Consider the following 144,179-nt stretch of genomic DNA (forward strand, 5'->3'; position numbering starts at 1 on the left):
AAACTCGAAATTCCTTTTAGAAGAGATAAATCTTTTTCTTCTTTAACCACAATTAAATATGAGGTATAAAGTCCGCATTGTGCAGAGAGAGGTTACATAAATCTGAGAATAACGGGGAAGGGAAAGAGTGTTGTGTTTAGGGAAGCCAGAAAGAATGGATCCCAGTTAGCTTTTTAGACGGAGATGACAGTATCTTGTAGGGTCATCCAGCCCAGTAGCTTTTATCATTATTGTATCATCATAAATGGAAGAGGCTGTGGAAAGAGAATTTAAGAGCACTGAAGAGTGAAAATAAAAAGCACGGATGAGAAAGGTAAGTTAATTGCCTCCACATCTCCCGGAACGACTGTTGTCTTGGTAGTTAGAGGTCTGGCCAGAAAGCCAACCTGAGTGAGCCAGACAGGTCCCGGCGCATGACCAGGAAGAATGGCCACTTAGATCCTCGACCTGAAGACTCTCTCAGTGATCCATCACCGCTTTCAGGAAAGTGAAAGCAGATCGCCCCTCTGGGCCCTCCCCGGCCCCCCGGCCTGGTGGACTGGCTTGCAAGGATGTTCTCACCCAGCAGCTGGGCCAAGTGGGGCAGTCCCTGTCCTGAAGCACGTCGTGTGAAGTGTCTCTGGAGGTAGAAAGACAGGAGGGAACTTACTTCCATGAAAGCACACCAGCCAGCCTTAAGAGGGAATGAAATTCTGACGCGTGCTGCAACGTGGATGAACCTTGGAAACATGATGCTAAGTGAAATAAACCAGCCACAAAATGACAAGTATTATACAATTCCACCTATACAAGGTAACTAGAATAGGCAAATTCATGGAGATAAAAAGTAGAATAGTGTTATAAGTGCTGGGGGAGGAGAAATGAGGAGTTATTTAACGGGTTTGATTTGGGATGATGAAAAATTCTGGAGATAAATAATGATGATTACTGTACAACAATGTAAATGTGTTTACTGGCACTGAAATGTTCACTTAAAATGGTTAAAATGGTGGATGTTTTGTTACGCGTATTTTACCACAAGAAAATGCACACACAAGAGGCATATGGACAACCCAAAGTTATGTTATTTTACAAGAAGAAAATAATTTCCAAGAGGATCAGAATGCTCCTGATAGTTGGTCAACACACCCTCAGCCCTGGAGAAAACCTGTAGAAGAAGCTGTGATGTACACAGAATCCAAGTTAGGAAAGTGGGGTGATGTCGAGAGCTGGCTTCACTCATGACACTATAAAGTCAAAGTCCACCATCAGCACTCCTTAGGGAAATTTCTCAATCTTTCACAAACTGGTAGAGAGGAGAAATGGTAATACATGCAAGCTCTGGGGGTAAACCACTGGGTGGCGGCTCCGGCAGCTCCAAGGGGTGAGATAATCAATACCTTGGCCCCCCACAACCCATCTGGGACACCTAGGCTGGTAAAGTCTGTGCCAGGGGGCCCAGAATATTCATGGTCAAGTGCTGAAACAGTCTGCAAATTACTAGCCTTTGCACACTGCTATATAAAACTGTTAATTAAATTACAGCTTACTTTTGCATTAAATCATTTTTTTCTTGAGATTACGCCTCAAGGTCCTTAACTGATTTAGGGGTTCTGAGATTTCCTCGGCAGGACCTTGAAAATCTGTTTTTGATTAGTGAAGTCTGCGATGCTTTATTTCATTCGCTGTTGAGAAGGAGTGACAGACTTAGGTAGGACAGCTCCTCACACAGGGCAATTGTTCCCACAGGAAGAGAAGGCCACAAGGGTTCACGAGTTTGTCATGGCATTGTGTGTTTAAGCCAGTTTTATTTCGGAGACGTAAAATAGACTGTGACAGAAAGCAGATCAGTGCTCGCCTAGGCCTGGGGTGGGAACAGTGACAGACTGAAAAAAGGGAAACTTTTGGGGGCTATGAGAGCAGTCTGAGACTGGAGTGAGATGGCTTGCACAACAGTACGCACTTACTAAAAATCATTGAGCCTCTCATAATATGTGAATTATGCCTTAATAATGCTTGTTATTGAAAAACGGAAATGTAGCATTTGTAAAAACAAACAAAAAACCATTGAGCTCATCCCTGAAGATTTGTTCCTTTACTATATATGTGTTTTATTTCACTAAAAAGTTTTAGTTGAAAAAAAAATTCGTCAAATTTCAACAGTGTTATAATCTAAAAGAAAAATAGTACTACCCTTGCAAGGTTTTGGGAAAGGCCCAATAAATACTAACTAAGCATTGTGATGGTTGCCGAGAGTGATAAATGAAAACACCATGTCTAAATTACCAACCCCTTAAGCAAACAGTAAAGACCGTTTCCTAGCTATCTCCAATCTCCCAAACTGAACACGATTGACATATATATTTAAAGGACCATGGGTCCTGATTTCTGGATCTGAGTTCTAGCTATGGTCGTAGACAAATCTGTCTCCTCTCCCTGGGTCTAGTTTTTCCCATCCCTAAAACCGAGATATCATTTCTGCTGGCAGCGCAGCACAAATGGGGCTTGGCCCATGGGGTCAGGGGCTTGCCGAGCTTCACTTTCCCTATCTATAATCTGGGGACATAGTAAATCTGTGTGGTTCTGTGTATCCAGCACCTCTCCCTTCTCCTGATAATAACAGCCCCACTGTTTTGAGGAACCTCTCTGCCTCCTCCATGTGGTTCCACTGTGGCTAGAGCAATCCCTCAGTGCTGGCCCCTGGGGTAAGCCAGCCTGAGGCTGACGCTGAATGAGATATGGGCTATCCTGATAGTCTGAAAGTCCCTGGATTCACACTTGTTCTTTCAAACAGACATGCTAATAAAACCCCTTCTTTGTTTAAAAACAGCAATTACAACCTCTTCCACCACCACACACATACACAAAATCAGGGGCCAAAACCAAAAACAAACCCCCTTTCTCCTAATTTTGCCCAGGGCTGGTGATTCAGTGGGTAAAACCATGTCTGGCTTTGTCTTAACTTTTCTCCCTCCAGCTCTTTATGGAGAAACTCCTGCCGCAATCACATGTTCTAATGTCCAGGTTGGAATCTAAAGAGAGGATTAATCAGCAAGTTACAACCTAGCCACTGCCCAGGTTGTAATTCTTTGTATGCTGAGGTCCAATCCCCCATCCCTTAAAAAAGAAAAAGAGACTTTAACTGAGACGGGAGATTCATCGTCACAAGAAAAGAAATTCCCACTTGCTAGTGTGCCCAACTCCTGAAATGGAGGAACAAGGCTGGAACAGCATCTCCATCCCAGTGTCTTCAGGAAGAGGAGACCAAGGACCAACGAGCCACCTCTCTGCATTTCTATGGATATGTCGAGGTAGCCACCTTCACTCAACTTTCTCTTTCTGTTCAAATCTAAGGTTCCCTGGTGATGGAGAAGTCGGGCCTTGAATGTTGCTGAGCACTATTGGGGTTGGTCTCTGAAGTTCACTTGGGCACCCAGAGTTACCTCTACTAGTAAGGCAGTGGGTCCAGAGAACCCCTACAGTGGACATTGAAGTGGTAAAGATTTACAAGAAAGACACCAAGTCGTACTTATGGGGTAGTGGGACAATGAAACGGGCTCTGGTGTTGGCTGGCTGTGCCTTTGGGGTGTGCTGCGGGAGCATCTCAGGTTGGGGTCAAGCTTCGGGCTTATTTAGGGACCTGGGCAAGCAGCGAGACCTAGGAAGTGGTTGTTTTTAAAAACAGTCCATGGAGGTGGATTTTATTTTTCACTGTATTAGCCTTCTAAACTGTTTGAATTATTTACCAAGTGATTATAACAAAAAGAAATTGGCTTATAATTTTGAATCATTAAAAAATAATTTATTTTTCTTCTTCTACTTAATTTCTATCAGGTCAAACTCTTGGTGTTGATGGTGGTCAGAGGAAAGAGTCATCCAACGAAGAAGCGGGCAAGGTTTCCTCTGAGAAGCATTGTTTTTTTGGCTAAGTAAACCTTGGTTGACCTCACAGATTGCAAGGACCTTGTGAGCTTACAATCACTTATATTTTTTTATTTTTTATTTTTTAATTTTTTTTACACCTACAGCTCGTGGTCTTCCTAGGTGGTCTCCCATCCAAGTACTAACCAGGCCTCATCCTGCTTAGCTTCCGAGATCAGATGGGGTCGGGCTTGCTCAGGGTGTCATGGCCATAGACTAAGAAGCCTTTTTTTCCTCCTCCGTCATTGGCATCACATGTTAGTTGGCCATGGCTCTGTCAGGGTGGGGAATGAGATGGGGCGTTTAGCTAAGTGGAATCCATAGGCTGGGCTTTGACCACACCGGGAACAGGAGCTCAGGTGCCATGAGGGCTGGGTCAGAGGGTGCTGAATGGCCCAGGTTATGATAACTCGAGTAGTCCATCATCTGAGGAGGGGAGGAGGACTGGATGGGGCTGGGTGTGGTGGAAGAAGGTCATGCCTCATGGTGGCCCTTAGGAAATAGCATAAAGGTTGGTGAGACATTAAGTCATTTCATAAGTGAGAATGTGTACATGGATACACACTCAGAAACTGATCCAGGGTGCAGCCTGGGCGAGACATCCAGCAGCAATTTAGAGCGGATAGAATTGTGTGCCATAAACCATTGGTGGGAACCCTGCTCCAGCGAGGGATCACCAACCAGGAGCCACAGCTGTGCCGGTAAAGCCACCCTGAATCCTCATCCCATCACGAAGTCAGCCCCTCCATCTACAACCAAGTATAGCCCTGATGTTGGGTGGAGCTCCAAATTATACAACTTGGGAACACAATAGTTATCCTTAAAGAAAGTATATCAAGGCAAGGGAATCTTTGGGTTAATTTGTATAAATATTCATCAGTTATATCTTACTCTCAATGTTGCTTGGAATTGTTTCACCAAAGCAAAACCCAGTCTTGGTGGCTATGTGAGGTGAATAGTGGTATCTAATTGTCCAATTTTTTTTTCAAGTTCTTAAAATGGCGTTCCCAGGACATTCTTTGTCCCCCACGCAAGCATCAGTCATCATCCTGCCAATTCGTCATTTGACACTTTTTTTTCCTATTCCCAAGTACTCAGCATCAGGGTGGGTGTTGGAAGATCCTCCCCCCTACTCCCTCAAAGCTCTGTTAATTCTTCCTCCAGTGGTCCCAATCTGAAAACCAACAGCAAGAACAGTGCCTAAGGTAGGCCACCACCCTAAACATAATGGCCTCCTATTTATAAATAGATTAAAAAAAAAATTTATAACCTTCATCCACAATTGACAAGCTTAAAAATTTTCACGTGTCAGATTATTTTCATATTGCATTTAATTGTCATTTGCTGTTGATGGTAGTAAGGTGTTGTTCTTTTCAGAGACTTTATACCTAGAATCTACAGTCAGCCTCCATCGGCATGGCCAACACCGTGTGGATCGTGACTGCCATCATTAGGACTTGCTGCTATTAGAACTGCAGAACGTTCCTGACTACTTCGACATAGTGGCTATCCGCAGGCGGCTTCCTCTGACTTCCCGGCTGTAGGAACTTCTTAATTGTAGAGATGTTGCTGATTCTTGTTTTAAATGCCTGGAATGAGAAATAGTAAAATCAAGGCCTTGATAGCAGTGACAAGCTTTAAGAAAAATCAAAAGATTGTCATGAAAAGAGGGCGCTTAGACTAGCAGCTTTGTGGAGCCCAGTGTGTTGCCTCTGAGTTAATCTCTCGACATGTATGTTTACCAGGTGCCCCGGGGAAGGGCATTATAATTGCAGGTGTGTGTGGCATGAGTTAAATTATCTTAATAAAAAATCACTGTCACATTTAGGAAGTGTATATTAAAAACTCAAAAAATTTCTATCCTTGACTTATCAATTCCTGTTCTAGGAATTTACTATATTAATTAATTTATTTCTTATTATAAGGGAATAAGTAAGAGTGTTAGCAAAGAAATAAGTATAATAATGTTATGAGTGAAAAATCAGAAATAACCTATGTTTCAAAGAAATCATTTATATAATTATGGTACATCCTTACAAGAATGTAGGCCAGCAATTTAAAATTACATTATATGTAAAAAGAAAGAGGAAAGTCTCTATATTAATAGGGGGAAATCTCTAGAACACATTGCGTAGGGAAAAATAGAAGCCCAGAGCATTGTGTAAGAAAAAAAAGCAGGGGATAAATAGTCATTTTCGCATGTATCTGCATAAATGGGAAGGGTGGGAGGTACAGAAAACAAATAAAAGTGATTATAAGAGCAGGAAAGTGAGAGGGCAGTAGTGGGAGATTTCGTAATTTATGCCCTTTTATGTAGTTTCGATTTTTCAAAAAGATGTGTCTCCATTGCCTAATGAAAATAATGTGCTACTGCAGAAGAATATTTCTTGACATGTAAATATGTTTATGATAATTTAAAACACGATTAAAAGCAGGTTATGAAACAATATTTAGTAAGAATCTATTTGGGGAGAAAAATGTAATATAATAGTCAGAATATCTAATGCAGCAACATTTGGCTGGTTAGATCTTTTTTTTTTAGGCTATACAAATGTATAATGTAACTACACAAACTTGCATTTCTTTAGTAATGAGAAAAAACGTTATTTTAAAACTGTACAACCTATGGTCACCTATTAGATAAACTGTTTCCAATGAATTGGAATAGAGGCCTGTAAGGTCTGGTGGTGGCAGGATTCAGAGAGAGAGACCTGAGGACTGAGAAGATATGGCACGTGATTAAGTGGCGCCACCTAGGCAGCGGCTCTGAGCAATCAGGGGACTTCATGAAGGCCCTGGAATCATGGAGACCAAAGGGGAGTAGAGTTGTCTGGTAGGAGCTACAGAGGGACTCAGCAAAGATAGACTTGTCAGCCTTGCTTCATCAGGAAAATACACATGAAGTACAAGAAGAAGAAGAAGAAGGAGGAGGAGGAGGAGGGAGAGGGAGAGGGAGAGGGAGGAGGAGGAGGACGAGAGGAAGAGGAGGAAAGCACTACAAAAATGAAAAACACTAAATGTTTATGCTAGAAACTGAAATAACCTATTTTTTCTCCCTTCATAAGATTTTATTTCCTAAAAATCCTAGAATGTGAGCAGGGGGAAATTAACAAAATAGGTAAAATAACGATTTGTTAAAAAAAGTCTTTTTGAGTTTCTTTTGAGATTGACCTGGAGGCACATTTTATTTCAGTCTTTGTTTCTATTCATGTTGTCCTGGGCTTTGTGTGGATATTAATGCACTACCTTCAGCAGAGGGAAGTCTGAAAGAACATCAGCATTAAGTTCTTCAACATTTAAAATAGCTTCCAACAGTTGTATGTCTGCCCAACTGAATTTATTGCCAACAAGAAAATCCTCTCCATGGTCTTTCAAGATCTAAAGAAAGAAAAACAACAAAGAATATTAAATAAAAAGAAAGGCTATTTTGCTTGACTAAACACTTACCAAGCATGAAATCTGTAGAGATCAAATTTGCTAAAGAATGTTTTTTGTGATAATCTCCAAGAATGCTACAAGGATAGGAGGAAATGAACACTCTTACACATTGCTGTATATTGGCATGATCTTTTTAGAAGCTTGTCAGTGATTATCAAGACATTCTGGGTTGCGAAGTGCTAGAATAGAGCTCCTTGTTATGACCCTGGAGCTGGTGAAGTAAAACTGTACCCACTGGCACAGGGGGACACAAAAGTCATGATTAGCTAGAATCTGGCTACGGTACCACGAGTACGAAGAAGTTACTAATGGGATACCAGAAGCCTGAACCTGTTGCATGAAAAGAAAGTAGCATTTATCCTACTTCCCCATGAAAATCATACCTCAGAGTAACGAAATATGAGGGGGAAGAGGAACGTCCCTCTTAATTGGCCAACATTTCTAATCAGCTCTTTTCTGCTTCTGTAAACATGCTTGTTGCAAGGCCAGAGATCTCGGGGTCAACTGAGAACTCATCCTCCCCGAAAGATGTATTGCTTTAGTACTTGTTAGATAGAAAATCCTATGATCCGTAACTGCCTGTAGCCCATAGCAATTTCAGGGGTCTGTAAATCGGCCCATGCCAACTGTAACAACATGAGTACAAAAATAAAATTGCCACTCTCTCAGGGTCCAGATTTTCAGAGCACTAGCTCTTCTGGGACCGCCAGCGTAATCAAACTGAGTTACTCCAAACCTCCAGCTGCTGCTTGATTTCTCGCTGGTCTGAGTTCTTGCAACTTTTCTTCAACGAGGGAAGATTCATTTTATAAAAAGTATTCCAGCCAATAAACAAAGAGAGATTGACAGGATTGGGATATCAAAATTTCGCATCCACTAATAAATCAGTGGGTCTAGGCATTGATCACTAATCACATTCAGTAATAAGAGAAATGACAGCAGATGATATGTGCCTCCTAATGACACACACAGTACGTCCGGCCAAAATACATCAACCTTGAACCTGATCAAGCCTTTTTAACTTCCGATTGGCAGGAAATTTAGGGAATAGAGGAGTATGTTGAAATCGGTAAAATACAGACTGTGAGACACTCAGCAAAACAAATGCAAAAGTAAAAAAAAAGAAAAAGAGAAAGAGAGAAAGCAAGACGAAGGAGTGATCTTGACTATCAAAACAGACTTAAAATAGATAATAGACTAATTACAATGAAGGAATTTTAGTTTGATCCTAATTGGAGCAAATGAATTATTTTAAATGTTTTGGGAAGTCCCGCATTAGGCCACATGGATTTAAAAATCTGTAGTATGACAAAACACGGTTAACACTATAACTCAATCATCCTAGTTTTTATTTTATTTTACTTTATTTTACTTTATTTTATTTTATTTTATTTTATTTTATTTTATTTTATTTTATTTTATTTTATTTTATGAAAGGTATTTCAACGTCACTGTACATTGTTCTGGAATACACAGGAACCTGCTTTGTCTAGTACTCTGAAGTTCCGACAGAATTCTTCATTATAGTTTAGTCATTAGTAAACTATTCTTTTCCAAGGCTAAGACTAAGGAGAAATAGTACAGAATTATTTATCCTTTAAACCTTTCTTTATGGAACCTATGCTAACAGGTCTTTCTTACCACCTGGTATGCTGCCCTCTTGGTGCGGAATCATACCAGATGCACTGAGAAGACGTTTGTAATTAGGAGCCACTCCATAACGACTTCAGAAAAATTGTACTTTTAAGAGACTTGCCTTTTGATTGAGACATGATTAGCCTACAGTATTAAACTTGGAAGGAATACCTGACAATGTATTTGAGATGGTGATGCCTTGGGCTGATAGCTTTTATAAAAAGTCGGAACAGAAATGCTGTGTACTTTCATGGCACTTAGTTTCTTCCAATCGTTTTGTTGGAATAATCACACGTGTTATTTGTTCTTGGAATCCTTATTAAAGTTTTAGTCCAAATGCAGGGAACCTCTAAGATGGCCTCTGTCTTTTCAGGCAGTCGCTCTTTTAAATATCCTTATTGAAAAGGAGAAACGAAAAGGTCCCAGAACCCGCAGCCTGGGAAGGGAAAGTGGAAACTGGCTGCGCCTCCCTCCCAGTTCTCCTCTGTCCCTCCCAATGTCTCACTGGGATCAGAGAAGGGTTTGGAGGCCCCTCTGCCCGCCCCCCCCCCCCATAGATGTCAGTCCCGCCCCCTGCTCCCCACCCCTGCAGGAAGACGTACACACAGCTAGAGCAGCTGTGAGGACCCAGACCCTGTGTCACCAGAGACCAAGGTACCTGCCACAGCACCTCTGCTCGCTCCTGGGAGGCCTCGCTCAGATCCAAACTGGATCTCTGCACCTACCTTTTCAAAGACAGGGAAGTAACGGGTTTTGGCTTTCTTCACGATTAAAGCAAAGTTCTCCTCTCTTTCCTCTGGGGGGCTGAATGGAGTCTGCAGGATCATCATCATGAGGTCCTGAGTGCCATCAGTGTACATGTCGATCCTGACAAAACACCATGTGACCCTCATTCTCAGAGGTAGATTTGAGTGAGGGATTTTTTCACTTGGGACTAATACGGTGTAAATAGATGTCGGGGCAAGTGACTTTTGATTCCCCCTTCTTTACTTCCTTCCAGTGCAGGAATAATTTCTATCACCAGAACTGGCCATGAGACCACAGTTTAGTAGAGTCTCTGGAAATGTTAATTGACCAATGGGATGTGTGAGAGAATTAATGACTGTCACTAAGTTAAAATCTGTCATGAACAAACAATTAGACCACTATGGGCTTAAAAAGCTAACTGAATGAAGTATGCCAAAAATGCAAAACTATGAGCACCGGATTCTCTTCGCTTGGAAGATGCCTATAACTTAGCAGGTTTTCCATTGACCCGGCGACTGAGAAGAAAATGTTCACTCTCCCAACAGGTCCGGCAAACAGCTCCACTTCATTCTCTAAACATTTTCCTATCATTGAAAACACTTTTAAAAAATAGCGAAGATATATTACTATTATTTATCGGCCTATCGGTTCAGTCACACTGTGCTTCTATCGCTATACTAGCCTGCAAACTCGTTAAAGGTTCTGTGACTTTGTCATTGTCTTTCTTTTTAACATATATAAAAGAATAATTAACTTTCATTGTCCTATCTGAATTACATATCCTTGTTTAGCAGGTTAGATTGCCATCCAGCTTGCTTTCACTAGTCTATTACAGTTTATGCCTAACATGGAGAAAAAAGTATAAACAATGCTATCTACACCTTTGGACACATTTTAGAAAAAAAGCCATCGGTATTAAAAAGAAAACAATAAAACGCACGTGTAAAAACAATGAGAAACAGCCTGTTTTGGCATTTTAGTACTTATTTATGTTGTTATAGACTTATATTTATGTTGGTAAAAAAGGATTCTATTCATATATTGCGTTTGAAATTGCTTCTCTTGGCCGCAGGGTTCAGTAGTATAATGTTTAGCACTTTGGACCCTGAAAATGCTTCTCTGGCCTTCTCTTAGCTCAGAATGAAAGGCTACACCTGAATCGGGTCTCAGTGCCCACAGAAGCTCAGATAAGAATTGAGTGTAGGCATGAACCCTATGATACCTGACCGTCTCCTTCAGGTCCTTGCCATACAGGTTGTACTTGGCAGCGAGGTAGCTGAGGATGGCTCTAGTCTGCGTCAGCATCATTCCATCAATTTCAACCAGAGGCACTTGGCCAAAAAGCAGGCGTCCATCTGCAGTTTGAGCAAAGAAAGGTTAAAATACTTTCCTTCCGTGGCTGTGGGAAGCCTGCAAAAGGGTTCGTTTCAAATTTTGTTGAATGATTTTTAGTTTTCATCTGAAGTGGTGAGTTAAAGACCCCAGTTGTTGAGGAAATGCCTACCATCTGCTTCACAGAAAATTTGAGATGCACTTGATGGTTTCACGCATTTTGTATGTTGGTCGGCTTTGTATCATGATTATTTAAGAGTTTCTACATTTACTATGAGTATGTCATAGTATAAATGTTTCTGGTTCTTAAAGTTTAGGGTGTCTAAGAATCATCACTTGGGGGAGGTGATTTGTTAAAGATATTCACACCGTCTCCCAGATATTCTGATTCAAAGGTAGAATCTGGGAGTCTTAATGCTTGAAAAAGCACATCAGGCATCACTCTAGGTCCACACAGCATCAGGATAACATGACAGTAAGAAGCCCCGGCAGACGTGGGTCTGACTGTCAGCGTTAGCCCTTTCCAGCCATGTGATATTAAGCCAATGACTTACCTGAGCTTCAGCTTCCTTTTCTCTAAAAGAGTAATCATATCTATTTAGCAGGATTTTGAAAGAATGAAATAAGATAACATGAGTAAAACCATGAGTACTGTCAACAGTGTTTAGGAAAATCAAATTTTCTTCTTAGTGAGTGACTGTCTATACAAATAATGCATGTCAAGATCTACTACAAATAGTGCCCTTTTCATGGCCTCTTGAAGAATTGAAAAGCCTTTCAATTTCATACCTGTACATTGCTGAGATTAAGGAGCATTACCCAAACTAGGAATCAGATTTCACGAGCACATTGGCAAAGGCCACAGTTAATTTCTCCAACTTCCACTACCTTTCGTGCTTGACTTAGTGAGAGGCAGTAGCAGACGGTGGGGAGAACACCACCCCTGGAACCAGGAACGGCTTTTCAGGGAGTCCGTGTCCCTGTTTCGGCAAGTGTCTGAGCTTATTTTCTGACCTATAACAGTATCTGTCCTGCCCACCTTACTCAGTTTCTTTGAGTAGAAATAAGATCATGCCTGTAGTCATGCTTTGGAAATATCAGTACTGTTATTAAGGGAGAGACTGCAGGACCTCCATTTCCTAAAAGTTTTACATTTGCTCAGTATTGACAGATCGTGGGCCTTGCTGCTTATAAGTGACGCAAACATGCATTAGAAATGATCCCCGCAGAACCAGGAGCTGATGATCTTCTTCAGCAGGAGTTTTACAAATCTCAGTTCAAGGAAAGGATGTTTGAGATCATTCAATTCAATTGATGTATATGAGATGATGGCGTGGTGGAGGCCAAGGGAGGCAAACTTGACTTGCCCAAACTCACTGTCTGGGGACAGCTAAGGCAGCAGAAATAAGCCTCCTGGCTCGCGGCCCAGTGATCTCTCTGCTGTCCCTCTCTGCCTTGGTTCACAAATAGCAGTAATGCCCAGGAGGGTGGCCCAAGCAACTAGCAGCATCCCCGACTCAAGAAGGGCTGGGGGATTTCAGAGGCTCTGAGGGAGCACTCCTGCCACAATGATCATGGAAAAGCTCATGGAGATACATTCATTTATTTGTTCAATAGGTACGCATTTATCCCTTACTGTGTACGCATTTATCCCTTTCTGTCTTTGGGCAGAAACACAGAAAGAGTGGAGGGAGCTTTGGGAGGATTCCAGATAATAAAGTTCCTGGACAAGAATTGGGAAAGGGGTGAGTGAGCCTTACCCACTCAATAAGAGCTACTGGTACAGTGCAATCTACAACCACAGATCACTTTTATTTTTTGGTAAAGAGGATGCTTATGTCAACTATATTTTAATTTTAACATATTTGAAAAAAAGAGGATGCGGAGAAGTTGAAGGCCTTGCGCAAAGTCATACAGTTTGTAAACGGTGTGTCTGCTGACTACTAAGTGAATATTTTCCTTAAAAAAAAATTGTGTTACTTTCATGACTGTTGGCTAGCAACAATGGGACACCTGAGTTTCCTTAGATGAGGAAAATAACGTTATGGATGTTAGTAGTTTAAGAAGTACCGTGAAAGTACCAGTCTTCTCTCCGTGTGAGAAGGTTTTCTGGGGAATTATAACGGTTAAAGACATCGTCTTGGATCTTTTCTACAGTCTTGATTCTAAAACTGTGACCGATCAAAACGGTTTCTGTTCGTTTGTTAAAACCACCAAGAACAAGTGGATGCAAACCAAGAGAACTAGAGAATACCTTAGGTCAAAATCCCCTGCCCTTTTGTTCCCTCCCCTCCAACCCACTGGATCATTATTTAAGAATTATTAAAAGAGTCTTCAGTGGGACGGGGAGTTTTGAACCAATTAGCACTGGGTCAACCAATGCTATCATATCTAATCGAAGCCGGGTCATAACCTACTTGATAAGCTTTTATAAATAAAAGCTAAAGAGACAATGCAGATGACAAATTTAGCTCTGTGTCAGAGACAAAGTGAATAGTCAATGTTAATGTCACACTGCGTGCTTTTTCTAACAGTTGTCATTCTAGAGTTCTGTCTTCTGTAATGACATGGGTATTTCCAGAACATCAAATAACATGCCAATAACATCAAATAAATCTAGGCTCACCCTTCTGCAACTTCTCATATTGTTCTCTTGTTTCAAGAAATTCTTCTTCAAACTAGATAAAGGATAGAGACATGGTTATAACTTTAGGGTCCTTAAAAAAAGAAAATATAAGGAGAGAGAGAGAGAGAGAGAGAAAGAAAGCAAGAAAGCAAGAAAGCAAGAAAGCAAGAAAGCAAGAAAGCAAGAAAGCAAGAAAGCAAGAAAGCAAGAAAGCAAGAAAGCAAGAAAGCAAGAAAGCAAGAAAGCAAGAAAGAAAGCAAGAAAGAAAGAAAGAAAGAAAGAAAGAAAGAAAGAAAGAAAGAAAAAGAAAAAGAGAAACGTTCACAGTATATAAACTTCCCAATGGCTTCCAGAAAGAAAATTTTCAAGGAACCATAATACGCTCAACTTACACACAGTCAACAAATCTGATAGTGTGTGTAAATTAGCTTGGCATGGGACTGGCATCCCTTTTATTTTTGGCTTACTTAAAGCATGGCCCACAGCCCTCATTTACATTTTTCCTTTTCTTCACCTTAGCTCTTCTCTCCAAACTCTTGTCTTTTACTCTGACTTCCCCAATGATTTCTGTTCTTCCGTTTTCTCTTTCCTTTTTCCTCGCTCTTCTGTTATTCTCCCTCAATATCAGTTCAAATTAAATTTCTCTTTGATGCTATACAATCAATAAAAAGGATCCAAAGATCATTACTCAAGTAAGGTTATCATCATTCATCGATGGAGTTTTTAAAGCGCTTTTTGGTAAGAGTGATTTTTTTCTATCCCTCCACCTTGAGGTGTGGGTGGGTGTCGGGAGCCATTACAAGGCACTGAAGGTGTCAAGTAGCTTGGAGACATAAAGCAGTTGCTAACACTGCTTGGAGCCATATAGCAGCTGCTGAGACAGCTTAAACAATGATTCAAGGAAGCAGGACGTTAAGTTAAACATTACTGACCCTGGTGAGGAGATTCTCCCCATTAAGAAACTTTTTTAAGGTAATGGAATGTTTTTACAACACTGAAAGCAGGTATGTTTGTACCCTGAGAGCTGCATGTTTTATGATCTTGTGTAAATGTCAGCTTTCGACTGATATACGTTATGCTTTGTTATTGTATCCAAAAACCAATATAAAGGCTGTACTAAATAAACTTGGGGCTGCAGCAGTGAGACTGTATGCCCTCCCGAAGCGCTTTCCTGTCTTTTTTTTCCCTTAGGCTTCACCCCCCTCTTTCAGGTGCTGTTCGACTTTAGTCAGCTGGCTCCAGCAGGTGGGGTAAGGTGAGCACTGTTAGGGGAGCAATCCCTAAAGGGAAAAGAGGGTGACAAAGAAGGTCATGAGTCCTTGTTCTAGAGGGGATGATTTTCAAATAGGAAAAAGAAAGTCTACATCTGCATAAAAACGAGCAATTCTACTTGTGAAAATCTATGGAAAAATCAGTGGAGAGGGAATTCAGAGTTAAGGAAAGACCCCCACGGGGTTACCCCTTCAGAGGAGGATTTACATGAAGATCAGACTGCAGTTGGGCATAGGGTTCCAATTTTTGTGTTTTTTTTTATGCCTACAGCACCTGGTCTTCCTAGGTGGTCTCCCATCCAAGTTCTGACCAGGCTCGACCCTACTTAAGTTCCGAGGTCAGATGGGATTAGGCTTGTTCAGGGTGGCATGGCCATAGACTGAGCCTAGGGTTCTAGTTGGCAGCCATGGATAGAACATGATGAGGTACTAAGGCAGAGTTGAAAAGATCCCCGGGAATCAGTTGGTTTCAATAGAAAGAATGATTCAGATGTGGGTACCCTCTCTCTCCTTTGTCTTGTGATCAGCCAAGATCTTCCCAGGTCCCATAAAGCTTCCAGAACACCTTCCTAGGCTTCCACCCTCGCACTCCTTCTTAAATGGAGGACTATGATCTGTCCTTCTCCTCTTACACAGGAAGACAGTGGAAAACGAAAGAGTGGGTGCAGCTTGAAGGAACCATCATGAATTTTGAAGAGGGAAGAGGACTGCCACTTCAGTCTCACCCAAATTACCCTCCTTCCTTTTCTGACCAAGGAACCGACCTCCACTCCAGCCGCAGCCAGCAGCCAGCGGATTGACTCCATCCTGCCCCTGCCACGAAAGTAGTAAAGCTTGGGTTTGGCTGCCATGACTTCTGGCTCAGGGTTTTCTGAAGAGAAAAATTAAAAAAAATATGTTTAAAGAACAAACTAACACATGCTATGTGGTATGTCTCTGTTCATAACAATTCCAAAACAGACAAAATGAAACTATTTTTTAGGGACGCAAACACAGGAGGTAAAACTATGAAAAAAAGTTAGGAAATAATTATCACAGGAGCAAGATGATCATTACCTCTAGTGAGGAGGATGGAGATTGTGATTGGGGGGGTAAGTGGAGTATTCTGGGGTGCTAATAATGTTCTATTTCTTAAACAGAATCAGTAATTAACCTTTATAATTAATCTTTAAACTGCAAATGTTTTTGCACTCTCATATGTATGCTCTAACTCACAATTTAAGAAAAAGGTAAGAAGAAACAATACATATCACGGTATCAAGGTATTCTGTAGATTTGAGAGACTGCTTCTGATATTTTGAGAAAGGAACCAGGAGTTAAGATGATAGCTTTATGAGTGATCTTTGAAAAAGAAAATCTTTTCTAACAGTGGCAAGGATTGGGCCTCCTTGGACTGAAATGTTCGGTGGGAAGTGAGAACTCTTTCATTTCTGTCGCAGGATTTTCCTGAGTGCTAGGACAAGGTCAGATGAAGACATAGACAAGACCAGGATTCTGGTCCTACCTGGCCACCAAGGAGCTGCGTAAGCTTAGGCCCAATTCACTAAACCTGTCTGCCTTCATGTACTTATCTGCTATTGAGAAGAATTACACTAGGTGATCTGCCTCCTTTTAAAGGACAACATAGTGATAATGCAAGCGTACCTGGTAGCACTTTCTACCCCATTGTTGCAAGAGCCGCAGTGACTCTTATGTTAGTGACCCTGCTGGCATGTCAGGAAGCATCAGGGCAAACAACAGGATGGGGAAGCTGACCTCAGCTTCCAAAGGCAGCACTTATAGTCGCCTTCACTATTGTATGTTATTCCATCTCTCTCAGCCTCAGTCTCCTAATCCTTAAAATGGGGGTAGTGGTTATATTACCCAACTCAGAGGGTCATGTGAGGACCATGGATTGAATAAAGTAATAGGTAAAATGCATACCACAATTTCTGAGTCATATCAAGTAGAGTCCTTCACACTTCTTTAAATGAATTACAAATGGATTTTGTGTTTCTTAGAGTTTCTTAAGCTAAGATGGGCTTGTCCGATAGCTTTATACGGGATTTATAAGTGTTCGTTGCAAACACAATTGATATTTGTAAAAAAAAAAAAAAAAAAAGCTAAAATATTTGTTATTTGGACACTGTTGCAATCCAAGATATTGGAAAAGTAAAATCTGGTGTGGCTTTCACCTTCACTTTGTGCTTATGAGCATAACGAGCATTTTTGTGGTTCATGAGTGTATGAAAGTGTATTTTGGGATCTGACGTAATGGCTCTGTGCCCACTGTTTTCCCCACTTCACTTCGGCCTGCCTCTTGAACATTCTCAAGGCATGCGGGAGACAGAAGAATGAAACTTTGGAATCCAGAGCTGGATTACAAGGGATAAGATCACTCCTCTCCCTGCCATCACCTCCAAGCCTTCCCTGGAGCCTGAGGGAGCCCTAAAAGCCAAACATTAGAGCAAAGGAGACCTCACCTCAGATAAATAGGTCTGTATCTGGCAAACCTCCCTTTCTAGAACAAGAGAAGGAAACTCGTTCCTCCGGTTGTTAATAATCAGTGACCACTTGGAAAAATCCCAACAAATGTTTGTGTGCACCATAAATAGCTGGCTCTGGCCACCCAGACATTCCTCCTCTCTCAGCCTCAGGTGGCTCTGTGCCCTTTAATTAGGTTCTCAGATGGATGATGGAGAACTGAACTGGAGGTTGTTAAACAGGCTTAAGCGTCCCCACCCCCAACCCCTTCTCGAAGGGCTGAGCACAGAGAAGGGGCCCAATAACTCTTACAAGCAGACAGCCCAAGAACCAGCTGCTCCCCCTGGATTCTTCACTGCAAAACACCAACAAAGAGGGAAACTTCTGGAAGGCAGAGGTTGTGGCATAGTTCTTCCATCTCCTATAGAACCAACCTGGTGTTATCCCAGACACATGGCAGCTATTACCTCAGTGTGCCACTCTGAGACGTGTACCAGTTTCTTAACTTATTACATTTCTGTGTTTGATCTTTCATTCTTTCTTTCAATAGCAAACATTTTTTGAGCTCATACTATGGATATAATACGAGATTTCTTTGTATGCACTCCAGGCATACAAGGAAAACTAAGATGTGGTTCCTGCCATCAAAAACCTTAGATCTAGTGATGGAAACATCCAGACTACCAAGAGGTGAGTCAGAATGAAATAAGTGTTTAATGAAAGTACAATATGGTCTTACAGGAACTGAACAGAGCCTTACAGATGGGTACACATAAATATGTTTGTTTTTCCAAGCCCCACTCCTCCCTGCTCTATGGAATTATAGGTTAAGGACATAAACTAAGTCCTTTAGTTCTTTTTCCTTGACTTCGAATAAATTTCCACAAAGATTAGGATAAACTTCTGCTTGGTAATACAGAAGACCAAGGTTATCTATGCTTCAGATGGTAAATTCAATTATTCTCATTGTTGTTGTTGTTGTTGTTGTTGTTGTTTTTTTTTTAAGTACATTGTCAAAGCTTAAAAGCACAGGTGCAATGGAAATATTCCTTCCGTCCCTGGGAAATGAAGAGGCAGGAAACAAAGGAGCAGCGTATTCTGGATTTTACTCAAAATGCAAACACTCAAGAGAAAACACTGCTGGGAGACCTGGAACTGCCCTTGAGCCGAGTATAAATTCATGACCCTCTTCAACTCGGTGTCTTGTGCTGCTGACGTTGACCAACAGGAGTGTCCCAAATTCAATGAACCCGGTGCACCAAGAAGGCTCCTGCAGGGATCGTACGACATTGAGAGTCGAGACTCACCTCCCAGGCCTCACAAACTTCGCCTCTGAGCAGCTTCACCTGAGATGAGCAGTGGGGTACAGTCCCCCACTGAGAGCCCCAGGTGCCCATGCCTGAGGCGAGGTGAGAGAAAGCGGCGCTAATGGCATGGCAGACAACCTTGGGACAGTTGGAGTGTGGGCCTTGGGTATCGAATATGTCCCAAATGTTTTAGAAAATGTATCTGAGTGAGTCCCTGGGCACTAGTGTAAGCAAAGACCTAGGTTCCCATCTCAGCTCCACCTCTCACTTAAGCAAGTTTTATAACCTCTCTGTGCCTCAGTTTCCTCATTCGTACAAGGCTAATAATTCCTAATTCATTTACTTAGTTATGAGGTGAAAGTAAGATAGTTTATGTGAATTGCCGAATATAGTAAAGACTCAAAAAATGCCACACACAGACACACACATGCACATCTGTGTCTCTAGATTGCATCAACATTCACATCTGCTTCCGAAAGCAGTGGAAGGCATTCTCCAGAAGTGCAGTTTTGGACCAGCAGCATGAGCTTCGCCCAGGAGAGTGTTAGAAATGCAGAATCTCAGCCCCTGGGCCAGATCTACTGACTCATGGTCTGCATTCTTCACAAGATACCCAGGTTATTCACTCGGATATTAAAGTCTGAGAAGCTGAGTCTAGAGTTAAAACCCAACTAAGCTGCACCTGAGGCTCAGCGTGCAGCCCTAGTGTATCTTCGCCAGGGATCGCTAGGAGGCATAAATTGCAGGATGTGGTTTCTAAAACGTAGGACGAACAAATAGTGAAGTGCTGGAGTTGTGTGTGTGTCAAAGAACAGAGAAGGGGAAGAGGAGAGGGAATTTGGGAGAATCAGAAGTTAAATTCTCATGTTTGGTCATTTTTACCGATCTCCTTTGAAGAGAGGAATTCCCAGGATGTGAGGCCTTCAATTCTGAAACTTAACCAAGTACCAGATGTGCAGGTTCCAGTCCTAGGGCAGTTCTGAAAGAAATGTCAGTTTCCTCAACTATAAAATGAGGAGCTGATTCTAAATTAGATATTCTCTTTCATTTTTTTCAGTTTTAGCAATCTTTCTGATCTCGTTTCTCTTCTCTAGTCTTCATTCTTTGCCCTACACTGTTATCTGCTGAGCACATGTCTTAGGAAAGCAGCCAAGTTAACGGCCATTCTAGATAATTGAGGTAAACAACACACATTTTTCTCAATTATTTAAACAGGCAAAAAACAGGATTTGAGTGACTTTTCTGTATCATGAAAATTAAGGGGTTAATTTAAGAAGGTGCCAGCTTTAGCAAATGTTTTGGGCTAGAATAGAAGATGTCGATTCTATTATCAATAGAAATAGCCTTCGCTTTTACGTTGGCTTTTCCAGTGGCTCAGAATGGCCTATCTTTGTTACAACCAGCAGATCAAAATTTGTCACTGAGACAAAAAACCCTCCCAGATAACCCTGTATTCCTCAGAGAACTTAAATTGTGTAATTTGGAAGCACGTAGCAGCATTTTAGCTGCAAGTATATATATAATGTTTCAGAGCGCACCAAGACTTTTAGAATAGCTTTAAAGTTACAGTACATTTTTAAACGATTACAAACTATTTCTCTTCTACTTTTATAATATATGACACAATAGCAAGACATTTAATGAGTTAGATTTGACACGTTAATTATTTGGATTTGACATGTTATCAAAGGAAATGTCCCCTACTTGAAACTAGCCCCTCCATAAAAGTGCTCAAGTATTTCTATGGAATTTTTAATAAACAAACAGCTGAACGATATTCTTGGGTGGGGAGGAGGTGGATTATTGATGGACGAGGATGATCAGGAAGGGAGCTCTATTCCAAGCTCACATGCTAAGCATCTTCTCCGGAGAACTCTATATTTCAGTTTCAGAACCTAATTTTCTTTCCAGAAAATTAGTCTAATGAATTGATTCATGTTTCCCTAACTCACAAGAGGTTGTGTTATGTCCCCAAGGCTTACAAACTTATTTAAGTGAAAAATATAGCCAAGAAAGAGGCTTTCATCTCTCCAGGTCATCGAGGCTGCTTAGAGAATGAGCAAAGAGAGCTACCACATAACCTGTTGCTGTTTAAGTTTGGAACAAGTCCTAAAAAAAATTGTGTCAGGGCTTGCCTTAGAGACTCCTGTTTTTCAAGTGGGTACAGCTCCCCGGGAACACAGGACCCCTGAGGAAGACCCTAGTGTCAGATCACCTGGATTACATCTTCCAAGCACGGTGGAGCAGACATACAGATACAAGAGACGTAGTTTACCTGTTAGCACCATGACACAGAGTGGGTGGTGCCATGTTCCTTTCAATCATGTACAAAAGTATGAGAGTTGCCAAAAAAAAAAATGTAATGGCTCAAAAATTCATAAAAATTTAAATTCTATTAAGTATGTTATATCCTCTCATCAACTGAAACTCACCTGACTCTCACATACTTATTTTTGAAATTACATTTAATGTATGATATGGGTGCAGGAGATATTAATATCTGATATTATGTATATCATGCATAGGTAGTGAAAGTCTTCAAAAGGCCTTATCTACATGTATATTTGCTATCTTGCTTTCATTTACATACCTATTCTGCAGAAACAAATATCGACTCCCTTTCTTTGACATAGGCAAGTCTAGAAATATAGGCATTAAATTAACCACAAAGTTAAAACAATTGCTGACTACAAACTGCACATTTGGTCACAAAATATAACTACCCGGCCAAACCCAAAAAGAGTATGTAAGAACTTCACCACTCACCTTATCTCTTCCTGGCTCTTGTCTCTAGCGCTGTGGGGGGATGAAGTGAGGGTTTATAACCTTCTGCTTTCCAACCGAAGCTCCGCCCACTCAAGGGATTAGCCAATGAGTAGTCAAGTTTATACACTCCTGGGGCTTCACTTTGTTTGTATGTTTGATATACAAACATGTTTGTGCTGACAGTGTGCTGGCTGAAAATTACTGCTTCCATTGTCTGTATGTTTGATATCACCTCAAGTTTCCCAAGGAAGAAGAAAGTAAGATTCCACTGACTCAGTTAACAAGTATTTACTGGGTATCACTCCATGCCAGGTTCTGCTTTAGGCCCTGGATCTACAATGGTGGGTGTGACCGACCCAATTGTGTACCTGTGATGCTTGCATTCCACTCGGGGAAGACTGGCAGTATAAACACATAAACAAATAAATGCAGTGTGTTCAAAATAGTAATAGCAACAATATGTCAGATGATTATAGCTTATGGATAAATGAAATCTATGACAGCAATGCTATAAGGATAGGAGGGAGGAACTGGGAATTCTCTGTTATAAGTGGTATAGTGTTTTTTAAAGTGGTCTTAAAGTAGTTGTAAATATATACTGCTAACTCTAGGGCAACAACTAAAACTTTTTTTATAGACCCGTAATTGACATGCTAAGAGAGAAGAGAAAATAGAATCATAGAAAATGCTCAATTAAAACCAGAGAAGGCAGAAAAAGGGAAGACAAAAGAACAGAAACAAAGAACAAGGGAAACAAATAGAAAACAGTTATGAACATGGTAGATATTAATCCGGCTACATCAATCATGACTTTAAATGTGAATGGTCTTAAATATACCAATTAAGGGACAGATGAGTGGATTAATCCAAATAAGAGTCAATTATGTTTTCTATAAGAAACCCTCTTTACATATAAAGACAGATTGATTAAACAAAATTGCCAGAGGGTGTTAAGAGCTCTGAAGAAAAAGGTATGAGAGCGTGTGAGGAGTGCTACAGATCTCATGGTCAGAAAAGCACTCTTTTTAGGTGGAGATGTTTGTGCTGACAGTGTGCTGGCTGAAAATTACTGCTTGGCTATGTCCATGGAAACATAGGCTGTCACACATAGGAACATAACATTCTAACAATAAGTTTTCTGCTTTTGTACCCCCACTTGCACACCCGACCTGTGGGTTGACAGTTAGTAAATATAATAAAAATGGACTTTTGTGTTCAGACAGAATGAAGAATGGGGTTTAGGGCTTAAAAACCCTGTACCTCTACATTTTGAGACTGCTTAATTTGGGGTGTTCGTACCCCTGGCAGATCCAGCTGGCTGAATCAAGAGTGTGTTTCCTGTAACTCACTGAGTTCTGGTGGTCTGTGTGTCTGTCTATCGAGGGCTGATGGCTACAACATTTGGAGGCCCCAGCAAGATCTCAGGGAGTGGCCCTGAGATCTAAGACTGGATGAGCCTCCGAAGCGGTTGCTGTCTCTCTTATGGATTCAAAGGGGTGGCCAACCTGAGACGTTCCAGGGCCCTTGAATGCCATGTTGGGGTCAATGCAATTGTCAAGGACACAACCTTTAGGACACACCCTTTGTTCCTGGTCCTGAAAGGAATCTGAAATCTCCAAGGCCTCGGTGTCTGGATAAAAGGTACCTTCCTGGTTCTGTTGACCAGTCATTTAGGGGTCCTTGGAGAGACTGGACACAGTCATATCTCCTGGACCATGGCCAGGCCACAGGACGCCGCCTCCTGTGCCCTGTTGTTGGGTTCTGTTTATTGTCTCTGGTCTTGTCTAGGCTGTAGGCGGGGAATTCTCTGGGTCCACCTACTACCCAGTAATTGTTCTCGTCTGAGTATTTGGTTTGTGTTTTCTGTGCAAGCGATGGGGGGAGACCCGAGTTCACAGAAGACACCCTTGGGGTGTCTCCTGAGACATTTCAAAGAAGGGTTTGTAGAGGGAGCGGACTATGGCATAAAGTTTTCTCTAGGCAGACTAAGAATATTGTGTAAAGTTGAGAGGCTATCTTTTGATGTAAACTGGCCTCCGGAGGGTTCTTTTGACAGGGGTTTAATGAGGAATGTTTGGAAGATTGTCACAGGAGACCCGGGACATCCCAATCAGTTTCCTTACATTGATCAATGGTTAAATCTTGTTAAGAACCCCCCTCCTTGGCTCCGCTGGTGTGTCCTTTCTCTTGGGGTGTGAGTCTTAGTTGTGGGCACCCCAAAACAAGCAGCAACTAAATCTCCGAGACAGCCCAGTCCCTCAGTCCTCCAATCTCCACCGGAGGACAATGACCTTCCCCCACCCTATAATCCAGGAGGAGGCCAAACGGCACCACCTCACCTCCTCGGACACGAGCAGGTAACCCCTATGGGCCTCCTGCTCCCGCTCCGGGCAGCCAATACCACCACCCCGGCCATCCTCCCCTTGCGAGAAGCACCACCCCAGGGGCATCACACTGACAGGCCCTTTATGGTTTATGTGCCTTTCTGGACTAGTGCCCTGTACAACTGGAAGGCACAGAATCCGCCTTTCTCTGAGAAACCCCAGGCATTAATAGGACTCTGAGAAAGTGTCTTTCAGACTCACTGCCCCACCTGGGATGATTGCCAACAGTTTTTAATTACCCCCTTCACCTGGTAAGAATGCGGACACATTCAGACTGAAACACAAAAGATAGCTTTGGGAGGGAGGAAAGTTGAGAAAGCATGGGAACAGATTGAGGAGGAATTTTTCTTTACATGCCCAGACTGGGGACACAATTCTCATTAGATCAGCACCACTGGATTCTAATTGGGGGAATTAGAATGGCTGCTTGTCAGCCAACTAACCTTTCTAAAGTAAACAAAGTTATACAGGGAGGGCTCTCAGGAATTCCCTGGAGCGTTTCTTGAATGAGGTATACCGGGTATACACCCCCATTGATCCTGAGGCCCTGAGAACCAGTGGGCAATTAATATAGTCTTTGCTACTCAGGCAGCCCCTGATATCTGGCAAAATTGCAAAAATTAGAAGGTTTTGCAGGGATGAACCTGTCCCAACTTGTTGAGCCAGCCCAAAAGGTGTTCAACAATAGGGAGGCACCGGATGACCCCAAACGTATGGCTAAAATCCAAAGCTACTGTCATCGACCCAGTCAATCTGTCACCAGACCCAGACCCTAAAACCCCCATTAATGACTGCATAGATTTCACCGCACCGATGCTGTATGTTCCTCATGGCCAGACCTCAAAGGCTCCCCTCTGCCTGAGGCCAATGAAGTTCTGTTCACGGACGGGAGCAACTTCATGCAGGAAGAAAGGAGATATGCTGGGGCAGAGGTTGTAACTCTAACTGGCAGCATCTGGTCACAAGTTCTTCCCTGTAGGACTTCTGCTCAAAAGGCAGAACTCATCACCCTCACTGAGGCACTAAGATGCGGAAAGGATAAGGCAGTCACAATATACACTGACAGCCGATATGCCTTTGCCACTGCACATGTACACAGAGCCATTTACAAGGAAAGAGGGCTTCTGACTTCAGCTGAGAAGGACATTAAGAACAAGGAGATCTTAGCCTTACTTGAAGCCATATAGATGCCTAAGGCTCTGGCTATTGTTCTTTGTAAAGGGCAACAAAAAGGGAATAATAGTCCTGAGGCTGTGAAAAACCTACATGCAGAGGCAAGAACAGTGGCCACAAGGCCAGTGGGGCCCCCACCACATCTACTGACTGTTCCTTACCCAGAATTGCCTCCGTCTCTGACCTATACTGCAAAAGAGAACATATATTTTCGAGACAAGGGAGCCACTAGGAACCAACAGGGGTGGTGGATGACCCCAGATGGAAAAATCGGGTTCTAACAGGCCCTTGGAAGGACTCTCCTCCACCAGCTACACCAGACCACACACCTAGGGTGAACTAAGATGCTCCAAGCTTTAGACTCTCACTTTCACTTGTTAGAAGGGAGAAGAACTGCAGAGGAGATTGCCTCACAATGCTGGCTTGTGCCCAAGTTAATCCAAAGAAGGGGAAGATACAAGCACCTAGGCATAGGGAAAGAGGAACTTATCCAGGGGACCACTGGGGGATAGATTTCACTGAGGTAACCCTGACTGTGGAGGGCTACAGAAATTTACTTGACTTTATAGACACCTTTTCAGGATGGGTAGAAGCCTTCCCCACCAGGAAAGAGACTGCCTTAGTAGTTACTAAGAAACTACTACAAGAAATCCTCCCTAGATTTGGTCTCCCCGGAACTTTAGGGTTGGATAACGGGCCAGCCTTCGTAGCAAAGGTATCATAACAGTTGGCTAGCTACCTAAATTTGCAATGGAAACTCCACTACACCTACCAGCCCCAAAGTTTGGGCCAAGTAGAGTGAATGAATCGGACCCTAAAATAAACATTAGTCAAGTTAGGATTAGAAACTGGTGGGACCTGGGTAGAACTTCTCCCCTTTGCTCTTCTCCAAGCCAGGTGTACTCCATGTATTAATGGATTCACCCCATTTGAAATTTTCTTTGGGAAACCCTCACCTTTAGTACCTAGAATAGAGGATGAGAAAAAGGCAGAACTACGTAACCTTGTCTTATTTAAGTCTTTACAGACCCTTTAAAGTGTACAAAAGGAGATTTGGTCCCAGGCTCGTGCTGTCCACTTAGCTCTGAGAGATGGACTTCCCCATCAGATTTAGCCTGAGGACTCTGTGTGGATCTGGAAGTTCACTTCCAAAGGACTAGAACCCAAATGGAAAGGATCCTTTACTGTCTACCTGACGACGCCCATTGCAGTTAAAGTAGACAGCATCCCATCATAGATTCATTCCCACGTGAAGGCAGCATTAGAGTGGACAGCTCAAGAAGACGGGCCCTTAAGACTAAGACTCAAGCGTACATAAGTCTAACCCTTTGTTTCTTCCTTTTTTTCCTCTTTAGCACAGGCATTCAACCAGCCACGAGGAGCATTAATAACTTTGCTAACGACAATACACAAGGTCTTAACTTAAATAGGACTACCCCAGACATAGGACAAGATTGCTGGTTGTGCCTAAACCCAAAACCCCCTTACTATGTTGGGGTAGGAACTCTCCTAAATTTAACTGAGCTCAGCAGGCTAGAACTTCAAGTTGATTTACTAGCAGAAGTAGTCCTCCAAAATAGAAGAGGTTTAGATTTATTATTTTTAGAACAAGATGGATTACATATGGCTCTAGGTGAAACCTGTTGCTTCTATGACAATAACTATGGAATAATTAGAGAAAGTTTATGACTAGTACAGAGAAATTTAGATGCCAGGGGAAAACCGAGACTAGAATCTAATAACTGGTTTCATAGGATGTTCAATTGGTCACCATGGCTAACAACCTTTCTATCTGCTGTAGCTGAATCTTTACTCCTCTTCCTCCTCTTGTTAACTTTTGGCCCATGTTTTCTCAATTTCTTGTTTGCATCTATAAGGAAGAGAATTAATCCTATTAAACTTTTAGTATTATGAAATAGAGGCTATGAGCAAATTCCATGTGAAGAATCAAGGATTTGATTTTCTGCCAAGGCCAGTGGGGAATGTGCTGGCTGGAAAATTACTGCTTGGCTATTAACCATGGGAACATAGGCTGTCACCCATAGGAACATAACATTCTAACAATAAGCTTTCTGCTTCTGTACCCCTGTTTGCACATCCGACCTGTGGGTTGACAGTAAATATAAGAAAAATGGACTTTTGTGTTCAGACAGAATGAAGAATGGAGTTTAGGGCTTAAAAACCCTGTACCTCTACATTTCAGGGCTGCTTAATTCGGGGTGTGCATACCCTTGGCTGACCCAGCTGGCTGAATAAAGAGCGTGTTTCCTATAACTCACTGGATTCTGGTGGTCTGTGTATCTATCAGGGACTGGCTACAACAGAACAAGAAAGAACCCAACATGCAATCTTCTGGGCAGGCAATTTGGTTAAAGGAATAAAAAGCATATTCAGTGAAGAGGGAATACCAGTGAATACCAGCATGCACACTGGTACCTGGAAGTCATTTTCTGCTGTTTGATCCCCCATTAGACTGCCCCCTATAGACCACCCCAGCCAGGCAGTGGGCAGGAGGAGTCAGGTTTTCCCTCCAGCACCCACTCTGCCACAGCCTGAGTGGCTTTAATGCTGGGTCCCGGCTCATTAAGTGCTATTACCTCCTCCTCTGTCACAGACACCGGAGCCCCACCCTGTCCAGTTTCTTTTCTTGTCCCAGGCACCAGAGTCTCTGTGACTGCCCCGTTTATAGGTGGCTGCACGCTGAGCCTGTTGGTTCACTTGCCGTGGATTCTAGTCGGTGAGCCTCCGACACTCCTCTGCTGGAGCTCCCTGACTCGTGTTTGGGTTCAGCCCTGAACACTACAGCACATTGATATTTTTGAGAATAAATGATCCAGTGCATGACCTCCTACTCTATTACCAGAGTCTGGTGGCTCTTGAAAATGGGGAGAAGAGAAGGAATTGAGACTAAAGGGTAGGCATCTGGACTAAAAGGAGATTATGACAAACTGGGGTAATGCCACCTGAGGCAGGATGAGGGAACTGTACCACTTAGGGTCATGGAAACATGAACAGATTCTCATGAAAACATGAGAATCTGTCTTCATCGGAGACAGCTTGGCTTCTTGTATTTATTTTCTCTAATTATTTAATTCAGTGCAGAAGCCAACCTTCCTCCTGGGTTGTTTCTTTCAACAGCCAGCTTTGAGGGCCCCCTGGTGTTAAAGAAAATTAAAATCCAAAGAGCAATGTTTGCAAAATGGCTTAAGGTCTATGTATAGCAGGCCCTCAATATTATCAGGCAATGGCAATGGATAGTAAAAGCACATCAAAATGGTAGTATAAAATAGCCCAAATTTGCTGCCATCCTACAAAACTCAATAATACAGATTCCTGGGTGTTATCAAGTCCATGTCTGGTTTCCATGTATAAATTAATTTTCAAATGAGTATAAAATGTTTCTGTTCCCTGAAGAGTTTAGAAGGATCAGGCCGAAAGACCCCCTTCACTCTGACACCAACTGCAAGTTCAAGAGGGTGCCCACAAAACACCCTTGGTCTCAATAATCTGCTAGAAGTACTTTCAAAACTCACTGAAAGCTGTTATACTCATGACTATGGTTTATTACAGGGAGAGGATACAGATGAAAATCAACCAAGGAAAGAGATGCACAGGGCAGAGTCTGGGAGTATTCCAAACACAGATCTTCCAGATGTCCTCTTTCTGTGGATTCATGGATGGCATTAACTCCTCCTGGCAACCATGTGTGACAATGGAATATTGTCAACCGGAAGCTCTGAAACCATTTTTTACTGGGGCTGAATCACATGGGTGTGATTAACTGCCCATGTGGCTGATCCAACTCCAGCCCCTTCAGAGTTGAGCTGACACCAAATGACCCAAATGTCTCCAAGCTCCCACCCTACATTGCATTGTAGTGTGGCTCAAAGCTCTCATTCTAAATCGCATTGTTACTATCTAGCAGGCTCAAGGCCTCTAGGCAAACAAAGACATTCCTATCAGGCATGACATTCCAGGGGCTTAGAGATCCCCTTCTATAGCAGCAAAGGTCAGACCTGTTTTTGGTCTGGACTTTGGAAAGTGCTAGTCTTTTTATTACACACTCTCTCATTTTCTTCTTTTTGTTGACTTTTTCTCCCAGGATCCTGGCTGGAGCCTCTCCCTTAAAAGCAGCAGCTTGGGCCATCATTGTTCCTCAGGCCTGTCACCAAGCTCTTGCTCTTCCATAAATTCTAAATGTTAGTTAGAGTGGTGACAGAGTACTCACATTGTGAAAGTGTGAAGACAAATAACTACCAGGATGTCTGCACTTGCTTTTCCTCTAACAAAACACTGAGACACTTGTAATGATTGTGATAGTCATTAATGATCACCTCCTATTTACTTTTTTGCACAAAAACCGAATAAACAAAAACCTCCTGCAGTAAGGGATGAGTGTGTTCTCTCTGAGACTCTCATCGAAAACTTACCTTTCCTCAGTTTTTAAATTTCTAAGTATAAGATACTTCAAAAGCAGCAATTCTTCCTTTTCCAAAATTACTTCTGCTGTTTACACATCTACTGTATGGTCAATTTTTCTAGAGCAGGGGCTCTATACTAAGTTTCTGTCTCTTGGCACCTGCCTGGCACATATATAATAGGTGCTCAATTAATAATAGATATGTAAATCAACACATGTTTAAAACAATATGAATAAACCATCCTTTTATTCATTCCGAAATGCAAAAAAATTAGAAATCTACAAATAACCATTTGGGTACTAAGAGGATACAAGTAACATATATTTATAATTTCTCATATGTGTGCCAAATATAGCTGAAAGGATAAACAAATGATAACTATGTTTGTCTGTGGGGAGCAGAACTGGGTTCGGGGGAGGGGAGCGGGGCAAAGCTGAAGAAAACACCTCCAACCGTATATCCTTTTACACTTTTTTGAACCATGTGACTGTATTATATATTCCAAACTATTTAATTAAAAAATTCTAGCAACAGGGCAATGATTTTTAAATTCTTTATTTTGGCTAATATTGACTGCATTCATTTCTACCATGTATTTATAATAGCTCAGAGGAGAGTTACTCACTAGATATTATTATTGTTATTAGACACTAAAGAGACCAGAGGGGGTTTAGAATGTGATAAGGAGGGGAGATAAGCAGCTCAGAGGAGAACATGAAGCCCTGCCCATCCCTGTTATAAGAAAATGAGTTCAGATCAGATCTAACATCAATGCCAGGCTCTCCAAAAAGGTTTTCAGAAAAAAGTCACAAAACAATTATTTACTGGACAAAAAAAAAATGTCAGTGTTTCTGGACGAGATCTCCTTGACATGAAAGACCCAACTTAGGAACAACTAACTATACATAGCACCATGACAGAGCTGGGATCACGGCAGCCTCGCATCAATTATACTACTGTGGACTCAGCAATCTATAGGGGTGACACCTCACTCACAGACGTATGAGTTGCTTTATGGCATAAAGATGTTGTAAACGGTTCTCACGTAGATTTCATCAGGAGGAGGCTTCTTCTTGCTACCAGGTTCAAGAAATTTCTTAATTGTGGGAATATTACTCATTTTCACTGTATACTCCTGAAAAAAGGTAAACATAAAAGGTATTAGTTACTATGAAAACATGGTTGTTCAAAATGGCCCATCGAAATCTGTTCAATGAATATTTGTTGTAAAGATCCAAACAGATCTGTAATCCAACATTTATTTAAGGTCTGATCGCTTGGTATGATTATTTACTATTTCTGCCAACAATTACTGGAATCTAGACCAGGCTTTATGTAAATCTCTTGGTTCACACCAAGATGTGAATTCTTTTCGGAGACAGTAAAATAAAAAAAGATGCTTAGAATAGGATTGCTTAAAGAGAACAAAGGAAGAAAAAAAAAAGACATGGAAGTACCTTAAATATATTGATCTGCTCAGAGATAATGCATGAGTCATTTAAATAAAAGTGCTTTAAAAGTCATCAGGTGGGACAATTTACATTTTAAGATTCAGCTTCCTTGGACTTTTATTTTACTTCTAGTAACAAATCCTTTTTCTGGCTATGTGTGAGAGATGGCTAGTTGCATTTTTTTGTAGCTTAGTGCTCAGATACAATATATTTATGTAAACTTGAATGGAAAAAAAAATCACATTTTTTAATTCACAGAATCGAATCTTACCAATTCTCAGTAACTGAGAAATGTCTATTTGATTTAGTGAAAAATTTGAAGTATATGAAGAAGTATATTTTGAACTTATGAAGAAGTATATAGTCTAATAAAATCTTTCAAAATAAAGTCATTTATTTAAAAAGCTACTAATTAAATGTGTATTATATACAAAGCGCAGCCTTAATTAACCATGTATATACAAACATATATGTCACTAATAATAAAATTCTAATAATCATGTCAATTAATGCTATGTAAATATGACAATCTTCTATTTGTAGTACTTGAACTATTTATATTATCTTATTTTGAATATTATATCACTATTTGGAAGCTTATTCCATAGGATTTATCATTCAATATTTACCTGGGGTCCATACTTGTCATGTATAATGAAAACTTTTGTGACTTGTGACATTTTTTTAACCCTTTAATGAATGCAGGAATGACCCTGTATTAATTCAACTCAGATCCGGTGTTACATTCTGAAGTCCTTTAATATTGATACTTGATCTGATCAGAGATTAAAACTGCATTTACACAGATGTGCCTGGGGTTTAAAAAAAAGTTGTTAGCATCACGGATGGAAAATACCAGTAGGTCTTTGGGCTATTTCAGAGATCCACTGGTATTAGAGTCAAATTAAACAACATTCATCTCTGTCTTCAAGAAGAAATGGACAGATAGCTGAACTATATATATAATGGCTATTTGCCTTGTTGAAAATTCTTATCCTTATTTTCTGGGTGTATGCATTTAACTGGTGGTTGCTGTCCTTATTAGTATATCAAAATGATGTTTATTAGACCTGGAAAATATACACACACACACACACACACACACACACACACATACACACACATATATATGTATGTATGTGTGTGTATATATACATATATATGTATATATATATGTGTGTGTGTGTATGTGTGTATATACATATATATATATATATATATATATATATATATATATATATATATAAAGTATCTGTGTTACTATTTGGAGATTAAGTTTGTCTCTGATGGCTTTAAAGAACTTGGTCGAAGATGTGTCAATGTGGTCTGTATCAGAGATTGACAATCTCTTTCTATAAAGGGCCAGTTAGTAAATATTTTAGGCTTTGCAAGACATATGGTCTTTATCAGAACTACCCAACTCTATCATGATCACACAGAAGCAGCCATAGACAATGCATAAATAAAAGGGCATGGCTTTATGTCAATTAAACTTATCTATGGATATTGAAATTTGAACTTCATATAATTTCATGTGTCATGAAATATTATTCTTTTGACTTTTTTTCAACTAGTTAAAAATGTAAAAACCATTCTCAGCTCAAGAGCTATACAAAAACAGGTGGTAGACCTGATTTGGCCTGGGGCGGGGTCATAGTTGGCCAGCCCCAAGTACAGAGGAAAGCCATCGGACTTGTAGATTACAGGGTAAGGTTCTAGGCAAAACTCAGGGACCCACTAGGTGGGCCATCTCAGCTGTTGACTTCTTTACCCTGGGTCCCTGTTTACTCGTATGTATATTGAAGGCATTGGATGAGATTAGGTTTTTAACTCATTTCCCATTTAGAAATGCTCTTTGAGGCTGAAGCAAATCTGACTGATTTTCAATATGAAAATAAAATACAAAACTGTTCCTGGAGTTATTTCTAAACAGAACTTGTCTCTAATCGTAATGTAATAGAAATGTACACATAAATCGGATTTAATGGATACATATTTTGCTAATGACCATTCAAAAACAATGTTAATTAACTTGGGGTAAATGCTGTGGCTGCAAGTGCCAATAGCGAGTATTCTTGGGGCAAATGGGAAATGGGTTAAAGCCATTTTCTGCTTCAAAATCTCTGATCAATCCTGCCAGAATAATAGTGAGGAATAAGCTCAACCACACACAGGTCCTTCCTTGGAATTTCTGGAAAGAAAAATTGTGGGAACTCATTGGAATGATGTAAAAGGTGCCTTTTATTAGCTATCAGAGATTTGAGACCATGGAATTTCTGAGAATGGGAGCCATGCCCTGATGATGAGACTGTTTTTGATGCAGACACTCAAGCCCTGCTGTCAGCATATTCAATAGGAATAGATGAGGAGTGGCCGGCCATGTGATTGCCTCTATGGCAAGTCCCTACTGGCAAGCTGTGTATAGAGTTTGTTATAGGAGTGTAGTTATGGAACAAAACTAAGCTGAAATTTCTTTCACATGTAAATGATCTTGCAGCTCTAATGACTTGGGAAGCAGAAAAACAATTTCAAGTCTGTAACTTCATTTTATTTTACTAACTAGAATCACACACACACACACATACACACACAGAACCAACCAATCAGCAGACATTGAAGGAAGGCCTAAAAGTTCTGGGCTAATCTTCTAATATGTAGTTTTATTTACCTGGAGGTGAGGAAATGATGACAGAATATTAGGAATTTTCTCCTCTAGAGCCAAAATGGTTTGGAGTAGAATTATATCTGCAAGGCTCAGCTGATTACCAACGAGAAACCTTTGTCCATGTTCCCTTAGAACCTGTAGGATATATGATTTGCATCGGTTACAATACTCTACATAGAGAAACTGATGAAGCTACTGAATCAGTACAGTATTTGAGAAGGGGTGAAACTATGGCCTTGCCCTTTCAACTTTTTATAAATAACATCAATTAAAAGGAAACTAACATAGATAAAGGAGACAAAGTGTAAAACTGAAAGCATCATTAAATATCTACTCTATATCAGAATGAAACAGTGAAAAGGGGAACAAAATATTAAAATTCTAGATTTATCATCCAGTGTGTTAAAAGAATACCCTTATTCTATAAATATATCTACATAAGTAAATTAGCCCTGATGAATTCAGAAGACTGGGCAGGAGGAAGTGATTTAAAAAGTAAGTGATAGGTCCTCGCCAAGGAATCCAATCTCGTTTGCCAGTTCTATGTCTGTGAATATCAGGACTCACTGTCATGTATTAGATGCGACTATAAAAAAAAAGGCAAGCTTCCTTTCACATCTTCTAAGATAGAGCAAATTAAAGCATGAGAGTTCATTTCGACTCCCATTGTGAGAGTAACATACAGGCACAGAGTCATAAGAATAGATGATGATCAGGAAGAGCAAGGAACAGTGATAAAAGAATGGAGATCCCCTTTGCAGTGAACTCCTGGATGCCTACGAGTGTGAGGAAGTGTGCCCACATGTGCATGTGGTGTGTGTGTCTGACAGGGACTCTGCCTACCATTCCAAAGCAAATATAGCCACTGCAGCCAGAGTGGGAGAATATAGTGTATCCAGAACCTGTAGTCAGAGGGACAACATCCATTCCCAGCTCCCCAGCTTGGCTACATCACTCGATGTCTTTGTGATTCTGTTTCATTATGTATAAAAGGAGAGTAATCATTTTTAGCTCATGTATTAGGAGTCCTGACATAGTCTCGGCCAAAGGGACATAACCAGCAGTGACCTTTCACCAAGGCACCTATTCCTCCCTTGTCATACCGCATTTCTGCATTATGTTTTACATTCACAAAGTGTCTTATGAGCAAGAGACCATGGAACCAGGTGACGGAAAAACCCAGGAAATACCTCTTCTTAAATCTAATTCCATGAAGATGGCCAGAGGAAGTTTGCCAATTCCATATTTTTAGATTCTCTTGTTTTTTAATTAAAACATTTAAAACAATGCTTCTTGGTTGAGGAAAAGGAGTTTGAAGCCCAGAAAAATAGATAAGAGTAATAAGATGAGGAAAATAACAAAACAAACAAGTGTGAAGGGAAGAGAAATAAACAGCAATGGGTCTTCTCTTCACATCAAACTATTAAGCGAAGATGTCTGATACATAATGCTGTTCAGCAAATGTTTGTGGAATGAAAGAATAAATTAGGTAGTTTCTGTTTTTCTGTCTCTTACACAGAGTGGGTACCTGGTGAATGTAAGAAATAATAATGCACATATGTGGTAAGCCCATATTTTTTCCAGACTTTTGAATAATGTAGTCCTAGTAGTATCTGAGGAGCTGCAAGACATCCTGGTTTTGTGCTGGCTACTGTCAACTCCTAGAAGCCAGCAAGGTCAGTTCAACGGGCCTCAGCATTACATTGCCCGGGTGGGACGATGCATTGGTGGCGGCTCCCTTGTGGTCTGCTTACGTTGTTTTTACAGGCTTCTCTGCCACCTACCTTTTCAAACACAGGAAAGTATCTAATTATAGCCTTCTGAGCCATGTTAACCACTTCCTTTTGTTGATCGTCTGGTTTTAGGAAAGGATGCATGATAATCAGTTCCAGCAGATCCAGCGTCCCCTCCACATACATGTCAATCCTTAAAACAAAAAAGTGGTGTTTTCAATTTCCCCTTTTTGGAACTCATCGGCTTCCACAACTAAGAACTTTCTCTTGAGGCTCTGGCAACTTAAGTACCAAGAAGCATTTATCTACACCTGTCTCTTAAGAGGAAAGATGCAAAGACAACTCTGGTCATCAGTCAGAAAATTCCTTCAGAAACTTCTGTCACAAACCAGAAAGCACAATAGTTAGGACAGCCCTCTCTCCCCCGCCCCTACCCCTCCACTCTCACTCCAGTACCCACACTCAGTGTAGACGGAACTTCACATTTATAAAAACAGTGGATTACACTTATAGAACGCTTGGTATGTATCAGGTGTGGTGCTAAACACTCTATATCTACTATTTCACTGAATCCCATGACATTGTGAGGAATGTGCTACTGTTATCTCCACTGTCCAGGAGATTGATTCATCAGGACTTGACACTTTGCTTAGGGTCATGCATCTAGGACGTACAAGGACCAGGCTTTGAATTCGAATTATAATCCAAGGCATAGTATCCCTGGCCTTGAATTTCACAATGGCTTCCTTTTCTTAATAGTCAATGGTAATAAATTTGCAAAAGTAAAAAGTAATATCAAAGCATTTAAAGACGTTGAAACCTGAAACAATCACACTACAGATACAGGATCTAATATCTGAATTCAATTATTTTCTATCATTTTACTCAGACTCCCTGTACTGATTTTCCTACTGGCCTTCGTGACCTGTCTGGGTTTTTGTTTCCTGTTCACACGAATGACACAAGACATAAAGTAGACAGGGTGCGTTGTGGAGGACTGCAAATCGGCTAAGGCATCAATAAGCTGACAAATGAAAACACTCAAGAGGGGCCACAGTACAGTGTTCTCTCCTTGAGGTCCTTGCCAAATAGATGGTGCCTGTCCGCTATGTAGTGAAGAATGCTTCGGGTCTGCACCAACTTCATCCCGTCAATTTCAACCATTGGCACTTGTTGGAACAGCAGGTGGTTACCTGAGAGTGGAAGCCCAGAGTTAGAAGTGATCTATGCCCTGTCTCCCAACCCCTAAAAAATGCTCTAGGGAATGAAAAGGGATGGGTGTGGCCATACATAGCCTTAAGGAAATAGCGTAAAACTCCTTGATGACAGATAACTGCAATTTCACTCAGGGCAGCAGATTTAGCCATAAAAGAAGCCTGAAAACTAGCATTGTTCTAAACTTTTCATTTTCATCCAGGAAAAATACCTGCCGAAAGTGATATGGGGTAGAAAGAAATTTAGTGAGGATATTTCTCAAGAGCTGCACTAGACGCATGTATCTAGTTAAGGCTAAATTTGAATTAATTAAAATTGGAGAAAATTTAAAATTCAGTTCCTTAGTTACACTAGACACAGGTCAAGTCCTCAGTAGGCACAGATGGCCAGCGGCTACTACACTAGACAGTGCAGAATACAACATTTCCATCACTGTATGATGATCTATTGATAGCACTGCCTTAGACAATCTGATAATGAAGCCTAAATCACCAAATGATACTCATGCATGCTCGCTATTTTTCTCTTGCACAGCTATAGGCCACTTACTACCAAGTTTGCCCTCACTGGTGAAAAACTAAGACATTACTTTCTTTAACGCTTTGTATCAGACAGTTTCCACATAGCAAACCCTGGGGACAGATGCAAGTATAGGTTATATATAGCCTAGCCTTTCGGGGGCTCAAGGATTGGGGCAAGTGAGGGTCCAAGGAAGACGAGGACTCAGCACATGACTAGTCATGTCAGGCCAGTGTCACCTGTGACAGGTGGCATTACAGCTCTTCAGAGTTGGTCTCTCTTAAGGGAGTCTTGAGTTGGGCCCAAGGCTCCTGCTGATGGTTGGGAGGGAGGCTGCTTACAGGGTTGCTAGGTATTCCTCAAGGGCCCTGGGTGTACAGAGAGTAGGAATTAAAGGGGAGGCCTTTTATTGACTTCATATGGTTGGTGTTTATTTTGGAAATGCAGCCCAGTGTAATTGAGGACCTTTATTTGCATACTTTAAGCCCTTAGATAATTTGGAGGCGGTAAAAAAGGTGTGACAAGGAAGATGAGGAGGGAAGAGATGAAGGAGAGGAAGGAAGGGAAAAAGGAGGTTGGAGGAGGGCAGGGGGAGGAGAAAGAGATGGACGAGTGTTGTTTATTTGGATGGAAGAAGGAACTGCCCCCTCCCTTTAGCTAGCTCTTACAGAACTACTGAATGAGATCAATTTCCTGGCAATCTCAGCTATTATTCATTTGTCTGGTTTTAGGATACTGTTCTGAATGTTATTGTCAGCAGCATCTTTGCCCTTCCACCAAGTATCAATTGTTTAAAAAAATATATATATCAGCATTACCGGCAGTTGTTTCATTTCAATACTCACCATCCTGCAACTTCTGCAACTGTTCTTTTGTTTCTAAAAATTCTTCGTCAAACTAAATTTTTAAAAAGATAACCCCCCCAAGAAAAGGCACATGTCATTACAGGATCAGGAGTGCAAATATCAAGTTAAATTGCCGCAAAATCTGAGAGAAAGAGATCACTTAGCACCCACATCTTGGCTTCTAAAGAACTGCCCTCCAAGAGAAACAGGGGCTCCAAAGAAAAAAAGGCTGATTCTATTACATTAGGAAGCAAGGAAGTGCTCAAAGACTAATGAGATATGTCAAAGGCAGAGGCACTCAGGACCCTACCTGAAGGTAAGTCCCTGGACAAATTTGGGTCAGTTCAAGCATCGGAAAGAGTTATGTCAGTTACAGATTTTAACACACACCACCAAAAAAAAAAAAATCCCTGTCTCCATAAATGACTAATAAAAAAGAGAAAAGGAAGAGCTATTTTCATAGCAGAATTAACAGTAATTAATATAGAATTATTGCTAATTAATGATAACATTTAAAAAATCACCAATCTGCAACCTACTTTCAAAGAATTGAGGGGGAAAAAGCAGAAAGACAGGAAAAGAGAAAGCAAATGTAGCAAACTGTTAACAACTGAATTTAGTTGAAAAGTGTCCATTGTACTATTACAATTTTTCTGTAGGTTTGAAAGTTTTCAAATTAAAAAGCTGGAGCAGAAAAGAAACAGTGAGAACAAGTTTCTTTTCTCCTGATATTATTAAATGTTCTAGTGCAACTTTATGTCAGGAAGAGGAAGCCTTGTCCCCCCAAGTCTGGGGATGGTTCCCTGCTATTGTCTGTCCCTGTGCTGCTCCCCTAAATCGTCTAAAAGAGAGGCAGAGCTGACCAGCACAGAACCGGCAGTCCTCCCGGGCCTCCCTTCCTGACCTGGGGGAAGAACTGGGATGTGGAGTGTGGGCATGGCTTCTGCTACTTGCCAGGGTTTTGTGGTGTGAGGAGAGGAGCTGCAGTGCCCCTAGAAACACTCTATCTGGTGCCTCAGGCTTAACAATGTTCCAGGCATTTGTCCAAATGCCCAGCTGGTCAGATGTGGTGTGGGGTGGTGCTTCCTCCACAGGACTGCTTTCAAACTTTTATGGCTGTGACCATTTAAAGCACATGGAAAAGTGGGAGAGTAGTGTCCAACCCCAGGCCTGCCCCTTAGAGATTCACATTCAGTAGTTGTGAGAGACCAGAATGATGCATTTTAAAACACAAGTCCTTCCCAATGGCTCTGATTTTTGACTTTTAGGACATTATGCAAAATGGGTGCTCTCACTAGAGAAACTCTGAGTGTCAAGCTTTGTAAAAACTATTGGTCAGGAAGAAGAAACCAGCACCAGAAGGGGAGATGAGAGGGTGGACAGAAAAGGAAGGACAAATATCACCAGGCAGAGCTTGGAGGGAGTTTGGCAACTCTAGTCAAAGGCTAGATGGGTAGAGACCACATCTGGGGTTCTAGCTGCACAATCAGTTGTCTTTGTTCCCTAACTTGAGAGAACTGCCACCTTTCACACCACACCACTCCCTTTTTCAACACTGTTTCAGTTCTTGTAAATGAATTACCCACAAGTCCTGGATTCAAAGCTTGGGGCTGTTAAGTCTTCTCTTAATCATGCGTTGATTTCCCTCTTAACAAGGGGGATCCTACTGGATTTCTCGGTGGTGGGTCTTCAGGCAAATGGAGCCCCAGGCAGTGGAGAAGCAATATCTGGCACATATCAATGTCTTAAGGACTCATACCAAGTGACTGAGATGGAGGACGCTGACTCCCTAAATTAGGACTGGCTGCCTTTCAACAAGTTTGGCTGCCTAGTTACTCAGATGTGTGTCCTTTACACTGTAGGCTTAACCTGATACTGTGACACTAGAATCACAAACTCATTCAGTGGCTGCCGGGCTGTCTCCCTGATTGTTTCAAATTTATATGAGCAAAAACTTAGCTAAAATTGTCTTTTGGCAAAGAAATGGAGAGGGACACCCTCCATACTGCTCTTTGGGAATTGCTCTTGTAAACCACATGGTCAGCCCTAGTAAGGGAGGCCAATCAATCTCCCTCCACGGTGGCCAGAGGGGTGGGCCCAAGACCCAATCTGGGCTAATTATTCTACCCTATCTGCCTACCCACTGTGATTGGTCTATGATACGTGGGTCACATGACCCATGCTCTTTTTGTTGTTGTTGTTGACACTCATTGCAAAACCTACTTTAAAAACCTAAAACTATAACTCAGAAGCATACAGGATTAGACAAGTGACATAAATAAGCAGAGCAGGCTCAGGTCATGGAACCAAGAATTTTTTAACTCTCTTCTTAACACAATTAGAACCTGCGTCCTAAGACAAAAGGGAATGAGGGTCTGTGTTGAGCAAGAAAGGTCTACCTATAGTAGCAGTCCTTACTCAGATTCAGCAATTGCTGTCACATGGAAATGAGGGCTCGGTATCATTAGATCTTCCCATTTTTTCAAGAGAATTCAGAAATCAGGATTTATATATAAAAATGATTATAATTAATTTAGAAAAATTTAAAACATTGTGTGGAATTATAATTCTATGTAGAGAAACCCAAGCCCAAACCCAAAGCAACCAAACAAAACCCAAATGCCAGACCCAACAAACCTCATGTGTTATCTTTGGAGGTTACTAGGGTAACAACTCATTATTCTGAAAATTCATAAAGAGACCAAATCAAGCATTTATCTTGCCTTTCCTATATGAGCTGCGTTTCAAGGTAATTAGTTAATGAGTGAAAAATTACTCTTTATAAGAGAATCACAGTTAATAAATTCATGTGAAATGATGGAAATAGAAAAACCACCATTTTGTAATCCCTGGCAATGATCAAACCACTAGTTGAAAGGGTAGTGTGGGAAATTTTATAATGTGTGAGTCAGGCTGACGTCACTGGAACACACTGATGAAGCTCTGCATCTCTGAAGACAAGACAGTCAGACATCATGCACCTCTAATGGCGTACAACCTAAATATGACCACAGTAACCCTCTGTCAAAGTCTGGCAGGAAAAAATATTTAAAGATAGAAAGAAAAAAGGAGCCTGGTTTTGATCACACCTCTGGATCCAACTAGCCATTTGCAGGAAATATAGAGAATAGAGGAACGTGTTAAAATGAGGGTAAATCAGCCAAATACAGAACGGGGAAAATTCTCCAGGGCAGTTTCACCCACAAATAAATGGCATTAAAATAAATGCAGACACTTTGCACGCAGATCTTGGCTGTTAATACCATTTCCTAATAAAAGGGACCAGGGCTCCTTGGAAAAATACATGATTCTACAGCCAGGGCAAGGAAAATAGCCTGGAGCATCTTGTCATGTCAGAAAATAACAAATTGATGGGGGTGGGAGAAAGAAGGCTATGTGGAAAGGATACAAGAGCTAACCTGAGAGAGTACCAATGGCCAAAGCTGAAACATTTTGAGCAAAAAAGTAAAGCAATATTGAGTTATGACCCACAATAGAAATCAATGTACTTAAGTCCATACTGATATAAATGAATGACTGAATCAACATAAATAAATTGGGGAAGGGGGAGAAGTCTCCCTTACATAAGAATTCTAAATGCAGATACTCCCCTCTCCAGGAGGTGGAACTCAATTCCCATCCTTTTGAATGTGGGCTAAACTTAATGACTCCCTTCCAAAGAATAGAGTGAAATATAGTCTCTTTACAAAAAGACACCTGGCAGATGCCACCTTAAACAAGTGACCCAGGTTAACAGTATCAGTAATAACTCATGTTAATATCACATAAGCCCTAATATGATGCAATGAGAAGGGCACTTGACTTCTGTGCTATTTTTCCCCCAACCCCCAGTCTAACCATGAGAAAAACATATGACAAATAAACCCAAGCTGGAAAAGTCTAACCAATGCTTTTTAATACAAACTGTCAAGATTGTGAAATAAAGGAGACCCAGAAAATGTCACAGATTGAGGGTGACTAAGAAAACATATGACCTAAGATAATGTTGGATCCTGGAACAGTAAAAGGATATTCGTGGGAAAATTAATTCATTGAAATAGTCTGTAGTTTAGTCACACACCAGTGTTAATGTCTTAGTTGTGACGTGGTTATGTGAGACATTATCATTAGGGGAGAAACTCTCTGTACTATCCTTATAACTTTCCTATAAATCTAAAATTATTCCCAAATATACAGTTTATTTTTTGAAAATACAGAAGGAACCTAATAGATTTAAAAAATACTGAAAGAAACATAACCAAATGCAATGTGTGGTACTGCCTGATTTAGATCCGGACTGGAATAAACTGACTATAAAGAGACTGTTATGAGACAGACTAAGTGTTAGATGATAATAAGGAATTGTTTATTGTGTTGGGTGTGGTTGTTTTAAAATCCTCATCTTTTTAGAGATAAAAACTGAAGTAAGTACTCACAGATGAAACCATATGTTTAGATTTTGCATTAAAATACTCCCACAAAACAAGTGGAAGGGAGGAGACAGATGAAACAAAATTAGCATAAAGTTAATGAATGTTGAAGCTAAGTGAAAAGCACATGGAATTCATGACAATGTTCTACCTTTGTTCCTACTCAAACATTTCCATAAATAAGATGCTGAACAAAACAAAAACGAAAACACTGTGGGCCAAAGCATACACATATTCAGACAAGAAATTTACCTAGAGATTATATAATTAACAAAAGTCCTGGTAGTAACTGGCAAATTTCAGGTTCATTCCTTTTCTCCCTACTAGTAAATATTTATTGGTGGTAGAACTGAAGCCAATGATTAAGTAAAATTCAGAAGTAAAACAGAATTTCATCCACTACATTCCATCTATAAAGAAAAACCCTTTGAAGGGAAGGAATCCTTTGACTCATTGAAGCATGTCTGCAATATTAGTGGGAGAGAACTAGATCAGGGCTTCGCCATTTATGTTTTTCTCAGTCTCAAAGCCAGATGAAAAATCTGTGAAGAAACAGCGTATGGGGTACCTCCACTCCAGCGGCAGCTAAAACCCATCTTACGGTTTCCATCCGACCTCTTCCATTCGGATAGTGGAGCTTGGGCTTCTCTGCCATGATGGTCTTTCCGGCTTTCTGAAAAATTTACAAATGCAGCAGCTCTTCTTAATTTCGTGCCCTCAACCTACTGCTAAACGAAAATTCACGATTTGGGCACAGGAAACGACTGTTTTTACTGTTTCTCCTTACTCCATAAAAGCATACCACCATTTTAACGCATTAAAAGAAGAAAAAAAACGTTGGCTTTCATATCATCTCTATTTGTGACGTCTTATTCCGGATCTTGGGAAGCTAGGGCCATTTGTTGTAAAGACATTTATGCTAGCAGTGCAGTACTTCACAGGTTCAGATCATCATACACTTGAACCTTGAAAATCTTAGATTTCCCAAATTCGGCCTAGAGAAGCCAAATGCAGAGGGTCACGGAGAATTATACATCCACCCGAACCTCTGCAAGTAGTCATACTTTCGCAAGCATCATATTTGGTTATCACAGAAACTGGAAGGTTGAGCAGGCCGAGTACTATTGTCTACAAAATGTACATTCTTTGTCGCGCCTGCGGTAGCGACCCTTGGGTCCCTCACGTCCCCGGTACCCGCAAAGAGATGAGCCTCGGTTCTTGCGAATGCGCCCAGGCCACAGACTAGGCCACCCCAGACTAGACTCGGGGACTCCGCATGCCTGCTCAGCCCTTGCTGGGTCAGAGCGGCCGCCCGGCCCAGGGAGGATCCAAGCCTGCCTTCCATCAAGAGACTCAGGCTCCACAGAGTGAGTTAAAAAAAAATACGCACACTGGCCCAAGAATGTCTATCAATAGCAGCCAAGGGACCCCAGTCGGCCCAGAAACCGGCAGGAGCGCAGAGAAGAGAGAGAAGAGAAGGACTGTAAGGGATGGGGGTAAGGGATGCATGGCGAATAAGAGGCCTGAATCGGAAGAATAGTGGGAAGGAGAAACAAGAAGGGAAAGGGCGAGTGGGGGCGGCAGGAGGGACACAGACCTGCAATCAGCCAAAAGAACCCAGAGCCGCACAAGCACACAGCAAGAAGCCAGCTGCGAAGAAAGGACTAGCTGGCGGTGAGGAGGTGCTACCAGTGGGCGAGGCTCCGGGCAGATTTCACCAATAGAAACAACACTATTTAGCATGACCCACCCATTTGCAAGGCATTCTGGATAATATGAAAACAGCCCAAATTCAAGCCAATTTTAACACTAATTTTAGCATTTTGAGTGAGAAAATGACCTTTAAGTTGTTACTTAGATTTAGGCTTTAGTTAAAATTTTCTGTTAGAGATCTAGCATGGGTTTTTTTAGAAAAAGAAAACTCGACCTATGCGTAAAGACAGAATTCTTTTTAGGTTTATATAGCTCGGGACGATATTAGGGTGCTCGGATGTGAGGGCGATCTGGCTGCGACATCTGTCACCCCATTGATCGCCAGGGTTGATTCGGCTGATCTGGCTGGCTAGGCGGGTGTCCCCTTCCTCCCTCACCGCTCCATGTGCGTCCCTCCCGAAGCTGCGCGCTCGGTCGAAGAGGACGACCTTCCCCGATAGAGGAGAGGACCGTTCTTCGGTCAAGGGTATACGAGTAGCTGCGCTCCCCTGCTAGAACCTCCAAACAAGCTCTCAAGGTCCATTTGTAGGAGAACGTAGGGTAGTCAAGCTTCCAAGACTCCAGACACATCCAAATGAGGCGCTGCATGTGGCAGTCTGCCTTTCTTTTAACAATGCAATAAAAAATCTTAAGCAGCACATAATAGCGAATGTTTTAATATAGCCCATTTTCAGAGGTGTTTTAATCTAAGTACCATATATAGCTACATATGCCGCTAATGCATATATTATTAAAGAGTAAGACTTAATTTTTTCTCATTTTGTACATATATATTTAATTTTTTAAATTTCTTCTCTCTTTATTGACTCCCCTTCCCCCTCCCCCCCTTCCCCCCATGGATCATATTGAGCTTTCCCTTCACTCATATGCTTTAGACACAACTGCTTTAAACCACAGGCTAAACATAGCAACTTCCTGAATGGGAGGAAGGGAAGTGTTGGTGTAGAGGTGTCAATGGGGCTAAAAAAGTAATTTGGTAAATAAGTTAAAACTTTAAAAAATGTTTTAAAACCATCCAGGCTATATTATAGAATAGAATGCTAAATTCACATGACCCTTAAGGTTAAAAATATACGCTTTCAAAAGGACTTCGAATTTCTTTTTAGAGGCAGCTTCTGCTATTCCTCAGATTATAGATACTATTATTGTTTTCACCCATGAGGGACTCTTGAAAAGCCCTTGCTTGAGAAGCCTGTACTGGTAATTGCAGCAGCACAATCAGATTTTATTTTCAGTAGATTTCTCTGGCAGAAGTGTGGAGAATGATTTGGGACAGTGTGGAGTCGTGAAAGAGGCCTGTTAAATGTCCTTGTGAATTAAAGTAGCATCTTGAGTTTGGAGAAGATGAGTAAGAAAAGATGAGCTTTAAGGAGGTGGAAGGTAAAAGATTTACTAATCAAGTAGAAGGAAGTTGGGGAAGAGAGAAAGAGAAAAAGTCTAAAATGATGCACACATACATACATTTCCTTTTCCACCGTCCTTGTCTAATTTTCGTAACATTTATTGTCATCTAACATAATATAGATTTTATTTGTTGTCTGTGTAGATTTGATAGAATGTAAATTCCACGAAGTTAGGAATTTTCATATTTTTAACAATATATTTTTGTATATCCTGCTCCTAGATATTCAGAAAATGTTTTATTGGAAGAATGAATGAATGATGCCTCTAGTTCCATAAAGCCTGTTGGAAGAGGACAAAGTTTGGGAGAAATAACAGTGAGATTTTCTTTGATTCCTATGAGACATATAATTTGTAATGTCCATTAGACAGTTGTGTAAGACAGTGATGAATCAAAAGGGAAGACTGAAATGGATAAACCGGCAGCAAAAAGATGAGCTTCTCCATACATAAAGTAAGAAATGAAGCAAATCAAGAATAGTTGGGCACCCCAAGAGTCAGATAAGTCACTTAAAAAATATGTTCAATTTTACCTTTCTAATTCTGACCTAACACAGAGATTACTCAGTTTAACATGGGTAGGAGGCCCTATTTTCCCACCATACCGAAAGTGATCATTCTTTATTCATCTTTTACAAGGATTCGCTTTAATTGAACTAAATAGGACAAGCATTATTCTTCAATTTTTGTTAATAAGCCAAACATTTATCTTCACTTCTTTTTTTTCTAATTAGTTGAACCATATCACACTGCTGATAATTTTACTATTTTTTTCTGACCTACAAAAATGACAACTTCATATGCCCAACCTAACAAAATAGGACTCACATCATTCTATCGATCTTTTTACTTGAAAGAGAAACTAAGGGAGAATCATAAGACTCTATTAATTACACAGCCTTGTGGAGAAATAAGAAATTTTTCTAATAATTCTGCCATTCTATACCAAGTAACCTTAGGTCATTTTATTCCTTGGAAGTCCCTGTAATCATTCTATTCTTGGAGACTTAAAGTTTTTCTCAGTCTGGTACAGTATTACTCAAAGTGTCTATCTGGTATATTTTTGGAGGCCTAGGCAGGTCCTCTCTGCCTTTAAACCTTCGCCTACCTACTCAGTAGCAAGTAAAATTGCCTCAACAAAAGTAAAGAGCTTTTTTTTTAAACCTTATTTATCCTTACTTATCATTTAACCTTATTTATCACTGTCATTTAAAGCCTGATTTTATAAAACACAAAAAGACATTTTTAAGAGTTCTGTATCACCAGAATTTAAACAGTAGAAATATCGTTAGCTTTGTAGGTGTAAGTTATATAAATTAAAATCGAATAATTAGATTTTTTTTCAATATGGAAACTATACAAGTGAAATAAATGGCAAAGCACCTAATAGCAATATTTTGTTATTTATGGATTACCGGTTACTTTAGGATCTAAACAAAGATTCTGAATATTCATACTTCTTTTGCTGTGTTTCACATTTAAATATCTCCCTACTTATATTCTGAGTCAAGCTACTTGACCAAAAGATCTGATTTAGGAAGGCATTTAGCTTCATAGCAAAAATGTTCCTATCTGTATTTACCATTTGCAAAGGAATTGACATTATAGTGCAGATGTAATGTGTTGGCTGCCTTTGGAACAGTGTGCAAAAAATATATGTCCACCCTGTGGAAAGTCAAACAGGTACCAAAAAATGGGACAATTATGCATAGCTCAATGAAGTACGTTAAGTTTCCCTATCTAAAAATTAACCAGTGAAATAAAATACATGAACTATAGTTGACTGGGCTTCAGGAAAAACACATTTGAGAATTGCATCATTTGTTCTCATCTCATCTTCAGTTATCGACAGGGACTTTGTAGGCCACCAAGCTATTTACTTTGTGAATTGTAGTAGTGAAGGAACGAAGATGGACTTGCTCAGAATTGGTAATAAACGGTGGTCCCGACTCTTCTCATTTCTCAGGTACAACCAATCCTTGTCTGTATATATCGGTAGATCCATTAACAAGACACTTCCAACAGTGGCAGGAATGTGACTGTAGCTGAGATCTGCCTGATCACTGAGAGGATTTCATCTTGGATAGCCTTCTGAGATTTTTGTCTGGGTGTGCTGTCATCTTTGAGTCTTGTCACACTCAATATCAAATTGCCATCTTTCAAGGACCTTGCCGCTTTCAGTATTTGAGATGACTACCACCAGTTTCTGAACTGATCACTTGTATAACCCGATCTTTTAGTTGTTTCCCGTTATTTATGTATTTCGAGCTCAGGATCAGTAGTTATAAGCAAGGTAAGTCCATATTTTTGCATTTGAGTAAAAGTTTCCGATGGCTATATGCCACACTGATATAAAATGCTGTTGATGGCAAATGAGAAGAACTCGGCCTCGATTTTGGCGCTCCTGCGCAGCTTGAGGCCTTGCTCCCGGGAGAGCTGCAGCGCGGTGGCCAGGCCCACAGACGTGGCGCGCGCCCACTCGCAGCGCTCTCCTAGAGATGGCATCTTTGGTGCTTCTGAAGGGGCACAAATGCCAAAGGGTAGACAAATGCTATTACAGTCGGGGCAGTTCTGATGGCGAGGGGCACGTTTAAGGATTCACCAATACAAGTTTGATTGGTAAATCATGTTCCTACAAAATTCTTTCAAGGATTCAAAGAATGTTTGGGGAATGAATTTTCTGTGGAATCCTGTATGTGACTCATGAAGTTATGAGCTTCTTTTGAGGGTTTATATTGTACGTGAGTGTGCTGTGAAAGCTAAAAACATACAAAGTAGGCATTAATCATGATGAAATTAGCAGCAGGAATTTTTGATCTCCCCCTTTTGTAATGTCCCTAGTCAGTTTACTAAAAGCTAAATTAAAAAAAAAAAATTACACATTGCAGGGTAACTCTTCATACTGCTACTCTAAGTGTATGTTTCTCCATCAAGGAGAAGTTAAAAAGTATCAAAGTTCCAAATTAGGAAATATTAACATTATCTTTTGATAGAAGAATGTGACAAAAACGCTCAAATCAATTTTTCTTAAATTGTAACTTTATTTGGAGATTTTTTTTTAATGTAAAGTTAATATTTTTAAATACATTAGGACAAACTCTTTAAAGAGCAACATTTTATTTCAGAAGGGGCTTGCATAAGTGGTTTTCTGTCCTATCTTCTCATCATTATGACGATTTGCTTTATAAATAATTATATTCTCACTTACTCCCTTGTAATCAAATCGGCTGACAAATTGCTACCAGTGATAAGCTATCTGAGATCAGGAGACTATTCAGGTCATTTTAAATTCACATTAGCATAGTGTCTAAAAGAAACTGATAATACAGATTAATGTGTTATTTGCCTCCAGTTTGTCTTCTTAATGGTTTCCACGAGACGGTCCTCACAATAAATTATATAAAATACAGTACTTTGGTTGGAAATTATAAAAATAATTCTAAAACTTAACCACGCATATTAAACAAGTTACTACAGTATGCTTTAAATGATATACAATAATTAGTATGTCAAACATTTTCTTGTAAGCATATTGCTTTTGGCCATATACTGAGCTAAAACATACAGTCTTTCTTTTTCTCTCCTAAATGGCACAAAACAGTGGCTTGATGGAAGGGAAATTGCTACTTTATTAGAAAACACGGTGCCCATGAACTCCAACAGTACTGGTATTTGTACTTAAAAATGAAACAATTCTTGACAAAAACAAGAATTGTTTTGTTTTACATGTGTTGCCTTGACTGTATTCAATTTTTGGATAACCTCAGAAGATGATATAGTGTTGATTTATTAGGTGTATTTAGTCCTTTGGGCAAGAGATGTGTCTAAAAAATTGTTTGAAAATCAATTTACTTCCTATTTAAATCCTATCACACACGAGCTAGGTGAGGGTTTAGTAATTCATGGGATTTTACTGCAAAACAAATGATCACACCAAGAGTAGTTTTTGCGCCTGTGCAGTTTTCCTGCTCTTTACATGTGTGCCCCTTGGCTCACCTGCCACTGAACCTTTGTGCATGGAACGAGAGCCATCCCTGTACCGTTTTCTGGTATCCCAGAAAGCTTTCTGGCTGGAAATGAGGTATAGTCATGGAGGTACAATTAAACTTGTCATTCATCTTGGTGTCTTGCATTACATTTTATAATTCTTTAGTAATGAAAAAATACATGCAACTGGCAGCATTTCATATTCACTTAACAAAAAATGGTCACTATTCCCTTCTATAGTAAACGGCTTGTATACACAATTTGTCCTTTACCCATTTCAGGGAGAAAAAAGGAGTACTTTAGGATTTTGCTAGTTCTTTAGAATTTACATCGTTTTTTCAGTCTTCTAGGTTCCTCAACTGCACATATTGCTTCTTGATTTTCATGTGCATAAATGTGTTTAGCTTCCCAAGGGAAGTTGTTGGCTGATTAACAAAGGAAAGAGTAAAAGGAAAGAAAGTGAAATACTTTCTGAATTTGGGCCCTATAAAAGTATCAGAAAAACCACTTTATAATGTATAATAACCAGGAAACTAGGTTTTTCAATTTAAAAAAATGTAATGACCTTAACATAAGCTTGAGTGCCTAAAATATGGTATTCACAATCCATTTGCTTCTCTAAAGAGTATTTACAATTTAAACCCAGCTTTCCAGCAAGCTGGGTAAAATTACAGATTAACTTATTTTGTATACATAATACAGAAAGGGAAAATAAATATTAACCTCAGTAAAGGACTCATCTCTGAAAATACATTTTCTGTTGCTTTAGATAATGAGTTGAGAATATAATACAGAAATGAATTCAGTTTCAAGTTGTGCTTACACATACATATTTATTTTCTGAAGCTCTGCCGCCAGTTTGTTAACAGGAAAATATTACCTATCAAATCCATGTCCATTATGTGCTTTTCTCCTGCCCCTAGGGATCATAGTGCTTGGTCAACTATATCTTTGAGCCAGATACTCCAAAGCAGACATTGCTCCCGATTTTAGGTTAGACCTCTTTAGGAGCTATGGCAATTGGTTCAAGCTACCATGTATTAATATGTTGAAGCAATAATTTACCAATTTAATAGGTCGAACCATATCAAAGTGTCAATATTCATTTTAACCTACAAAAATGACAATTGCGTGTGGTTCAACAAGCTATATCCTGGAACCAAATGAGAGCAGCTTGAGCCCTGGGAGAATGAGTCAGTACACTATTGAAATTATCCCAAGTTCTCTGGCGGTGACCTTTCCTCTTGCCTTTCAGGTATCCATGACTGGAGAGGCAAATGTGCCCTCAGGAGGTGGATGAGAGTGGACCTTTTGTCTTTTTCTGTCTCCAAACTAGCTTTGTCATTTTCAAAATTGCTGTAAACATTCCTCTCAATGGAACAGCCGCGGCCAACAAATAGAGTTCTCACTGTTGCAAGAAACTACGCAAGGGTTAAGAGTTGAAATGTGGCACACTATGACACTAATATCATGGTAACTGTGACTTCCTAGATTAGTGGAACCTCTGCCATAAATCTTTTCTGCTCCCCAAATTGCCCTGAGATTTTGGCTAGGACAGAAGGTTATTCATTGTCTGTCGCTAGCCAGGCCTGGAGAACTGAACTGAATGCAAAATTCTATAAATTATAATGATAATAATAATAATAATAATAATAATAATAAACCTTTTGCTGCTTTGAAATCTAGTATTTTGGTCATGCATTTTGGCAGCGATAGCAATTTAGTTGCCTGTATTAACCTTTAAGTTGAAAATCTTGTGGCTTGAAATCTTCCCTTTTATGGGTAATTAGACAAATTTGATTTCAAAAATGAAAGAAATAGAATGTAATGGCATAGAACAAGATAAAACCTAGTTTCATTTGTATATCTCTAATCATGATAAAGTGTATGGTAAAATTTCAAAAAAGATTTAGAGTTCTTTCATCTGGGGAATAAAAACAAAACAAAGTGAATTACATAACAGTACTTTAGAACAGCAAAGCGGTATCAAAATATCAAACTAATAATAACATGACATTGAGAAAAACGGATCATTTTTCTACTATTGGTGTCAGTCAAGGAAGTCAGAGGTACCTAATGTGCCACATTTAAAGTTTAATCATGTCACAAATATCTGCACATATTGAGTAAATAACCTTTTATCACATAGTCTTAAATTGCACCCCTGTTGCAATACTGCATCATTATTACTGTTTTAAAAATCTGTATAAAATATTATCTGGAACCCCAAAAGAAAATCAAGTAATCTTTAAAAAGTTTGTTACAAAGTTGACTGTATAAAATGCTAAAACATAATCCATATATACAAAATGCTGCTGTTTAAGAAAATAATGGGACCCAGTTTTAGAATAAAATAATTTTGTACAAAAAAAGGGTATTGCATTCAAATCAATATTAAAAAAAAACTTTAAAAAAGAATATTGAAACGTCTCAGTTCAGAAGAATAACTATAAAGTGTTTGTTTGCTTTTATACCGTCCGAAAGTTTTCTGCAGGTATAGTGCCAGTTGGCTGAGGGACAGTGTCCTGCTTTCCCCTGTAAAGGGCTTTATGACAGTCATCGCCGAGACGCATACTTGGAAGCCCAGTCTGTCCGGCCATGCACTGGCTGGGCGGCTGGTGGCCGTGGGATCAACCCAGGAGTGCTTCTAGGCTGGGTATGGAAAAAAGGTCGCCCAGGATGAGGTCTCACAGCCTTCAGGGAAGAATAACCTGCAATGAAAGAGAAAGGCTGGCTTGATTGATAGGGCACCCATGCAAACAAAGTACTGATAAGTGCAAAGTGCCAAAAAATATCAGAAAATAAGAGTTCGAGTAGAACATTTTCTCAGACCAAAAATACTGGTGTCATTCCTGACTCCTCTCTTTTCCTTATGTCCCACTTGTAATTTGTCAGCAAATCCTACTGGCTCTACTTCCGATTTCACCCAGAATCTGACTCAACTCATATATTACCACCCTGGCCCAGGCCAACACCATTCCCTGCCTGGATAATTGCAACACCTCCCACTTGGTTTCTCTGCTTGCAGCCTTGCTCTCCCCTCTCAGTCTAGGGACAACCTGCACTTGAGTGAACCTGGAATATGAAAGTCAGATCACCTCATTCCTCTGCTCAAAACGCTCCAGTGGTTCCCATGTCACTCAGAGTCAATGACAACATGTTTTGCACCATCCGGCCTCTTATCACCTCTCTGATTTCCTCTTCCTACTCCCCTCCTCTCATTCATACCACTCTTGCACTCTGTCTCCTTGTTATTTGTTGAATATAGCAGGCCCGTCCTGTCTCAAAGCCCACGCACTTCAGAATCCCATGTCCGAATAGTCCCACCCACATTGCGCGGCTTACTCATCTTCAGGGCTGTACTCAGCATCTCCTTTGCTACCCTATCTAAAACTGCAATCCATACCCTGCACTCCAACCCCCAAGTTCCCTCTTTACTGCCAGCTTTATTTTTCTCCTTAGCACTTATAAACATCTTATTTAGTTTACTTATTGTCTGCAGAGTGTAAGTTCCACAAAGACAGGGAGTTTTGTCTGTCTCCTTCACTGGGCAGATCCCAGGCCTATGATGTGCCTATTCACGCCTACAAAGCAGATGTTCAATTACTATTTGTTGAATCAATTCATGAACAACCCGAAATAGAACGTACCTGGGGAGGGGTCTGGAATAGGTGCCAAGTGTACCCTCTGCATAGCAGAACCAACTTCCTTTTTCAGAAAGGAAGGGATATAGTTTCCAGTCAGTCCACTAGAACTCGTTGAGCCGGAACCAACTATTCACCAAAGCAAAAGTTCATTAGTATAAAATCATGTGCACATGACACCAACAGCGTTAAAGGACAGTGGTGCAGAACAACAAAAAATTAGGGGTTTTTTGGGGTGGGGGGGGAGAATTATGATAAAAGCAGTGAATTCCGAGCACAGCATTCCACCACATCACACTATCAGAAAGACTGGGTGGGATGGGGGGAGTGTGTATCAAGGCTAGTGCTGCTCCTATAGCCTGCACCCCAGCGGAAGATGCTTGGGTTGTTTAAGAAAGAGGAAGCTTCTCTCCAGAATAATGATAAGAACCATTACTAGACTATAGAAAATCTTGGCCATGACCTCGAATCTACAGAAGGCTGGAAGTTACTCCAAAGGAGGGCAATGGGAGTTGAGTGGAAGGCAATACTGATGCTTAAAATATACCAATGCACGCACTAAAAATAAAGTAGCTCACATTTACTGAATGTTCAGTATGTACCAGCAACTAAGCTAAGTGCTTTATATAAATAAAACTCATTTTAATCCTTAAAAAAAAAAGAAAGCTTGAAGCTTTATTTTTTTAGTATAATTGATTCAGCCTGTTCTGAAATATGCTTTTTCACTTGATAATATAGAATAGTTACCCTTCCTTGTCAGTATATGCAAATTCTAGAATATGACTGAAACAAAATTTATTTAACTATTCTCTTATTGATCAGCACAGAGGTTATCCTAATTATTTACCTATTACAAGTAGTTCTCCACTAAATATTCCTGTCCATAATTGGAAAAATTAATCATTATTAAAATGTATTAAAATCATTCACTTTTTATGTCATTTCTAACTTGAGAGTGCTTTAAGGGCCGAAACTGTATGCTATATTTGAGGAGGTCAATGGAATGCCTTACATATAGCAAGTAATCAATGTATATTGGATGGGTGAATGACTATCTATATAAGCCTTATTATTAATGCTTAAAACTACACAGGGAATGATGAAAAATGGTACTTTGGCTGTTATGCAACTGCAAGTTAAAGCCATTAAGAAAGGAGGTACTGAGTGGTAGGGCTGCTCTAAGTCTTCACAATACAGAGCCTCGCTGGCAATCGCTTCAGGTTGAGAGGAAACCATGGTCTGGAATGCATGTGTGAGGAGTTGTGTTGGCCAACTGGAGCACATTTTGCATTTTGGGTGAATAGATAGATATGGAGAAAAAGAAGAGAATTTCAGCAGGTAAAGTGATAAAAGGGAAAAAACATACAGTCAACGAACACAAGAAAAGATGCTCAACCTCATTAGTAAATGAGACATGCAAGATTAAGCCACAATAAGATGCCATTTCACACCCACCACATCAGCACCCATCACATTTTACAATCTTGACAGTACCAAGTGGCATCAAGGATGCAGCACAACTCCCCTGCTCTGCTGGAGAGCAATTTGGCAATATCTGTGAAGTTGAAGATGAGCAGACCCTTTAACCTAACATGTTCACCTCAGACCCAGAGAAACCCTCACATGGGTGCACAGCAATGTCCATTTCAGCACACTCTCTAACAGCAAAAATTATAAATGGCTATATGTTTGTCAAGAATAGAAGGTATAAATAAATTATGGTCTAGTAGAATAAATTATGCTATTACATAGATATATATTGGATATGTTATAAGGTATATAACATATATACCTTATGACATATATATTTTATATAATTGCTATAAACATAACAGAATTATTAAAATGAGGGGAGAGTCAGGATTATAGACATATTTTAAAACATGCAAAACCATACTATGTATCTCATACATATTTTTAAAAAAGCATGAAAATAATAAACACCCAAATCAGATAGGGGTGCATGGAGGGAGAAAAAGAGGGAAAGAGAAGGAAGGCCTAGACGCTGGGCTTTGTGCCTGTGTGCAAAGTTTGACTTCTGAAACTTATGGTGGGTATGTGGATGTCAATGCACTTCCTTTTTTTGTGTTCCTTAAAATAAATGAACACTTAATGGATGAAGGCACAGAGACGCGAAGCCCAGATGTTCACGTGGCACGGTGGAAGGAGCAGCAGCACAGAGCAGGGGCTGCCTGTGCGAGGGAAAACAATGCGGGAAACTGAAGTGCTGGAAACAGGGTTAAGTCGGCCTGGAACGCCTCTGAAATTCACACATCTATTAAAAAAAAAAAAAAAAGTGGAGAGAGTCTTCTAAATGATCTTCCAACCAGAAGTACTGATGCCCTGGGCTAAGGCTGGGTCATCAGACGGAAGGGACAACCTGGAGCAAGGCAGACCAAGTCGAGTTTGACTTCTAGAGGTTGCAGGGCCTCCCAAGTCAGACTTTGTTAAACTCTGTCAAGTTATTTTTGCTTTTCCCATTAGCCAGGGAAGATTATGCTCTTCTCCCTAGCTACTCTTGAAGGCAGACCCCATTGGAGCTGCCTGAGTCCCCAGGGCCTGCTGCCACGTGCATGCTGGCGAGGGAAGGAGGGTGGGAGGGTGGGGCACAGGCCTGGAAAAGAGGCCCAAGGTTTTCATACCAGAAACACTGTCATGGTTCCATAGCTTGTACCCTTATCTCTCTATACCCATTCTGCCACATCCAGAGAATTTGCTTTTCATCATTTAGGAGTTAATAATTATTACTCACCTGAATTTACTTTGCTGATTACTGACACCGTCCCTGAAGATTTTCCAGACAAACCAGAACTAGACCATGGGTTAGATGGAATAAAATCCTTGCCTGGAGTCGGGAGGATGCCATTTCTTATATTTATTCCTTATAAGGAAGAAATGTTTTTAAAATGTAAAATATGCATTTAATTTTGTACCAAACTTCAGAGATAGAATTAATGCAGAACCCAATTTGCCAAATTTGCCAAAAACTCGCTATGGTTCAAAAATCTAAGCACAAACTGACTGTAAAAAGGCAAGATGCTGTCTTTGGGTTTAGTATGTTGCCTCACTGGTAGGTGGCCTGAGTGTGGTCTCCTAAACATCTACCAACAGATCTGACCCATGTCTTATCTCTTGACCCCATCTGGTGCTGTCCTGGGCTTTAGTACTCCCAGACATTCCTACTTGTCCTCTTTCACAGACAACTGGCTTTCTGTCATCTAAGTTCTTTTGCATCCCCCATCCCAACCTCCCAGCTCTGCATCTCTCTGCCTTCTGTCCCCCAAGATTCCATCTTCTCACCTGACGTGGACCATCATTGCGATCTCGTGCTAATGACTCCAGTTTGTACCAATGACCCTAACTGACTCCCTCATGTCCAAGGCTGCCCTGATCTTACCTCAATCACCTCAACCTCAAGCCAAACCACTTTCCCACTAGATCATCGACTTTCCCACTTGTGTCGAGCAATGCAGATTTCTAGTGGAAAGACCTCAAGTATGCTGCCTGGTTCTTGCCAGTTCCTCCTTCCCTGGGGGCGGAACTGAATTTTCTCTACCAAATTTCTTATCTTAGGCAACTATATGATATAAAAACATGAGGCTTGTGCTCCAGCAAATATTTTATGATGTTCCCACCAGTTCTGAAGAGAAACCCAAGTGCTTGGCTTCTAAAACAGAATCTTTGTAAATATGTGATTCTAGGGAAATGATTTCTTATCAACAATCAAAGAAAAGGTAAGTATTTATATTACCAGGCAAGTATCGGGAGTGCTTCAAGTAGTGCTGCTTGGCCGAGGATCTCAGGGTGGGCGTGTCTCGCCTCTGATACGAAGTCTGGGTGGGGGCGCTATTTCCTGTCCCCACTGGCTCAGAGGGCTTCAGGTCCAAAACACTCTCAAATCTGAATAGAGAAGACATGGCTTAGGTCACATGAGATAGAGAGCATCATCATATCAGTGACGATCATCTCACCAAATTCCAGATTCAGTCCGTTTACAGATACGAGCCTCATACTTGCCTGCAGAGAGTCTCATCGCTCTGTCTCTTCTTGTTCTTTAGGTCAATCCTGGTGAGGGATGGACTGAATTCCAAGTCATCCAAGTCAGTCCAGTCATCGGAATCCTTCGTTGACCTGGAAATAAGACCCCACCTTCTCCTACTCTTTGGCTTGATCTCACCATTTTTGTGTTCCAGGCCAGCAAGGATTTTCTGTGTATACAAATAGAGGGGAATAAGTGATATTTGGCGTTAAAAGAGGTAATGCGTGAGTAATCGCCACACTGAATTTTCTTGGTCATGAAAAGGAGGATCCTGGGGCATATCATTCCCCAACATGCACTGCTCATCTGAAAGGGCAACCATGGGAAACGCATTCTCAGACTTCTGTCTCTCACTTATCCTGCACAGATTCCATTGCTTATTACCATATGGGGATACAAAGTTACATAAGAAAAAGATTAAAAAAGGGAAATTTAAGGTACTCCTCCCATACAAAAAAGATGGCTGGATTTTCATTTAGGCTTCATCTCTGAAAGAGTTAACATGATTTATACCGTCACAAATACAAAAGTAGGAGAATATAGTTAAGATGTCGGTCATCCTGCAGTTTTACAAAAAAAACAATGCAAATTATGCCTTCTTTTCCTTCTTGGTAGAACTGGATACTATTTAACCAAATGTCTTACAATAGGACATTTCCAAGCACACACTCCTTCCGCATTACGGGTTGGGGTAAGATGAACAGTCTAGATACAACACCCTTGCAACCTCACATAGCCTCTCACGTTGGGCTAGTTGGAAGCCAATGCTCAGTGGATAAATACTAGCTGAGAGAAAAAGCATTAATTTTGCATACAGGTGTAGAAAACCAGACTCTCTGACAGTAATATACAGCTAAGGGTAACTAGACTTCCTTGTCAGGTTACAGTTTCACTGAATCTAACATTATTCATTATTTCCTTTTGAACACCAGCCCAAGAGGAAAAGAAATATCTGGGCTCAATTAACAGCTCAGCATTCACAGCATCAATTGATGGCATTAATGGGAATAAGTATCTACAAATAACAGTACGGCATGTGATGATTTTCAAAATATCTTCACAAGCAGCAGGATATTTGATTCCAATGAACGGCCTTGTCTGCTGGGCAAGATAGGCTTTATGATCTTCCTTTTACAGGCAAGGAAACTGAATCAACAGGGATTAATATAATTATAATGACTAACATTTATTGAGTTCTAACTAGATGCTAATACTATTTTGAATTCTTTCAAGTATTAATTCATTTAGTCTTCAAAGAATTCTATCAGGCAGGTGCTATTATTATACCCATTTTACAGATGAGGAAATGAAGAGCAGAGAGGCCAGGTAACTTACATGGGGCCATTGAGCTATGAAATAGCAAAGCCAAGATTTGAGACCATGGCAATGTGGTTGAACTGTCGAGCTCTCAAACACCACACCGCAGCTGCCCCCATGAGTGGCACCGTGATTAATAGGCAGAGCCAGAATTTGAATTGAGCCCTATAACTCTAAGGCCAAAGCTCTTTTAGCAATTCCATGATATTGCAGAGATAAATTTATTATAATTAGATTTTCTATGCTAAAAAAATTGTCACGCAATAAGTGGGGTCAGAAAAGAAACAGGGCAGACACAGGCTCACTAGTGAATCTTCACTACTTACTGCCTGAGGATTCTTGGCATGGAGGGATGGGAAGAGCAATGGGTTTGGCTTGCCCTCAGGAAGATGGCTCGGGTGATCTGTCCTGGAAGCCTCTGCTTTGTAGGGGTACGTGAGATGCTGAGGGGGCTGGCTGGCTTGATGTTGTCTCGAAGAAATCCGTGAGTGTGGCTTGGTTGGGGGCTGGGCAGGCGGGACCGGCTTCATGTGAGGAGGTAGGCCTGCCTTTTCCAGGCTATCTTTCTGTGGTTTTCCTGAATCCTGAAGGCTCTGTGTAGTGCTGCCCAACGGGTGCCCAATCTGGAAATAAGGATATCGAAGTGCCTGGAATAACACATAAGGCTGCTTTAGGAGAAAAGTCTAGCCAGGAAGGTTAACACCATCAGGTTCATTGGGCTATATTTCAGGTGACTACAGTTAATACAATTTCTTTTGTACCCCAAACCAACTATAAAACACCTTGAATTTGTAACATCCCTTGTGATTTTTCTTATCTAAATATCATCAAATGTATGTACTTAAACTCATTTGGTCAGAGCAGCCAGTAACACTGCTATTACCTTTGCCACTTCTGGAAAATATTCTGGCTTAACGCAGGTCCTGGCTTTGTATGTATTGCTACGTGTCTTAAATATAATATTTCACCTTTCTAAGCCCATTTCCTCATTCCATAGAAAGAGGCAAAATATATATATATAACTGAGAGAGTCAAATACAATGATCCCAGAGGACCCTAAAGAATAGAAAGTAGAATAAGCAGGTACATCTGCTTCCACCTCAGGAAAGCCAAGAACGTATAATATGTGATACGGTTGAACCTTGGTATCAAAAACAACTGACAACTAAACTTTGCTAGTTCTGAATAAAAAAGTTTTCTAGATAGCCAAGGGATAAATCTCATAAGGCTGTGGTTTATAAATCTTTCTGAAATACTCTGTTTTCCCTAGTGTTTTTGAATGGAAATCAATAAATATATAATAACTTTTCTTAATGACTCTGAGACATAGTTATAAATATCTATAATGATTATATATAAGTGTAAATACAGAAGCAAATAACATGCATACTATGGTACAAGTCCTGGACCCTGGCATCTAACTTGAAAAGTACTCTGTATAGTCTCAAGCATTTTTACAAGTTTCAACTGACTTGGGGGTATTTTTTAGCTTTTCTGACACTATTCTTAAAAGTACCCATTGCTCTCTTAGTTCTTTTTTACATCTTTTCCCTTTCATCTCTTGTATGCATCCTTTGAAAACTGGGTTCATCAGAAATCTTCTATCCTGCCCTGAAAATATTTATGAATTTCATGCCCAGAAATACATTTCTGAGAGCGTTCTGACCTTCTTAAGCCATTCAGAGTCTTATGTTACCAAATTAAGGCCCTTTCTTCTTTCAGCCTTTGGACAGCTACTTATCTACAATTCTTTAACCCCCTAAGTATCATCTCTCCATATTCTAACATCACATAAGCACTGTCTTCAAATGACACTATCACTTTTGCTTACCTAAATCATCATCCCTGATTAGAACTGGTTACCTTTTTAAATTCTCTGAACAATGCAATTGTCTCAATGGGATAAGGCGAGGAGGGGCCAGACACAACTAATGAAAAAGGCAACCGGCAGGAGGCATGGGCGTGGTGGAGCTCACAGCAACACCATGCCTCTTTCGGGGATATTTTATAATCTAGGTCAAAGTGGCCTGAGGGAGGGTGGGTTGAGAAAACAGGAGGCATGGTGTAAGAAGACCTGCCATCTGCATGACTGAATTGCAGTGGTTGCACTATCTGTGTTAGTTATTGGATGAGTGATTAGGACAAATTGCTTAGTTTTCTCATATATAGAATGAAAACAGTAACACTTATACAGTCTTCATGGGGTAAAATCACATAAAAACATACTGAAGTATTTACAAAATGTAAAGTGCAAAAAAATGCCAATTATGGTTATGATCCTAGCTCTGCTGCTCTCTGTCATCTGTAAAACGAGTGAACTGGATTTTGTTAGACATTTTCAAATTCCCTTTCAACCACCAATACTGCCTTATAAACAAACTGTTATATAATCTTAACCCATAGACGATTTATTTGAAAACATTCTCCAAAGACAGGTAGATCTGTTTTTCACTTCTACATATATGGTAATGTACCATGTGAACTATATGCCAATTTTCAAAGCAACTATATTGTTTAAATCTTAACTACTTTAACTATATACAGCGAGCTTCAAACTATTTTCTCTCATACATACTACACCATTAATGGTATTCAGTACTATTTTTTCACCCATAATACCAAATATAATACTTCCTATGAGATTTCTAGGAATTATTCATAGTTAGATATGAACTTCATAAGAAATCCATAAAACAGAAGAAAATGGAAGAAAACCTGACTAGCTGTTGGCCGTTTCTTGGGGTCCCACTGAAGCATGTCTCTCAGGAGCTGAATTGCTTCGCTGCTAGCATTTGGAATCAAGGTCTTCAGGTTATTGGGTATGCACTGGGGCCAGCGGAAGTTCATAGCACTTGAAAGTTGGTAGCCTTCAGGCCAGTCAGTCTGAAAGAAAGAAAAGAGAGAAATTTTGCTCAGCCAACTCATTGCATGAGAGTTTATACTCTGGAATGTATACCAGTAACAGAAAGGCAATCATGTCATTATCACACCCATATTCAATATCGTGGCACCATGTGTCATAAAACACAAGAGCATGCCAATGGAGAGATACAAAGAAAAAGAACATGAAGTTTGAGGAAAAGTGGAAAGGATACCAGATTTGACATCAACTTGTTTCATAACCTTCAAACAAGATAGTTCCTCTGTTGAGATTTGGGGGTTGAACCAAATTAGAATTCTCACAATTGTGTTCCATGAGACAGAAGTTTGAGAAACTGCTAAGAAATTGTTTTGGAGGGTAAAAATAAAACATCTTGTCCTCAGTTAAATAAATTTGGGAAACACTAAATATGACTATAATCCCATCTTGAAGACTGAAAATATACAAGTGGAGAGGTCCAGCAGTAAAGAAAGCTGCTCCACATAATGTCAAGCCCTTTGCCTTTTCATCTATCATACCTACGGGACACTAAATGCTGGAGCGAATGACAGGAAAGAATGAACAAATAATCTTTATGGTCTCCTCTAGTTTCAACACTCCACTATTTTTCAAGACACATTCTGGTATAGTTGTTTTTTAGATTTTTAAGAAAAGTGGCACTACGTATAGCTTATATCATTTATTCATTAAGATAGGGAGTGTCTTCTATAGGCTTAGTATTGGGTGTCCAAAAATAATTTGATATAAATCTTGCCCATAAGGATGTAACTATCTAAAAGAGAAAATAAGACATTTATTTAAAAACAATAATACAGAATAAAAAGTAAGTAATAACGATCACAAGAGAGTACAGATAGTTATCCAGAGAAGGGAGAGATTCCAGCAGAAGACTGAAAATCCTGAGAAGTAGCATTAATGATTCAAATGATTTAATTTTTCTTGAGGGACTAGTCTTGTACCAGCAATGATGCTAGGACCTAGAAAAATAAACACAAATAAACACAAGACAAATCCTTGCCCTGAGTGAGCTGATGGTCCACGAAAGAGATATGTGCACAGATCATTATATTAATAACACAGAACACAGCTGAAGATGGTGACAAGACAGAGGAAAAAGATCACTGTGGGGCCTTGGAAGAAGAGCAGGATTTGGGTATACGAAAGACCTTCAGTCGGGCAGAGCATGTATATGCAGAGCGGTGTCGTGGGGGGATTTGAGGGCACATGGCTGGGGAGTGGGGAAGGGAGATACGATCTTTGGGACAGGGAATGACAGTTATGGGGGCGGGGTGATAGGGAGTCAGCAAATAATTTTAGGAGGAGAAGACAGTACCAGAGTTGTTCTTTATGAAGTTGACCTTGCTGAAGACTGAAAGATAAGCTGGAAGGAAATGACTTGAAGGCAGAAACACTGATACCTCCAGACAGGCAGTGTGAGCATTAGCCAGTCTGTGAGCATGGCCCAGTCTAGGGCAGTGGGATTCGCAGGACAAGAGCCATGTGAGGGATATTCAATAGGATCTCAAGGCCAACTGCTTAGGGAAGGGGGAAGGAGAGTAAGGGAAAGAGAGAAGGTAAAAGGGAAACTCAAACTCAGCCTCAAGGCTCGGGCTCTGGAATTATGATGGGATCACAGATAGAGATGGAGAGTGAATGAAAGAAGCTAGTTGGGGTTGTAAACGAAAAGCAGTTTGGTATGCCTTAAACCTATACAATGCTGTATGTCAAGTATATCTCAATAAAAATGAAAGAAAAAATATATAAATAAGCAACTATGTAAAATTAAAAAAATACATCAATTTAGAAGTATAAAAATAAAAGTGTACTAAAATATTCAACACAATATGTAAGGTGAGAAAGAAATTACTGCAGTAAAACCTTCCAATGTGTTTGTGTTATTTGGAAGAAGTTTTAGAAAAAAAAAAAAGGCAATTTGCATCAGATGTGTCAAGTCTGAGGTGATAGAGAGGGCATCAGGAGAAAAATCTCAGGGAATTGTAAATATGTGAGTAGAATTCTAAAGGAGGCAGGTGAGAGCTATGATTACGTTTACGAGACTTCTGAATAGATTATAAGCTTTGTAGCCACGAGAACAGAGAAACTGCAAGTGGAGTGAGATGTCATAGAGAGAAAAGCAGAGGGAGCCAGGACAAACACATCTTCTACTTTAAGAGTAGACAGAGGGTGCAAAATGGCCATGTTGAGAATGTGGGCAGTGGAGGATTGCCCTGGGATGGAGAGAAAGATCCCAGGATGAACAGGTGATCAGCAGTGCCAGTGTCACACCGGGTGGAGGCAAGGGAACGCAGCTGCTGGCTTTGGCTCACAGCCTTTGTTCCTTGTCATTACCTTCTTCGGTGTCCCCAGCACTTGGCAAATTTTGAAGATGGTGTCAATTTCACTGGCCCCAGGGAAGAGTGGCCTGAGGGTGTACACTTCCGCCATGATGCAGCCTACGGCCCAGATGTCAATGGGGGAGCTGTAGTGAGTGGACCTCAGGAGCACCTCTGGAGCCCTGTACCTGGAGAGACAAAGGGGAATTGCTGGTATTGCTTCCACTGGCCAGAAGTCAATCAAACACACAATCAATTCTCAGTGAGAGAGCGTAGGCATCTCTCTTTCTGTCTAATTTGGTGTGGTGCATGGATGTGTGAAGACATGGCAATTGCTGTGGCTGCTGTCATAAAGCAGCGCTTCTCTATCCCACGGTATTTTCTGTTGAGCATGCCTCTACAGGACTCCTCTCCACAGCAGCTTTGAGAAACAGAAAGAGTGAGAGTGACAGCGAGGGAGAGTGAGAGTGAGAGAGAAGAGAAATAGAGAACAAAAAATTTGTTGTTTTTAGGCTGCTTCTTGGTCATGGCCAACTGCTTAAATCAAATTTTTAGGTCTGAAAGTTTCAATAAAGCAATTACCCAGTTTTTCAGACAGGTCTTCTAAGAATCTTGTACATAACTCTTTTAGGAAACAGTCTTCAGGAAGGTCTATATACAAAATATTATTTATATTATGGGAAAGCATAGTAAACTTCCTTTTACAATTATTTACAACAGAAGCTTTTAATGCTAATGTACCTACGAATATGTGTCTCAAATTGCACTGTTTCTCTTAGTGAAAAGTTAACATTTGTGCCATTAATATTATCCTCAGTATAATGGTGTATTTTTAAAGAAGTGTAATTAAATAATTTTGAGGAAAATGGTATTCACCATCTGGTAGATACGTAGTCTGTGTATGGAGGTCTTGATCGGATTTCTCGGGCCAATCCAAAGTCTGCAATTTTCACAAGTTCTGGTCCCATGCAGAGAAGGTTCTCAGGCTTTAAGTCTCGATGGAAGAAGCCTGCAGAGACAGTGGAGAAGGAATCCTAATGCAAGCTTGCTTCTGCATTACTCTTTGCAGCTGTATTGTTCTTTACATAACAACTATAATCTAAAAAGTAGTCAGGTATGACACTGAAGGATCTATACATTCATCCCGCTGATAAGGTAGAGGTTTTATTTTTTTTAATTTTAATTTTAATTTTTCAATTAGAGTTGTAAGGTAGAGTCTTTTGGACTCTCAAACGGTTACATTAATTTCCCTTTGATGAATTCAAAATGTAAAATTCATAAAATTTTTCCAAAACAGAAAACATCTTTTAAAATACCAAAACTCAGTAGGTAGGGGCTGAGAGAACTTTGCAAAAGATTCTATAGCTCAAGGAAAAAAACATCATGCCTACTCTGCCCAAGCCAGCCACAAAAAATTAGAGACTACAATCATTTCAACAGTGTATACCATGACAAAAATACAATTACAATTTTTGTTCAAGAAATAGGGATTTTTGAATATGACCAATTAATATCTGAGAATCTGGTGTGCATTGCAATAGATGCTTAAATGTTAAATACTTACTACTTGGCCTAATGACGTAGAGGTATAGCTACAGCTCACATTGTGAAAGACAAAGATAACTCACCAAATGGGAAGCCTGTCTCAACTACAGCAGAGCTTTGGGGGTCCATGCAGGAGATATTTAACACGCAAACCTCCCAGGTGCGCTCAGATACCCACTGGTCAACAATACATGCCTCTGAAAACCAAGAACCTTCCACTTGTCGAGAGCATCACCAATACAGACATCATTCTACATGACTCTAAATCTCAGTGGAACACCCAAACTGGAAATACAACTCCGTTAATTCTGCTGATGGTATTATTTGTTGCGTGCTTTCATTATCGATGCTGTGAAAGTCAGATTCTAACTAGCACATTATGAAATTAATAGCCATCACCGAAGAGCTAAGCTACTTCTCAACACCTCTATAGTGATAATGCTCAAATCTATATTTCTAATGTGCCTTCTCCACCCTTCTCTAGACTTATATTTCTAATAGGATAGCAGCTAGATCGGCCTGTTCCAAACCATCTCTCCTTCTTGAACTTTTGATAAGATATCCAGACACTTTGTAGCGATAGTGAATCCACCTTTCTCTAGACAATCATGGAATTGTCACATTTTTCATCAAAATATCTCACGTCTGTCCCGTTTGCTTTTTCTCACTATCCCCTCCCCAAATCCTTGCTCTTGCCACCTATCCCCGCATTGCTACTTTCTAGCAGGCCTTTCTCGCTTCAGTTTGTTTGGATTCTCACACTTACTGATAATTTAAACACTATCTGCCCCTTGTCACTGTCCCATCCAAGAGTGCATATGCACACACGTGCACACACACACACACACACACACCCCTTCCATAGCTCCTTTTTAAATTATTTAACAAGACTAAACTACTTTTGATCTATCTAGAGACAAAATTATTTTCCAGCATTTACCATCGATGTGTAAAATGTGTTCCAATCAGGTAAAATTCCTTAGGTTCATGACATTTATTACCATTAACAATGCTGTACCCTTGTACTTTTTGTCTATACCAATCCCAATCTTTGCCATCCTTCAAGACCTATTTTGAGTTTCCCCACCTCTAGGAAGCCATTCTAATATGCTAGCATTCATTCATTCAACCAATAAATATTCATGGAGGGCTCACTCCATGCCAGGCACTGAGTTAAGCTCTGTGGACTCAGAAGCAGCCCAAATAGACAAGATGTTTGCCTTGGTGGATGTAATAGGCCCTCCCTTCTGAACCTGAGCAGAGCTCTATCATTTTCAGGTATGTTAACCATCTTTCACTAATTAGATGCTGCACTTTAAGGGTAGAGGCCAGTTATTATTTCTACTAATTGTCTAGCATAGTGACAGGAGCATGGTGGCCTCATAATATACTCTTATTGATTAAACAAAGGACTAGAATAGGTTTGCAGAGAACATGAAGAAGCTTAATGGTGACAGATATACCTGGGCCAAGTAGGCAGGGGCAATCGAGAGCAGACCAGGGCTGTTGGGAGGGTGGGAGGAAGGAAGGCTCACAAGACAGCAACTGAGAACTGAGAAGAGAACAATGACCGTAAAGCAGTGTGGGAGACACTGAGGGCTCAGCGTGGGAAGTCCTTCTCCAGCAGGACTAATTCTACCAGTCAGGGTCATTTTCCAAAAACCTCTATTTTAAAAGGAGAGGAAAGTGATTATAAAGTGGTCATATTTGAATACACATTAGATATTATGTGCCATGAAAAGCAGTGTTTTAATAAAAGGACACTCCTCTTTGTTCATCATTCTTAAGACACCAGGGTTTAGTACTAGGTCAAGTTCCAAATGGATAGTATTAATGACATAATGATGGGTCTGTATGTGAATGGCTGGTTTAGACAGACAAAGTGAATATAATTACAAGGCCTAGAACCCCGTACACATAGATGGGCTGAAGGCAGAGAAGTGTTTCCGTATATTCAAGAGGGCCACAGATAAGAAATACTTCCTTCTCACCAAGCTTCTTCTACTTTCTATAATCTAAGGCATTGAGAAGATCAAAAGAGTCAGACCTGGGTTAGATCAGACACAGGCACAATAGTTTTATATTTGTATAGCATATATACATGTGTATGTACATGTATGAGTGTTTGTATGTATATATGGGTATGGAAAAAGTCTCTCTATATATCCCATTGCTTCATTCTATATCCTGCCATTGTACCAATATATACCTAATGGCCTTCCTCATACAATTCCTTAAGTATCCTAACCAGATAAGAGTAAATTAAACCTAAATTATAGCAAGAACCAAACTTGAAATGGCCCACTCAGTAAGTTCAAACAGTAATTCAGTATTAGTCAAGAATGGCCTTTAAAATGAAAGAAAAAAATTTCTGATGTGGACAAATGTGGATAGCTTATTCTCAGCCTAATGAAATAAAGATGATCAATGCTCACCAGAATGTGTGAGGTCTGTTCTAAGACTTAGCGTAACGGAGTCATCGTGTTTGAATCTTGTTCTTCAGGGCACTACCAGCTCCCACAAGGCCTGACTGCATGCTCCCACCTTGGAATTGACTTAAGAATGTGTGAATACACAAGCAGTGATTAGGCAGTGATCTTGTTTGTCAGTACATCCAGGAAGAATCCCGTGGCCCCTGAAAACATGTGAACTGAGACCACTGTCTCTCTTCCTAAAAACTCAGAGCATTAAAAACACCTAAATGAGAAAAGAAATGGCAGACATTGTTTTCTTACTGAACAGACAGGAAAATTGAATCATGGTGATGGCAGGGGGATGAATTATTCACAGTCCTGCTAAAAAATGTGTCAGAGCTGTTGTACTATGGAGCTCTATTCTGTCCATCTTGACACCTACAGCTAAATTCTGATTTGTGGTTCTGTTCTTTTCAAGTGTTGAATACTATTTCTCCTCTTAGACTCTTTTTCTCTTCTAGTTGAGCTAAATTGTTATTGCTAAACTTATGCGACATGAGTCATTTGTCCTCCAACCCCCAAGCGCCATTGCAATTTCCTCTGTTACCATCTATAACACCCACCTCAACCAACTTGCATTTTCTCCCTGTTTTGTTCATCCCGTCACATCGACTGGTACTCAGGTACAAGTATCATTCTTGCACCAGACCTTGCTTCAACCCTGAGTCATGCTCCCGTAAACACTGACTCCCTCCTCCTATCAGTCAAGCTTCATTCTTTCCCTCTCTACGAACTGTTCTTTAATCCTACTTCCACAGAGAGCATGTGCACTAATGAGAATGAAGATTCTGGTTCCCCATATGTCCCTCTAAGCAGCTTTCCTTTCTATGGATCATACTTCAGGCCCAAAATAAACTATCAGTGGGAAAATGGCTAGGAAAAAATTAATTGCAAACACTCTTTAAAATGACTGGTTAAAATTCTATTTATCAGTTGATATATGTTGTCTGTTATACTGTATTCGAGTATAAGCCTTTATAACTAGGAAGCATTTATGATTATATCTGTAGGATATCTAGCCCTCTGTTCTTTTCGTTATTGAATAACAGCAATAGCTACTATTAGCCTTATACCCAGGAGTTTTATTCCTTGGTGACAAAAAGCATAAGGCCCTCACGTCATGTACGTTTACTGTTCATCTCTATTTTAACAACAGAATTACTATGTCCATATGAGAGTACAGACCAGTTAGGCTGCCTGATTTCAAATCTCAATTTTGTTTACTGGCTGGCAAATTACTTAACCTCTCTGTGCTTCACTTTCTTCATCTGTAAAATGGGGACTGTAAACTGTAACAGCATCTATCTTGTGGGGTTGTTTGGCACGATTCAATTTGTTAATATTTGTAAAGCTTTTAGGACAGTGATTGGCACACTGGTACCTCACATGAGCTTCTCATTGTCTCTTCCCAAGAACCTGGTAGAGTGGGCAGGCAGATACAGCTCCATTTTTGTAGATAAGAATTAAGGCTCATAAGGCTAGAGATGTGCCCCACCATCTCTGAGGGGTAGCGCTAAACTCTGATCTGATTCCTGGGTGGGTCCATGTTCTTCTGATGTGTACACTGGGGCTTATAACAAGAGTTTACTTCCTCCTCTGTGCTTCTGATTCATAATGCAAACCCTTTTTAGTAGGTCATTCAGAGATCACGCAATAGCAAAGTGTTGTTATGATAAGAACCTTCCTGTTCAAAACTGTTTGACTTTTGGAATTCAGGAACAACACTTCAATTTAATTTCAGGGTACTCAATGCCATTCGAATGACAGAGGGATTGTCTCTTTCATCCTGGCAGAAAATATGTTGTGCTTACTATTCATTAAGAACCCTGGGGCAAGGAAAACATCAAGCCACAAAGGCCTTCTCCACTCTGCTACGTTCTATAAATGGAGAACTTGATATAAATATGTGGGAAGAACAAGAGAATACTCAAACACTATGGATTTACGTAGCACACCTTCTGGCTATGGAGGTTTTAAGCTCACAGATATTACTGACTTTAAAACGTTTTTATCAAGAAGGTCACGGGGACAGCAACACACAGAAAGGCCAAGGGATGACACAAAGTCAAGCACAGGAAGACAGTGGTGAAACACATAAGCGGAGAACCACTTCCTGGGGCAAAACACTGTTCTCTAAGTCACCTAATGCATTTCTGAACACTGGCATGGATAAGTGTGACCCTGGTATTTGTAAGGGCAGATTGAGGATGAAACATGGCTTGCATTAATTATTTAATTCCTGCAAAGTACATATGCTTTGGCATTGCTCAATCAGTCCCAAGCAAAATCGTGTTTTCATTCCCTGTGGGGGAAAAGTACTCAGTGACATGAACTATGGCCATAGCAACTACCTGCAGCGCTGTTCTCCCTCTCAAAGGAATCCACTCCCCAGGGACAGGCTATGCCTTCACAGTGAGAATGAGCTACTGAGGAAGAGCCTGAACCTCTCAAGACAAATCTGTGAAGTGCTTTAGGTTATTTTTTCCCCCTACTACTGGAGGAAAGGAATAGTATGGAGTTACACGTGCACTTAACCAAAGTCAAGTCAATACCATATAAAAACCATGAAGAAGTTTCCAAAAATCATTTATCAGTAAAAATGAGATAAGACTTACAAAATTAATATCCATCCCACTTACAATTATTATTGCTATTTTCTTCACCTCTTACTCTCTTGTTTGCTTTGAGAACAGACAGGTTTTTCTACTGAAGCATGGCAAATGGGCACAGATATCTGAGCTAATTTCCTCTCTACCACTTTACTGCTGTGGGGCCTTTGACAGGTTTTTAAAACTCTTTGAACCTGTTTCCTCTTCTGTGGAAGGAAGACCCCATCCATCCTTTCTATCTAAGAAATTGGCAAAGAAATAAATAAGGTGACAGAGGAAATGTTCTTAAGTTAAAACTAGTACTGGGCACTTAACAGCTGGGGAAAGTGTCCACAAGAATCTCTGGTAATAGCAATGGTCCTGGGGTTATAAAAATAAAGGTGGTCTGACTTTCTCCATAAACTGAGCTTCCCTTGCATTGTTTCCATACACAATTTGTTTGTCTAAGGCATGCGAGGGAAATGGACAGTGCGAAAGAATGGCAAATAAATAAATAAATAAATACAAATTTTACAAAAAGTACATAAAAATTAAAAAATATCAAAAGAGCTATTTTGACACAATATTATATGGATTATTATTGGATACAAATATGTACTGTGAGTGCACATACATGTGCATTTGTGTGTGTGTGTATGGGGAGACAGTATATGTAGGTACATGTGGATCTGGGTATGTGTACATGTAGATTTGTATACACAAATATGAGGGTATGTGTGTGTATTCATTTGGTGGGATAAGGATCTGGATAAAATGTTATGTGTTCTTTCTGGCAACAAATATCTGAGTCTCATAAAAAGCAGCAAAAGAGGAAAAGAAGAGAAAGCCAAAGAACATTAACTTTCTTTTAGGTCCTCCAGTCAATTTTTAGCACTGAGCAAATAACCCAAGTAACTGAGACACTATGACTGGTTCCTATTTGAAAACATTCTGGTTGACCATTTCCTTTTCAGAATCTCTTTGATTTCTCATCATTTTTTTTTCCCTTTGGGCTCTTAAATCTAGCAAGTAACACTTTTCTTATTTGTCTCTAATGACTTACCAGAAGTTTTTCATGCTTTGCAAATTCATACCATCTTGTGTGAGTTCTGGTGACTAAAGACTAACGTACTAGTTCTATCATTGTCAGCAGAATCAGACACACCTTTTACTAAAAAATTTTGACTAGAATCGGTTCCCAATTTGACTCAGTCTTGCATATTACTCTCTACGATTATTCAGCATGTGCCTGAGGCTGACAAGAATTTGTACAGATAGCCCTGTCTCTTGTTTGTGTTTCATTTAGTTTGCAACTGTGAAGAGATACTTAGAGGTTAACGAGCAGGCTGGGAATGATCCTGGATGCACCATGCCACAGGCTGTGGCACAATGTCTTTTTTTTCACTGCCAATGTGTGCCAGATATGAACTGTGTTATCAAAGCGCTTCCATCCAGCTTCCTTACTGAGTAATGAAACTCATTTGTTGGTGCAATATTTGCAATGGCAATGACATCCTTAGACTGGGAGAATGGATTTCTGCCTGTGCAAGATCAGCGCTTTGCCCATCTGTCTATATATTAAAGTGGCCTCAAATGACATCCCGAGGGGCCTCCTGGCTCCACTGGTGAACACGTCCATCCCAGAGCTCTGGGTTCATGAGAAGGTATCAATCCAACCCCAGCTGGGTCTGTGTTTGGTCAGTAACAGAGACTAGTAATAGTAATGTCCCAGGTATCTGCTGGACAATATAACCTCAAACTCATTGCTACTCAATATCTTTCAAAAGCTCAGCTAAAAAGAACAAATGTGATAGAGGATTTCATGAAGGGTATGTGGCCTTCCATTTCTCTAGATACTCTGAACCTTTCCTTGAATCATACTGGGCCTCAGTATAAGTGATCAGGTGATATAAGTGGCCTATCTGAGGGATATGACCTGAAGCTGCTCTATGTAATCTGTCACTGTGTTTACCATAAAGTCACATTGTTACATACTATCCCCTCTTAAAGGATCCAAAAGAGAAACCTCTCTGGTCTTGGTACCAAGAATAGTTCTGCTTCTCTTGGGCAACTGATCTGCTTTACCTTGGGGAAATGCTGTAGTTTGTAACTCGTCATGTTTCATATTTTGCATAGTCAGAAAGCAAGCTCAGAATCAAATCTGTAGCCTGCTTCTTCTACTTAAAACATGCTGATATGACTTTGCGGATTAACCTTACCCCTGGCTATAGCCATACCTTGTTTGCCTTTTTCTTTCTTTGCTAATTTTTAATTAGTTTTATTTCTCTGTGTTGCATAAATCTTGTTAGACTATTTTTGAAATCTTTTAGCAAAATGAAATATAAATACATTAGGAAAATGAGAAGCCACAGCAAATCGGCATTAGTAGGTTAAACATGTAAAGCTCTCTGAATTCCAATCTTAGGTTTCTTATCAATACACCAGTTAATAGTCAAGAATAACTTTTAGATCTATAACTAACAAGCTTAATGATAAATCCTAAAGAATAAGAACATGCAGACATGATAAATAATGAGGGAAATTCAGAAATCAAGTTATGGAAGTTAATGTATTCTAAAATCCATTGTCAGCCTCTCAACTCTTCAACCTTTTCCGGGAGTCGATTACAAAAGGCCATGATGTTTCCTACATTTTCTACCTGATGACAACATCTCACTGCTATTCAAAAGCATGATTCTCCAAATCACCTACCGTGTTTGTGAATAAATGCAAGTCCTTGCAATATCTGGTACATGATATTCCTTATAGCAGACTCAGGAAACAACTTATTTCTGTATGGGGCAGAGGAAAAAAGTTGTAAATCCAGATTTACATATGAAAACAAATACCATTTTCATATTCTTTTGGTTATGTAGTAAGAATTTATGAAAATATTTGCTCACGTGTTAATTTGACTAGACTTTTTGATAAAAACAACCATTTATACATGCATGAGAATGACCTTATAAATACCAAGTATATTCAGTTATGTTACAAAGAAGCAATGATTAAACATTTTATAGTAATCTCTCCAAATTCTCTCTAATATATCATATAAAAATCTTCTCTCTCCATAGTATAATCTAAAACTTCAAAAAATTTTAATGGCAAAAATCTAAGGCCTTATGACATTTAGCAGATAGTGACATTTTCTCCCTGGCTGGGCAAACCACACAGCTTCACTGCTGTTATTGACAATAAAGATGATATTTGTTTACTGAAATTACTCAGAAGGGTACTATGAATGGCATTCATCTGCCACAAGAAAATGTGCCCCCAAAAATGTAACTTCTAAGAGGTAGTCTATGATTAAAATAATCTTCATAAAGAAGACATAGAAAAAAAAAAATCGTGCCCAATAAGTTCTACACAGTTCACTTTTAAAGTGAAATTACCATAGCAGGTAATTTTTTATTAGTCTCCTCTGCCCAGCACAGAATCCTATGGGCACTGTAGTAAGAAAAGAACTGAAAGAAACCTAGACGTTTTCAAATGGAGGTCTCAAAATGAATGAAGCTTTTACACCCTTGACCTGTAGCTGCTCTGCCCATACATCCTTGCAGGAATGGAGAACTGCAGGGTATTTGTTAAATCTCTGAGCTTCTTTGGGTGAATAATTCATTAAAAAATGAAAACAGCTTCATTGAAAGTAGCTTCTAGGAAGCTATCAAAAAGCCTCCGAAGTAGGAATGTGGGTTGGGCCCCTTATCTAAAGGGTTGCTTTAAACAGTGAAGCCTAAGTAACATGATGGGAGAAAAAAAAAGCAGAAAGAAAACGTGCCCACTTTGCTATATTTATTTCTAAGATCATGAAAACTAAACTGTACCTTTCTTTAATGAGCTGGTAAAGATTTTCCTTCATGTACTCGAAGATAAAATAAAGATGATCATTTTCCCTGATAACCTCTTTTAATTTTACTACATTGGCGTGGTTTAGCTTCTTTAAAGACTGAAAGGAGAGGAAATAAACACAAAAAATTAGAAAAAAAAAATTACTGTTGAAAAAGAAAAGTAATCTTATGTATACTTAGGAAGAAACACCTAATTCTGAAACCACAGAAATACCACAATTGATATTTCATTGACAATGTAATAAAGTGTATCTATGAAATAGATAGTAACTTTACATGGAAAAACTATCTCGATTAACTGACTAGAAAATAAGTATTTGACCATAACTGGTATTTCTGGCTGCTGCAAGCACCAAGATGTGGGCCTAGGCTATTTTAGGTGCAATCCCTCCAAATGATAGAATCCAGGCTGTGAAAGTTGCCAGAGAGGAATCGACTGGAAGCTGAAACTTTGATTGTTTTAGCTTTGGAGAAGGTAGGTGCTTTGGAGTGAGGTCACCAACTGACAGTCTGCATGGAGACACTTGGAAAAGGAAATTGTTTAAATAGACAGAAGCTGATAACCAGACTCTCTCAATTTTCATCTGACTTATGAGCATCCATGAGACAGACACATAGCACTCCTTACAATGTGAGTTATAAAAGAGAAGAAGGAAGAGAAATCTCGTTGGAAAAAGGCTCCGAAGTGATGTGGGAAAAACATCTCTGCTCCAAGAATACCAAAGGCAAAACAGGCACAAGGAACAAGAAGGTGGCCCGGACACGTCACATGACCTTCTCATTATTCATCCTTGTGCATTTGCAGTTTTCCTCTTCTTGTAAGATACACACAAGTACAGCCATGTGTTGACTATTTTCTCCTTGTCTCATTAATTCTGTCGATGGTGAACAAGTACACTTTTGTATTAGTGGGCAGCAATCCCATTCCTCTACAACAACCAGAGACACTCAATTGCTGGTTTGCTCACTATAAAATTAGGATTTGATAGACCTGCTCCTTCAAGGAAGCCTCAAAGGGTCACTCTGGCCTCTTCTTCACAGAGAAGTGAGTCCAGTAAATTGTAAAGCTCTCTTTATCTTTAAATTTCCTTAAAAGAATATCCCTTTTTAAAGCAAACAAACACAATGTCTGAAGATGAAAATGTTGACATGAATATCCAAATCTGAAAGGACACCCAGTAATAAGGTGCCCTAGGGATCAGAGCCAGAGAATGTGTAATATGATCAAGTTGCTTCAAGTGAGTGGGAAGACAGAAGAATATGGCCAGAATAAAATGAGACTCTTCTGAAGCCTCTTTCCCAAAAGACAACCTCTTGCCAAGAGGCCTCTCTGACAGGAAATACTCAGCTGTTTTGGCCAAAGGGCCAGATCCTTTTGAATGACCCAACTGGGCTGATAACTTCTTTTAGTTGGGTTGGCTTCCTGGTTCTCCATGAGTAACAAAAATAAACATTGCTTAACTTGTAAGTAGTATTCACTGGATTCTCATGGACTGTAGCCATCTTTTCTGCTTGTTTGCTTGAAATACACCATAAGCAATGGCTGAGATGTCCAATGGACAAGCAGCATATTTGTTCAGAGGAAAACGAGGTAAATTTTAAAGCCCTTCAAGAAGAGAATTCTAGGCAAAGAGTAGGGTACCTTCCACTCTTAGCCAGAAGTATGTTTTGAGCATGAATTACCACCCCATCTGAGTGGCTCTCAGCTCTTTTTCCTGAGCGAGGCTCATGAGCAAGTTATAGTCTATATTAGTTTAAAATAAAAAGAGTTAATTTTTGTGTAGAGGACTTCATGTGACTCATTTACAGAGATACATTTCCAAAAAGAAGGCATCTTATTTTGGCTTAGGAAAGGTTTACAAAGGAGAAGAAGAGGCAGGACAGCTGCATCAAAGCAGAGAAGCAGAAATAGCAAATTAAACTGGGGTCGGCAGTCTGATGGGGACTGTTTATCCCCATAGGTGAAAGTTCTTACTATTAACAAAACTATAGTAAATACTCACTTAACGTCACCGATAGGTTCTTAGGACTTGTGCAAACCAGCATCTGATGAAACTAATTTTATCACAGGCTAACTGATATAAACAAGAGTTAATTTCCTACAGAATCTCATCAATGTTATAACGAAAAGTTGTTGAACAAAAGAACCTTATCTGAGGACCTGCTGTACAATGTACTGGGCTCCAAGGATATACTGGGCATAAGAGACAGTGCCTGCCCTTAAAAGCCAAACAACCTAATTGAAAAAAGAGGACATGAGTACAAAATACATGTAGCAGAATAAGGAATATCATATTAAGGATCAAAGGAATGATAGAGACAAACATCGGAGGCGTAATTATTAAACCCTGAGTGGTTAGTTATCCTTCGAAATGTGACTTGAAGGAGGAGTAACATCTAGACAAACTCAGTGGGTGGGAAAGGATGTGTCAAGAGGTAAAGGTGTGAGAGTGGAGTGGTACATCCTATGTCTATGAATGAGAATTGCTCCCATTTGGTTCTGAAGGAAGCTCATCTGAAAAACTTTTAGAGAAGTGGGAAGGGAAAATGCTGTTTGGATACGAGGTGGATACCCACTGAAGCCTCTGACAAACCTGGCTTTGAAACCAAGCTTTAAGGCTTAGAGTTGTGTTTACCTCGAGCAAGTTACTGAGTATGGGCCTCAGCGTTCTCATCAGCAAAGTCAAGATACTAACACTCTCTTCATTGGGTAGTTGTGGAAATGAAAGAAGATAGTGCATGTAAATCACCTAAGGTGCTGTCTGGTCCATAATATCCTTTTGATAAATTGAAGAAAGTGTATGAGCAGCTGAATATCATGGAGATCACTCTGGTAGCATCACACAGGATGGATGAAAAGTGTGAAAAGTGAGATTACACAGGCCACCTGCGAGGAGCTGGGCTTCTAGATAAATGATAATTAACAGAACGGGGAGAAAATATGAGCACTGGGGGATGCAGACATTCTAGAAAATACAGGCGCTGATATTCATTAAGCAGTTGAATAGAGGGCCTTGAAGCAGGGTCAGCAAAACCTTCTGTAAAAAAACAGAGAGTGAACATTTAGGCTTTCTAGGTCATATAGTGTCTGCTGCAACTGCTCCACCTTCCTATTGTAGCATGAAATTGACCACAGATAACATACAAACCAAAGGACATGGCTGTGTTCCACAAAATTTGTCAACCCCTGCTCTAATGCATAAAAGATTTGATGAGACTGCTGAAACTAGGGGAATGAATGAAATTACCCAGGAGTAGAGCCAGAGCAAAAAAAAAATAATAATAATAAAGAACAGAATGCGAGAAATCACTGATATTTAAGGGGTAAACCACAGAAGAACTGGTGAAAGGCAAGAAAGTGGCAGGACACCTGAGTGAGAGCAGAGTCACACAGCCCTGGGAGAGGAGAGGAAGAAGCAGTCAACAGCACCCAACACTGCAGGCAAGAAAGTGCTTGAGAAAATGATCCTGGACTTGGCAACTGGTGACTTTTAGGGAGCAGCTTCAGTGGCACTGCAGAGGGAGATGCTGACTCAATTAAGTGTGAAGTCAGTGGTAGGTGGGAAATGGTGGAGAAAGAAGATGCTTGGAAGGTAAGGTAAGGAAAGGTAAGGAAAGTGGTGGAAGCTCAAGAGGCTAGAGGGCTGAGGCTGATGAGAGAGAATGGTGGGAACATTTATAGACTGAAGAGAAGGAACCATTGTGCAAAGGTTCCCAAAGACCAAAAGGTGGGAGCAACCCAAATGTCCATCAATGGATGAAAGAATGAACAAAATGTGGTATATCCATACAATGGAATATGATTCAGCCTTAAAAAGAAATTCTAACACATGCTATAACATAGATGAACCCTGAAGATATTATGCTAAGTGAGATAAGGCAGTCACAAAAAGACAAATAACAGGTATACTTTGAAGATAGTGCAGGTTCAGTTCCACATCACTGCAATAAAGTGAGTTAGAGATTTTTGCCTTCAGTTTGTAAAAAATGCAGCATCTGTGGAGTGCAATAAAATGAGGTATGACTGTACTGTATGATTTCACTTATATAGGTACCAAGAGTAGTCAAATTCATAGAGGCAGAAAATAGAATGGTGGGTGGTGGGGGTAGGCGTTACGGGGAGATATTGCTTCATGGGTACGATTTCCAGTTTTGCAGGATGAAAGAGTTCTAGCGATGGATGGTGATGATGGCTGTACAACAATATGAATGTATTTAATAACACTGAACTGTATACATCTAAAAATTGTTACCATGGCAAGTTTTATGTTATTTGTATTTCATCACAATTTTAAAGAAAAAGGACATTAGTAGGAAACTACTGACCTCTTACTAAATCTGTGGTTTACTTAATAATAATACACAAAAGTTTAAAAAAATATATATTCACCAATGATAGCATAGCAATTATCTACTTTGAGCTATTAATTACATAATGTTATCTTTTGTCCCCTTTTTTGGCATTGGTGAAACAAGTCCAACAAAATGACTACATCGACCATAAACCTAAACATGTGAAAAGCTATTTTAATCAACCATACATAAATTATTGCCTATTGTTATTAATAAATACCTTAACCTCCCGAAGGTTCATGCATTCCTCCCAGGAATAAAACTTTCTTTTCATTCTAAAAGAGAAGAGAGAAACAAATAGTATGCTTATTCCCAGTAACAGGCTAAACTTTATTTTTTAAAAATGTTTTCATTCTGAACCTAATGAATAGTGTTTAAACTTGGTTTTGATTTCTACCAAATATAATACCACCCAAAAGAGCACTTATTTTAAAATCTGGCAGTGCAATCAATCCTATATCACTCAATTTCCCAGCAGAAGTGGTACAGTAGAATGCAGAGGCCTGGACTGCTGTCTTGCTGTAACGCTAATTAGCTAACCTTGCCCTAGAGGGAAATACCTCATTTTCATTTTATCTAGACCACAGCTGTCCAAGAGAATTTTCTGTTTTGGTGGAAATGTTCTGTGCTGTCCAGCCACTGAGCACTTGGAATGTGCTAGTGCAACATAGGAACTGAATTTTTATTTAAATTTACATATAATGCCACATATGGTCGGTCACCTGCTTCCGTGTTAGACGACACAGTTCTAGACCTCGGCAAACTATGGCCCATGGGTCAATTCTACTTCATCATCTGTTTCTGGACAGCCCATAAGCTGAGATGGCACTTATATCTTTAAATAGCTTGGAACAACAAATCAAAAGATGATTTTGCAACATGTGAAAATTATCTGAAATTCAAATTTCAGTTTCCAAAAATGAAATTTTATTGGAATACAATCACACTCATTCATTTATATATGGTCTATGTCTGCTTTCACATTACAGCAGCAGAGCTGAGTTGTGATGGGGACCATATGGCCTGCCAAGCCTAAAATATTTAGTCTGGCTCTTTACAGAAAAAGTATGCCAATCCCTAGTATAGAGCCTGAGGGGAGAAAGAAAACCATATTAGCTAAACCGGAAATCCAAGTTTCAAGGTTATATCTTTCATCACACTTCAATCACATTTTCTCATTTGCATCTTACAGCTACCCCGTGAAATAGGTGGGACAGGTAAGGAGACTAAGAAACAGAAGTGATGCAGTTCTCCCAAGGTCTCACTGCTGGCTAATAACAGACCAACTTTCATCTCTCCACCTCACTATGACACTCTGTTCCCAAAGTCACATGCTTCCTGGTTGAGTGACTAATTCCTCGATTCATGTTCAAAATATTACTTAGCCCCACCTATGTGGCAAGGGCTTTGTCAGGCACTGGAGACACAATGATGAGAAACGTCCCTCAAGGAACTGACATCGCAGCAGGAAGGTAGGTAATTAACCATTTTCTGTACTGAGTGCTATGAAGGAAAGCTACAGGGCCCTGCATGAGTGGACCTCGAGGCTACCTAATCCAGTCTGGGGTAATAGGGAACATTCTGTGAGTGAAGTAATATTTCAAATAACCTGAAGGATGAGTAGAATTTAGTCTGACAGGAGGTGTGGGAAAGGGAATGTTATGTGAATGCTTGGGGCAGAAAGGTAGTTGGTGAGTTAAAGAAGCTGATAGGCCAGAGCAGTGAGAACAAAGTAGGCAACGGGGTAGTGACAGGAGATACGGCTGAAGAAAACAGGCAGGGGCCGAATGAGGCTGCAATTTGTAGGTCACATTAAAAATTGGGGGCTTGATCCCAAAACTGATAGGAAGACTTTGAAAATTGTCTTAGTTTGGGTTCCCTTGAAAGCAGAGCCTGAGGCAAGGACTTAAGCGAATGCAGTTTATTTGGGAGATGATTCTAGGAAGCTAGGGCAAGGAGCAGAGAAACTGGGGACAGAGAGGTGGGAAATCCATCAAAGGGTACACTGCTGAGCTGATATGGAGGTGAGCAACTTGGGCTCAGTACTGCTGGGGATCTTCTAAGGAACTGTGTAGAAGGCACCTTGGTTGAAAGTCTCCTGTAAGTACTTGCAGTGGAATACTGGTGGTGGGCACAGGACTGGACAGCATAGTTCACTGAAGTCAGGTGGGACAAGACCTGATGGGACAGCAGGGACACAAAAAATATTTGGCACAAATGGTTTTAGACAATTAGATTCATGTGTTTAAAATAATCCCTTCAGACTGGAATGGACAGGGGTTAAGCATGGAAGCCAGGAACTCTGTGGAGTAAATTATGCTAGTAGCAGAGGTAGTAAATGATAATGGGTTGAATGGGAGGTTAGCAGTGGAAATATAGAGAAGTAGGTGAATCGGATAAATATTTAGTAGTTAGAACCGACAGGACTAGATGACCTATGGTGGGCAAACGAAGAGAAATCAGGAGGACTCCCAGGTTTTGAGGGGATGATAGTGTCACTTATCAAGGTAGGGAATACTAAAGGAGAAAGAGGTTGAGAGCAAGGGGAGGAAAATATGGTGGCTATGAATTCAGTTTTGAATACGATGAGTTTGAAGTATCTGTAGGATATCCAAATGGAGATGTTGAGATGAGAACGAGATATAGATGAGTATGGAACGCAGACTCTAAAATAGCCTTTAAGACCCCTCCCGCCCCATATCTTGGTATTTTTAGCTTAGTGTAACCCCCTCTCCTTCAATGACTTGCTTCTAACCAATAGAATACAGCAATTTGAGAGGATGTTACTTCTGTGATTTAGATTACAAAAACAAAAAGCTGCGACTTTCATCTTTCACTGCCCCGTTGGCTCCCATGTCTTGATGAAGCAAGCTGCCATGTTGTGAGTTGCTCTTCTGAGAGGCCCAATGAGAAGGGATTGAGGGGAGCCTCTAGCCAACAGCTTCCAGGGAACTGAGGCCCTCAGCCTGACAAACTAGGAGGTATTGAATGCTGCCCACAGTCATGTGAGTAAGCTTGGAAGTGGATCTTTCCCCAGTCTAGCCTTCAGATAAGACCCAGCACAGGCCGACACCTTGACTGCAGCCTCATGAGAGACTGTAGGGCACTCAGCTAAGCCATGCCCAGACTCCTGACTCACAGAAACTACAAGGTAGTTGTTTTAAACCACTGATTCTCAGGGTAAATTGTTACACAGCAACAGATGACTAATACAATGGGTCTGGACTCAGACTGCAAAGGGCAAGTGGGGTCAACGGAATAAGACAGGAGTCACCAGACCACCACTTGTGATCCAAATTAAGTCACTTAATTTCTTAACATTTCCATTTCCTTTTCTATAAAATAATACTAATAAATATTACTTATTACTCATTATTATCTCACAATATGCAAAAACACTTTGAAAAAGTACTAATGCTATAAGCAAAGTAGAAAAAGCAGGGATGTGGTTAAGACCTCTAACATGAGCAGCCCAGAGTCAATAATCATCTAATTCGCAGAAATCAATGTCTAAGATTCTTTTCCAGGCCTCCCATGCAGTCCCCTTTTGAAATTTGTCGAACCCAAGGAATGGAGAGGGTAGAGTTAAAATGATGTTGATAATGTATAGTTGAGGATGAATTCATGAGAATAAAGAATAAAACTTACTTTTTAATAGCAATCAGTTCCCCGGATTCAATGCTTCTTCCCAGCAGGACGGAACCGTAGGTTCCATCCCCAAGCTGCTTGATCGTTGTGTATCTATTCATGGTGTGCCTGCTCAGGCCGGACACTCATCTCAGGGCCGAGGTGGTTCAGTCCTGCAGTGGCAGCAGGCCTCTCCAGAGTGTAACCAGATTTTTCTATGGCAGCACCAGCACAAGGTATTCAATACAACGTGACTGTCTCCCAAATACATATTTTCAAAGATCAGTCTTCTACCTGTAGAGAAAAATTAGAGACAAGGATAAACGCTAATGTATACCTTGAGTTTGTGTATTTTTATAGTCTAAATCAGGGGTTGGCAGACTATACTCTCAGACCGCCACCTGTTCTTACTGGCTTTATTGGAACCCAGTCATGCCCACTCATTTGCATATTGTCTATGGCTGTTTCCACACTACAATAGCAGAGTTGAGTAGTTGTGACAAGGACTGAAGGGCTCATAAAACTGAAAGTATTTATTTCTGACATTTTACAAAAAATGTTTGTTGACTCCTGATCTAAATAATGCTCTTTTACAATTTTTTTTTTTATACAACCAAAGATACCATTCTTGGAAAGTCGATTTGTCACTGACTCAGAAATGAATGAGCTTCAATTCAATGCGTTTTTGCTGACTAATCATTGTGGGCAAACCCTGCATGATAACTATGGACAATGAAAATTGACGAGCTACAAGAATCCATGCCAAATATACCGTATTCTGTATAATTCAGCTACAATTAACGGTGTAAACTTACCAAAGTTCTTCTGATAGAGAACTTACATGTGCTCCATGATCTATTTGAGGCTAGGCATCAACAGTATTATTTTTACTATGAGATATTCAGAAGTTAAACAAAGAACTAGTAATTTTTTAAGACCTGTGTGCCCTTTTAAAGTCATTCAGTTGTGTTTTTCTTAAAATAATGTCACTGAGTTTTCATTTATAAAATAAAATCGTTCAGTCTGCCTATAAAAAAGAAAATGTAGTAATAATATGTGAGTACAATTATTTAAATGTAAATACTTAGATAAGAACAATACAGGCATATTTTTAAATACACCTGTTAAACTAATTATCTGAAGAATCGAAAGATCAACAAATAAAGATTAGAAGTATGTGACATTCTACATTTAAACCCAGTCTATGCAGCTTCTCCTTCCAGAAGAATTCTAATCAATAAATGCAGAAGGAAAGAGGGAAGTAAGAAATTCCCTCTTAGGCAAACATCACAGTAAAATTTGTTACAGACAAGATTCTATGATAGATACAAGTAATAGTGGATGAAAGTCTGAGGAGAAACAGGATATTTGCATAGTTTCAAAGGATCTCCAAGATATTTATTAAGTTCAAAGGGAAAGACAGTAACTCTACAGGGGAAAATACAGCAGAAATCTCCTTATCTAAGTGATCAAGTTCATGATGCTTCTGCAGTATTCTTGTCAAAAATGCAGAACCTCAATCTATCTGTGAGAAAACATCAGACAAACCTGAAATGAGGGACATTCTACAAAACACTGATAGTAACTCTTCAAAATTGTCAAGATCACAAAGGCAAGGACAGACTTGTACTGCCATAGATTGAAGGCAATTAAGAAGACATGACAACTAAATACATTGTGAGATCCTAGAACAGAAAAAAAGACATGAGTGGAAAAGTTAGTGAAATTTGAATGAGGTCTGCAGTTTGGTTAGCAGCATGGTGCCAACTTCCTGGTTTCGGTCATTGTTATGGTGATAGAAGAGGTTAATATTAATGAAAGCCGAGTGAAGGATTTCTAAGGACTCTATTTCTGCATCTTTTCTGGAAGCGTAAAAATTCATTCAAAATTAAAAATTTAAAAAAAAAAATCCAATCTATGTTCTCATGAGCGTTGTGCATGACTTTTGAGAAAACAAAGAATGTAAACATTATGACTGATTTCACCAGCCTCTACCACGTAACAGGAAGAACCGAGAGCCCCCTTCGACTGATCTCTCATCCCTCTAGAACCATTTTAAGGCCCCTTGTTAGAGGGGCATTTTCCTTCCTTCCAAAGCTTTTCAGGTTCAAATTCCCTGCAATTTCCTTCAACAGCTCTTTATAGTGATGTACTCCATTGCTGATTAATAAATATTTATAAAGCACTTTCTGCAGGACAGACACTATGTTAACATCTAGGGATACAAAGAGCAATCAAATCTGATGTTTTCAAATTTTTCAAAGATCTTAAGAGTCTCACAGCAGGGGCTGAGGGTGATGGGTGGGAGCAGGGCTAGATATGTACTCATGAATATGCACAAAGATACTTCAAGTCTGCCTAAAGGACTGGACATGGGGAAGGAATAAGAAGAAAGTCCCCTGGCTTTCAGCTGGGTCAATTCCATCTGGGCTCAGAAGGGCAATAGGAAAAGTCTTCTTCATAGACTCTTCATGAAAGACTGTGTCTTTAATGAAAAAGTAGATGTTTCTTAAGGTAAGGGATTATAACACTCCAAGGAGTAGAAATTAAGGCCCGGCAGGGGGGAAGGGGGTTGGGACAGCTTTAATCTGGGGTAAAGGAAAGGTGGGGAACTTGGAAAGAGAAAGAGCCCTAAAATTTTGTTTGTGGGAGGGCCTCACATTCTAATTTGAAAAACATAGGCTTTGACTGGATTCTGTACTAAAAAAGAAGAAAACACTAAAAAGGGCATGATAGGGTCAATGGAAACAATTGGAATATGGGTGGCAGATTAAAACATTCTCTCTCTATTAAACTTACTGGAGCTGATGTCTGTCCTACGGTTCTTATAAATCCTTCTTACCCTGAAGGATAAATAAAGGTCTATGATGCATACAGTTTATTCTCAAGTCGGTAGAATGAAAATTGTGTGTGTGTGTAGAGAGAGACAAAGCGAGAAAGAGCAAGAGAGAGTACGTGCATGAGCATGCATACACATGAGCACACAACTGGTGTAAACTGTTAATAATGGGTAAACCTGAGTAAAGATACATGGGTATTCTTTGTACTATTGCAAGTTTCCTGTAAGTTTGAAATTATTCTAGATTAAAAGTTGAAAAAATTATCCTTAAAATGTGGAGGAATGGAATCTTAAAAATATATACATATCTTAAATATTTTATTTCAGTTTAAAACATACAAATGAGATTTACTTAACAAAACTTAATGTTAATGTGTTCATAGGAAAGAACACTATTTAACATCATGGCTCCTTCACTTTATTGATTACAATACTGGGGACTGTTTGGGATTCAAGCTGTGTCTAAACGTAACAGAAAGAGCATTTGGACCACAACAAGCAATTTTGGGCTCTGTGTCTGTTTCCTCCTCTTCTTCTTCTTTTTCCTATTTATCTCCATCTATTTTTGAGAAGACAATATCATTTCTGCATCATTCACAATTTCATTTTCCAAGAAATTAAAATTCCCAAACACTGTTGTATGTCATTGTCCAAAAAGTCACTGGATCCTTGATTTGTCAAAAATTAGCTAACATATTACATGTTTTATTTTTTAAAAAGTAGGTTTTGACCTAGAGACAATGGGAAGTCAATTAAGATTTTTTGAAACTAGAGAACATGAGCAGATTGCCTTTTTAAACTAGAGAATAACATGATCAGTTAGTTAGAATGTTTTTTAATGTCCAACCAAAACTTGTCTATTCTAATTTAATAGACAATTCTTCATGCTCAGTTTTTTGTGGATATAAAGAAAACAACATCTCACAAAAATATGAAATTAGTAATCAAATCTGTGTTCCTCAGCCTTCTCTTACTTTAATCATATAACCTTTCCTTTAATTATCTTTGGCATCCATCTCTGAACCCTCACACATTTCTCCATCTCCTTGATGAGCTGTGGTGACCAAAACTTAATAATGATCTACATTCCAGTAGCACCTGGGGTCGTCCCCATTTTTATTTTTATTTTTTGCCCTGGCATTATATTCATGATTCACACCTATTTATTATTAATCATAAAAGCCTTTCTTTGATAATTAAGATCTTACTACTTCCTCATCCACTTAAATTGTAGAACTAAGACAATACTTTCCTAGATGATCACTGAGAAAGCTCTTTGTGAAAGAATTAAGAACTTCATTGATATTCCGATAAGTAGGTCATTCATTCAACACACAGTCACTCAAACAATTCTTACTTGTTACAGTTTGTCACATTACTATAGAACAAAATTCAATTACTCTGGAAAGATTTGACTCTCACCTCACCATGGTAGTTGCTTTTTAATCTTGTTGTTTCAGATAATTACATAATGATTATATGACGGATCAGACTAGTATCGCCTCAGGCTGAGATGCTAAGCACTACGCAAGGCTTTGGGGGCACATTATGGATAAAATAAGGATTCCTCCTTTAGATAAGTCACCAATGATGTATACGTGAAAAAGGTAGGAAGTGCTATGAGAACATGGTAGAGAGAACGGCCAGCTCTTGGGAGAAGGAAGACATCTGACAAACCCTTTGGAAGAGAAGTCGGATTGAAGTACTAGAGAATGAGCAAAGTTTTATACGGAAAAGAGAAAGAAAGGAATTAGATGGAGGAAACAGTGTACAAAAGGTTGGCAGGTACAGGGCCTGGTGTGTTCACAAGAAAGCAAAAGCCTAGTGGTTTGTTCCCTGGCTGCACATTAGAATCACCTAGAGAACTTTTAACAAATACTGATATCCATGCTTTCCCGCTAAGAGTTAGGTCAGGGTGGGAATGAGTTTCAGTAGTTTGGAAAGCTCTCCAGGTGATTCTAATGAGCAACCAGGACTGTGCAGCACAGTACAGTACAGGGCCGTAGAGGGCAGTAAAGAAACAGCAGGAAATAGGTAGAAACTTAAGGTGGGGTTGGATTGTGAAGAGGTATTATTTGTCATACAAGAGTTTGGTCTTTAACCTGCTGAAGGAAGCTCTTCAGGGGTTTTTAGGCAGGGAAATGACATCAGGAAGATCCCTCTGGAGACCAAACACATGTTAGAAGAACCAGAGGCAGACACACTGGTTTGGAGGGTACTGAAATAGTCCAGGTGAAATATGTCGAAGGCCTGAACAAAAGCACTTGACTGGATGAATCTCAGAAATAGGAGACACAGGTTTGGAATATTGAATATGTATTTATGTGTTATTTAGACAATGTATAGAGACAATGGATTCTGTTCTCTAAGGTGTTGAATTTGAGGTACCTCTCATTGCTTGGCAGGCAGCTACAAGTAGTTCTAAGGTTATTCTATTTTGTTTCCAAAGATTGTGTCCTATTGGAGCTCTTATTAAGAGCACAGCATTCAGACAAGGCTAATACATCGCAAAACTCTGGGGTACTCCATTCACTGGAGTGTTGCAGCATGGTGCCCATGGGTCCAGAACGAACGACCCAACAGTCTCAACATACACCTGAATTACTGTTCAACTTTAGATGACAAACTTCAAGAGAAATATTAAAGAACGTAATGAGGAGCTTAAATGAATATACAAGAGCAGTTTCAGAAACACTGAATACATGACGTAAAAGAGACTTAGGAAGCCATGATAACTGTTTCACATATCTAAGGAGTTAACAGAGAGAAGGATTAGTAACACTAAGTAGGGATCCAGAGAACACAACCATGACCACTGTTTGAGCTTTCTATTTTCTACTCTAGTGAATTATTTCCTATACTAACGAACAAACAAATAAATAAAGTGGTATTATTTAAATTATCATTAGACAAAATAACTTTCAACCCATAGTCAATTCTGAGAATATCCCAGCAGGAAGAGGTTGAGTACATTTGAGATCAGTGCTGTTCAGTTGTTCATCACTTTTGTGGTGCCCTGAATACAATGACTCATGTCATAATCTGAAAGTAAAAAACAAAAACTCATTGCTGCTCTGGGAAAACAACAGAGTGATGGACAATGCACTGGAAAAAAAGATAGGGCAGAGGCCATTGCTGATCTACCCAGTAGTAATGCTCCTCTTCTTGCTTAGTTTGTAGGACATCAATTTTATTCAGGATTCAATATAATCAAGGATGACAGCCACCTACTACAGCTCCAGGGCGTAAACTCTGATCAGTCTGAAATAACCCAAGCAATTTCACTTCTACTAAAAACTGTGTAGGAGTGGGATTATGGTTCTGACATGTAAGATGGAAAGGAAAGCGAGCTGGTGAGGAAAGAGAGAGGCTTCTAAGAAGGAATCTACTCCTTGGCAGAGTTGACAAAGAGGTTGCCCCAGGTTTCTGCTTTGAACAGGGTTGTGTAAAGCTGTAATATTTATGGCTGAGACAGCCTTCTGGTGACTACAAGATGTTAACTCTAAAGATAAGAATCCCATCTGCTGAAGATAGATGAGAAGAAATTAAGAAGCTGAGTCTTTAATATCACTGGGCTGCTACATGATCCCTAAAAAATCTGCCTTAGATTTCTTGTTATATTACCTAATTAAAGATCTTCGTTGCTGAAGCCACCGTTAGATATTCTATAAACTATGGTTGAAAGCATTCCTGATACAGTAGATAAAGATTACATTGACTAAATACAAAATTTTCTACAGGAGATGATATAGGTAGAACAGAGATATCTTTTGCAGTTACCATGGTTTGGAAGACTGAAAGAGGTGTATATAGCTGGAGACAAATTACAAGAAGTAATTCTTTATTACCCTAAGGTTCATTTTCCATCTACCATGATCTGCTTCCAAGCTGAAAGAATTTATGACTACAAGGCAGAGCTTCCCAAAATGGTCCTGGGTACCACTCAGAGTTGCCTGGACAATTAACCAGCTGGGATTGGGGCTTCTCTCTTCTTCCCAGGGTTTATACAAACCCAACTTCTCTTGGGCCTTGACGGTCCGCATATACTAGGTAAATGGCTTTCCCAAACAACTACTGACCTATAGCTAGCATCTAAAACCAGACTCTGCAAATTGTCTGATTATGCCCCCACAGACAAGACTCTTCATATCCACACGGCATATTCAACAGAGCACCGTGGCCCAGTACGACTCTCCATGGAAATGGTCAGAAACTGAGATATCCATGCTTGTCTTTCTTGCTCTCTTGATTTTGACGTATCTCCAAAAGAGCCTATTCCTTAACTCATGCTATGTGACTTTATGAATTTTGTCCTAGCCCTCTAACATGGCAGGTGGCAATGAAGGGATCCCACCTTGCACAATAACTGCACTCTGTATGTCACGGATAGTGAAACTTATCACATGTCGCAACAGAGCTCAAGTTAAAGGCGACCACAGAAATCACAGAACTTTAAGCCAGAGTTTTAGCAGGAAAAAAGTTTCAGCACACAAATTACTACATTTATTGTACATTCTTCTTTGATACTTAATGAGAGACATCTACATCTACAATCAGTTCTTCAAAGAAAGAAGGTGACAAATTTCAAAGGTGTAAAACAAATTTTTTTCTAAAAAAAGTTGGGTACTATATACTTGTAACTAATTATACACATATAAAAGAATGAAATTCTGATACATGATACAACATGGATTAACCTTGAAAACATTATGCCAAGTAAAAAAACCCGGATACACAAAAAAACAACTATTGTATGATTCTGCTTATATGAAGCATGAAGAATAGGCAAATTAATAGAGACAGAAAGTAGCATAGTGGTGATCAAGGCTGAGAGGAAGGGTAAGAGGGGATCATTTAATAGTTTTCTGTTTGGGATGATGAAAGGTTCTGGAGATGGAGAGTGGAGACGGCCACACAACACTGTGAATGTACTTAACGTCGCTGTACACTTAACGAACTGTATACTTAAAATGGTTATAATGATAAATTTCGTCCTGCGTATTTTACCACAATAAAAAAAAGTAATATGTACACAAGTCAAAAGCAAAAAAAAAAAAAAAAAAAAATTTCGGTATTTCAGTGTATTTTGTTAACTCGGTGTTTTAGAATGCTCATTTAGAACAACCACTAAGCTACGCTACGTCTTTAATTATAGCTAACTCAAGTCTAAATACAGTACAAAAACAAATCACCATCTCATCCGATTCCTCTCAAGCACATGTGTCTGCTCCTCTCTGTAACATTCTGCCTGCAAATCATTCCATTGAGACCTCAGTCCAAGCAGAAGATAGTTTCTACTGCTGGGTTTTTCGCAATTTGGTAAAAAGACCAACTATGATAAATTTGGGAAAAAGACTTTTTATGGTTCTGAGGTTTACCCACATTTATGTTGCACATTATAAGAATATGTGAAATATATATTTGTATGGATTTGTGCCAGTGTTTATTTCAGATAAAGAGGAATACATTCAAGAAATTAAAGTATTGACAAGTATCACTCAAGTGAAAAATTATGCACAAGATACTATGCTCAGTTCTGAGATTTAAGATCCAAAGAGCTGTGAGTGGTGGACCTGGCCTCTGGGAACTTCCCATCTGGCTGAAGAGGAGGTACACACACAGTGACTGGGAGACATGGCAGTTGAGGTAAGTTCTGGGAGGGACAGAGACAAGAGTGCTACAAGTAAGGATAAGTCACTTTGTGGATGGATCACTGTCTAGGAATCTCAAGAAAGGCTCTGGGCCACTAATCTGTAACTGGCTAATTTCTCTCATTAAGGACATGTCATTTACCTATACCTTGATCCATGTATCACTGACAAAAACAAATTTTAAAAAATGTAACAAATTTTCCTTACCAACTGTATTAGTTTTCCACAGCTGCTGTAACAAATTACCACAAACCTGGTGGCTTAAAACAACAGAAATGTATTCTCTCACATTTCTGGAGGCCTGAGTCCAAAACCAGTATCACCGGGCCTTGATCAAGGGGCAAGTACTTCCTCTGGAGGCCCTAGGAGGCATCTAGTCCTTGTCTCTTATAGCTTCCTGCTATAAGGCTGCTGGTATTCCTTATAGTTTATGACTGTACCACTCCACTCTCTGCCCCTGTGGTCACATTACCTTCTGTGTGTGTCAAGTCTCCTTCTGCTTCTCTCTTATCTGGACTTCTGTTTGCATTTAGTGCACACCCAGGTTAATATTCTAGTCTCAAATGCCATAATTTAATCACATCTGCAAAGTCTACTTTGTCATAAATGATAACACTCATGGGTTCCAGAGATTAGGACCCGAGATCTTTGGAGGATATTATTTAGCTTACCACTCTCTAGTGAAATTTCCCAAAAAAAGGCTTTCATATAATCATCTGAACTATGGCTGCAGTGTTTTTTATCCATTCAAAATTGACCATTTTAGGAATGAAATCAGAAGTCTATGCTTACTTACCCAATGAACAACGCATTTCTTTTTGACACATAGAAAATATTTTTCTTCAGTTTTTCACAGTGGACAAAACCTCACAATTCTGGCTGAAATCTCTGAGTATATGACATTAGCATATAGATTCCACATTGCGTGGACCAGAGGTTGCAAACCAGCAGTGTGAGGACTGAATTCAGAGGTATATTTAGAGTCTCTTTTTCATAAACAGGACAATTCATATGGAAATCCAGATTTGGGGCTTCTCTGGAAAAACTGGAGAACTAAAAACATGGGCTCCTTAGTCCTCAATGGAAATTAAAAGCTAGAAAAGGGTCGTTACCATCCCTTTAGATTGAGCCTGGGCTCTTCTGCTCATCACAGTCCCCATTCTCCTGCTGTCCTTAAAATGGTTTCTCTATAGGTTGCCTTTTTTTTTTTTTTTTTTTTTTTTTAGTTGCCATGTATTTTTGCACCTTCACAGCCACTTGTTTTACTGGAAGAAAAATAGCTCTCTGTTCCTATGACTCTATCAAAAGTGACAAAGTAAAAGACAGCCTAGAAAAAACCTCGTTTTTAAAGAAAAATTGTTCCTTCTTTAAAAAAGAGAACAGCAAGTCCTTACTGTTTAAAAAGCACATATCTAGCTTCTTTGAATCTTTCACATTTGTCCTCTGCCCCTGACAGTATTTGAATTAACAGCTTCTGGTACAGACAGCCAACAGTGCCGGAGAAATGAATGGGGCAGCCCATCCATTAACTTGGGAATTAGCTAACATGTTAATGGACAGTCCTAAATACGATTCTGACTCCAAGAATTAATTTGTATAAGTCACTCATTACAACTAATCCATACTTAGCTTCTTAATATATCAAATAAGCCAAAACGGTAAAATAATAATTTTAATACTCAATATTTGTATAGTATTGTTATAAGTACCTGGCATATATATTCATCCACTTAATCCTCACAACTGTACCAGGTAGGTACTACTATTATTATCATCCCCATTTTCTAGATAAGGAAACTGAGATACAAATTACTTGTCTAAAGTTATTCAACTAATAAGTGGTGGGATTGAGGTAGGACCCCAGGCTGATTGCACCAAGCTCAAGGGAAAGGTTGCAAAAGATCCAAAGATCATGAAATCTTTTAAGGATCTGAGAATGAGAGGAAGTACTTTGTAGCTCGAAGTCCAAATACGTAAACCAGTGATGTGGCCAAGATCTAGTTGGCCTCATTCTGCAATCAAACATCAGTGAACCCAGCAGGGACCTTGCCAGCAGCGGCTGACTAAGGTGGAGGCAAAGTGAGTGCAGACAAAGAAACACTGGGTCCCAGTTTCTAGTCAGTACAGACATGCTGTGACTCAGAGCATCTTGGTCCTCGAGTTTACTTTCTGTGAAATCAGGGCATTGGATTTGATGAAGTGAGGTGATTTCTTGCTCTAATGCTCTGTGATTCTGGGACTCTGTGTCAGGAATCAAGCTAGCATTAATTAGTCTAAGAAAAAAATGGATCACTGTTTCCACTTTTCCTGTCACACGCACAAAAGCTGGCAAAGACAAGACAGTGCCCCAGAGGGACCCTGAATGCTACACACCATCTCTCTTTCAGAGAGGGACAAGTCCCCCTTGCATCAGTCAGGCCCCAAAGTTCAGAATCTAGTCCTCTTCCCTCACAGTCAGCTCAGCCATCACCTCTTCAAGAGCCTCCAGCTCCCACCTGCACAGACACAGCTAACAGCTCTCTCTCCAAGATGCCACAGCGCCCTGTCCACACCTCAAAGTCCTCACTCTTTCCCTGGTGGTTAGTGACTTATGGCCCAGCCCGCTGCCATCAGCCAGGTCACCACCACGCTTCCTTCATCTCTGTGCTCGCACACCTAAACTCCGCTTGCACGCAGCAATTACTCAAGGTTTGTCTGAATGCTCAAAATTTGAATTTTAGTCTTTGCTATTTATTTTATTATTATTTTTTCCATTAATACGTACTATATTAGTGGTTAAAATGCAGTTACAAGCAGGGTACTATTTGTTTTCTGTCCTACCCTTGGTAAGTATCTCAAAATTCTTGGTGCTTCTATTTCTTCATGTGCAAAGTAATGATAACCAAATTGTGACCAGATCAGAAATGTCCTGAAGTTCTGAAATGGAAGAATCGTAAATACTACAAAAAGGCTAAAAGCAAGCAGGCCACTTGGGCCCTCCCACAGAGGATTACAGAAAGGCTCCCTCGGTGTCATCGGATCAGGCCTTTGGCCTTTGGGTAAGGTTGTACTCAACTAACAAAGAAACAGTTTTATTTCGCTTTCAAAGAGTTCTAGCCAATACTTAGATGTGATGGTTTTCCTGGCTAGGTGACTTCGGGGAAAACCTTCCTGAGATCTGCCCCAATTCCCTCCCCTCTGCTTCAATCCTCAGTGGAGGCAAAGAACATCTGCTCATGGCCAGCAGCTTGTATGGGGTGCCCTGCTCATTCACAGCCTGGAGAACGGAGACTGGATATAGGGACATTGGTAGTCACTCTTCACGTTAGAACCTTCATAGTCACTGAATAAATGCCACAATTATTCATGTGTTAAAACAGGAGATAGGAAATTGTATACAAACATGGGCTTCTCTGGGAGTTGGGATTTACCAGCCTGCTAACACCATTCCGACCTTATGAGGATATTTTTTTTTTTTTTTTGCCTTAATTGTTTTACACTGTAAAGTTTCCATTACTTTTATCTGTCCTCAAAGGAAAACTGGATCATGTGCAAAATCATTCTATGGCCCTTCTCACAGCGCTTCTGAGCTCTATTTTACCTTAACTGCATGTAATTATACACCATATTCTAGGTTCAAATGTGTCATAACTTTAAAGGAGTAAGTTAATACTGTCAATTTGTTTTTAAAAGATATTTAAAATAGTACATCTGTGTTCATATTTTTCTCTCCGGAGCCTAATTCATTCTTCTGCCCCATACACATTTTGCAGAAATATCCTTTAAGTATTTTGCCTCTTGGACAAGTGTTTTTTTTTTTCTGCATTGGAGACGGCACCTACAAGGCCAAATCTTCTTTGCCTTTACCTTGACAAAGGAGTGCATTACAGGTGCTTTCTGCTACTGCACCAACTGGAGTGATGGGAGGAGAAAATCAGTTTTCTGATATGCCCTTTTCCATCTCCCAGAAACTGTTCCATCCCTTTACCTCCTTGTCCTCTATCAACCTCAGCTTCCGAGAAAAGAACGGCGTAGGCACCAGGGTCCTTAATCCCCGAAGAAAGGTCCACGACTTCTCATCACTTCCGCAATATCGAAGGGAGCTTGTGACCCAAACCTTCAACAAGTCTTCAATCACTTGTGGATTATTTCTAAACTAGGACTCGTCATTCTATGTGACTTTGTGGATTGTAAAAAACTGAAGGGAGAGTCAAATGTTAAAAAGCCGGAGGAAAAATAACTTTACTCTGACTAGTGTGAAACTGTGGATGAGCTGGGGCAACCTTCTCCAAGTTTAATGAAGGCTGTTGAGGGTGGCAATAGTCCTGGTCCCAGATGCTCTCTTGATTGCTACCCCATGTTTTATGGGTGGGCAAGGAAGAGTGAGGTGAAGATGATGGGAGTGAATGAGAACATATCATGTATTCAAGTGTTATGCAAATGTTACAGTACATTTAACTCAGGAGCCGATCTCACTTAATGTAAGATGATTCACTACCATGAATAACAACCAACAAATCAATAAAACACATCAAGGAAGTAAAAGCTAAGGGAAAAATAAAATAGAGCAAGGGCCAATACATATCTTAGGCTTTGAGCACTATGCAGCTCTGTCACAACTACTCAACTCTGCCATTGTAGCACAAAAGCAGTCTTAGACAATACGGGCATGCCTGTGTTCCGTACAACTCTATTTACAAAAACGGGCAGCAGGCGGATATGCCTACAGGGCACAGTGTCTTGACCCAAAAAACAGAGGAAACCCTATAAGTAAGCAGAAACACTTTAGCCCTCTCCACTTAACCCTCATTACCTCTAGATTAAAGAGTTGTATATACAAACTGTGTTTTTCCCTAGAATATAAATTCTCTGGGGGCAGAAACTTTGTCATGTTCACAAATTCTCAGCAGGTACGTAGACAAGTACCTGACATTCAGCTGGCACAAATAGGTGCTTACAATAAGATGTGCTGAATGAATAAATTAATGAGTGAGCAACTTACAGGTTCGTAAAGGGTAATTTTGACGATAGGTGGGTTTTCTGTATCACCAACCCCACTCCTACTGCCATCCTATCGCCTCTCACCACCCCTTCTATGCAAAGTTGGACAACTGTACGAGATTAGGACACAAATATTATGAATCCTTCTAAAAACTATTACACCAATTTAGAAAAATATGATTTTTAACAGCCAAGATAACATGTAAGCATATATATCTTTTTTCTCATTTAGTTTGCCTGAGTTAAAACAATCTTTAATAAATTCACTTTCAAAGCAAAGGCAGTGTCCAAGAGGATGAAACCATTAACTATTGTCTCTGAGAACTACAAATTCATGCAGATCGTAACTTTCATGATAATGTCAAATATGTAGTTGGACATTGCACCATAATACTTTGTCTTTTTGGTTCTAGGCCATTATCTTTTATAGCAACCATGAGGGTAGTTACATGTAATCAGCACTTTATCACAGGTCATACTATACCTACAGAAAGGTAAAAAATAACTCACATTGATCTTTCCACAAAAACATGTGGCTCTTATAAGCTCTTCGCCATCGCTATACGTTTATCAAGTGGCTATTAAGAGTCCCAGAAAGGTGGAAAAAGAACCAAATGAAATGTGAGGCAATATCATGGCCCATCCATTTTAAAGAACTGAGTTAGGATGACAAACTTCAAATCCAGGAAAAATTTAAAGTAAGATAATATATATAACTTAACACTAATTAGTAGAGATTGAAAGCTAAATTCACTAGGACCTAAGTTCAGCATGGGCATGGTATAACATTGAGGAAACTTCAAACTATAAATCAAATTTCTTTTCTGTAAAGGACCTTAATGATAGACCAGCACCGGTGCTGTACAGTTGAGATCCAGAGACCTTACTGATAGAAATGGAATCTTTGTTTCTTCAGAGTAGCATGTATTTTAACGTGTGACTATAAGAAAAATTTTAATGGTCTATTAAAGATATGTCAAATGCTCCCCACTTTCCCTTTTATAAAAAGTATATGAATGTATTGTTAACTACGTACAGAAAAAAAGTGGCAGATCTCTGAAGATCTGCTTTCTTCAAACTCAGACAACTTCACAAGTCAGCACACATAGGATTTGATTCTAGCTGTACAGGCAAGTCTGACCACAAACACTCTTTCTATGAAGGTTTAGACTTTCAAAGCACAGCACATCAGGCACTTAATGAGCAAGGACGCTTCAGTTTCCTTGGAAAGAAATCAGGAATGGAAGCTTTCTGCTTGGATAGAGTACTTTTCTAGGATCTGTTGAGTAGCAACATTTTCCTAATATCGGACAGCACCTCACTAGGTGCAGAGATTGAGCGTGAATGCCCATATCAACCTTCCTTGCCATCTCAAGAAGAACCTGTGCTGCTTGTTTAACTTTCTCTTTGGCTGTAAGCAAGGGTATCTTTGATTTTTTTCTGCCACAACACTATCTTAGTATTTTAATGCAATTTGCCCCAGAAAATTATTTACTTCACTAAATTATTTTTACAAGGTAAAACAAAATGGAAGAGCTTGCCATGAGAAGCAGTTTAAAAAAAAAAAATTAAAAGTCAGTAGTGTTCCTGGCAAGGTTCAGATGGAAAAACAGCAACAGATCCCAGAAGTAGAGTTCTAGCCAGCAATAACCTAAGCTCAAGCCATTTTAAGTAAGGGCAGAATAACACTAAGTCTTTACTGCATGTTTGCCCATCCTCTGGGCCTCCAGGCTGAGCCATGACTTGGTGGTCTATGATAAGTCAATCGACAAACATCGGCCAAATATTTGTTACATGTTCAGGACACTGTGAGTCATTGCGAAGGGAAGAGGAGATTTTTGTCAGGCTTATGACAGTCTGTTTAGGCACTAGACCATCTTCACAACACAATCAGCTGGGGGAGGCATTTCCCCTAATTTACATGTGAGAGACTAATACTAGGCAAATCCCACAAGGCCACATGAGTAATGAGTGGAGTCAGGCCCTGACCTCAATTCTGCCTGACTCTAAAGCCCACAATACCACATTACCATTTATAAAATATGGCTCCTGCCCTAAAGAGTCTCAAAATAGCCTAAACCAATTACAAATCAATACAGCCAGTATAATGAAGGGCTAAGGAACAAGTATTGTTAAGACTTTAAGGAAAAAAGAGAAATGAGTATTTAGAGAAGACATTATGAAAGAAGTAGGACTTAGGCTTCTTGGAATATGGGTAAGATTTGCTCAGGAGAGTGGAAAGAAGGGAGGGAGTTTCTAGGGAAAGCAATCTGAGCAGTGACACTGCAGTGAGAACAAGCCTGGCTCCTTTAGCAGGATAGAAAGACCAAACCGCACAGAGCACAAAGACGTATACTGACCTGAAAACAGGATTTAGACATGAGGAGCAAGGCCTGATTATGAAAGGCTTTGAAAAATCAGGCAAATTTTTTTAGACTTGAAATAGCAGGGAATGAAGAACTGAAGGTGGCAAGGCAAGGAGAAACATAAGGAAGTGATAGTTTAAAAAGATTAGACTGACAAGCAATGTAGAAGATTCCAGAAAAAGGAGCATCATTCATTCATTCATTCATTCAGCAAACATTTACTAAGGACTTATTAATATGCAGGCTTGGAAGGCTAGCTAAAAGCCTGCTCTAGTCTGCAGGAGAGGAAGGGTGAGGTTCTCAATTAAAACATGGAGGGAGGGATGTATACGTATCACACTTCAAAGGTCTTGACTCATTGATATAAGGGAGGAAGGAAATGAAAGAAAAGTTCAAGATAATTCCAAAGGTTCAAGATTGACATGATTTCCCCTTTACCAGTAACCTCAAAAAGCAATGAGAATAAAATATACAATGAAAGTATAAGAAGAGCTTTGATGATGTTGAACAGCCAACTAATACTCCCCCACCCAACCCCCAAGGCCTGTTCCTTATCCTAGAAGCTCATTTACATACAGTCAGTAGGTAGGAAATTTCACTGAGAAAAACCATTTCTTTGTGATTAAAATACTGAGTTCCCTGGGCAAGGAAAACAGACTTCTGTCTACTCGGACAGGCTCCATCAACCCTCCAACACATTCCTCCGTCATCTAAAACCAGTCTTATTTAGAAACGTGGCTTACCATTCCTGGTCAGCCACCAGTTTTAACTTCGGGGAGGGAAGAGGAAGAAGGCAAAGTAAAGAGGGGAGAAAGAAAAAGTGGGCAGGGTCACTGTAGAGGGCTGTATCTTAAGGCAGGGGCAGTGGTACAGAATACCATTTTACATAAAGAATCCCAGCACAGTTCTCATTTCTACACCACTTCCTGGTGTTTTACAATTACTGGTCCTCAAATAGATAGGAAGGCCTTAAAAGATTCTTTACCAAATTGCAATGCTTTGTTCAGAAACTATTTCAAATGTGCATATTTATGCATACATTAACTACTAGCACAGCTAGCATATGGTCGAGACATAGATTCTTCTTTGATAATTTATATGTTGACTACACAAATTTAAGCTCATTGTAACTTTAAATCCAGCAATAGTACAATTCAGTATTGGGGCACATCCAGAAAGTCCACTCATTGTAAAATGTGAGACGTGAAAACTGTAGCTATTGAACTTCTACTGCCACAGAGAATGTTCCAGGCCAAAAACAAAACAAACAAAACAAAACAAAAACCACAACTGCCAATACCTTACAGAAATCTAGCCCTGCATGCAAAATTCAGGATGGTATTATCTCAGCACAGTCGAGCTTTATTTAGCAAGAGCAGATCTCTATTTAGTTGTAAGGGGAAATAAATAGTATTTTCTGCAGAATGATGCATTAAAGTACTTTTATATTTAAAATAAAAGCCCTCAATGTTAGTGTCAAAGTCAAACTTTAAAAGGTTCATTACAAAAGAAACTCTTGCTCTGGAAAACCCTTCAACATCCCTCTCATAATATGTACTCAGATAAGAAAGAAATCAGAGCAGAAAGAAACCCAGTGAAAAATGGTTGCACATAAATGCGTGAGGATTCTCGCTCAGAACCCTTGCGGGACAGCCAAAGGCCTAGTTATGAAAATTCCAAGGGCAAGTCCTCCACATCCTACTAAAGGGGCTTCAAGTCGGGCACGAACCTTGGCTTTCTTTAACACTAAAAGGTAAACACCCATCAAAATCATCCGGACTCAGGAAACGGGAGTTTTCATGCCAAGAGGGAGAGACCCACATTACCGCGAAGAGAAACTACAGCTCATTAACCCCTCCTTCTGCCTCCGATTTCTCACGGGGCCACCCGCCAAGGGTCTTTCCGCATCTCCAGTCCATCTCCCCGAGTGACAGGTCGCCCGGCAGAAGCCCCTAAATCCCTGACCCCACTTACAGGCGCCGCGAACATAGGCGGGGGCCCGCCCCTGCGGTGAGCGCAGCTCCTCTGCGAGTGGAGCGCAGCAGGCCACTCGGGAACGGGGAGTGGGGGCGATCCCTGCTAGGAGAGACCGAGGCGTCCGTGCAGGGACGCCCGGGAGGTCCGGCGAGTCGCACGGGCCGCGCGGCGCATGGTAGAGCAGCAGGGACCCGGCCGCTCTCCAGTCTCCGGCAGGAAAACAAACAAAAGGCAGGGAGGCTTATAGCGGGGACGACCGGCCGCTTTCCCTGGGAAGTTACCCTGCAGCTCCCCTCGCTGGCCCTGCGCGTCCCTGCACCGCGTGTAGGCCGCCCCTGGGCGCGGAGCAGCTGCGCTCCATTCTCGGCGAGGGGTCGGACAAAGCCCAGGGATCGCTGAGGCCCTCTGACCATGAATGCGAGCTCAGCTCCAAACGCACACCTTATTGCAGATCGGCTGCATCAGGGATCGAGATTTAGAAATGGTGGCTGTGGATGCACATTCTGAGAGCATTTCATGACAGGTAGTCATGGTGAAAACATTTCTCCTGGTTTTAAACCGTAACTGAGATTGCAAGACATTGTGAAGGAAATCAATGCTGCTGAATTGTACACGCAGAATGGTTAAGGTGGCAAATTGTGTTATATATATTTTTGTCACAATAAAGTGTTTAAAATAAAGATGCAACTGATTGCCTGTTAGCGTTCATTTGAACTCTAAGAGTTTTTATATTAACAACTTTAGTTTGAAAGAAAGGATTGCTTTCCAGGTGGGATATAGCCTAGATGTGCTCTACACAACAGCTGTTCTCTGTAACTGGTTATATGAAATCTAACATTTAACATTTGTTAAAAACATTCACTTGTGTCATAAATTACATTGTAGACATTACCTTAAATCATGCACAAAAGGACTGGCTCTGAATCGCTTTGAAAAAAGACATTGTTTCAACGTCCTCAATTTAAGTGTACATAATTGCCCCAAGCCAATAGTTCTCAAACTTTGATTGGAGGCATCAAAATCACCTGCAGGGGTTGTTAAAACATTGCTGGGCCCTATCAGGGACCTGTTGATGCTGCTGGTCAGGGCAATCACACTGCCCTAAGCAACACAATTTTAATGAATAAAGGAATAACTTTTACACAATGTAGATCTTTCTCTGATTTTAAAACCCCCAGCTCACAACCATCTCAATTTTCTCTATTTTTATTTTTGAATCGTAAAGAACTGAAGATAGATATTTTTTCCCCCCTAAAGAACCTATACAAAAGTTCTGAATCCCTCTCTCTTCTTGCTCCTGTTGAAGAACCCTACAACATATAATCTGTCAAGCTTTCTTAGACTTCCCGTCGCAAATGGGAAAGAGTCACCTGGCAACTTGGCAAATGTATAACTTTTATCTACCTTTGCACTTGCCTACACATCACACAAACCCTGTGGCAAATGAAATTATCAAATGTCATTATCAATGAAACGATAGGCAGACAAGAAGGAGCCCTAAAATCTTCTGCTACTCCCATGAAAAATGATTCTTAAAGTATCTTAAAAGGATCAGTTTTTGTCAAATTCAGTTGTCCAAGCAAATCTACCTAGCAAACAGAGAGACGGACTATCTTGCTCTGCCTTAACAAGGATCCACTGAGCTATTAAATATCTTAGGTCAGTAGTTCTAGCCTCAGGAAAATTACAACCCTGTAAATATAATATGGTGAGATACTACAACCCTGTAAGGAGTATATTGGCTACTGATCTAATATAGAAAATTGGTAGCTATGAAACCTAACAGCGTTTTAATAAAATGTGCTTAGTTTATCATTACAAAAACTAATTTTTATTAAACTTTATTGTTTGTTTACTAGAATAATAAAAACCACCTGTGCTAATGTACCAAGATAAATTAGTATTCAATGTGTTTAATGAAATTGAATAGTTCTGAAAATATTTCAATACTTCTTTCTTCATTTGCAAACTAATCTTTTGTATTCACGAGTCACATATATAATTTTCTTCTATTATAAATTCTTACATCTAATCTTTTCCCCAGATTTGTTTTAAAATCCCTTTAAAGAGATTATTGGGGGGGGGGGGGAAGGTATTTTTAAAAGGCCTAAGCCCTATACTCTTCTAAAAACTAAAAATTATTAAATTTTTGTCCTCTGATAAACATGAAGATACTTTTTATAGGTAGCTGATTTAGGGTGCAACTAAAAACACACCCATCGGAAGGGTGGATCCTAATATTAAGATAGCTTAATATTAGGCTTCCATGTTGTAACTTACTATTCTGCAACTCCTTTTTCGCACCACCCCTTTTTTTTCTCTTGTCTCTATTTTTCTGTTGAAAATGTACTGCACTGTTAAGGTCTCCAGAAAAAATGGATAGAAGGTTTAAATTCTGTGAACTCGTTGAAAATAAGTCTTGGAACCCTGATGACTATTGGTACCTGGTACCTAGCAGAAACTAGAAACTCCGTAAATGTTTGCTGAATGAAAAAATTAAGAGGCTATTAAACTGTAGGTTTTCACTGTGCACTCAAAATTCCATATATAAAACGACGTAAAGTGTAAGAAAATAACACAGGACCTCATAAGTATGAGCGCCTTTTGTGGAAGTGAAATCAGGTGCTTGGGCTTTAAAAGGTGGGGAAGAGTACCGTGCGGAAGTTCGGCGCTCCACGCGGAACAGTGGACTATAAATCCCAGAGTGTCTCGCGGGTGCCATCTGGACAGGACTCGTTTTTAATGCTTTGGAATCTCAACGTCCTTCCCCTGTTGCATGATGGGAACCGTAGTGCGACATGCTTTGCGGGGGCTGAGTTTACTTTCTCATTGCTGCTCTCCTGAATCTTTCCCTCAACCCGTGTTTTTAAAAAGTTTAGTCGTTATAACAGCCTGTGATTGTGGTGGAGTTTCACTGTTTCCTTGCATTCCTGGTGTAGAACCCCAGCTAGAGTGGCCGAGAACCATATGGCGACCGTCCCGAGCACCCAGTTCAGAGCGCATTGGGGCTGCTTGCCTTAGGGTCTCAACTCTTAATTTGAATTGCACATATTTTTGAGATAATGGTTTTCAAGTTTGCTTAAGTGTTCACTGAGCCGAATAAGTGGGTTGGGTTTCGGGTTCGAAGAATTGGTGATTGCACGCCTGGTTCGGCCTCGCGCACACAGTAGGCTCACAACCACTCGACCGCCACTGGGCAGCACGCACGAGGCAGTAGAGCCGTAGCGCGCACGCAGGCGGTGGCGGCGGCGGCGACACTGCGCATGCTCTGTGCGCCGGCGCAGGTTTCTGCAGCAGAGAGGGAAGCCCTGCGGCGGCGTCCGGGGTCTCTAGTAGGGCCCACGGTGTGGTTCTCGTAGAGTTCGGCCTCCGCTGGCAGCGGGCATTCCTCCGCTCCCCGTGTCCCCGGCCGCCGCCTTAGCGCGCCCCGATCTGGCCCTCTGCCCCGCGAAGATGGCTGCCGTACGCCGGGCCCGCAGTTACTGCCGCTGCCTGGTGCGCTTCTCCGACCGAGAACTCTGCTAAGCCCCGCTGCAGCAGACAGGAGTAGACACCCGGACACCCAGCACACCTCCTTGGGGGGGGCGGTGCAGAGGGGGCGCGGAGAGCCCCTCGACTGCGGCCGTCCGGCCCGCCAGCATGGTAACCTAACGAGGGGTCAGGGGGATTATGCGAGGCAGGGTGCACTGTGCAAGAGGGGCCAGGCCTGAGGGGATCCCTGAGGGAGCTGGGAGGAGGGGGAGTTGCACGGCTGCTACCCATTATGGGACCACGGGCCTGGGAGGGATTGGTGCAGGTGCCTGCTCTGACCACTCCCTGGGGTTTCTTTTTGTGAACCCCCCAGCTGAGACTTGATGTGAAGAGAGTGGGTTTGCAGGACGGCCGAGAAAAATGTCTATTCTCGGCTGGCTAAGGGCGTTGAACCAGTCCCACCCCTCTCTAGGGAGTTTATCAAAAGCAGCGAACATAGCTAGAGGTGAGCGGTCGCAGCATCTGAAATCGGGAGGGTGCCTTGGCAAGCGGAGACACTTGTTGATTGCTTCCCCTCTGGGAAGCAGTTTGGGCCCCTTGAGGAGCCCATGGGTTTAGGACGCACCTGCCCCGTGGAGCGTCAGTGCCCTGGGTAGGATGTTGGTTGGCATAGAGTCCTGGCGGTGTGGGATTAGGATTATGTCTCACCTCAAAGCAGTGAGGGCCAGAGAAGCGTCAGTGCGGTCCAAATGTAGAGACTGAGCTAAACTCCAGAAATTGAGCTAAGCTCCAGAAATTGACAGCGCAAATTCCATAGGACTATTGCATACTGGAATACTTAGTCTGCTTTATGGAGCCTTTCTTTGGCTTCATAGTCCATCTAAGAAACTAATCTCTGGCTAGGGTTGCATTAATCAAAGGTGACAATAATTTGCTTATAGTAGACACTCATATATGTATTGAGTAAACGAATTGCTGAATGAATTTATTAAATTATTCTGGATAATAGGAAAAGCAGTAATTGAATATGCCTTTAAAGTTGTAGAAGCAGTTTTCTGATCAGGATTAAGCACTTAAATCTTTATATTTCATTGATCCATTGTGTAAAACAGGAGTAAAATGAAGACATGAGCTATTCAAGTAAAAGGTGATGTTTAGGACAAACTCAATTAGGAAAAATAAAGTGAGTGACAGCTAAGAACTAGTTATTTCAAGTTGTATTTGAATTGAAAAATGTCATAAAACTCCAAATTTGATAGTTTCTTTTTATCATGCTGTCAAAATATCCAGTACTATTTCTTTACAAATGAGACAGCTGAGGCCTGGATGGACATTTACTATGAATCAAGCAATGTATTTGGTCTTCTAAGGTTATAGAGATGGCTGAAATGTGATCTTTGTTCCCAGTGCACTAACTCTAGCAGAGAGACAAAAATAATCTCAATACAACTCCTAAGTGCTGTTATACAAGTACAAATATAATGGGAAAATGAAAGAGGCAATTAAAAAGATCAAAACATGCGTCCTACTGGGATTGATTCCTGAACTAAATCTTGAAGGATCAATAGAAGTAGGCAACTGAGGAAGGAGTCTTACCAAATGGAGAAAGCAAGTAGCATATGTAACAATATGGAACTGAAGAGAGAAGGGGAAGTTCTTATAATGAAATTGGTTTAGTATGACCACTAGGCAAGAGGTAGAAGACTGTTACTAAGAATACTATCGAGCAGCAGTCCCCAACCTTTTTGGCACCAGAGACCAGTGCTCCTGTGAGAATCTAATGCCTGATGATGTGAATTAAAGCTGAAGCTGCGATGCTAGTGCTGCAAATACAGATGAAGGAAACTTCACTCCCTTGCCTTGCGGGCCACTCACCTCCTGTTGTGCAGCCTGGTCTGCTACCAGTCTGTGGTCCCAGGGCTGGGGACTCCTGCCCTTAGAGAACTCAGATCCCCTCATATTAGCTGTACTTAGAGTTTACAATAATAAAACAGACTCTAATTTGAGAAGAGAAGTGCACTTCTCAATGGGATCTATAAATTCAAAGTCCTTTATTATGTATTTTCTTATTTAGTGAAGGTCTTAGTAGGGAAAGCTCCCAGCTCAAAGACTCAAAAAAAGAAATATTTGACATCATGTCATTGCTTACGTTTTCCAGTTTTATGGAAATTCATCAGTGTTAGCTTCTCTCATTTCTCTCTTTGCTGATTTAGCTTTTATAGTGTCAAGCACTTTACTATATGTTAACTAGTTCAAGTCTTACAGGCACCTCTGGCTTTAAGTCTGGTTGCCAGAGATAAGATAGGAGGAGGTGAGGATTACATAGTGCAAGTGTATCTAGCTGCTGTATTCAAATGTATATGTTAATACATTTTTCCCCCCTGGAAATAGATTACAACTAAAATTGGCAATTGTGAAACTTAAAATCTTTGGAACAAGTAAAATTAAATCGATTTTATTATTTTTATTTCTAACCTTCAAGGGCATTTCCCTGATCGCCACATTTCTTTACAGGACTGAACACGTTAAGTGTTGAGCAAGTCCCATTTGCTAATAAGTCTAGCCTGTTAGCTAACAGACTGAATCTAGGCAACATTTCATCTTCACTGGAAGGTAGGGTTCAGTTTAATTTAGCAAACATTTATAGAGAACAAAAGGATAAAATGAAAAGAAACTGACCTGAGACCTCTGTTAAGCTCCAAGCATGCCTAGTAATTCCAGGCCAGTTTTGTTCCACTTTAAGTTAATCCAATATATAAAAATCTGGATTTATAAAACAAATAAAATAGGGCTTTTTTACAAAACGATTCACTACTACATGTCTTTGATTTATGAGCTTTCCTAGTACATTTAAAATATTGATGGACAAACGTCATAGTCACATATTAATAATGTGCCAGTGTATAAAAGGAAGGACATCATATGTGGATTATATATGGCCTTTTAAGTGATCTTCAAAATAAAAATTATTTGCTGAACTCTGTACCACAACTTCATGTTATTTTCTGAAGCAAAGTTGTTCTTTTCAAGCATTTACCAAAACGCTAGAGCCAAGTGAAGTTGTTTATCTTACAATATTAAAAAATTAAAGTATCAGATTTTTCTGATTAAAATCATTAAATTTACCATGAAGAATATATCTAAAGAGAAGCAACTATATAATTCATTGAGCAAGTAGCCACTTTGGAGATTTAGATTTCAAAAAGAAACTGGTGTTTACATAATTCCTGATCATTATTTTGGGTTTTTCTCCTCAGGCAGAAGCTGAGGAAGATTGTCATTCTGATACTGTCAGAGCCGGAGATGATGAAAATGAAAGCCCAACTGAAACAGATCTGCAGGCATGTTTCTTCATTGTATATTTAATTCTTATTCCATTGCTTTCCATACATAAGCAGAAATTGGTCATAATTGTGAAGATTTATACATTCTTATTTGCATTGAATTTAACTATTTTCATACCAGATTGCAGGATATTTAAGTTATAACTATGTTATGAACCTCTTTTTCTGTGAAAAGATACATCAATAATTGCTGGTATATGTTGTTCCATATTTGAGTTTAAAGTGTTCAAACCCAGGCTTAAGCATGACTCAAAACCCATCACCTTAAGGAAAAAGATTGACAGATTTGACCTAAAAGTCTAAAACTTATATATAGCAAAAAAAAAAAATCATAAATCAAGAGAATTAATCAGCTGTGAAAGCTACTTGCCACACATATGTTCACAAGATCGATAGTCTCAGTGTGTATAGGACATCCTTATAAATTACCAAGAGGAACCCAAGGTAGAAAAATATGAATGGAAAACTAATGGAAAAAAACAATATAAATGGTTATTAAACATTTGAAGGGGTAATTCGCCTTATTAATAATTTAAAAAATAAAAATTAAATCTACAATGAGATTTTTTTAAAAAGGTCAGAATAGTAAATAATGCCCATTGCCATCTGGGTTATGAGAGCACTTATGCAGTGTACGTGCAAAGTATAAATTGCTATAACTTTTTTGGAGGTTAGAATAGTAATATGGATCAAAACGAGAAACATTCCCTTTGATCTACTTTCAGGTAATTAATCCTATGGAAATAATGGGGAAAGAGAGTAAATATACATGTACAAAAATGTTTATCGTAACATTGTTTATATGGAAAAATGGAATACAACCTAAGTGTCCATTACTCGTGTTAAGTAATGATGCATTCATACAATGAAATACACTGCAGCCATTTAAAAGGATAGGGTAAATCTTTGTGCATTGACATAGAAAAATATTCATTGTAATTAGTTAAATGCATTTTACTGAATTTATAAGCTTTATAATATTTATTTTGAATGTGTCATCTAGTGTACATTAAGAGTACTGCTAAAGATTCTTTAGGTTGGAGGTATGTGTGTTAGATGTAGAAAGGTGGGAACCAAAACCAAAGCAGTGTACAGAATGTAGAGAAAAATTATTTTTAAAACATTTTATATATACATTTTTAAAAAAAGCCAGGACTGATATACACAGTCCTTTTGGCAATGGCCTTCTGTGAGAGGAAGGACATTTTGGGTTGTGTTTTCTGAAAGTAGACTTGGAGGTAGTGAGTACTATGTAGGAGGTTTTTTAAGCAGTGCTCTTGGGATCAACACCACAGTCAAAATATAAAACTTTTGTCATCCCAAGAGGAAGGAAGGGCGAGAGAGAACCAGCAATTGAGGGTAGTTGAGCTGCTGTGCAATCTTAGTAGACCGTATTAGTTACTCCTGTGTAAGTTCTGAGGATGGAATAACCTTTCAGAGCCTGGCTTTTTCTGTTACTCATCACTTTCATCGTTCAGTCATTGGGTAAGGATCACTTGGGAAGGGAGCATCGTCTTGCTGAGGCAGTACCAGAAAGGGCTGACAGCTGAGGGCTGTTTTTGGTGGCACTTTCAGCAGTGGGGGTAATAAGTGCTTTATGCCTGAAGTGGGGTAGCGCAGCAGAGTCCACCACACAGGGGACTTCACTTTTCCTATATTTAAAATTTTTAAATGATATGTATTAGAAAAAATGTCTTTTTAAAAAAGAGAATGGCTATTAAAAGAAATACTTTGGGCTCATGTACAGAATTTTTAGCAGCACTCATAACATCTACCAGATGATGTATTCCAAATAAATAAAGCATCTAAGTTCAGTCCCTAAGTGATAGCTTATATTTTTTTAATTAAAATTTGGTGTTCCCATACCATTAGATTTTTCCTTTGTAGACAGTCTTAGGCAAATTTTGATGGTTTCTTTAAAGTTTTAAACAGAATTATTTTAGGAGATAATAGGTGTTTAATGGTATTAACTTAGTAATTTAAAAGACAGTTTTTCTGATCTTAGAATAAGTAGATATGTATGGAATTTAATGTTGGACCTATTGATAAATTATTCCAGAGTTGAGCGACTCTTCCTTGATGAGTCCTAAAATACTTTTCTCTCCTTAGGCGCAACTTCAGATGTTTAGAGCTCAGTGGATGTTTGAACTTGCCCCAGGTGTAGGCTCTAGTAATTCAGAGACTCGATCTTGCAGAGCAGCAAGAGGCTCTTTCCTGAAAGCAGCAGATACCAAAGGAAAGCAAGAACTGGCAAAAGAAGAAAAGTTAAGTGTTATGGACATTGTGCATAAAAAAATTTTGGCAGTATATGAGTTTATCTGTTCCTTACTGCTTCTAGGTACTTAGGATGATATCACTACTCTTTATGGTCTTCTTTCCTACAGGTACGCTATCTTCATGGAAATGTCTTTGGTTAATTTATAGACCCCTGAGATTCACTTGGTCTTGAAAAGATTAACACCTCTGAATTTATCACTGAAACCCAAAAGGGGAAAAAAATTATTTATATGTCAACACCTTTTCAAGAGTGATAATGCAGTATTTTGTTATATTTTGAATTAAATTTATAATGATGCATTAGTCATGTCCTTACTCTGGGAAGTTCTGAAAGTGCTCACACTGAAAAAATTTGAGTGCTATCAAATTGTTCACGCCTTTCCTAGTACTTATTCTGCTGAGGTGGGCACAGCACACCACCTTACTTTTCATTATTTTCCTATTCCATAGAGGCTGTCATCTTTACATATCCAATGATGCTGAATATCTTTTTTTTTTTTTTATCTCCTACCCTTATATCCTCTCTGAAATACCAGTTTATCTTTTCTAATTAGATTGCTTATGTTTTTACTGTTGAGTTTTGAGAGTTCTTTTTGTATTCTAAATATATGTCTTTTGTTGAACATGTGGCTTATAAATACTTTGAGTTATAGCTTGTCTTTTCATCCTCTTTGCAGGGTATTTTGCAGAGCGCATTTTTAATTTTGATGAGGTCCGATTTATCAATATGTATGGATTTGCTTTGGTGTCAGTTATAACAATGCTGCCTACTTCTAGGTCTCCAAGATTACCTTTATCTAAAAGTTTTACATTTAAGTCCATGGTCCATGTTCAAGTTAGTTTTTATGTAAAACACGAGGTTTAGGTTGAGGCTCATTATTTTACCTAGTAATGTCTAGTCGTTCTAGCACCATTAGTTTAAAAAGGCCATTTTTCTGCCATCCATACTCATTTTTGATACCAATTTTCAAAAATTGTTTTTCACTAATTATTTTTATAGGCTCGAGAACTCTTCCTAAAAGCAGTAGAAGAAGAACAAAATGGCGCTCTCTATGAAGGTAAAAACTCAGGGCCCAGGATCATATTGTCATGATATTTCTGAGTAACAACTTGTTACTGACCAAATTTTTTTTTATTAGACTATATTTTGCATAGAGCATCAATCAGTTTTCCTATATTCAAAATTGTTTTTTAAATAAATCAAAAATAAAAACTGTATCTTTATATAACCTGTCTCTTTTCCAAAAAATATTCCTGGGGAACATCATCATATTGGTAGGATGAGTAAAATAATCTTTTTCTACACTTAAATTTTAGTATTTAATTTTGCCATTTTTAAAATCTTAAGACTATTGTCACTCATTTAAAAATAGGATATGCTCCCTTTATAGGTGAAATTACTTCAGAAGAGGAGAATGTTAAGGATAAAGTGAGAAATATATATATGTTTTTAAGTTCTAATTTACATTGTATATAAAAGAATACCCTTTAACTTTGTTTTATTAGCTCAAGAGAAATGCATAAGTAAACAAAATGATGTGACTGTTTACTGTATTAGGTTTGTACTTGGGCTTTCATTTGGTGATAGTAAAGCTAATAATTGGACCATGGGAAAGATACCTGTGCCTGGATTATTTGAAAATGCCCCCAAAATAACATTTTCAGAATTATTGCATTTATTTTCAAATTTCATCTAGTGATATTTTTACTCTGAGATATTGAAGAGGTCCAATTAATATCCCAACATAGTCTTCATTAGTTTGTAAGATGCCCATACCCACTTAATGTACAGTAATTCATCCAAGAATAAAAGAACATGGCAGAATATATTGAATTGAATAGATTTCATCAAAGAGAAAAAGAACTAGTCAACCTTTACAACCCTAAGTTCTATTGGTGTATCTCTATGGAAGACATTATTAATTACTATAATTCTACACCCCCTGGCCAGGAGATTTACATAAAAACAAATAGGTTTTAGAGGTTAGTTAAATAAGTGGGAGCTATACTAAAGGAAGTTGGATTGAGAGGACAGATTCCAAAAAACCCTTCTCTTTATTCTGCCTGGTAGGAAGCATTTGATTTTCCTTATCTCTGCATCCTAGAAAAAAAAGTTTGCTTAAAAGTATTTTTGTTGGGGCTACAGCAATTGCATTGTCGAAGTTGGAAGGACAACCACATAAGATTACTTTTGACAACACATAAGGGGCTGAGGAAACAGATGGGAAGGGCTAAAAGATAAAACTAAAATGCAACATCTTAAGTTTCTATAACATGTTAGCTTTAGAAAAAAGATTATTTCTGAGTAGTAAGGTTTGGAAATAAGTGTTTACTGAACTACTTTTGCATGTAGAAAAAGAGAATAGCTGTTTGTGAAGAAAGTTACCAAACTAAACCACAATTAAGGGTAAGCAAAGGAAATGACAAAAATGTGTGGTCATAGCTAATTTAGCTTTATTTCTTCTTTTAGCCATCAAGTTTTATCGTAGGGCTATGCAACTTGTACCTGATATAGAGTTCAAGATTACTTATACCCGGTCTCCAGATGGTGATGGCGTTGGAAACAGCTAGTGCGTATATAACTTGATAGACAGTAATGCATAGTTTGTTAAAGTTAAGCGTCTTTGCGCTGTTGACTCAACATGTTAAGATGATGATACTCATTCTGTTAAGTAATATAGTCTTTAGTATAAAGACTTGTTCGTAAAGTTGCAGAAATTTTTTAATTAGGGAAATTTTAAGATTGGAATATAGAAATGTGCATTTTAAACAGGCATAACAAAAATAAAGTGATGAAAAATTTTATAAAAGCAGTGATTATTAAAAAGAGTAAATTAAAGGGCATATTTTAACTTTATGAAACCTATTTAAAGTCAAAACTATTAAAATGTAATTAGGCCAGTGTTGATAGTGGTTGAAATTGGGTGGTAGATACATGGGGTTTCATTATACTAGTCTTTTTACTTTTGTATATGTTTGAAACTATACATTTTTTTAAAAACAAAAGATTTTTTATTTATTAGGAAAATGCTGAATTATGACAAGATTTTGTTTATTATTCTCATAAGGTATGTAGATAAAATATACTTAAAACTAACATTGGTTTAAAAGCACAGGAGCAGAATATAAATACTCCTAAAAGAAACGCTGTTTCATTGCATAGAAGCCACATAACTCAGAGTCATGAAATAGTAGCATTGATGGTGTTATATGGACAGAGATCAAAGAACATATTTTTTAAGGCAATACCTTCAAAGCTATTTGCAAAACAATTATAAAATTGTTTTTGGCTTAATCCCTTTATCCCCAAAAGCCTATTTGCTGATATTAGAAAAGAAGGGAGCCTATACCCATGGGGTAATGTTAAGTTTAAAACGAGCAGTACATAGAAAAATAGTATTTTGGTAATGATATATTATCTACTATATTATTATATTACCTCTGTGATGAAATAATTAAGTAGTTATCTTTGTTGGTAGTTTATGCTTGTTCCCAATGTTTACCTGCTTATAGAATTAGCTAAGCCTTGGATAAGCCATATTAAAAATATCCCAATGAAGTAGGAATTAATTGCCTATTTGAATTTCTGGGTGAGTAATATTGTTCACCAAATTAGACTTATTGGTGTAAGATAGTTCATACTCAGAAGGAATCATTTGGGGTTTTTCTAACCTTTTTTAGATTTTGGGTACAGTCACTCGAACCCAGGTCTTAGCTAGTTTTATAAATAGACTCCAAGTGCTGTTAAGAAAGTTTGTGTTATAACATTAGAGAACCATTTCTTTTCTCTGCAATCAATCCCTTATACAAATGCAGATGCTTTGAAAGTTTTTTAAGGATGCAATCCTTTTTTTGTCTTATCAGCTCTAGTAAGCCCTAAATGTCTCTTTGCTGTTTATTTGCCTTCTGTAAAATGTTGGTAAAGTAGCTCTTGAGTCCATCTAGTCTCAACCGCACTCGCCCTTTGTTGTGTTATAATAAGCTCTCTGGTTTTCTAAATTCATCCTCATCTAAGTCTTTTTGTAAGTCTGATCATTTCTAAGGTTACTTTCAGCAAAAATGAAAACTAGATATTTTTCTAAAACTCTGTAACTACAAATTTATTTATAGTGGTAGATGATTTGTGAACCCTGCTAAGATTTTTTAAATTACACACTTTTCTCTCTAAAGTAAGGGTGATAAGCCATTCCTATTAGAAAATCCTTGGTATGTAAGTACCTCAGATGATATCTGTATGTTTGATTTTTATCCAATTAGAATGGATTATAGTCACTTAAAAGAATATATTTACATAAAATTTTAAAAATCATTTGCAAATATGTTTTTCACTAAAATGTGGAATCTGCACAATAAAACTAATTAATTAAATCTTGACACCTTTATTCCAAAAATCTGATTTTTTTCTGGGTAAGAATTCAAATTGCAAAAGCTTTTTTCTTCAAAAGATTTCGTATGGTACTCCTTAGAAAGGCAAGATAAACTTTTATTATTTCATAGGAAAAAAGCAGTAAGTTTTCTTTTAGATGACTTTTTCTAAAGTTTTGAAATACTTTGAAAAATCAGTTGCAAGCTTTATGTTTGTAGACTGGGGCACTGAGTTTATTCACCTTCCTTCTTTTTCAGCATTGAAGATAATGATGACGATAGCAAGATGGCAGATCTCTTGTCCTACTTCCAGCAGCAGCTTACGTTTCAGGAGTCTGTGCTCAAACTGTGTCAGCCTGAACTTGAGAACAGTCAGACTCACATATCAGGTGTGAATTTATGCTTGTTATAACTCCATGAGAAATACTTTAATAACCTTACATTTCAGTTTTCCAAACTTACAATGTCAGATAACTTGCCAGGTTATTGCTGTAGTTCAAAAATAGTTGGAGATCTAGTTATAATTACTGTTGTGTATACTAATAAGCTTTTCAAAGTCCGAAGTAAAGCAGTTTGTAGTGCAAACTTTTGTTTGTAGTTTAAGGATGCCATACTTTTTTTCTATGAAGATCTCAAGGTGAGTCACTGGGGCATTCCTGAGAAAATTGGAGGAATACTGGTAATATCAGGTGTTTCAGTCAGGTTGGGTAGTAGTGCTGAGATAGGCTAAATGTTTAAAAACGAATGCTTTTTCTTTTTGTATCTTAGGTGTTTAGCTAGTTATAGGACTTTTCAGAGGACCATTGAAATTTTTAAGAAAGATGAAAATAACTTTTTAGTGTTAAATGCAGTAGAACAGGGGCCCCCAACCTCTAGGCCATGGACGGGTACTGGTCCGTGGCCTGTTAGGAACCAGGCTGCACAGCAGGAGGTGAGGGCAAGGGAGGGAAGCTTCCTCTGTATTTACAGCGGCTCCCCAGCGTTGATATCACCACCTCAGCTCCACCTCAGATCATCAGGCATTAGATTCTCATAAGAGCACTGGTGTCTAGTGCCAAAAAATGTCGGAGACCATTGCAGTACACTACTTTTCTAACATACTTATTTTAATATTGGTGGTAAAATGATTTTCCGAGAGAAACAGTTGCTTTATAAAAGTAGCTTCGGATCTGTTCTGTACTGAAAAAAACAAAGATATTTGTGTCTCAATGTTAGGAACCATTATTACCTTTGGATAGTTAAAGACACTAGTGGTATATGTCAGGAGTACGGAAGGTATGATTTCTAAATTCTTAGGAATACATACAGATAATCTGCTGAGAATGTGACAATAGAATGACTTATAGGAGAGTCACTGAAAGGGTGATTTTCTTTTGCAGTGCTGCCAATGGAAGTCCTAATGTACATCTTCCGATGGGTGGTGTCTAGTGATTTGGACCTCAGGTCATTAGAGCAGTTGTCACAGGTGTGCAGAGGATTCTATATCTGTGCCAGGTACTTACTTTTTAAAAACAACTCAGGTAGTGGTAAAAAAGGGATTATGGTCTTTTGTCAATTTGTTAAAAGAACTTGATAGACGTTCTGAGTAAAAGCTTAGAATGAACAGTTTTGCTGTATGTATCTAATTTTCTCAAACTACTTAGCTTTCAAAGGCTAGAATGCACTAAGTTTCCAGGGTATAGAGTGATATGTAGAACAGATATAGTCTTCATATTATTACTTTTGTAGTCTATGTATTATTACGTATTACTTTTATAGGGTAGTTTTCATGTTTAGCTGATTTGAAAAAAGAAGTATGCTAAAAAAATACTCAAGTCATTTTAAATTTAAAAGTTATTAACTTTTAAAATTAAAGTATCCTATAATTTAAAAATCATGCTATGTGAAGAATAATCATAGTTTAGTGTGACATCATTTGAGACTGGTAGTCTTTCATAGTCATCTTATGTAAAACTATGTACTTAGTCCTTAACATCTAGAACTTTATAACTTTTGTTCTTAAAATTGAGATGCATTGTTTTTAAATAACTTAATTTCATTTGGAGTCTTCTATTTTGGGTAAAACATTTGGGTTGCTTAAAGTTTTTGTGTTTTGTGTTTTGTGTTTGTGTGTGTGTTAGTGATTCTTTGTACCATTCTATTTAACAAGTATCTATTAAGCATCTAGTGGATTGCCACCAGCCTTTTAAAATTGAGGTCTCTAGCACTGTTACTCCATTAACTTTTTAAAAAATTACACATGAAAAAACATAAAGAAGGAACTGATTAAGAAAACAAATTTTCAGGAATAAAATTTTATGTGTTATAAAATAAAAATAATTGTTAAATTGTAGATACACATTGCCACTTAAGTTTGGGATGTCTCTTTTTGCAGTCTAGTCTCAATATAAGTAGTTTTTATGTCTTTAAAGCTGAATATTTTAAGTTATGGACGGAGTTAAAAATATTTTGAACTGTATCAGAAGTATGTGAATAGTCAATACATCTTTTGCTTCGCTTTTTTCACTGATCCCATAACAAAGACTCGTTGGTGCTGCCTTCAAAATATATCTCCAGTCTGATTATTTTACTACTTCTCCAGAGTACCTTTCTGGTTCAGCCACTTTTATTATAGTTCTATATTATGGCAATAGCAGCCGTGGTTTTCCTGTTTTCATTCTAGTACCCCTGAAGCATAGTCTCCATAAGCTACCAGAGTGATTATTTATTTATTTATTTATTTATTTATTCATTTGCATTTTTTTTCCGTCTCCCCCATCACCTTCTCCTTTGGCAACTATCAGCTTGTTTTCTGTATTTGTGGGTCTGTTTATAGTTTATTTGGTTTACTCATGTTTTGTTTTGTTTTAGATTCCACATATAAGTGAAATCATATGGTATTTGCTTCACTTAGCATGATAAACTCTCTAGGTCCACCCATGTATAGTAAATCTCAAGATTGCATTCTTTTTTTATTGCCAAATAATCTTTCATTGTATTTGTATACCACATCTTCTTTATCCGTTAATCTTTTGGTGGACATCTAGGTTGCTGCCATGTCTTGGGTAGTTCTTATAATGCTACAATGAATGTAAGGGTGCATATACCTGTTTATATATGTACTGCCAAAAGAGCACTATATCTTTTTGAATTGGTGTCTTTGTTTTGTTTGGATAAATACCCAGAAGTGGAATTGCTGGATCATATGGCAGCTCAGTTTTAATTTATTGAGAACTTTCCATCCTGTTGCATAGTGGCTGCACTAATTCATAGTCCAACCAGTGCTATGAGGGTTCTCTTTTCTCCACATCCTTGCCACCCCTTGTTTATTAATTTATTGATGCTAGCCATTCTGACAGTTGTGAGGTAATATATCATTTGTGGTTTTAATTTTAATTTTCCTGATGATGTTGAGCGTGTTTTTTCATGTCTTTTGGCCATCCGTATGTTCCTTTGGGAGAAATGTTTATTCAGGTCCTCTGCCCATTTATTAACTGGACTGTTTTTTGTTTGTTTTGGGGATTAAGCTGTATGAGTTCCTTACATATTTTGGATATTAACCCATTATTGGTTGTATCATTGGTAAATATCCTCTCCCACTCAGTAGGTTGTCTTTTCATTTTGTCGATAGTTTCCTTCACTGTGCAAAAACTTTTTAGTTCGATGTAGTTCCATTTGTTTATTTTTTCTTTCGTTGTCTTTGTCTGAGGAGACATATTCAAAAAATATTGCCAAGAGTGGTATCAAAAAGTTTACTACTTGTGTTTTCTTCTAGGAGTTCTCTGGTTTCAGGCCTTACATTTAAGTCTTTAATCCATTTTGAGTTTATTTCTGTATATGGTGTAAGAAAGTGATCTAGTTTAATTTTTTGCATTTATCTGTCCAGTTTTCCCAATACCACTTCTTAAAGAGACTGTCATTTCACCATTGTATATTCTTGCCTCCTTTCTTGTAGATTAATCAACCATATAAGGGAAGATTTATTTCTGAGCTTTCTATTCTGTTCCACTGATCAGTGTGTCTATTTTTATGGCAGCACTATACGGTTTTATAGTATTATTTGAAATCAGGGAGCTTGAAACTTCCACTTTGTTCTTCTTTCTCAAGACTGCTTTGGCTGTTTGTGTTTTTTTTGTGATTTCATGTAAATTTTAGGACTATTTGTTCTAGTTCTGAGAAGAATGCTATTGGTATTTTGATAGGGAGTACACAGAATCTGGAGATCGCTTTGGGTAGTATGGTCATTTGAATGATTCTTCTAATCCATGAGCATAGTATATCTTTTCATTAATTTGTGTCCTCTTCATTTTCTTTCTTCAGTGTCTATAGTTTTCAAAGTACAGATCTTTCACCTCCTTGTTTAATTGTATTCATAAGTATTATAATCTTTTTCGATGTCATCGTAAATGGAATTTCCTGATCGTTCGTTGTTAGTGTATGGAAATGCAACAGATTTCTATATATTTGGTATCCTACTACCTTGAATTAATTTATTCTATTAATATTTTGGGGGATTCTTTGGAGTATTCTATACGTAGTATCATATCACCTGCAAATAGTGACAGTTTTACTTCCTTTCCAATTTGAATGCTTTTTATTTCTTTTTTTGTCTGATTTCTGTGGCTGTGGGATTGCCATATGTAGCCTTTATCATGCTGAGGTGAGTTCCTTCTATACCCACATTGTTGGGAGTTTTTATCATAAATGGATTTGAATTTTGTTAAATGCTTTTTCTGCTTCTATTGAGATGATCATATGGTTTTTATTCTTTATTTTATTAATGTGATGTATCACATTGATTGAGTTACTTTTGCATCCCAGGTATAAATCCCACTTGATCATGGTGTATAATCCTTTTAACATACTGTTGAATTTGGTTTGCTAGTATTTTGTTGAGAATTTTTGCATCTGTGTTCATTAAGGATATTGACCTGTAATCTTTTTTTTTTTTTTTTAAGTGTCTTTGTCTGGTTTTGGTATCAGGGTAATGCTGGCCTTATAAAATGAGTTTGGATGCATTCGTTCCCTTCCATTTTTCAGAGTAGTTTGAGAAAGATTCATATTAATTCTTCTTTGAATATTTGGTAAAATTTACCCATGAAGCCGTCTGGTCCTGGGCTTTTGTTTGTTGGAAGTTTTTTGATTACTGTTTAAATTTCATTTTTAGTAATCTGTTTAGATTTTGTATTCTTTGTTTAGTCTTGGAAGATTATATACTTCTAGAAATTTATTCATTTCTTCTAGATTGTTGAATTTGTTGGTATAGTATTCTTTAATGATTCTTTTGTATTTCCGTGATGTCGGTTGTAACATCTGTTTCATTTCTTATTATATTTATTTGGGTTCTCTTTTTTTCTTGATGAATTTGACTATGGGTTTGTCAACTTCGTTTATTTTTTTCAAAGAACCATATCTTAGTTTCATCAATCTTTCGTATTTTTAAAATTTCTATTTTGTTTATTTTCACTGTGATCTTACCTACGTCTTCCTTCTGTTTACTTTTTTTCCCCTAGTTTCCCTAGTTTAGGATTTTTCTTATTTCTTGATGTAGATGTGTATAGCTAGAGCTTCCCTCTTAAAACTGCTTTTGCTTTATCCTGTAAATTTTTAAAGAGTGTCTTTAATTTCCATTTGTTTCAAATAATTTTGATTTCCTACTTGATTTTGTTTTTGATTCATTGTTGTTTAGTAGCATGTTGTTTAGTCTCCATGTATTCGTGTTGACCTAGTTTTCTTCATATAGTTGATTTCTAGTTTCCTGCCACTGTGGGCAGAAAAGATGCTTTATATGATTTCAAGCTTCTTGAATTTATTAAGACTTGTTTCAGCCTAAATATATTCTGCCATTTTGGGATGAAATGTTTTGTTAATGTCTATTAAGTTGATAGTCAGTGGGACATTTAAGGTCATTCTTTCCTTATTAATTTTCTTAATGAATGATCTATCTATTAATGTGAATGGGGTATTAAAATTCCCTACTATATTGTATTACTTTGGATTTCTTCAGTATGTCCATTAATAATTTATTTAGGTGCACCTGTATTAGGTGTGTGGCTATTTACTGTTGTTAATAGCCTCTTCTTGGATTGACCCCTTTATAATTATGTCCTTTGCCTTTTTTTTTTTTTTACATTTTTTGTTTAAAATTTATTTTGTCTAATATCAGTATTGCTTCCCCAGCTTTGTTTTCATTTGCATGAAGTATGTTTTTCCATATCTTCACTTTCAGTTTGTATGTGTCTTTCAATTCAGAGTGAGTCTCTTGTAAGCCACATATAGATGGGTTGTGGTTTTTAATCCATTTAGCTACCCCTTGTCTTTTAGTATACTTAATCCATTTACATTTATAGTAATTATTGATAAGTATGTACTGATTGCCCTTTTCTTTAGTGTGTAGTTTGGGTTCCTTTTTTTTATTCTTTGTATATCTTTTGTTTGTAAGTTTTTGCTTTGTGGTTACCATGAGATTTATGTACATTATTCTATATCTTTTTAGTCTATTTTAAGCTGGTAGGTGTTTGAGTTTGAATATATTCTATGAGGACTACATTTTTACTCCCTGCTCCATGCTTTTGCTCCCTTTGTTCAGGGCTGAAATGGACTTGGGTGATGTGTCCAAGAACGTGCTACAGCAACCTTGTAGGTAGGCCAGAGCACTTGGATAGTACTTCCACCCATCCTATGGAAGTAGAGGGGGTATAAACAATGGCACTTAAAGGTACCTCTGAACCTGGAGAATTCCCACAGTCCCCAGAGAGCTTCTGTGGCTCCTTAGCCTTCTCTATTTAGTCTCTCTCTTGTTTGCTATACATAAAAAGGTCTTGTGTAGAATGACCTCTTTGTAGACTTTGTGTGCCTGGTAGTTTTGGGAAGCTGGTTGGAGCCGGGTAGGTGCTTACAGGTCCTGGAGTACTGGCTTATGGGGCTGGAGTGGCTCCTGGTAGGGAGGCCAGCAGGTGTGTGTGGTGATGCCTGTTATTCCTATTTGCTCCCTTTGTTCTGAGGCAGAAGGCTCCGGGCAGGGTAGCTGGGACCACTCTGTGGTGATCTTGCAGAATGACCAGAGCACCCAAATAGAGTTCCTGCCTGACCTATCGATGTGGAGGGGAACATAAACAATGGCTCTCACTTGCTACTCTGGCCTGGAAAGTCCCCACAGCTCCCCGAGGGCTCCTGTAGTTTCCTAGCCTCCTCTGTTTCATCTCTTTGTTGTTGAGCTGTTCATTCAGCCTTCAGTTGTCTCACAGGAGCAATTGTTGTCTATATTCAAGTATATTAGAGTTTGCTTATGGGAAGGGTTGAGTTCAGCATCCTCCTGTGCCACCGCCATCTTGGATCTCTCCCAGAGTGCTCTTTTAGAAGCATAAGTCATCCTCAAAACCCCGCAATGGCCTCCATCTCACTTCTACCTGTAAACCACTACTTGACATGCCCCTGACTACTTCTAAAATTACATAGTCTGTACTTCATCTTGCTCGCTTTGCTGTAGCCACATGACCTTTCTTACTCCTTGTGGAGCACAGCAGCCATATTCCTGCCTGTGGGCCTTGCACTTGCTGTGGTTTCTGCTCAGGATATGCTTCCTCATCATTATAGGCACATGCCAAGAGAGGCCTTTCTTGGCTGTTCTATCTGAAGTAGTCCTTATTTTCCCACTACCATCATCCTTGTCTGTTTAGCCCACTTTGTTTTTGCACTGAGCTCACTATCTGAAACTTTCTCTTTGTTTTCGAATTTTTGTTTGCTTTATCATCAGTAAAAGAGAAGGGGCTTTGTCCATCAGTCTATCTCCAGTGCCCAGGACAGTGCTTGGCAGCCACTAAACAAATATTTGCTAAATAGAAGATGGCTGGTAGCAGGAGTGTTTTTTATGTCTGTATATAGGAGTTTAGCCTTTTATATATATTGATGTTGTGCTTTTATAACCTAGAGACCCTGAAATATGGCGTTTGGCCTGCTTGAAAGTTTGGGGCAGAAGCTGTATTAAACTTGTTCCATATACATCCTGGAGAGAGATGTTTCTAGAAAGGCCCCGTGTTCGGTTTGATGGTAAGTTGAACTCTTTAGAGCTTAGGAGAAATATTGATCTATCATGCTGATCTATCATGACTGACTACTACACAGTCTTAGTTTTCTGTAAACACCTAAGTACTATGACACATATAAAGGAAACCACAATAAAAATGAAGGTAGAAACCTATGATTATCATTTTTTAAACATTTTATTTATTTTCTTAATTTTTTTAAAAAGTGTTTCTTTTTTATAGGAGTATATATCAGTAAAACGACATATATTCGTCAAGGGGAACAGTCTCTTGATGGTTTCTATAGAGCCTGGCACCAAGTGGAATATTACAGGTACAACTGTAGTAAACTGAGTGAGTGAAAAATTCTCTCTCTCCAAATATTAGTTCATTAATTATTGGACATTTGTTCTCTGAGGCTTTTGCATTTATCCACAAATGGCCCTTAGTATTTTTATCCACTGTTAAAATAGGAACTGTACTCAAAGAACCAATGGGTTATGACAAATTTTTTAATTCCTCCTAGCCTTTGAATCTAAGAATCATTTTACATTTTAGACCTCTTCCTTGTCTTTCGCCTTTGGTGTATCCATTTGCCTTTTCAAATAGTTTGTGCTCTTGTTCAGCCTGTTGTTCATCAGATATTACTGTCAGTGAGAAATAAGTAGGCATGTTAACTACTGTGTATTATGAGATCCCACTTTTATTTGACATTAGCGCGTTAGGAAAAAACATACAGAACTTTAGAGTAATATTTAATCTAATTTTTTATTCAGTGAGTGAAACAAAAGTTCGGCAGTTCCCTCTAAGGAAGATAATAAAATGCCTTTAATTCTTTGTTGCTGGCTTTACAGGTTATCAGTCACAGTTCAATGATGTTTTGCCAGTTCTTTGGCCCATAGTATTTATTTTGGTGTCACAGATATGAATAGGTTTAGGTACCAGAAAATTAGGACATGTTTTATACTTTTTGTGTGTGTGGTGTCTTTTTGGTGTCCTTGGTCTTTTCACACAGGTACATAAGATTTTTCCCTGATGGCCATGTGATGATGTTGACAACCCCCGAGGAGCCTCAGTCCATCGTTCCTCGTTTAAGAACTCGGAATACCAGGTTAGTATCTTTCTGTAGTTTTCTATTCAGTTCGCATTTTATACAGTTACTTGTGGGTTAATGTAATCCAGTGCTTCCTTAATTTACTACTGGATGGTTAAAAAAGCAGTCATCGGGGGGGCACTTGTAAAAAATATCAATTCCTGGGCCTCTCCCTAAGGAGTGTACTTTAGTACACCCTGGGACCTTGGAAACTAGATTTACTCACATCCTAGTTGATTCTTCTCAAGCAAGTTGTGTAAATACTATTATAATTCATTATTTCCTGGATTACTTAAATACATGTAGTAACTGATTATTAGACTTAAATTTAAAGTGTATTTTTTAATTTTTAGAACTGATGCAATTCTACTGGGTCATTATCGTTTGTCACAAGATACAGACAATCAGACCAAAGTATTTGCTGTGATAACTAAGAAAAAAGAAGAAGTGAGTATTCAAGGTGGAATTAGTAGTTTTTTTTTTTTATTTCAATACCCTATTTATTCAAGCATTTATTAGAAAGGATGAAAACATAGTTTCATTGTTTATACTATTATGCAAACCACATGTTGACTTATAGTGCATCTCTAAAGAGACCTGGAGGGTTTTCTAAAATGTGATTATTTTTTCTTGGATCCGCCTGTTTATTTTTCTTCAAATGGTTTCTTTTTCTGGTCCAGGTTTTTCACATCTGAAAATGTAAAACCAAAATATCTTGTAAAATAACTAGTAAAATATCATATCAAAAATATCAAAAAACCATATCTGAAAATAGTTTTTGGCTCTTCCCATTTTGAATCATAAAAGATTATCTTTCTGAATTAGCTCAAATAGATAACTCTTTCATAAGGATAGTCTTATAGAGAATTTCAAATTCTACTGGAAATAAGCTAATGTCAGATAATTTTCTTCTTCCTGGTGCAAAAGAAAAAAAAATGACAAGCAAATATGACTACTGAATTATTACATTCTAGAGGTCTTTAAACATGTACATAAGATTTTTTAATAGATTGATGGCCAAATTTTTTCACAACCTTTCTCCACGTGCATTTTTTTCAATCCTGGTTAAAAACCATAATGTGTACCCAAGAGGTCAATTGTGAGGGAGTTGGAATAACTACTTGTCTCTTGCTTTTATAAATGAGTATAGGTTTTGAAAGAAATTTCCCTTATATTGAGTCTCCCTCTCTTTTCTAACAGCATGTGTCAAGATAGTTAGGGCAGGGTTTCTCTGTGAGTCCTAGTCCTATCACCTTGTAACATGTTGCTGGACTCCCACCTCGCTCTGGTAGTCTTCTGGAATCTGGAGCAGCAGTCTGAGGGGCTGAGATAGTTGCTATGACTGTGACCTTGGGCGTGAATGTCCTGATGTCAGAATTGGGGAGTCATAAGTCCTATTTAGGTTTTATCTAATTAAAGTGTTTAGGAAATCCCAATAGAGTACCCACTTTCTCTTAAGAATATGATACAACAAAACCATATGTAGTGTTGATATTCTTGTGTTTTTAGCAGCAGTATTTGCAGAAGTGTGATTCTAATGAAACTTGTCACATATGTTTCTCCATTGACTACTGCTGTTGTTAAAAATACTCTGCTTTTTCTACAGCCTTCACCAGCTTTTAACTTTCTCACTTTAGAAATTCCTAAGTATTTAAAAGTAGAAATTCCTAAGTGCTTTCAAGTAGAAGGAAATACTTCCTCGAAGGCTTCGAACTGAGAGACAGAAGTTTTAATTCCCATCTCTAAAACTTTCACGTAACTTTGGTAACTTGTTTGACCTGCCTGGGTCTTTATTTCTTTAGCCATTAAATAGCAATAATGCAGTCATAGTTAGTATATCAGGTTATCGTGATGATTAACTGAGATGATGATGGGGAAAAATATATTTTTAAGTGCTTAAACATTTTTAAGATACTTGTACACATTCTCATTTGACATCTTAAGACAACTCTACTTCCTATGTGTAGATACTGTTTTAGTGTCACTCTTGCATAATATACTCATAAATATTTCAGTGAAGTGAGGTTTCATTATAGCTTATTCATCTTTTTTTTTTTTTTTTAACAGAAACCACTTGACTATAAATACAGATATTTTCGTCGTGTCCCTGTACAAGAAGCAGATCAGAGTTTTCATGTGGGGCTACAGTTGTGTTCCAGTGGCCACCAGAGGTTCAACAAACTCATCTGGATACATCATTCTTGTCATATTACTTACAAGTAGGTGAATGCAGTAAAAATAGCAAAGTCACAGAATAAATGCAGATTTCATGTCAGGCTTAGGAAACTTTCACATAAGTTTTTAATTCTTCAGAGTCGAAATTACATTGCAAAGCAAAAGCAGAATATAATACTACTACAAACCAAGAAAATGGCCAAAATGAAAAAAACTGGAAGTGGGCCAGGAAGTGGAACATTCAGAGCTCTCACCAGTGCCCACGGAAATGTGAATGGGTCCCACCACTTTGGCAATGAGAGAGGCATTCCATGAGTAGGATGGTACTCGGTCACTAAGCTGTTCGTGCACTGACTTACTCAAGGCAGTTGTAAAATACCAGATATCTTTTCTTCTCCCATGTTTCAGTCTTACCATTTTTTATTTTATTTCTATTTGGTTTATCCTCAGAGATTATATACTGATTTTAATAAAACCGTATTTAGGAAGAATAACTCTGCTAAAAAGATCTGTATTCCAAAGCCAATCTATTAGGTGGTTCCTATATAAATCCCTTTTTTTCTATGAGTTAGGATTTTTTTTTTTTACATTTTACATACTCATGCTTAATATTTTTAAATATTCTTCAAGAACATTTTCAATTACTACAAGTGTACTCCATCATTCTCCTTATTTTATTTATGTATTTACTTTCAACATTTTATTTTGTAAAATTTTAAACATACAGAAAAGTTGAAAGAATTTTATAGTGAAGACCCATATACTGCCACTGTTAACATTTAACTATACTTGCTTTTATATCTTCTCTGTCCCTCTATCCATTGCTCTATCCATCCATCAGTCCATCTTTTTTCTCTTTAAAAAATTTTTTGAGTATGGTTGGTATACAATTTTATATTAGTTTCAGGTATATAGTATAGTGATTCAACATTTATATACTTAATGTGATCACCATAATAAGTCTGATAGCCATCTGTCACTGTGCACACTTATCACAATATTATTGACTATATATTCCATTTTACCATTTTCACACCCTCCTCCAACTCTGGCAACCCTGTTTGCTCTCAGTTTCCATGGGTCTGTATTGTTTTGTTTTCTAGATTTCACATATGAGTGAAAACATAACAGTATTCACCTTTCTCTGTCCGACTGATTTCACTTAGCATAATGCTCTCTAGGTCCATCCATGTTGTTGCAAATAGCAGGATTTCATTTTTTTTTTTTTTTTTGCGGTTAAGTAATGTTTCTTCATATATGTACGTATACCACATCTTCTTTATCCATTCATCTATCTACAGATACCTAGGTATTCGATGAATCTCCATACTGTTTTCCACAGAGGCTGTACCAATTTGCAGTCCCACCAGCAGTGCACACGGGTTCCTTTTTCTCAACATCCTCACCAACACATTATTTGTTGACTTTTTGATAATAGCCATTCTAACTGGTATCTCAGTGTGGTTTTGACTTGCATTTCCCTGATAATTAGCAATATTGAGTATCTTCATATGTTTGTTGGCCATCTGTGTATCTTCTTCAGAGAAATGTCTCTACATGTTCTCTGTTCATTTTTAGACATCAACCTCTTATTGGATATATTATTTGCAAATATCATCTCTCATTCAGTAGGTTGTCCTATCGTTTTGTTGGTTTCCTTCGCTCTGCAGAAGCTTTTTAGTTTGATGAAGTCTCATTTGTTTATTTTTGCGTTTGTTTCCCTTGCTTTGGGTAGTATGGTCATTTTAACGATTCTTCTAATCCATGAGCATGGTATATTTTTCCATTAATTTGTGTCCTCTTCATTTTCGTTCTTCAGTGTCTTATAGTTTTCAAAGTACAAATCTTTCACCTCCTTGTTTAATTGTATTCGTAGGTATTATAATCTTTTTTGATGTCATTGTAAATGGAATTGTTTCCAAGTTTTCCTGATCATTCGTTGTTAGTGTATGGAAATGCAACAGATTTCTGTATATTTGGTATCCTACTACCTTACTTGAATTCATTTATTCTATTAGTATTTTGGTGGATTCTTTGGAGTATTCTATACATAGTATCATATCATCTGCAAATAGTGACAGTTTTACTTCCTTTCCAATTTGAATGCTTTTTATTTCTTTTTTTTTTTTTTTGTCTGATTTCTGTGGCTAGTGCTTCCAATACTGTATTAAATAATGGTAGTGAAAGTAGACATTCTTGTTCTTGGTCCTGGAGAAAAAGCTTTTAGCTTTTCACCATTAAGTATGATGTTAGCTATGGGATTGCCATATATAGCCTTTATTATGTTGAGGTGAGTTCCTTCTATACCCACATTGTTGGGAGTTTTTTTTTTATCATAAATGGATTTGAATTTCGTTAAATGCTTTTTCTGCTTCTATTGAGATGATCATATGGTTTTTATTCTTTATTTTAATGTGATGTATCACATTGAGTTACTTTTGCATCCCAGGTATTAATCACACTTGATCATGGTGTGTATAATTCTTTTAACATACTGTTGAATTTGGTTTGCTAGTATTTTGTTGAGAATTTTTGCATCTGTGTTCATTAAGGATATTGACCTGTAATCTTTTTTTTTTTTTTTTTAAGTGTCTTTCTGCTTTTGGTATCAGGGTAATGCCAGCCTCATAGAATGAGTTTGGGCGCATTCGTTCCCTTTCAGTCTTTCAGTGTAGTTTGAGGATTCATATTAATTCTTCTTTGAATGTTTGGTAGAATTTACCAGTGAAGCCATCTGGTCCTGGTCTTATATGTTAGGAGTTTTTTTTTGACTGTTTCAATTTCATTGCTGTTCAGATTCTGATTCTTAGAAGGTTGTATGTTTCTGGAAATTTATCCATTTTTTCTAGATTATTTAATTTGTTGGCATATAATTATTCATAGTTTACTTTTTTTTTATTTCTTTGGTCTTGTTTATAATCTCTCCTCTTTAATTTATGATTTTATTTGGCCTTTTTTTTGATAATTCCTGCTAGAGGATTGTCAGTTTTATTTACCCTTTCAAAGAACCAAGTCTTCATTTTGTTGATCTTTTTTTTAGTTCATTTTGTTTATTTTCATTCTGATTTTTATTTTTCCCAACCTTCTACTTTGGGTTTTGTTCTTATTCTAGTTCCTTTAGGTGTAAAGTTAGATTATATATTTGAGGCCTATATAGGTGTGAACTTTTATAATGGCATTCCATAAGTTTTGAAAAGTTGTGTTTCATCTATCCGAAGATATTTTTTGATTTTCTGTTTGATTTTCTTTCATCCATTTATCATTTATAGCATGTTGTTTAGTCTCCATGTATTTGTTTTTTCCAGTTTTCTCCTATAGTTGATTAGCAATTTATTTTCTGGTCAATCTTCTTGAATTTATTGAGGCTTGTTTTTCAGCCTAATATATGGTCTATCTTGGAAAATGTTCCATGAGAACTTGAGAAAAATGTGTAATTTGCAGTTTTTGTATGAACTGTTCAAAAATATCTATTAAGTTGATATGGGCTAATATGGCATTTAAGGCCATTATTTCTTTATTAATTTTCTCTCTGAGTAATCTATTCATTGAGATAAATGGAATATTATAGCCTCCAACTATTATTGTAATAATGTTTATTTCTGCCTTTATGTCCATTAATATTTGCCTTATTTATTTGGGTGCTGTTATGTTGGGTGTATAGATATTTACAATTGTTAAAAATATATAACAATATATATATTTTTTAAAGTATTTTGTTTGATACGAGTATTGCTATCCCAGCTCTGTTTCTCTTTGCATGGAGTAACTTTTTCTATTTTTTCTTTTTTGGTATGTGTGTCTTTTAATCTAAAGTGAATCTCTTGTTGGCAGTGTATGAATGGATCTTGTTTATACACTGCGCTTAATAATGTGCTTATTGCCATTTTCCGAATTGTTCTAGAGTTGTTTTTATACTGTTCTTTTTTTGTTATTATTTCTTAATATATACTGGTTTTCTTTCATGTTTTGTTTGCATTCCTTTCTCTTTATTTTTTGTATATTTTTTAGAGACTGGGTTTGTGGTTACCATGAGGTTCTTGTCTATCAATGTGCCTCTGTAGCTTTTAAGTTGATAGGCATTTAAGTTCAAACACATGCTAAAAATACTTCATTTTATCTCTCCGTTCTACCCTTTGCTTTTGATGATATGTTTTATATATTTTTGTGCATGCCCTGACTATTTATTGTAGTTACAATTAATTTTGCTACTTTTATCTTTTAACCTTAATATTAGCTTTTAAGTGATTGATTCACTGTGTTTATTACATATTTGCCTTTACCAGTGAGATTTTTTCTCTCCTGGTGAGGGCAGGGATGCCCAGTGCCTATGTGGAGTGTCCTGTTTCTTTGTTGCCCAAGCTGGGTCCGTGCATGGCTGCTCTGTGCGTGTGCCTTGCAACACCCTGCTAGCTCTGCACTTTCTCTGGGTGGAGCAGCCCTGTGTGTGGGCACCACAGCGATTCTCCAGAGTCACACTGTCTTCAGGCGGAGGAGTCCTGTGTGCGCACACAGCGCAGTGGGTGGCTGCAGCATCACCCTGCTGTACCCGCTGGATCAGTTTCCAGGGGGAGGGGCCTCCTGTTCCTGCTGGATCTAGTTTCAGGCAGCATGGCTGGCAACATGGTACAGGGACCTGGCGGATCAGCCAGAGAACTGGATAGAGCTCGCACCCTTATCCAGGTGCAAGGGAAATGTAAATAATGGCTCACCATTTCCTCCAGCCTGGATAGTTCCCTTCAGCTCTCAGAGAGCGCTCTGGTTCCCCAGCCTTCTCTATGCATTCTCTCTCTGTTGTTTGTTGTACAGGAGCTGTTGAGTTAGCTCTCAGGAGGAATTGCTGTAAAATGTGTATATTTGATATGTTTTGGGGAGAGGGCCAGTTCAGCGTCCTCCTACACCACTACCTTGGACCCTTCATGAGTTAGGATTTACCTGTAAAATAATTATTGATCAGACGTGTGTGAGAAAGGAGCTGTACAAAAATAAAATTAGAAATGGAATTAGGAAAGTGAAAAATATCAATTTATATGGATATTAAAGTTAGCTGTTGTTGGGTTTGAAAGGATATTGGTGTGAGTTGAAGGCTCTCTGTTCATATTGAATCCAAAATTTTGAGAGATTTTGAGGTCACCTTCCATTAACTTACTTCACAACCTTGACCACATTGTTAAAAAAACTTTCTGGATTACATTTCTATCTTACAAGTAACTTTTCCCACTCATTTGGAAAGCCCTGACAACTGAGAACGAGCATTTTTCTTTTTTTCTCACTGTTACCTACCAGTCTTGCTATCTCTTTTTTGCTTCTCTCAGTAATCTGTGGAATTTTTCTTTTTGAAGAAACCAAACCCAGGAGTAGAACCAAGTAAATGAAAAGCGTCTTGTTTTAGGAGAAAAGGATATTACAGTTGGCATCATTTGTAACTGCTAATGATCTTATAAAAGCACTTAAATTTTCTGCATTTGTTTATTTCTCCTTTTTGGGGAAAAAATATAAAAGACCGTAATAGTATAACTTCTCTTCTCTCTGCTTCTCTTCCCTCCCATCTATAATTATGCTTTGATCATGCAAATGTTAAATCATTAAATTCTATCCTAGGATAATTCTTAATTATATTTTAACAAGAGCCTTAAAATGTCTAGGCTTTCTCTTAGGAGTCTGTCCAAAGGACATAATCAAAAATACCACAGAATTTTTAATTGCCAAATATTCAAAACAACCTAAATCTCCAACAAAAGGGAAAGTATTAGTTAAATTGTGGCACAAGCAAACAGTGAAATATCATGCAGCCACTAAAAATGACTCTGAACAGTATTTAATGATGTCAGGAAATGCAAATGTCATAATGTTAAATGAAAAAAAGGATAACTAAAAGTATATCTTAATAAGAAAATTCAGTAGAGGTCGAAGTTCTCGGAAGAAACATTAGAAGAAAGTACTTCATATTGCTGTATCTGAGTGATAGAATTATGAATGTTGTTTCTTTGAACTTTTCTAAATTTTTCAAATTTTCTACAATATGCTTATATTAGAATTTACTGAGATGAATTAAAAGTTAAAAAGCCAAAGTATAAAATAATAAACTTAACATTGTTAAGACTGTAGTATGCAAGGATTTTAAATGAGTTGAAATTTCCTCGTAACTAGTAATTCTGTGCTTTCTTTCCAGGTCAACCGGTGAGACTGCAGTCACTGCTTTTGAGATTGACAAGATGTACACCCCTTTGTTCTTCTCCAGGGCGAGGAGCTACACTGCCTTCTCGGAGAGGCCTCTGTAGGGCTTCACGTCCAGTCCTGTCAGTGTTGCATGAATAAAAGCATATAGTGCAAAAGAGCACCTAAGTTATAAATGTACATATATATATATAAATTTCTGGAATTGGAACTTATTTTACATTGTTGGAGTTCTTTTAAGAAGAGTATAAATTGATTATTTTTTTTTATTTAAAGGGGTAGTTGATTCTTGGGGTGTTTTGTTTTGAAATTAAGAAGTTGAAATTTTAAGTTGTTTAAGCACATTTATGTTGTGAAAAACCTTAATTTAAGCTTTAAATCATGTCCTTTTTCAAGCAGATTTTTGAGCAGATTTCTGTCACATAAGTCTTCTCTCTGATCATCCCAATATATAAATGTGTCAGGGGCGAGCTTTACTGGATAAACATTTCTGCATGACATAGAGTCTTTGCACTAAAGGCTCAAAATGTGAAAACCTGTTCTGGATTTGTTTGAAACTCACCAATAAAGATGATAAATAAATGTTTCTTTCAAGGAAATATATTTGGATGGCCTTTTTAAACATCAAATAAAAAACAGTCCTAGGATAGCCAGCGAAGACTTAAGAATCATTTTCTCATTTCTCATTGATCTTTATACACAGCCACAGACTCTGGATATCCATACTCTGACCTCATCCAAGCACCTTACAGATCGGTGACATTAAGTGAGAAAGAATGAATCTCTTAGGACTGGAACGCTTCAGCAAGTTCAACCAGTCATCTTTGTTCCTAAAAGAACAGTAGAGGATCACATAAACCCAGGCCTAACTTTTTCCAGAATTAAAGTTGGAAGAGAGCCTGCCACTGAGTAAACTATATGGTACCTCCCTAGTAACAATACTAGTCATAGTTAATCTCAGAGTTTGTGTCTGGCACACCTCTACCAGATTCAGATTTGTTTTTCATGATTTGAGTAAAGTTAAGAGTTGACTAGTCATGTATTTCAGAAATCAGCATTTGCAGCCACAGTTGCTTTCAAGCTCGTATTGACATTAAAAGACACTTCATAATTTCCTGTAATTCACTATGGGGCAGGTCTCTTAAAAGGATAATATATGTTACATTAAAGATGGAAACCAAACCTCTAATATATGTACAAAAAGAAGAATTCTACTTATGTTGTCTGCAGCAATATGAGATGTGATGTATTCCTCAAGTTAGGGAGAAAGAAGCAACATGCCTAAGAAAAGGCACTTCTTCATAATGCGACTATTAGTTTTGCTATACAAATTAATAGAACATTTAATTAGGACATAGTCAAAGATACCTCAAAAAGTATATTCCTAAGAAAAGTGAAATTTTAAGATTCTCTGTCTATTGGCCACCTGTCCCTGGATTAGATGACCTGTTGTAGGTAGCCAGTGGGCACCAAGTTCAAAGTTTCCTTTCTGACCACTGTAGCAACTTTCAGTTATTTAGCTTGGAGCTAAAATTAATTTTACATTTCTGTTTACTTGATTTTTTTTTAATACAAAAGCAATCTATATTTACTGTGAGAATATTAGAATATGTAGAGAATCAAAAAAATAAAATAATCCTAACACTCAAAAGAGCAAATCAACTCAACTGACCTTCCAACTGCAGATAAAGCACCACACTGAAATGGCAAGACCCAGCAGGAAGGGTGGCCAGTCAGTCCCCAGAACTCGAATTGCCAGGCTTCCACCCATCAGGCAGGAAAGTGGATGCTTCCTCCCCTCAAAGACCTGCAGATACTGACACTGAGGTGCCTCAACAAAATAGGCAGGTTCCATCCCTCACCTCTCAGTCAACAAGCCTGCCCGGCTCAACACAAACACACAGGTTCTAGTCAACATTGAGTCGCTCATCCTTGGATAGCAATGAGCAAGCAAGGAACACCAGACACGTGAAGAGAAAGTAACATGAAAGAGTCAAAATAGAGAAAACAGGAAACATAAGTGAAGGTAGTAGAAGAAAATTTTAAAAAACAAATTTTTATCTTCAGAGAAATGAAAGAAGAAATACAACCATGAAACAAGAACAAGAGACTATATAAAGAAACCATTGGAAGACATCTTTTGGATGTTACAAGTACGATAGCTAAATTTTTTTTTTTTTAATTTCTGACACTGTCAAAACTGGAAGTTACCTAAGAAGTCATTTATTGACCAACCATCCTAGTGTGAAGGTGAGCAAATAGAGATCTAGAAAGGTGAAGTGGCTTGCTTAAGGAAGGGGGTAAAACTAGGACCCTGATAAATGAAAGGAGAGAACTCATTCATACAAAGGGCCTGGCAGTAGGAAGCACTGAGTAAGTTTTAGTCTTAATGTTCATTAAGAGTTTATTATTCATAAAGCTTTTAAAAAATTTTTTAAAGAGCTTATATGTGTTAAGTGTGGAGTAATAGGTTCTAGTTTATAGTGGTATTGTATTTATGCTCACAAGTCATAGGTAATATCCCATTTATAAATAAGAAAATTGACATGAAGAGTTTAAACTTGCTCAAATTACCCCCACTTGCCGAGTGGTGGAGCAAAGCCAACTCCAGAACCCTCTCTCGTAGCCAGAGCCAGAAATTCAGTTCTAAAGGAATCTCAGCTGAATATGTTATAATTCCTACTGAAGTTGAACCAATGGCTTCGACCAGAACTGCCTGGTTCAAATAAAATTTGAACTACATAATTTCAGGATTTCTAGAGCCACATTAACAAAATATAAAAACAAAATTAGTTATAGTAATATACTTTAATACAATGGATCCAGTATCATTTCAACATGTAATCAGTATAAAAAATGTTAAGGGATTGTTAACACTTTTAGAATTCTAAATCTTTGAAATCTGGAGTGTAATTTACGCTTACAGCACATCTCACTTTAGCTGTATCTCAAGTGCTCGATAGCTACACATGGCGAGTGGCTACTGTAGTGGAAAGGCACATCACAAGACAGCGAGAGCAAATGGATGATTTGTGCTAAGCTCAACAGTCGTAGTCTCTCAAGTTGTGCAATCGGCCACAGGGATGGGTAAGCCAAGCATGAAGCTAATGAATTTTCAGTTAATCTTAGGCTCAGCAGCTCTGTAACACATTCCCTGACTCCACCAGAAAGTGTCCCTTGTTCGTGCTTCCAAAATACCCCACCTCACCTCTGTCTTAACAGTTATCCCATTCTATTCTAAAATGTTTACATGTCAAAGTCCCTCCATCTGGGTTCTTTGAGGACAGGGACCATCTCTTTTGAATTTCTGATTCTAAAGCACCTCAGTGTTACAAACACTAAATAATCCCTAGGGAGCACTGGACACATTCCACTGACGGGCAATACTAATTTAAAGAAATGAATGAAAGCATGCTTTGGCCACTAGGTGACACTCTTGTTCCACTCTATTATTTTTGCTTGTATTCTTCCTAGTCAGCGCTTGGGGTCGCTGGTTCTCACATTCACAAGAAAACAGGAGCACCCAAATCCCTCTGATTGCCCTTCAAAGCTGCAAATAATAAAATCTAAGAATTAAGGTGTGTATTCCAAATGAAATGCCATCTTGATGACAGAGCTCTGACTCCTGCCATGCCGAGCTCTTCAATAACTAGCCAAGGAATCCCAGTTTTCCTGGCCTGTTTTAATCTGTTTTTTTTTTATCTTGGCTTTTAAGGGAAATTTAATATCCTGTTTTGAAACAAATAGGAAAGGGATCCTGGGATGAATCATCTGAGGGTGGGGAGGAGGTTAAGGAACATGGAAAGGGACAGAAGAGAGGCCAGACTTTTCCCGTTTGACAAGCAAATGGCGTGACTTGTGACAACTTTATACTTGGGAGTCTGCAAGCCTGCTTCCCACAGTTTTCTGCCCTGTGCAGAGGTTTGGTACATCACTATCAAATATACTCAAAACTTCCATATTTAAACTTTTTTCTTGTATAGACATTTGGTGGTAGACTTCAGATTTCCCAAAGCACGCAAAACTGTTCTAAGAAGGCTTAGTGACGGGAGATACTGAGTGAGTGTTTGTGTGTGTGTGTGTGAGTGCGCGCACGCGCGTGCAGCAGGTTGAAGGGGAATAATGTGGAAATCTCATCATATGCACAGGATTCTTTCTGATAAAATGCATTTCGGTGAAGACTAACTTTTCCTCAAACCGGAGTATATCCAGCCCAATTTATTGCGTATAGGCCAAAGGAGCAATGAGTTGAAACCTGCTGTATAAGCAAGGTGATCATATAATCAGTTTACGGTTAAAATCAGAACACTTTCTAGTGGAAAGAGGGTTGTGTTTTGTAATTACACTAGACAACAAGCATAAACTGGGGCAGTCCTGGGCAAAATAGGATGAATGGTCACTCTGTACAGGTAGGGCAAGGCCCTACGACCAGCTTCTCACCAGATTTAACTCAAAGTGAAGGTTATTTGTTCTGTTCTGGCTGTTCTTCCTCCTGACAGAAAAGAGGACAACGCCTTTGGTATTTCCTAGGGTTTGAAGAGGACTACCGTTGGACACTGCTAATTTCTCTCAGAATACTCACCAACTTCTGCATTTGGCCTACAGAGACTTGGTGTCAGGAACCAATGCATGAAAAAGTGTTGCAGCTGGACTTGGTTTCCATTTTTCTCTTATCTGTTCTTGGCTTCAGTGTGATTTCTTTAATGCTTGGCTGATTGCTTCCAGGCCTGGACCTATGAAACCAGGTTAATGTGGACAGTTGCTGAGAGATATCTTTCCCTTGTCTTATGACGCACATTCCCTCGAGGTAGAGAGCTAGAAGTGGTTTCCCCTCCTGTGTTGCTCCTTCTTCATTTCTATCTGTGAGGCATCTCCTCCGCATGAACACCTAGAGGAATGGGTTTATTTGGAGCTCTGTGAAATGAGCTAGCTGTGTGCTGTGGAGCAAAGACCATACAATTGAATCAAAGGACGTGAGCTCAGAGCACCTAGCACAGAGCCTGACATGTAGTAGATGCTCAATAAATGTGAGCCAACTCTTCCAGTGGAGGAAAGACCTCTGTGGCTTTCTTTACCATTACTGTGTGAGGGAGGAATTCCTTGCCCAGGTACCCCCGATTCAGGCCTGAGGTAGTAGATGCTAGCACTATTTGGAGCAAATGATAATTACAAACACTGGGACTCCTATAGATTAAGGATCTTTTAGCTATACATCCTTTGGAACTTAAACATGATTCCTTGGAGTCTGTGTGGGACCAAATAGGAAAGAAAGGATCATATTCCCCCAGACATGAAGGAGTAAGGCCTTTCCCTAGCTCAGAACTTGAAAAAAATCAGTAAGGAAGTAGCATAAAACAGTAGAAAGACCTTGGACTTGGGAGGTAGAGAGTCCTGGGTTTGAACTCCCACCCTAACCAGCACTTACTGTTTTAGTCAAAGTCACTTAACACCTGAAGCCTTATTTGTAAACTGAAGATGGTGATAACTACCTACAGGTTTACTACGACAACAAAATACTACAGATGGTAAGCCCTGGCACATAATAGGTCCTCTATATATGGTAACTATTCATAGATGATCTTATCTAAAATAACAGTAACAGTCTGATGGGTGGGGAAGATAGTTCTATGACTGGGAGCCCCCAGGAGGAAGATACTAAAGTCATAAATCTTAAAAAAACAAAATAAAATGCTATGACTGTACATCTGACCTATCTCAACTGGGTAGTTTACACAAGAAATCCCCTTATACCAGGGCAAGGAAGTTTCTGTACAAATCAATGGCCAATTGGTAGTAGTTGCCCCAAAGGCTGGTTGAAAAAGAGTCTGATACTGAGTCTGAACTCAATAGGGAAGAGTATCATAACCAATTGATCTGCAAAGCCTATTCTGGGTGCAGAACTGGGGAGCACATAATTACCCTCTGTTCCTCACCGACCAATGGATAAGCCTGCCTTTAACGCAGGCAAGAATCTGGAAGTTTAGAGCAGCAATCAGGCTTCGGGTAGCTTAGAGGAAATAATCAGAAGGCAGCGATGATCCAAAGGCTGATACAAAAGAAAAAGTGTGGAAGTTCACGGAAAATCCTTAATAGTATGGTAGGCAAATTTCAATGATTTTACACAGGAGCAGCCTTCCTAATTCTTTTCAGAAAGGGCTGGGAAATTATCCGGAAGAGTCAACAGAAAATTGGGAATATTAAGAAGTTTACAGAGGAAAGTTATAGAGCAGGAGGAGAAGGCAAGTGCTAAAGAATGCAAGGTGAAATTGAAGCAAAGGCCGACCTTGCCCTTGGGAACATTAATTTAAGAAGTGCAAGTTTATAATTTTTGAGCCAAAATGGTCAAGAGCAAGAAAGCTTTAAATACCCCTAAATTTAATGCCCCTTCCATAACCCTATCTTTCTCTAATTGCTAAACGATGTCTCAATACATCTATTCTGAAAACACTAATCTTGAGAAGAATTGAGTAAGAAAAAGTGCAGCCTGGCTCTTTCCTAATGATAGAGGACAAAAGATGACCTCTGTAAGGGTCATGGAGACCATAAACAGCAAATCTCTTTTCGCCTCTGCCCCAATTCAACAAGAAAAGAAGTATTCGAAGTGGAAAAAAATAGTCTCAAAGCAGAACCAAATTAGGAAAAATAATACTGAACTTGAAGAGTCAGGAGAAATATAAATATTAATAAGTTTTGTTTTAAGATGAAATGAGTTTTGGAACAGGCTTTTCTTCTTCTACTGAGATTGTCACGAACTGGATTTCTCTGAATGTGAGGACAGTCACCTGTGCGGCCACTGTGTTGCTTGTACCCTTCAGGGTCAATGTGTACAGCTCTCTCCCTAATCTTTCCGGGACACGAATGTTCTTTTTTCTTTTCTTCCTATCATTTCTATTGACACAGCAGGTTGGAAAGCATCTGTGAATTTTCCAAACTTTTTAGAAAACATTACTGAAAAGTAAAGTTTAAGGAGCCTAGCTCAACTTGAAAAAAATGTAGATTCTAGACTCAATTATTTCCTGTAGTATTATTATTTTTTAGGACATGTATGTTTTGAAGCTTTTTTTTTTCTTTTTCCTGACTTGAAAATTAACATACCTATTTTGGAAAGTCCAGAGAGTCATTCTTAGTTTGCCTTTCCACCAGGAGCAGTATTGGCAGGGTTTAGGATGGGAGAGGTGAAGGTATGTCATCGAAATGGTGTGAAATGGGGTGATGGAAAGTGAATGTTTGTGAGCAAGGTTTAAGTTGAATGCATTATGACTGTAGATGTGGTTACACTAATGGTTGGACTGGGAAATCATTTGATGAAGATTGGACTTCTCTGATGTGTTCTGGCAGGTAGCTAGGTCTTTCACTAACTAGAACCACGGTCTTTCATGTTTCTAAGAAACATTGTCTTTCAGAGTCTATCTTCTTCATTTGTATAGTGGGAACACCTCTGTTTACACCAAACTGTATGTAAAGTTCCCTGAAAACTAGAGATGAAACAATTACATCAATGCTTATATGTCACAGCATACACAGACAGTGCCTTTAAACCTTCACAGTGGGCTGTTTCCCTCTGTCTCACTGCTAGACCAAGAGCACAGTGACCACCTAACCTAGTGTGATGGGGAAACACAGAGGGAGAAGGCTCAGGGTGAATCGGAGGCTGTCCTTGGATTAGCTCTGTTTCTTGACTGTTAAACTTTTCCCTGGGGTTCTCTGGTTCTCTGCGCAGTCCAGGGAAGACGTGATCAAGGGGATAAACTGTCAGAATGGCACAGGCATTTCAAGAAACTCGTGGGAGATAAGGCTACCCCTCTGCAGTTAGTGGCTACTCAGATTGAAATGACCTCTCTTCAGTTACCCCAATTACTGCCTTTCATAAATGCCTGAGTTGGGATTGGTTCTATGTGTGGGCAAAAGAGCTGACCAGAAGACTTTTGGTACTCAGGACTGGTCAAAGGGTGGTGGTGCCTTTCAACAAGGAATCAGCTGAGCATGATTGTTCTTCACTCACCAGCCATCTCTTCCAGTTTCTCTACCTTGGATTTCTCAACCTTAGCACCGTTGACATTTTTGGCTGGACAATTCTTCATTGGGGGTGGGCGCTGTCCTGTCAACTATAGGATATTTAGCAACATCCTTGGCCTCTGCCCATTAGATATCAGAAGCAAGGTCCCTCTCAGTCGTGACAACCAAAAATTTCTCCATACATTGCTTAATATCTCCTGAAGGGCAAAATCATCTCATCTGTGCCCTGTTGAGAACCACTGAGTCACCCTGACAGAAGGAAAACTAGAAGGCTTGAACAAGTTAGTGGGTAGATGGAGAGATGGCTTCAGAGATAACCTCCCTTTGGGGCTCAAACTTATTCATCATCAAGGCTCAGCTAAAACTTGGCTCGTATTATCTTAAATATATTATCTTTTGGCTCCACTGGCAAGTTTCTTTACTGCTGATCTGGCCCAAACACTCTCCAAAATCTGTGTCACTTTTCTCTCTTCCTTGTTTCTAGGAGAGTTTGCTGCATCTTGGTCCGCCATCTGCAGAGTGGGGATAGCCCTCTGTGCACCTGCTCTACCATGTCATTGAAATGTTAAAGGTGAATTCCAGCCTAATCCTGGGCTCCCTAGTTTCAAACTTCTTCGTCCAAGACCATTTCTATTGATGGCTTTTCTTTGTCTCCTTGTTAATTCCATTCTCAGTTATTGTGTTAGTTTTCTTTTACTACTGCTTAATAGCTTAAAAGAACTCAAATGTATAAACTCACAGTTCTAGAGGTCAGAAGTTTGACATGAGTCTTGTTGGGCCAAAATCAAGGTGTCTGGAGGGTCTAGGGGAGAATCCTTTTCTTTGCCTTTTCCAGTTTCAAGAGGCTGCCCACATTCCTCAGTTTATGGCTCCCTTCCCCCTTTTTCACAGCTGGCAACATTGCATCTCTCTGACCACTCTCCCTTCATCATATTTCCCTCTCTTACCGCAGCTGGAAAAGGTTCTCCACTTTTATGGACCCATGCGATTAGATTGGGCCGACCTGCGTAATTCAGGATTGTCTTCCCATCTTAAAGCCCTTAGCTTAATCACATCTGCAGAGTCCTTTTTGCCATATAGGGTTTTGTCACAAACCGTAGGGATTAGGGCATGGACATCTTTGGGCAGGGGTTGGGGAGGTCCGTCCTTCGGGCTACCACAGCCGTGAAAGCTATGTCAACATCGTTCAATCTCTATGCCTCCATTCCTAGAGACTGGAGTGCAAGTTATGAGCTCAGTATTTTTAGAAGGCAACATCACTAGGTCGATATTGGCCTCGGCACAATACCAGCAGTTTAGCACTCACGATTATAGAAGCCAGCATCACACATTTAGTCTACCTTCCTTCAAATGCCTATAGATGAGTTTTGCCACTTCCACCTGCCCCCAGTCTCTTTTCTCTGGTTCCCAGACATATGAAACTCCAGGCCTGATTACTAAGGAGGAGGGTCTAAAGCTAGGTCAAATGCATTTACTCTTTCTTCTCTTCACCACCCATAACGGCCCAGATGGCTCAGGACCAACTGATGTCCTCCTCTCCTATTGACAAGCACCACTTATAAAGGGGTGTGCAAATCCACCTGCCACGTCCATACCTGTGTCTCCCCTACACTCAACACAAGACACCCAAGGCTGTAGATTGGCTTATGAAAGGTGTGAATAATGATGAGTAAACATACCTATTAACTTGTCGGATCCTCACTACAACCCTGTGAAGTAGGTGCTGCTGTCCTTTCTCACAGGTGAGAAAACCGAGGCACAGAGATGTTTAATAACTTGCCCAATGAGTGGATGGTGGTGGGATTCACACCCAATAAGTTGGCTCCGAGCCTGCGCGTGGTCCCCCATGCTGCAATGCCTCTTAAGAGGAGACTAGTGCACTATCTTGGGAATGGAAGGGCTTTCTCCTACCTAGATGTATTTGCACTGTTAAGGAGCCCAGGGTTGAGCGCCTTGTGCAATGCAGAGGAATGTACCCGATCAAGGCAGACACACTCAGTTTGGTAACCCAAAGGTAAAGGTTTGTTCTGGTTCTGCTATTCACTGGCCGAATTGTTTTAGACAAATAATGGACTATCCCTCAGCGTCAATTTCCTCATCAACAGAATAGAGTGACAGTAACTATACCACATGCACAGGGGTCTGGTCAGGATCGGATGAGATAAGGGATGTGAAACCATCTAATATAAGGTACTATTATTGTTTGAATGTGGGCTTCATGCTTGTGGAGAATGAATTTGGGACAGAGACCTTCCTGGCCCTCACATCCCACCACTAGGTGACATCTATTCCTTTGGCATAAGGCCACCTCTTTTTTTTCATTCATTGCTACTGCCTAAATCAAGACCTTGCCATCTCTTGCTAGAACCACACAGCAGTCTTCTGTCAGGTGTCCTGCCTCTATTCCTGCCCCTGACCAATCTAAATGCCATCCCCGAATTAGTCTTACTGAGGCACAACTTTGCTCTGTTATTCCCAAGTCGCGATCTTCTATGGCCTCGCTCTCTCTGGAAGGGTGTGCAGGATGCCACAAATAAGCCCAGTATGCAGACATGGCTAGCTGGACCCTGTGAGGCTCATCTGAAAGGGAATTGGCCATTTAGCTCTGGCTGACTCTTTCCATGAGGAAAGATCTTCCCATGTTTAAAGAAAAGCTGGAAATCTGAGTTGTATGCGAAATATCCATATTTTTAAAAGTTGACTCAAATCTCTCTCTCTCTCTCTCTCTCTCTCTCTCTCTCTCTCTCTCTCTCTCTCTCTGTCTCTCTCTCTGTCTCTCTCTCACACACACACACTATAGGCCAAATAATAGCCATCTGCAGGATGAGTAGAGTCAGCCAGTGTTCAGTCTTTGACGTAGAGGATAGATCCAAAATCAGAGCTTTGCTTGCTAGGCTTAGAATGATTTGACAATGACTTACCGTTCCTACTTGGGCCCTTGGCTAGCCAAGAGTAGTTCTGGTTCCCAGGACACCTGAGGCATCTCCTCACCCCTGTACCATTGCTCTGTGGGCTCTGAAATGCCCTTTCTCCCAGCTCCTCCAGCTCCACTTTAAAGTTATTTGGTCCTCCTGGAAGTCTTTCCTGATTTACCCCAAGCCAATGAATAATAAAATAATTATATAAAATCTACTCCGTCTGGGTCTTCAGGGCACTTTCAAAGGGTTACATTACACCTCTGTTGTATTTTCTACCATATCCTGGCATACACACACACCAGAAGGCTTCATAGAAGAGTTGTGATGTTAAATTATAAGCTATTTATGGGCAGAACCGCCTCCCCAATTCCAAACCCCCTACCACCACCAAGCCCTAGGATCTGCCTTGTAGGTACTGGATGAATGTTAAGGCTTCTGGAAAGCTTTGACTTTATGAAACTAAGCTGAGTTTATTGCAGCCAGGCTAAACTCAAACCTGGAAGACTGTGATTGATTGACTCCCCAGGTGTAAACTGATTGTGTTTGCCACAAGCAGAGCAAAACTCTCCTTTCTCTCTGCAGCCTCTCCACAAGGCTCCGCTCTTCCAGTGGCATGGCAGCAACCTTGGTCACTTAGGGTCTCAGGCCAGGGAAACTGAATGAACAAAGCACCCTCACCTTCCCCCCAAGGGGTGGGTATTGGATTCAGGAGCTAGCCTTGCTAATGAGTGAGGGGAGGCCAGCATCACTTTGGATACAGGAAGAGATGCCCTAAGGGAGCAGCTCCTGGATTTGGCGAATCCAAATTAGTACTGATATTACTATCACCTGAAAATGCGAGATCCTAGAGGGAGATCAGACACATTGAGATCTAAGGAAACTGAGGCCCAGAGAAGTGTAGCTCCCCAAAGACAGGAAGGGTGTGCCCTAGGTAGGAACCATACATTTAACTACCACTTTGAAGACATTTTACCACAAAGCTATAGATTTTCCATTTTCATTTGAAATGTTCTGATAAAAACACAGGTAAGACAGCACAAGGCCACATTTTTTAAAAACTCCATTTTGTAGCTGTGCCAAAATGGGGTTCTGATTTGTCTCATCCTTTGAGCCTTTGGGAATGTAGCATTTGGAGTGTAACATTTGCTGTCCCTCCAGCCATTCCCATCTCAGTGCAATGTTTTTAGCAGAAGGAAAATGAGTGGTGTGCATCCACACATCTCAAACTCCTAGCAAAATATTCGTCACAGGAGTGAATAAAAAGAGAAAACGTTCACAGGCAATTTGCCCCCAGGTGTCATGATCTGCTCTCCATCATAGCTTGCTATATAGTTCCCTAAAAACATTCAAATGAGGAAGAGCTACCATTTAAGTACAAAAAAAAAAAAATGCTAGTTTTTCAAAACAAGAGATTATTCTGTTCCATTCTCACACCCACCCCGGGAACCTCTACTACAGAGCATGTCAATGTGGGGAGAGACCTACCGATGCCGAGATCATTATCTTCATTTTACAGACAAGAAAACTAAGGCTCGAAGAAGCTCAAAATCATTCACCCATTAATTTGCAATCAGATCAATGCACCCGGCAGTGCTAGCGAGGCTCTGGAGCTGCAATGGTGAATGGGACAGACACGGCCCCTCCACTCAAACTGCTTCCAGCCTGGCAAACAACAGACTGTCAGTGAGTTATACGAAATTGAAGGGAAACAGAATATGCCACCCCAAAATGTGTCTTTTTGACATAAGAATTGTTTCAGCTGAATGCAATTGAGAAACAGTCAGCTGCAAAAAAAAAAAAGCTCTTTACCCCACCATCCCTGTTTGCCTAAAAGCCAGGCATAAATTTCCCTGTGTGAAGGTTTCCCTTTCTCGCATCAGGAAGGGCAGAATGACTTTTAATCACCGAAGAGGACTCTAGACTCAGTTAGTCCAGAGATGGTGCTGAGAGGAATCTACATGACAGACCTTACTATAACAACCCTTATTTATGGTCCATGAGTTTCCCCATATATTCATATTCCCACAATTTGTCACCCCTAGAAGCTCAGAACCCTTTTCCTACATCTTGTCACTTCTCTATAAATTTATAGTTCTTTGTATAAGTACTTGGGTCTGACCATCTCTTTGGCGGTTTTCATTTCATTTCAGTGAGGCCCTCCACATGCCTATGGAATAAACCTTTTTATCCCATTAATCTGCCTTTGGCAGCTTAATTTCTAGGGTGCCCATCATGGAACCTGAGGACAGAGGAAGAAGTTTCGCTCCCCTACAAAATCTTCCGGCGCTTAGTCCTGAGCCCTGCCTACCTCCCTGTGATGCTGATGCCGCCCTCCTAAGTGAGCAGGGCAGGAGATTTCTCAGGTCAGTTACTCAGTCCTCAATCCTAATCTGTTCCTTTTACCCAAACCTGACCTCATCGCTACCCTGGCGGCTTCCGTAAAACAAGCTCTATTT

At 39.2% G+C, this 144,179-nt stretch overlaps 4 protein-coding genes, 1 long non-coding RNA gene and 3 pseudogenes across 8 annotated transcripts; 2 read left to right on the forward strand and 6 right to left on the reverse strand.

Moving 5' to 3' along the window:
* Positions 1-3,998: 3,998 nt before the first annotated feature.
* On the reverse strand, positions 3,999-4,117 carry LOC118605414 (annotated as a pseudogene).
* Positions 4,118-5,213: 1,096 nt separating this feature from the next.
* LOC107515255 (glutathione S-transferase A4) lies at positions 5,214-21,564 on the reverse strand. 2 transcript variants are annotated; one of them, XM_016153860.2, is made up of 8 exons: positions 21,486-21,517; positions 19,602-19,698; positions 15,714-15,820; positions 13,679-13,730; positions 10,943-11,075; positions 9,699-9,840; positions 7,147-7,278; positions 5,214-5,489 (listed from the first exon to the last, which is right to left on the reverse strand). In XM_016153860.2, exons 3-8 carry the CDS (start codon positions 15,798-15,800, stop codon positions 5,367-5,369), a joined length of 669 nt encoding a protein of 222 aa, XP_016009346.1. In that variant the 5' UTR covers positions 15,801-15,820; positions 19,602-19,698; positions 21,486-21,517; the 3' UTR covers positions 5,214-5,366. The 2 variants fall into 2 exon arrangements, with proteins under 2 accessions (XP_016009346.1, XP_016009347.1); XM_016153861.2 differs by lacking the exon at positions 19,602-19,698 and having other exon boundaries at positions 21,486-21,564.
* Positions 15,212-15,330, reverse strand: LOC118604515 (annotated as a pseudogene).
* LOC118601589 lies at positions 17,340-18,509 on the forward strand. 2 transcript variants are annotated; one of them, XR_004950347.1, is made up of 3 exons: positions 17,340-17,424; positions 17,963-18,102; positions 18,419-18,509. It is a non-coding gene; the product is annotated as an uncharacterized LOC118601589 (long non-coding RNA). The 2 variants fall into 2 exon arrangements; XR_004950348.1 differs by having other exon boundaries at positions 17,356-17,424; positions 18,023-18,102.
* Positions 21,565-30,002: 8,438 nt separating the features above from the next.
* Positions 30,003-44,006, reverse strand: LOC107515257 (glutathione S-transferase A4). Of its 2 annotated transcripts, none has more exons than XM_016153865.2 (7): positions 43,919-44,006; positions 42,890-42,994; positions 37,892-37,943; positions 36,373-36,505; positions 35,364-35,505; positions 33,583-33,714; positions 30,003-30,598 (listed from the first exon to the last, which is right to left on the reverse strand). In XM_016153865.2, the coding sequence occupies exons 2-7, from the start codon at positions 42,974-42,976 to the stop codon at positions 30,476-30,478; spliced, it is 669 nt and encodes a 222-aa protein (XP_016009351.1). In that variant the 5' UTR covers positions 42,977-42,994; positions 43,919-44,006; the 3' UTR covers positions 30,003-30,475. The 2 variants fall into 2 exon arrangements, with proteins under 2 accessions (XP_016009351.1, XP_016009352.1); XM_016153866.2 differs by lacking the exon at positions 30,003-30,598 and adding an exon at positions 31,342-31,726.
* A 2,849-nt stretch (positions 44,007-46,855) lies between these two features.
* LOC107515268 lies at positions 46,856-48,330 on the reverse strand (annotated as a pseudogene).
* Positions 48,331-50,235: 1,905 nt separating this feature from the next.
* CILK1 (ciliogenesis associated kinase 1) lies at positions 50,236-100,164 on the reverse strand. The gene is made up of 14 exons (XM_016153867.2): positions 99,885-100,164; positions 82,096-82,368; positions 78,668-78,722; positions 74,071-74,192; positions 72,956-73,035; positions 64,513-64,645; positions 63,653-63,824; positions 61,138-61,305; positions 58,749-59,069; positions 57,084-57,274; positions 56,818-56,966; positions 55,819-55,947; positions 53,073-53,195; positions 50,236-52,133 (listed from the first exon to the last, which is right to left on the reverse strand). The coding sequence occupies exons 2-14, from the start codon at positions 82,194-82,196 to the stop codon at positions 51,979-51,981; spliced, it is 1,899 nt and encodes a 632-aa protein (XP_016009353.2). The 5' UTR covers positions 82,197-82,368; positions 99,885-100,164; the 3' UTR covers positions 50,236-51,978.
* Positions 100,165-103,152: 2,988 nt separating this feature from the next.
* FBXO9 (F-box protein 9) lies at positions 103,153-131,392 on the forward strand. Its single transcript, XM_016153870.2, has 13 exons — positions 103,153-103,529; positions 106,616-106,699; positions 108,812-108,967; positions 109,980-110,037; positions 111,450-111,549; positions 113,603-113,733; positions 114,724-114,838; positions 121,254-121,372; positions 121,591-121,681; positions 122,363-122,458; positions 122,794-122,887; positions 124,508-124,659; positions 130,785-131,392. The coding sequence occupies exons 1-13, from the start codon at positions 103,527-103,529 to the stop codon at positions 130,891-130,893; spliced, it is 1,308 nt and encodes a 435-aa protein (XP_016009356.1). The 5' UTR covers positions 103,153-103,526; the 3' UTR covers positions 130,894-131,392.
* The last annotated feature ends 12,787 nt before the right edge of the window (positions 131,393-144,179 follow it).

This window comes from Rousettus aegyptiacus, unplaced genomic scaffold, assembly GCF_014176215.1.
Source record: "Rousettus aegyptiacus isolate mRouAeg1 unplaced genomic scaffold, mRouAeg1.p scaffold_m13_p_1, whole genome shotgun sequence".
In the NCBI taxonomy this organism is placed as follows: Eukaryota; Metazoa; Chordata; class Mammalia; order Chiroptera; family Pteropodidae; genus Rousettus; species Rousettus aegyptiacus.

Coding starts and splice junctions, on each gene's coding strand:
- CILK1 (XM_016153867.2), bottom strand. CDS start 82,196: ATGAATAGATACACAACGATCAAGCAGCTTGGGGATGGAACCTACGGT. Junction 73,036..74,070: donor TACCAGCTCATTAAAGAAAG/GTACAGTTTAGT, acceptor TGCCCCATACAG/AAATAAGTTGTTTCCTGAGT. Junction 64,646..72,955: donor TGCATTTATTCACAAACACG/GTAGGTGATTTG, acceptor CTGTCTCTGCAG/GCTTCTTCCATCGAGACTTA.
- LOC107515255 (XM_016153861.2), bottom strand. CDS start 15,800: ATGGCAGCCAAACCCAAGCTTTACTACTTTCGTGGCAGGGGCAGGATG. Junction 11,076..13,678: donor ATATGAGAAGTTGCAGAAGG/GTGAGCCTAGAT, acceptor CTCAAACTGCAG/ATGGACGCCTGCTTTTTGGC. Junction 7,279..9,698: donor ACTTCCCTGTCTTTGAAAAG/GTAGGTGCAGAG, acceptor TTCTTTCTTTAG/ATCTTGAAAGACCATGGAGA.
- FBXO9 (XM_016153870.2), top strand. Junction 121,373..121,590: donor GCCCCGTGTTCGGTTTGATG/GTAAGTTGAACT, acceptor TCTTTTTTATAG/GAGTATATATCAGTAAAACG. Junction 121,682..122,362: donor CACCAAGTGGAATATTACAG/GTACAACTGTAG, acceptor CTTTTCACACAG/GTACATAAGATTTTTCCCTG.
- LOC107515257 (XM_016153865.2), bottom strand. CDS start 42,976: ATGGCAGAGAAGCCCAAGCTCCACTATCCGAATGGAAGAGGTCGGATG. Junction 33,715..35,363: donor ACTTTCCTGTGTTTGAAAAG/GTAGGTGGCAGA, acceptor TATATCCTACAG/GTTCTAAGGGAACATGGACA. Junction 30,599..33,582: donor CATCATTTCCTCACCTCCAG/GTAAATAAAACT, acceptor ACCTTTTTTCAG/GAGTATACAGTGAAAATGAG.